Here is a 143,800-nt window from a genome sequence, read left to right as displayed (position 1 = left end):
TTCTATAAAGGTACAGGAACATGCTTTATATTGTTAGAAGCACTGAGCTATGCACCTATAGTTCTTAACTCATTTAATCCTCGTGGGAACCCTACATGATAGGTACCATTGAAATTAGAAATTGGGGACCTGAAAGGGTATGCCCAGGCCAGGATTTCAGTACCAGTTTTTGAATCCAGAAAGTCCATATCCAGACTCTGCTACAGTACCTCTCAAAGGAGGTATTCAACTGAGAATTCAAATTAACTTAGTAATAAACTTAATTCATGAGTGTAGTTCAAGTCAGTGCAATCGAAAAAGACAGACTCATACTCTCTGGCCTATTTAACTTCTTCCTGGGATCTGAATTGGCCATTACAGACACACAACTGTAGAGAACTAGTGGAAAGGGCAGGCGTCAATGCAATGCATAGTTGAAACATGTTCCTAAATCAAAACCCGAATACTTGCTGGCCTAAGAAGACAATATGAGGAAGCCTTTGTGGACATAACATTCACCAGTTAAGGGGTCCTTGGATGCTCATTGACAGTTGAAAATTCACTTGCGTGCAGTGTCGGACACAACACTTTCCCGAAGTAACTCAAATAACAACACCTGTGTATCCTTACCTTTCCTGTGAGAGAGATTCTTGAGCAAGGCTGGGAAAGTTGTGTTTTCATTGAGTTTGGCCTCTGGAATGCGTAGGAGATGAGCAAAGGTGCGAAGTGGAGGAAGAGAGCCCCACCAGTAGGCAACACCAGTGGTCCAGGGACAACTTGGCAGAAAGACTCGGGGTAAAGCTATTGCCACAGAAGATTCATTGGCAGCCCAGGACTGAGCAAATGTAGGTTGAGAGCTCATAGGAGTATCTGTGAGAGAGCTGAGTGGGAACGGGGCTGGGGTGGTGTACTCCGATGCTAGACACTGACCCTTTCTCAGCAAATGCTGAATCATTTCAGTTTTGGTAAATAAGAATCACTTTAAAATAATTTTTTTAAAAAATTTGAGAGACAGAGATGGAGAGAGAGAGAGAGTACCCATCCACTATTTCACTCTCCAAATGCGCACAATGGCCAGACCTGGGCTAGGCTGAAGCTGGGGGGGTTCGGGGGGGGTGGGAATGCAATCCAGGTCTACGGCAGGAACCCGACTACTTAAGCCATCACGGATGCCTCCCTTGGTCTGCAGGAACCTGGAATCAGGAGTTGAGAATAAGTAGTGAGCCAAAGCACTTCCAGAAGGGCTGCAGGGGTCTAAGCCATCAGCCAAATGCCTGCCTTAGGAATCACTTTCAGGGGAAGGAGCTCTACCCAGCCTTGCGGAATGGCCTTGAAGCAAGGAACCTTGTCTACTAGTTTTCAAAGGCTGCCAACACAAGGTACCACAGCCTGGGAGGTTTAAGCGACAGAAATGTATTTTCTCACCTCCACTGTGCCAAGTTGAGGCTCAAGACTCAGACGTTACCACGGCTGATTTCTTCTGCAGCCTTTACCTTGATTTACATCTTACCGCTGCCCTGTTTGCCTTCGTAAATTCTTCCATGTATCATAATCTCTTCTTTCTACAAGGACCCCCACCTGTAACTTCACTTCATCTTAGTGATCAGTTTCAAGGCCTCATCTGCAAACACAGTCGGGACGCTGATGCTCCGGGCTTTGGAACTCCAGCACGTGAATTGGAAGGAGACACAACTCAACTGGCAAACAGGTGCTTATCTAAATGCATACCTGTGAGTGACTGGAAATGTTAGATCATAGCGTGGAGAAGGGGACTAAGCTGAGGGCTGGAAGGATTTAGCGTGGATGATGAAGTAATGAAGTCTACAGTATCTTGCCTAACAACTTGCTGCAAAGATTTTTTTTTTTTTTGACAGGCAGAGTGGACAGTGAGAGAGAGAGACAGAGAGAAAGGTCTTCCTTTGCCGTTGGTTCACCCTCCAATGGCCGCCGCGGCCGGCGCGCTGCGGCCAGCGCACCGCGCTGATCCGATGGCAGGAGCCAGGAGCCAGGTGCTTTTCCTGGTCTCCCATGGGGTGCAGGGTCCAAGCACCTGGGCCATCCTCCACTGCACTCCCTGGCCACAGCAGAGGGCTGGCCTGGAAGAGGGGCAACTGGGACAGAATCCAGCGCCCCGACCGGGACTAGAACCCGGTGTGCCGGCGCCGCTAGGCGGAGGATTAGCCTAGTGAGCAGCGGCGCCGGCCGGTGCAAAGATTTTTAAAAAAGAACAAACATGGGAGTTTCTCAGATAGGATTTTGAGAGTGACTGATTCCGGCTGGGGCCAGGGCTGGATCACTGCTGGAGTCACAATTCCAGCAGTGTCTGCGGGATGCGCTCCCTGCCCCCTCCAGGTGGAGGTTAGAACAATTACTCGACTGAGTCATACTGATTGGAATTCCGGCAGACGCATGTGGAGAACCGGATTCTCTGGCTACAAGGGAGACTGTAGATCAGTGGTTGGCACCCTAACTCCTGCTTGGCACCAATCTTCAAAAGAAAATGTCTGCACACAGCTGGGCTTACTGTGTTTTAAAGACAGACGAAGCTCGTTGTTCACCTCTCACTTCCTGGGCTTTCCTCTCCATCTAATCTACACTGCATTGGGGAAGTGGGGTCCACCAAGCAGAACTGCACTAGCAGTGTCACCAGCCCAACCACCAGTAGGAATTCTGCCAAAATGAAGGCTATTGTGATGCTGCTGTTTGCCAAGACAAATCCAGTAGTGCCACGTTGGCTTAGTGAAAAGGAAGAAGTCACCTATTTTCCATTTTTTTAAGCCAAAATGTCGTAAGGATTGCTTTTTGAAGCAGTGCTATTCCCTGGTTAGAGCCTCAGAAAGATGTCAGTCAGAAACACACGTGGGAGCTACATATAACACTGATACTCTGTAAAGACTTCTCTTGTTACTTAAAGCATGAATTCAGCAGGCTTTGCAGGATCTGCCCCCTGCTGAGCGCTCAGGCTGGCTTCTGAGCACTTTACAGCCTTTATCTTGTCACCCCAGCCCTGCCCAGCTCAGCTCACCACCCTGACTCCTGCAGTTCCCAAGGATTCTCCTGCTACTGTTTACTGTAATCCTCCATGCCGTTTTTCTGCCCTAACACTTATTGATTATCCGTGAGTATCTGATGGACACCTTCAGAAGACAAGGACTGCTCTGAAGGGAGCAGACATCTGATACTCTGATACTCACATCCCCTTCCTTTTGCCACTGTCTGTGTTGCCCAGATCAGCGCTGGCCAAGGCAGTCATGGAACTGGGGTATTTCAATGCAGGGGTTTGAGTTGTCTCTTGTGTTAATGGCCGGTAGTACAGAATGGCCTGGAGGAAAGATGACAGGTTCGGGAATTAGACACACCCGAGTATGAACTGAGTTGTCACATTTTGTTTGTGTAGAGTTAGATGGAAGGGCTACCAGATAGCAGCGTGTAGCTATTTCACACGCATGTTTACTTCAGCGTGCTCCCCTTGCTTAGTGGGTCCACGTTCTTAGGCTTCTCTTTTTCTACATCTCTGGCTGTTACGGGTGAAAGGGCGGTAAAGAGAAAGGCCTCAGTGCTTTGTCTCGCGTGAAAGGAGAATTTTCAAGAGGACAAGGCAGAGACACGTTGGAGACCTCCTGCCGCAGTGACCTGGGGGTGGCTCCAAGACACCCAGACCTGGAGGCTGCTGGAAGTGGGGTTTTTAAGCACAACTTGGGGGAGCAAAACCCATCAAGAGGCTAGATTTGTAATCTTATTCACCCTGTCTAGCTTGCTCAGGATGAAACAAAACAGCCATGGGAAGGGGGCGGGGGGAGAGGCAACTGCTTTCTATTCTCATGAGAAAACTAGAGACCAAGAAGGGTGGGAGGGGCACTTTTGTCTTATAAAGGCAGCCTTTGGGGAGACACAAGTGGGGTTTGGCTCCTTGGTCTTGCTAAAGGTAACTTCTGGGGAGAAACAAGGCTCAAGGAGGTTTCCCTTGCCCGTTTTCACCTGGACCAGCCTACCTGCCTGGCAGCCAGGTGACTCCTCACGTCTCCAGTTTCCCTTGTCTCCCTTCCCCATCACGGACTCACTCTCTCATGGTGCAACAGCCCACACCTGATCTCTTCAGCGGCCTCCTGACTGTTTCCAGGTGAGCAGAATGAGGAAGCACCAGCATCAAGCTCTGTCCGTTGTTGACACTCTTACGTATCTGGGGGCTGAAGGTAGTTGTTCAGTGAATCATTTAGTTCATTACTAATCCCTGTGGGAAAGGTGTTTGTCACATTTCCAGTTTGGACAGGCTTATCTTTTTAGGACATTTTCTGTGAGTGTGCAATCCACATATGCAGGTGCTGATACAACCTCTGGCAAGGACGTCTCATGTTTCACTGAAGGATCTCCCAGATCAGAGATCTCTTTTTGAGGTTGTCACTGATAGGAGACTAGAGCTGGAGGCCACACCCCCTCGGCCCTACGTCATCTCACCTGTATCCAGCCGCCTGACAATCAGGCTATGTAACCACTCCCCTTCTGGAAGTGAACAAGAGGCTGGAGAGTACTGAGCCAACCCCCACCGCTGTGCTGCCGGTTTGCCACTGCTCCCCACTCTCCCGCCACACACCCTCTCTTGCAGTCTCTGGCCTGCTCCCTGGAAAAGGCTGGCATGGCGCTCCCCACTTACTCTTTCTAACCCACTCTCCCTTAATGAAGCCCTCGTGTTCCTGTGTTTTTCTCTCACTCTCTAAATAAATCTTAAACCTTACCACGTTGCAGGTCCTGTTTGAGCCGGTATAAATGTTATTAAATCACAGTATTTCATTTTGTCAAGATTTTGTATTTTTTTTTTGAGAAGCAAAGGAAAAACAGAGAGGAGAAAGCTATCACCCATGGGCTCATGCCCCCCGACACCTGCAGGCAGAATCCAGGGCCTAGGAACTCCATCCAGTTCTCCCACATGGGTGGCAGGAACCCAAGTGCCAGCTGCAGCCGAGGGTCTGCGTTAGCAGGAAGCTGGAGCCAGGACCGGAGCCCAAGGAACTCCAGGGCCAGATACCCATACCCAAGAAACATGTTTTCTTTCTTTTTTAATATTGATTTATTTGAATGGGAGTGAGAGAGAGAGAGAGAGAGAGAGATCTCGCATCCACTGGTTCACTCCCCAGATGGCCACGATGGCCTGGTGCTGGAGGAGAGGTAGGGACTTTCATAGAAGACAGCAAGGCCTGAGGGACTAATGCATTGTAAACAGCCACATACACAAAACACAAACATCCCCCCAAAACTCTGCCGACCATTTTCATGACACCAATACAAAGTGAATCCCTGAGGAGCACTGCTCATCATTTTCTGGCTCTCTTGTCTCCTTGTCGGCTGGAGACTCCTCTGTCCTAGGCGCTCTGGATCAGAAGTGAAGCAGCCAGGACTGGGACCGGTGCCTCTATGGAATGCTTGCATTGCAGGTGGCGGCTTTACCTGCTACACCACAATGCCAGCCCTACCCACGGCTTTCTTGTCTTGTCCTCATAGGAGGTGCTCAAATACTTTTGCTGAGTGAAACAATAATTTCAGGGAAATGAAATGGAAACTGTGGTGGTGGCAGTATCCCAAAGTGTCGCTCCCCCTCTTCATGGAGGAACGACACAGGACCCTGCGTTGTTCTTTCGTCTGCTCGGCCCTCCCCGGGTTTTCTGCTGGTTCTTCCCGGGTTGGCTACCGTCCCTTCCACCTCCGTGGAAGGGCGGTTCCCCCTGCCACATTCCCCACTTCCGCAGGGGAGCGGCACACCACCGGCCGGCTCTCTCGGGGGCTGCACAGGTGTTCCCTCAGATGTTCCCATTAGATGTTCCTGGTGCATGCCGTCTCTCTCCTCTTTTATAGTCCTCCTCCACCAATCCCAACCCGGCTGCCCACATGCCAAGCGCGCCGCTCTCCTCCAATTAGGAGCAGGATCAGCTCCTGGAGGTCATCACTCAAGTTGGCAAGAGGCAGCTGCGTAGAAGCTGTTTTCTCCTCTCCCAGCGCCATATTGTGGGAGAGCAGATGCATAGAATAAGTCTTAATTCCAGTAACTTAGTCTAGTCCGAGTTGCTCCCCACACCAAAGGCCTAAAGGCACTTCAAAATGTTCATGGAAAAAAAATGGAATTAAAAGATAGCCTTTGGGTTATGTGTTTGGTGCAATATTTGAGATGTTGCTTTGGTCACCTACATTCTGTATCAGAGTGCCTGGTTTCCAGTCCCTGCTCCACTTCCAATTTTAGCTTCCTGCTAATTTGCACCCTAGGAAGCAGCAGGTGACAGCTCACGTATTTGAGTCCCTGCCACTCATGGGGGAGACCCTGATTCTAGCTTTTGGCTAGAATTCTAGTTTTTAGCTTTTGGCTTTGGCCTGGCCCATCCCCAGCTACTATAGACATTTTGGAAAGATGGAAATTTTCTTGTCTCTCTCTCTCCATCTTTCAAATAAGCAAATTAAATATATACTTTAAAAATATGTTTACTTAGGAGCAAAAGATTTTTGAAACCCCTGCATAGATTTCTCTGTTACTATGTATATACATGCATGTGTGAAGACTACTAACACAAATGGATTTGAATCATAAATTTGAATCAAATTAGTCCTAAGGAAGAAACATTCTGGAAACAGTAATACAAGAAAGCTTCACCGTGCAAAATTGTTTTATTTCCCTCTGTGTTTTACAAAGAGGATGGTATTTTTTTTTTTACTTCGTGATTGTGTAAGCCTACTTGACAAATATTACACAAGAGTGGTTTACACATTTCCCACACTACCACCCCCAATTCCCTTTTATTCTCATCCACTTCTGGAGAACAGATAGATTCTCCTGATGCTAATTCAAGAATTCTGGGATTTGCAGTCAATGAAGTTCTCATGAAGTCTCACAATCCCAGAACTGTTAGGATCCTGGAGAGTGACTCCCTAACAAGTTTGCACTCCTAAAATATTAGCATAGAAGTTTCAGATGAAACTTAGATGTTTAAATGTTTATACGAATACTGAGGCAGCCAGGGGCACACCTACCACTTAGGTCTTGGTTCCCGACTCCTCAGTACAAGGGACCAGGGCTTCCTGGAGCAATGGCAGGTTCTTGGATCAGGGCAAGAATTTCACAAGATGAGTTCTGGTCATCTTGTTGTACCAGAAAGTAAGGAAGTTTTCAAGTCATAAAAAGCCCACATAGATGGGGCACGGCAAAAGAGCACAGGAACCAAAACAAAGAGCTCCCAGTGGCCAAGTCTAGAACAATCCGAGCAAAAAAAAAAAAAAAACCCCACATAAATAAAGTAGTACTGGATTTAGCCTAAAATGTGAAGTAAATACCCAAGAATCCACATGTATATAAATACATGGTTGAATAAACAAATAAAAGAGAGGAGCTAGATCTCTCATGCAGGAGAACTGCAGATGCTTTCCGCGGCTGCTCCACTGTGGAGGAGGCGTACCACAGCCCTCGCACTTTCCGTGTGAGCCGCACACCGTGAGTCCTCCCAGCGAGGACAGACCAGCAGGAGAGGGGACTGGGAGGGAGAGAGGCACGGGCCACCCAGGTCAACAGCAGCTGGGAGCCACGCGATGGTTTGTACCATTGTTGTGAGACAGGGAGTGCTACGGTCTTTCTTCCCAAAACACAGTACCCAGAGTGATCATGAGGATAACACCAGGAAAATTCCAGGGGACAACTCCTCAAAGCCGTGACAAGGACCCAAAATGTGGAAGGTCCTGGGACTCATGGCAACCTGAAGGAGCCGACGGGATGTGACTGCCACGCACGACGTAGTAACTGGGCTGGGAACCTGGAACATTGACAAGACATTAAGGGGAAACTGAGGAAATCGGAATTAAGTAGTGACTTTAATTAATAAAAATCTTTCACTATTGTTTCATCGATTGTGACAAACAGTGCACCAATGTAAGATTAACAAGAGTGTATGGGATTCTCTATACCACCTTTATGATCATTCTGTAAATCTGGTTAAAAAGTTTGCTTTAAAAAGTGTTCACGTCAGAGCTGGCACTGTGGCACAGTAGGTTAAGTCGCTACCTATGCTACCTGCATCTCGTATCTGAGCTCTGGTTCAAGTCCCAGCCGCTCTGCTTCTGATTCGGCTCCCTGCTAATGCTCCTGGGAAAGAAGCAGAAGGCATTCCAAGTCCTTGAACCTCAGCAGGGGAGTTTCCCCACGTGCACAGGTGCCTGCTGACTCTCCATGGCTGGCTCTCCACCTGCCGGTGAAGCCTGTGTGTGTGGCTACTTACCCTGCCAAGTTTTGTGAATAGGTCTCAGGAGGCCTCCACCATAACGCTGTTCCAGGAATTCAGGGTAAAGCTTTAAAACATCTTCCAACTGCCTCCGTTAAATTCCAGGCATGGACAGGGACTTCAGTGCCGTGAAATCCTGAAAACAAGAGCGAGTTGTGCAGAAATGGAATGTGATAAGGACAGAGACCCAGATGCTCAGAGCCGGAGGGGAGACCCAGCCACTGAAGGGCAGCCTTGGGGTCACGTGGTGAGCATGGTCCCCAAGATTACAGGCTTGGGGCACTTTTTTTTTTTTTTTTTTTTTTTTTAGCAAGGGTCATTTGAATATTGATGACAGCATTCCTGGGCCATCCAGAATTATCAACTTAAAAATTAACCTGCGACAGATTTACCGAATTTTGAGTCCCACTGATACTTGCCTTGGCCAGGCCAGAGCAGATGGTTTGGAGTCTTACGTGGCCTGCAGGCTGGACAGTCCCCACACCTGCCCTCAAACAAAATAACTGCCCTGGACCCTGTTCCCATGCCTTTCCACTCAGCCCACCCCAAAGAGGATTCACCCTAAGTTGTCTATAGATAATAGATTTTAATGCTGTTTTTTAAAAGATTTATTTATTTATTTGAAAGTCAGAGTTATACAGAGACAGAGGGGATGCAGAAAAAGAGAGAGAGAGAGAGAGAAAGAGAGAGAGAGAGAGAGAGAGGTCTTCCATCCACTACTTCACTCCCCAACTCGCCGCAACAGCCGGAGCTGCGCCGTCCCAAAGCCAGGAGCCAGGAGCTTCTTCCGGGTCTCCCACGCAGGTACAGGGGTCCAAGGACCTGGGCCATCTTCCACTGCTTTCCCAGGCCATAGCAGAGAGCTGGATCGGAAGAGGAGCAGCCGGGACTCGAACCAGTGCCCATATGGGAAGCTGGCTCTGCAGGCGGTAGCTTTACCCACTACGCCACAGAGCCGGCCCCAATGCTGTTTTCAACTTACAGAAAGAAAAACATAATCTGCAAGGAGCACAAATTAATGGAGAAATGCATCCCAATCTTATTCATGTATTTCCAAAAATTTACTTTTCTCACATCACTGAAAATGAACTCCAAAATCATGCGGTTCTCTTGGAGAAAAGTCTGCAAGCCTTGCAGCTGCCCTGGGTGTCACTGGGTGACAGTTCTATCTCTGAGGACAGAAAAGGTAAATCAAGGCCTAAGAGCTTGTTGGACACTGAGGCCAACACCCCAGACAAACCTGATACTTGAGCCATGGAGAATTCCAATTTATCTTGGCTCCTGGTGGACGAGCTATAAAACCAACATCCTGAGCAGGGGCCCAGCTGATGACCAAGCTGCTGAGGTTAATGAATTTTATAAAGTATTGAACTGTTGAAGTGTTTTTCAATTTTTTAAAAGATTTCTTTATTTATTTGAAAGAGTTACAGAGAGAGAGAGAGAGAGAGGAGAGGTCTTTCGTCCATTGGTTCACTCCCAAATTGGCTGCAATGGCCGGAGCTGTGCTGAACCAAAGCCAGGAGCCAGGAGCTTCTTCCGGGTCTCCCACGCAGGTGCAGGGGCCCAAGGACTTGGCCATCTTTTACTGCTTTCCCAGGCCATAGCAGAGAGCTGGATCGGAAGAGGAGCAGCTGGGACTAGAACCAGTGCCCATATGGGATGCCCGCGCTTCAGGCCAGGGTGTTAACCTGCTGTGCCACAGCGCCAGCCCCTCAACGTTTTCCTTCACGTAGAGCTCTTATCCCTACCTCCTCCCACCCCTTAGCAGTGTTCCAGCCCACATTTGCTCTATATCCTCCTGTTTATTATTATTTTTAAAAATGGAAAGTAGTTGGACTTAAGTGCTAGCACAGAACAGTGTGGCAAATGGAGTTAGACTCTTTGTAGCTGTAAAATCTCTGATGACCGCCAAGTTGATGTAGGCCCAGAGTCCAGGGCTGTGGCAGGACTCAAATTCATACAAGGAGAGACTAAAAAGCAAGGAAAGGGGCAGTGCTGTGGTGCAGTGGGTTAAAGCCCAGGCCTGCCACACCGGCATCCCATATGGGCGCCGCTTCCAGGCCCAGCTGCTCCACTTCCCATCCAGCTCCCTGCTAATGCACCTGGGAAATCAGTAGAGGATGGCCCAAGTGCTTGAGCCCCTGCACCTGTGTGGGAGACCTGGAAGAAGTTCCTGGTTCCTGGCTTGGATTGCCTCAGCTCTGGCCATTGCAGCCATTTGGGGAGTGAATCAGAGGATGGAAGATCTCTCTCTTTCTCTGTCTGTCTCTACCTCTCTCTGTAACTCTTTCAAATAAATAAAATAAATTAAAAAAAAAATGAAAGGAAACACTCTCCATTCCACATGAAACACAAGGACAGGACTGCAAGAGGACAGAAATGCAGGTGACAGATAGGGGCAGACATAAACATTGCAACTTAGAAAATGCCAACAGGAAGCTTTTCAATATTGATTTATTGATAAAATGACTTTAGGCAAACTGACCTGGCTGTCTTTTGACATTATTGTACTCCTTTATCTTAAAAGCAAGTCAGATTGCCCTGGGTTTTACCAAGAATGTGTAAGAAATTAATTGGAAAACAGATTTTAAATAGCTATGCACATCATCCCATTTCCAACTCTCCCTGTGCTAGCTTAGTATGCGCCTTGTGTAGGAGCCCACTGTCTGAATTTCAACATTTCTAGCAGTTTAAAGGAAGGGAGATAAGGAAGGCCTGAGAGAAGAATTTGCATTTGCTACCTTATTAATCTCATCAAATTTCCTATAACCAGAGTCTATTATCTTTCCGAAAATGGACCCACTCTAATCCTAGAACTTCTTCATTAACAATTTATATTTAAAATATTTACATATTTATCTGAAAGGCAGAGAGAGAGAGAGAGAGAGAGAGAGAGCGCTTCCATCTGCTGGTTCACTCCCTAGTGCCAGGCCCCAGCCACATGCCAGGAGCTTCACCAGGGTCTCCCACGTGAGTGGCAGGAATCCAGGTGCTTGCGCAATCACTGGCTGCCCACAAGTGTCTTTAAGAGAGTGTGTAGTGGATGTTTGCTTACCGGTTAGCCACTAGTCAGAGTACTTGAGTTTGGGTTTGACTTCATGCTGTTCTGATTCCAGCTTTCAGCTAATGCAGACTCTGGGAGGTAACAGTTACAGCTTCACTCATCCGTATGGAAGCCTGGGTTGCATTCCCAGCTCCCAGCTTTGACTGATCCATTGTGGTCCTTCAGAGATTGAGCCAATGGACAGGAGTTCCCTCTCCCCTCTGTTTGCACCTCTCGTTCTCTCAGCCTTTCCAGTAAATTTGAAACTAAATTAAGCACGTTATGATCCTTCGGCTGTGAAACCATAGGGGAACTGCAAACAGTATGGACGGTATTCTAGTGATGGGGGCAGGATCTCCCTTACTTCAGTAAACTACGCTCTCCCATTCTCAGAGTCCTAATATAAAGTTCCGGACTCCACCCCTGTGCTAAACCCAGCAGTCTATTTGTAGGCAGAAGGAAGCGGGGAAAGGGAAGGAAAACAGAGAAGACAGGGGAGGGCATTGTGATAAGTCCTTTGGTTATGGCCAGCATGGACCCAGGGTGGAGGGAATGCAGTCTGCCCATTTTGTTCACACTGGTCTCTCCTGGAAGCAGCCTCCAGCATCCTAGGGGTCTCACTGTTGGCTGCACCTGCTGCACCTAACTTGACCTCTTCATCAGAATTACCTCTCCTCCTGTCTGAGTCTTCAAGTCCCACCACTGATCAGCAGCCCGTGGAACACCTCCTTCTCCCCAAACTCCCTGCTCATCTCGCCCTTCTACCAACTTACAGTTGCTTTAGGAAAGAAAGGCACTTGAATTTTGACTCGCTATAGCTTGCATAACTCAGGAATCAGCAAATAACCAAAGAACAGGACGTTAGTATTGCTTGTGCGTGTTGTAGAATGAGACTCTGAGTCAAACCCGCAATGCCTTGCAGATTATTTCTCCTTTCAATGTTTCCAGCAGGAACGAACCTCCCACAGGTGCTCCTGCAAATGCCTGCCTGGTGAACACGTGGATCAGTGAGTAAATGCATGGAAGAACCATTGCAGACAGAAATGGAAGAAACGTAAGCCAAGAGTCCAGCAGTGACCATGCAGTCAGCACCCTTTCCCTGCCCACGAAGCCCTTGGCTTTCTTTGTTGACAGAGGCTCAGTCGTTTTCAGGTAATTGAGGCAAAGTCCCTGAAACGGAACCTAAGAAAAAGCACCCTTTCATACACGTGGGTCTCTGCATTAATGAGCCTTTATGGGTGTTGAAGACCGTAGGAGGCAAACCTAAAATAAGTGTCCTTTCCAGGAATCCCAGGGAAAAATAATCAGTGGACATCTTTCTTCAATCAAGTCTGCATTTCCAGTAATGGGGAAGCTCAGACAACTCCATTGCCTGTTTATGTAAAACATTTTGCCACTGGATGCAAGGGAAAAAATACCCATTAGGTTGGCCTTCCCATAAAACTCTCCCTCACTCACCCATGCCCTGTTATTTGAAGTAAGATTCATTAATGCGATGACAAGCTACCGGAAAACGGCACTGGAGCAAGTCCTGTGTTTTCTTGGTGACTTGCAGTTCCAGGGAAGAAACTGCACTTGACTAACTTGGAAAATATGCTTTAAATCTGACATGGAATCCAAAGGAGCGATTCCTGGATTTGGGTTGGTTCAGCTTCCTGGAGCAGGCCTGCCTGGGTTGCTACCTTTCAGAGATGTCTTGTTATACACTGAGCCAGGACCAACAGCCCTGTCTGTCACCAGCTGGCAAATGCCAAGACTGCTCATTTGTTCCAACATGACCTTGCTTGGCCAGCACACTGCAGAGAGAAAACCACACAGCCTGGCCGTGGGTGCTACAGACTCCACACTGGGTGGAAGGGGCCAGGGTGTCACTCTGCATCCAGGCACCCACTTGTTATAGGACTTGTGCAGTGGGCACCCATTTGTTCCTGTGCCCACATGCGGGGTGGCGCTTGGCCAAGAACTCATATTTTAGGGAATCCATCTTAACTATTTTGAAATCATGTTATGCTTACAGCCTGTTTGTTTCTTCATGTCCTCACTCTGCATGTATAAAACTTTTTTTGGAAATTACCTTACCATAAACTGTCATGATAAGGCCCCATTACCTTAGGGTGCATTTCTTAAAAAAAACAAGGGTATTTTCTTATAAAATCAGTGTACAGCTTTCAAAGTCAAGACGTGTTCAGGCTCAGTTCTGGTACTGAATCTTCAGGACTTAGTAGAGTTTAGACATTTTCATTCGGCCCAGGATCCACCCCAGGCTTCATGTTGCATTGATCCTTATTTTGTACTCATTAAAAATAATTCTTTGGGGCCAGCGCTGTGGCATAGTGGGTAAAGCCACCACCGCCTGCAGTGTGGGCATCCCATATTGGTGCCGGTTCGAGTTCTGGCTGCTCCACTTCCAATCCAGCTCTAAGCTATGGCCTAAGAAAGCAGTAGAAGATGGCCCAAGTTGTTGGGCCACTGCACCCACGTGGGAGACCTGGCAGAAGCTCCTGGCTCCTGGCTTCGGATTGGTGCAGCTCTGGCTGTGTGGCCAATTGGGGAGTGAGCCATCAGATGGAAGACCTCTCTCTTTCTCTCTCTCTCTCTCTCTCTCTGCCTCGCCTCTCTCTGTATAACTCTGACTTTCAAATAAATAAATAAATCTTTAAAAAATCATCTTTTTATAAAAACGATGTCCTTGTTTATTTGAAAAGCAGAGTTACAGAGTGAGGAAGAGTTAGAGAGAGAAAGAGATATATCTTCCATCTTCTATTTCACTCTCCAAATGGTTGCATAAGCTGAGAATGGGCCAGGCTGAAGTCAGGAGCCAGGAATTCCTTGTGGGCCTCTTGTGTGTGTGGCAGAGGCCCAAGCACTTGGGCCATCTTTGGTTGCCTGCCCAAGCACATAAGCAGGGAGCTGGAATGGAAGTGGAGCAGCCAAGACTTGAAATGCTGCACATATTGGATGCTGGTTTAACCTGCTGGGCCACAGCGCCAGCCTCCTCATTTATTTTGATGCCTACATTACTTTACAACTGGCTGCAGGATACCTGTTCAAGTTGGTTACTGTTTCATTTTGAAATATCTCATACTTCTTGGACTAGCTGCTTATTTTTTGTCTTAAAGATACATTCTAGGATTATGTTGTACATATTCAGCCCCAGCTTTGAGATTTTTGATTTTTACAAAGATTTCTAATTCATTTTATAGGAAAATAGTATTTCAAATTCAGTATCTGAGACAAGGAGTGTTAGAGTGTTACAGTTTTAAGAAACTCTCCATGGATACAGCTAAGAAATATATGCATGTATGGCCATGTATATGTATGTGCACACAAATATATGCATACATAAACATATTTATTTGAAAGGCCTTCCACGACTTAAGTTCTTAAAATGAAAACCTACAGAATTGCAAGCAGGGACAGGTGCTGTGGCATAGCGGGTAAAGCCACCGCTTGTGATGTCAGCATCCCATATGGGCGCTGTCTCGAGTCCCAGTTGCTCCACTTCTGATCCAGAACTCTGCTAATGTACCTGGGAAGGCGGTGGAAGATGGCCCAAGTGCTTAGGGCCCCTGCACCCACATGAGAGGCCCAGAAGAAGCTCCTGGCTTCAGCCTGGCACAGCCCTGGCCATTGCGACCCTTTAGGGAGTGAACCAGTGGATAGAATACATCTCTGTGTATGTTTCTCTCTCTCTCTCTCTCTCTCTCTCTCTCTCTTTCTTTCTCTCTCTCTCTCTTTCTCTCTAACTATGACTTTCAAATAAATAAAATAAATTTTTTAAAAAATAATTGAAAGTGAAATTAATATAAAACATTGTTATTTAGTTTTAATTATTTCTTGATTTTAGAAGCAGAGAGACAAAGAGAGGGAAAGGGAGAGAGGGAAGAAGGGAGAAAGGGAGAGAAAGAGACATACAGAGAGAGAGAGAGACAGAGAGAGAGAGAATGAGCTCAGGTCTACTGCCTACAATGGCTGGGGCTAGGCTAGGCCAAAGCCAGGAGCCAGAAACTTAATTCAGATCTCACACCTGAGTGGTAGGGCCCAATTACTTGAGCCATCATCAGTGTTCCCCAAAGTCTTTATCAGTGAAAAGTTGGAGTCGGGAGCCGCACTCAGGAATGAAACTCATGTATTGTAATAGGGAACGTGAGCATTAAACAGCTAGGTTAAACACCTGTTCTTTCAAAACAATTTTGTAAAAATTTTATTCTATCCACATTTGAGCATAAAAATAAAATCCAGAATGTAAAATTTGAAAAAAGGGAAAATTAAACTGGACTCAAGAAAAAAACATAATAAAAAAAACCACCACTATGTATGTAATTCTATACCCAGACAACCTATGTATTTTACAGCAACTGTTATGAATACATCCATGGCACCCATGATCAAGAGAAAGAGGCATTTGTCGTGAATAAAGGGGACATTTTCCAGGGAACTTGATAAACTGTCTCCAAAATTAAAGTGGAAGAGAAATGTGCAAGAATAACCAAGACAACCTTGAAAATGAAAACATTTAAGAGGCTGGCGCTGTGGTGTAGCAGGTAAAGCTGCCACCTACAATGCTGACATCATATATGGGCACTGGTTTGGGTCCTGGCTGCTCCGCTTCTGATCCAGCTCTCTGTTGTGGCCTGGGGAAGCAGTAGAAGATGGCCCAAGTCCTTGGGCCCCTGCACCCACATGGGAGACCTGGAGGAAGTCCTGGCTCCTGGCTTCAGATCCACCCAGCTCTGGCCATTGGGGTCATTTGGGGAGTGAATCAGTGGGTGGAAGTCCTCTCTCTCTCTCTCTCTCTCTCTCTCTCTCTCTTCTTCTGCTTCTCTGTAGTTCTGCCTTTCAAATAAATAAATAAATCTTAAAAAAAGGACAAAACATTTAAAAAGAGGGAATTTTTGCCTTCCCTAATATTAAGGTATACTATAAACTTTTAAACATCAAAGGATGGAACTAGAACAAACAAACACAAATGTTCAACAGTCTCATTCACATATAAGGGAATCTCTTCCATGCTAACAGTGGCCTTGCTAAGAAGAGAAACCTTAGCACATTAAAAAGGTTTTGGAACAACTGGATACAGCTCTGGTAAAGTTTTTAATTAATCCATTGTTTTCAATCTTCAAGGAAACACGTTTTGTGTGTATTATAGCCCTATGTGTGGAAAACTATGCCAACAAGAGAAGTCTGCATGACAGATTCAGCAACAGAGTGTGCAGTTGCAACCTTAAATTGGACGCGTAAAATAGTGGGCATAATGGAAAAGCTGAAAATATTAAGGTCCGTAAACTCCTAAGCCGTGGAAGGTGAAATACAAGAAAAAAATTAAACTGTCAGTTAGACAATGTAGGAAATCCTGGTTGTAATAGCTATAACAAAAATTATTTTTTACAAATCATTACAAAACAGAGAACAATGCTCAAACAATCTGTAGAAAAACTGGCCATGAATACAATACAGCAGCTGAAGGGGAAAAAATAAATGTCTATTAAACATTTAAAAATAGCAATGTGTAGTCTCTTTGCTGCTCAGAAAAAATGTGACTGAAGATACAAATGAATGCTGGCAACAAGTTAGAGGTCTGACAATACAGAGTTTGTCAAACATGTGGAAAATGGTTGTCCTACGTGGGTATGTGAATTGCATGTGGCCATTTTTGCTTTAAACTTAACAGTACATGTTTTAAAAAACTGTAACCCTATGTCTGAGCCATTGTGCCCACAACATCTCTGGTAGGGACCACTATCACTTGTAGTGTTCGAAAGAACATATGCAATGCTACCAATTACCAATTTATTTGTTATTCAGAAATTGGAAAATCCTAAGTACTGTTATTATGGGGATTGCCATCAAATCCTATGAAATGGTTATCCTACGTGTATCTCTAAGGCATGCTTTTAGGTAGGAAAAATCAAATTTCATAGTAAAATAAGTAATATTCTTTTGTCAAAAGAAGATCCCCAGCAAATGCAAACGTCATGATATGGAAGTGGAGCAGCTGGGACGTGAATGATGAGCCAGTGTCCATATGGGATTCCAGCATCACAGGCGGTGGCTTACCCGCTATACCACAATGCTGGCCCCAGATGATCTGACTTTCAAGATCACATGGGAGCCCCGTGTTGGGGCACAGTGAGCTAAGCACCCACCTGTGAGGCTACCATCCCATGTGAGTGCCAGATGAATCACAGCGGTTCTGCTTCTGATCCAGCTCCTTCCTAACACACCCAAGAAAGCTGTAGAATTTAGCCCAAGTACTTGGGCCCCTGCCACCCACTGGAAGAGCAGCATGAAGTTCCTGGTTCTTGGCTTTGACCTGGCCCAGCTCCAGCCACTGCAACCATTTGGGCAGTGAACCAGCAGAAAGAAGATCTCTCTCCCTCTCTCTCTCAGACTTTCAAATAAGTAATTAGTAATAATAACAAAATATCAATTGTATGTACTGATTCTCTCCATAGATCAGTGGTAAATTATGTCACGGAAAAGAAGTTCCCCTTATTTTAGCAACTGTCTTGGTCCTTTGGGAATAGTGGATGACATGGGATCCAGTGGGTTATCAGTGGAGCAACCAGGATAGATAAAGTGATTTGAAACACAGTCCAATTGTATACACTAAGAAGGGAGAGTAGGCGGCACCTGGCTCATTAGGCTAATCCTCCACCTGTAGCGCTGGCTCCCTGGGTTCTAGTCCCGGTTGGGGCACCCGATTCTGTCCCAGTTGCTCCTCTTCCAGTCCAGCTCTCTGCGGTGGCCCGGGGGGGCAGTGGAGGATGGCCCAAGTGCTTGGGCCCTGCACCTGCATGGGAGACGAGGAGGAAGCACCTGGCTCCTGGCTTCAGATTGGCACGGTGTGCCAGCTGCAGCACACCAATCGTAGCGGCCATTTAGGGGATAAACCAATGGAATTAGAAACCAAGAAGAATCATAGTAAATAAAAGTAAAATAAACACACAAGGGGAGATTTAGATAAATGAAAGTGAAGATAGTTCCAATATAATATTCATTCAATTGGACATAGTGTGTGTCATGAATGCTATTCAATGACTAAAATGTTGCATGTCTAGAAAGTCATTTATTGACTTCAGTCATTTCCACATGCGGTATTCACACAGATGACATTCCTGGCTAACAGAGCTTTGCATCAAATAGTCTACAAGTTAAGTGCTCAATGAAAAAGACACTTACTAAATTAACCCATGTAGGGGCCAGCATTGTGGCTCAACAGGTTAAGTCACTGCCTGAAACCTCAGCGACCCATATGAGCACTGGTTTGAGTCCTGGCTTTGTTCCACTTCTGATCTAGCTCTCTGGTACTGCACCCAGGGAAAGCAGCAGAGGTGGCCCAAGTCCTCGGGCTCCTGCACCCGTATGGGAGTCCTAGCTATTGCAGTCATTTGGGAAATGAACCAGCAGATGAAAGGAATCGGTCTTTCTCTCTCTGTCTCTGTTTCTCTCTAACTCTGCCTCTCTCTAACTCTCTCTCTAACTCTGCCTTTCACATGGATAAATAAATCTTTTTTTCAGAAGATTAACCCTTTTACTCCCCATTGTTCCTGATCAAGAAGTGCAATTTGTTGCCCCAACGCTCTTCTCTGGTGTAATCAAAGAGAATAATGACAAAAACCAAACTTCCTGGGGTCATAGAATGCAGAGGACCAAGAAGCACAGACAACTCTGCCAGAGTAGAACAAGGGCCTGGCCAGGGCACATCCTGCTCTCCCAATGAGGGGGCCTTCTGAGTACCTGTCAGTGGAATTGGGAACTGCTGCACACCTCTGCTGAGTGTGTCTTCTGCTCATAAGAAATGCTCATGGGATTTCCTGTCCCTAAGAAATGCTCACGGGGACTTCCTGTTCCTCTCCTTGAGCTGCCGTGGGTGTTGGCAGGGGTTCATTGAGGTTGCTCCCTGGTCATCTCTCTGTGTCCTGCACCTGTCCCCTAGGGATGAGATGACAGTCATTGCCCAGGCAGGCTGGACTTTGAGCTTGATGCCATGGCTGCACATCTGGCTGGAGTCCTGGCGGAATGCAAGGTGTGTGGCACCTGCCCTTGGAAATGAGGTGAAGAGGAAACTGTGATTGGCCATTGTCACTGCTCGTAAATATTCGATTTCTCTTCCAGGCCTGCAGTAGGAGTGAATTCTCCACATATATCGGTTCAGTGGTCTGTGGCCCTGTATTGCTCAAACAAGATCAAGCCAAAGGCGTCTGTGTCCCTCCACATGCTGGTTCTAAGGGGCTGATGCCCTGTTAACTGTACTCTTTTCTGTGCTGAGATTCTGTGTGTGCTCCCACATCCTGCAGTGGGGGCCTGGGCCAAACACAAGCCACGGTGGCTGCAGTGGGCCCAGCACTTTAGGAAGGAGAAATGGTTGTGTACAACCACTGGGGGGATTGTTTGTTAAAACAGCACAGCCTCACCTACGCAGACAAGTTCAGTGATAGTGGTATTTTTAAATTAAAAAAAAAATTGCCATGGAAGATTACCTAGCTTTTAAAAGTAAGGGAAGATCAGGGAGATGTCTGGGTATGAACTGGAAGAAAATGCGAATGATTTCCCTTTGGGAGATGCCTGTGTGGGGAAGCCACAGGGGAAATGGGACTTAGCCCAAGCTGCTTTGTGAAAGTTCACAGTCATCCAAAAATAACTAGTACAGCCCTCAGCACAGCAGGTCATGAAAAGGAAGACTTCCTATCACTCCCTGAGCTGGGAAGAAGAGAAAGCCAAACACCAATCAACTCTCACAGTACCGAGGATTAGCTCCTTATTTTATTTACTTATTTATTTTTAACTTTTTTCTTTTTAAAGGCAGAGTTACAGAGAGAGAGAGGGAGAAGCAAAGAGAGATCTTCTATCCACTGATTCATTTCCCTGAGAACTGCAACAGCCTGGGCTGGACCAGACCAAACCAGGAGCCAGGAGCATCTTCCGGGTCTCCCACATAGGTACAGGGGCCCAAGCACTTGGACCATCCTTGGTTGCTATCCCAGGTGCATTAGCAGGGGGCTGGATGGCAAATGCAGCAACTGGGAGTTGAGCAGGCTCCCATATGGGATGCCGGCGCCAAGGGCAGTGGCTTAACCACTGTGCCACAACTCTCGTCTAAAGATTAGCTTCTTGGACTTTTCTTACTTTAAAACTCTTTGTGGTTGAAAGCTGCACCAAAGAAAAAAAGAGTATTACTTCTTTCCTCACTACCAGGCAGCCAAAACTGCTGTGTGATAGGACACTTAGGGTATAAATAAATGTGTTTATTAGTTTCATTTCCTTGAAAAGCAGAGAAGCAGAGGTGGTGGGAAAGAGAGAGAAGGAGAGAAAGAAAGAGAGATCTTTTCATTGATCAGTTCATTCCCCAAACACCCTCAACAATCAAGGCCAGGCTGGAGCCAGGAGCTAGGAACTCCATCTGTGTCTTCCACATGGATGGCAGGGGCCCAAGTACTTGAGGTTCCTGTCTTGGTGCAGGAGAGAATTCAGACGTGAGACAAGAGAGTCGTGGTAAGTGAGGTAGCAAAGTTTAAAGAAGAGAAATGCACCTGCTATGCCAGGTAGGCATGTAGGGAAAGTAGTGAGTGCCCGCACCAGCCTGCATTGAGACTGAGGATTTTATGGACATTGTTTTGGGTCCCCCCATTTCTTCTCCCTTTCTCCCTCTTGTGGGAAATTTCTGGGTGGGGGGTTTTCTGGATGTGGAGTTTCTAAAAATCCTCCCAGGTCCTTTATCTGCCCAATGTTATGGCCCTCTTGGAGAGTCCTCTAAGCCTCCCCAGTGGGAGGACTGAAACCCCTCTAACAGAGCAGTGACTTCAGATACAATTGTGGCTCCGGGGGCCGGGTGGGGAGGTGTTTGGGTTAAGCCGTTGCCTGCAGTACAGGCATATGGACACCGGTTTGAGTCCTGGCTGTTTCATTTCCATTCCAGCTCTCTGCTAACGGCCTGGGAAAAGCAGCAGACGCTGGTACAAGTGTTTGTGTCCCTGCCACCCAAGTGGAAGACCCAGAAGAAGCTCCTGGCTTCGGCCTGGCCTTTGTGGCCATTTAGGGAGTGAACCAGCAGATGAAAGATCTCTCCTGTATCTCCTTCTCTCTCTCTGTAACTCTGCCTTTCAAATAAATAAAGAAATCTTTAAAAAAAAATCACTGGTCTGCTTTCAGGGCTTGGTTCCTCTTCCATTGCATATAAATTCATTTTCTTTAAAACTTCCCATTGCCTTCGGCCCTTCTTACAGACATAGGCTAATGTCTACCAAGCTGCCTTAACAGAACCATCACCTGCTGCCTCTCAGGATGCGAGAGCAGGAGGCTGGATTGGAAACGGAGTACCCAGGACTCAAACTAGCACTTCTATCTGCAACGTGGGTGTCTCGGATGGCAACTTGACCCCCTGTGTTATAACGCCTGCCCTAATTGTGTGTCCCTTTATGTTCCTCTGAAATAAGTATCAAAATGAAATTGTTAAGTGGACCAAAAATAAAGGGGGGGGATTTAATGGACAACCAAATGAAATCTTTATCAATGGTTGAGCTGGAAACACCATTTTTGGTAGCCAGCTACAGGGGGTCCGTGATCAAATGCCTCCTTTTACTCACATACATTGAACTCTTTCTGTGGGGAGCAACCCGGACTAGACTAAGTTACTGGAATTAAGACTTATTCTATGCATCTGCTCTCCCACAATATGGCGCTGGGAGAGGAGGAAACAGCTTCTACACAGCTGCCTCTCGCCAATTTGATTGAGCTGCAGGAGCTGATCTTGCTCCTGATTGGAGGAGAGCAGCGTACTCGGCGTGTGGGCAGCAGAGTTGGGATTGGTGGAAGAGGACTATAAAGGAGGAGAGAGACAACATGCACCAGGAACATCTATCTGAAGGAACACCTGTGCAGCCCCTGAGAGAGCCGGCCGGCGGTGTGCTGCTCCCCCACGGAAGTGGGGAAAGTGGCAGGGGGCCCGCCCCTCCACGGAGGTGGAAGGGACGGTAGCCAACCCGGGAAGAACCAGCAGCAAACCTGGGGAGGGCCGAGCAGACAAAAGAACAGCGCAGGATCCTGTGTCGTTCCTCCGCGAAGAGGGGGAGCGACATAATGGTGCCGTGACTCGGATAGGAAACCTAGGCAGGGTTTAGTGTCGTTCCTCCACGAAGAAGGGGAGTGACATCTTTCCAATGTCTGTTGACTCTATGATTTAAATATTCCATTTCTTCTCTCTTCTCCAACTCTAGTGGCTTAATTTGACACCTTGTTATCTCTTGCTTAGACCATCACCCCGGGCTCCTCCTAACTGTAGATCTACATCTTCCCCTGCAGTCCCTCTGAAGCTAACGCAGATTCTGCACTTCCCTGGTAAAGCTGGGCTTCAGTTTCAACAGAATCAAACCCAACCCCTTAGCAAGCGAAGGGACTCTCACCTGGGTGTCTGTAATGACCCCAAACTGTCCTTTTCTTTTCTCCTTCAGCATCCTAACCTTGGGCCTGGCCACACATCTGCAATTGTAAAACAAAAACAACAACAAACAAACAAAAAACTCCCTTCTAATGCAGAAAAGCTACAGCCAACAACATCCAGATAAGAGGGGAGCTTATGAGCCCTGACCACTTGCCTCCTCCAAATTTCCTATCAAATAAGTCTCCTTTAAATTCCAGAAACCTGTCTGACCACTTTCCCCAACTCCCATTTTCTGCTTTAAAAAGGTCTCTTGCAGACTTGCAAGTTGGGAAAGGCATATTGGGGATCACAGAGAGTCTGGCGTCCCCGCCCTGGGGTGGCCTCTCTGTCTTGTGTGAACCGTCCTCTCTGGTGTATTGATGGACCAGTGGAGAGCAGCCAGGACCTGATTTTGTTCTGATAACTATGCTGCTTATATTTTCCAGTGAAATGTTATAATGTGTTCCTTACCAAACACCGTTTCCTGCATCACTTAGCTTTGAGAACAATCCCCCGAAACTAGTGGGAGGTGTTGCTGTAGAACCCCCAAATGTGGTTCTCCTTGCCTGATAAGCAGCAAGCCACTCACTGAACTCGGGGTTGTGGAGAGAAGTAGATACTTATTTACAAAGTGTAGAGCAAGGAGCAAGGTAGCTGGTGCTAATTCCCAGACTCCCCAAGGAATCAGACACTCAGGTTTTTATAGATTGAAATTGGGACTGACAGGTGCGTGTTCAGGTCCTGTCCAAGTTCCTGGTTGGTCAGTGGTGCTTGTGACCTCCCTCTGATTGGTCAGTGATGCCAGGCTCTTTAGGAGATTATGAAGGCCAAGTGGACTTCTGTTGGACTGGGAGAGAGGAGGAATAAAGCTAAGTGGTAGTTACCGTCTGCCCCAGACCTGGAATTCCAATGATTTATTTGTTTGAAAGGCAGATTTACAGAGACCTGGAATTCCCTTGAGCAAACCTCTCTGGACAACATAGGCCAAATGGGTCTTATCTATGGGAAAAGCAAATGACTCCTTGAGTCTGGTGAGCAGAACCTAGTTGGGCCAGCTTGATGAAGGACAGCCAAGGACACCGTGGGCTAAGGGAGAGCAAGAGACTGTGTCCTGCCTTTACATTCTAGGGGTTTGGTGCCACTCTGGATGTCATAGACACACATGAACTGTTTCACAGGACCCACTATGGCTATCATTGGCCTGAAGACCTTCCACACATAATAAACTTGATGCCCCTTTACTACTCTCCATTAAGCATCTACCAGGTACCAGGCCCTGTGCTAGACACTGCATGTATTCTTTTATTTAATTCACACAACCTTCTGAGACAGTGTCTTCGGGGTAGTGGACAGTGGGGACATCAAAGTGTAGATAAAAATAAACTCACCTTTGCACAGACTATAGATTTGAGAGCTTCAGTGGAAGCTGAATCTTGGTCTGGGAGGGGGGAGGAATAAAGCTAAGTGGTAGTTACCATCTGCCCCAGACCCGGAATTCCAATGATTTATTTGTTTGAAAGGCAGAGTTACAGAGGAGAAGGAGAGACAGAGAGAGAGAGAGAGATCTTCTATCTGCTGGTTTACTCCCCAGATGACCACAATAGCCAGGGCTGGGCCAGGCTGAAGCCAGGAGCCAGGAACTTCCTCCAGGTCTCCCACATGGGTAGCAGGGGCCCAAGCACTTGGGCCATCCTCCACTGCTTTCCCAGGCCATTAACAAGGAGCTGGATCAGAAGTGGAGCAGTTGAGACTAGAACTGGTGCCCATGTGAGATGCCAGGGTAGCAGGTGGTGATTTTACCCACTGTGCCACAAATGCTGGCCCTTCCAAAGTCCTTTAACTTGAATTCTGCATTAAACCAAACTCAACTCAAGTGCCTATTTTTCTGGTGTTGTTCAGGGAGAATTACTACCCAACTGTCACCTGTGGTGGCTGGCTTTTCTCAATTCCTTTTTGCCAACAGAGTAATGAGTTATAGTTCAGAGAGATGAAAGTAGGGATGGTAAAGCAAATGTTTTATTAAGGTACATTGCAAGGGAAGAATAGGCCAGTAGAGAGAGCACATGGCATGCTTTTACCCTGGCTTGAGGCTTTATCCCTAAATTAAGAGGGATGTTTACAGGTGACATGGCCATGATGTTCACGACTGGCATTTTTGATTGACATCCGAGAATTGCATACCTTGAGTTCTCTGTGCATGTGGCTTCTTAGCTTGCATTGGGAGTGCCCAGGGTAGGGATGGAGAGAGTACAAGATTAATGTTATTATAATGATTGTGTAATGAAACAAGGCCGCTCTAGTGTCAAATGGTGTCTCCCTGTGCATGTGTCATAAAGTAGACTTTTCTGGTTTGGCTGAGTTCCCATGTTTTATCAGAACATTTTAACCATAAGTTAAGCTGCAAAGTGGGCAGTCCTTGATGGATCCCAGAGAACAGCAGGTTCTCTGGCCCCTTCCAGTCACTTGTGTCCAATATTTACCTGACACAAGTTCCCCCAAGATTGTCTCACAAAACTTAACACCTTGCAGTCATTTGTTACTTGCTTCTCTCTAAATAGACCACGAGTTCCTGGAAGTTAGGCAGTGTATCTGATTCAACTTGGAATTTTCCCATTGGCCACCATTGTTGAGCATATTGATGAAGCCAGAGAATGTAAATGCCGATGGAACAACAGACAGGGACAGTGTGAGAGTGTGAAAGAGTAGACAAAGGAGAAGCAATGCAGGTAATCTCAGACAGGCAAACACCGCACCACCCTGTGAATGTGGAGGTACTGTTTCACTGGGACAATCTTTATATTCCCACAGAATGGAAGACGGCCTGGGAAATATTAGCAATGACAGCAAGGCAGGACACTGAAGAGCTGAGAGCAGACACAGCTGAGGCTGCTTGGATCTGATTTGTTCCTGTAAATACATATTTGCAAACATCACAGGCTTTGTGGCCACCCCGGGTGAAGGCACAGTGACACATTAGCTGGTAAGAAGACTCAAAGTAGAGTTATTTAATTAGTTCATTTATTTATCTTTAACTTTATTTATTTGAAAGGAAGAGTGACCCAGAAAAAGGGAGAGATACAGGCAGAGAGAAAGTGGCTATCACTCCCCAAATACTTACAACTAGCTGGGCCTGGCCCAGGCAAAAGCCAGGAGCCAAGAACTCCATCCGGGAGCAATTGCTTGAGCCATTGCCTGCTGCCACAAGTTTACTCACCAGCAAGAAGCTGGATCAGAGGTGGAGGTGGGACTGGATCCCTGGCATTCGGCTACTGGATGCAGGCCTCTTAAGTGACAGCTTAGCCAGCAGCACCCCAGTGCTTGCCCCTAAAGGGAGATAGCATATTGACTTTGAGCAAAGATTATTTGAATAAAAACATTAATCAAGACAGCAGCATTAGAGAATCTCAGACCCTTTAAGGGCCTTGACCAAATAATACTTTCAACACCAGAAAAGACCTTTTTTTTTTTTTTTAACAGGCAGAGTGGATAGTGAGAGAGAGAGACAGAGAGAAAGGTCTTCCTTTTTGCCGTTGGTTCACCCTCCAATGGCCGCCGCGGCCGGCTGGCCAGCACATCGCGCTGATCTGAAGCCAGGAGCCAGGTACTTATCCTGGTCTCCCATGGGGTGCAGGGCCCAAGCACTTGGGCCATCCTCCACTGCCTTCCCTGGCCACAGCAGAGAGCTGGCCTGGAAGAGGGGCAACTGGGACATAATCCGGCGCCCCGACCGGGACTAGAACCTGGTGTGCCAGCACCACAAGGTGGAGGATTAGCCTAGTGAGCCTCGGCGCCGGCCTGGAAAAGACATTTGAGCACAGATAAGATGTAGGTCGAATGGGACACTTTTATTGAAGAGCACCATAGAGAGAGAGAGAAAAAAAGTACCAAAGTAATCTAATTCTGGAAGCCAGGGCCAGAGTGTTCTCTAGTGCAGGGGGCTCCAATCGAAAAGGAAACAAAGTTGCTAAGCTAACAAGGCCGCTGGGCCGGCGCCGCAGCTCACTAGGCTAATCCTAAAAAAACAAGGCCGCTAAGCCTTTGCTTAGCACTTCCGCATCCCAGTGACTCAGCATTTCCAACAATCCAAGATGGCCCCCGGGGGAGGTACCTAGCCTGACAGGAGACTTCCGTATTCGTGAACAGTATGTGTCCTCGGCTGTGATAGGCCCTTGAGGGTGTGCCCAGCTCGTGTCCTGCCTTACCTTACAGCTGATTGGCTCGGTTCCCCTGTGTCCTGGACAGCTCCCTTTCTGTGTCTATAAAAGCTCTTCCCCTCCCAATAAAGTCGAGAACCCGGCTGCGCCCTGGGCGTTGACTGATCTCTCTGCTCTGGTTCCTTTGCCGCCACCGACACTCATCATCCCGCTCGGCCCCCGAGCTCCCCAGGCTGGCCCTGAGGAGCTCCATTTGATGAGCAGGACTCTAGGTATGGTCCCAGGTGCACGTCCGCATCAAGAGAAGGAATTCAACGCTGAGACTTTCATAAAGCTGACTACAAGGCAAGACTGATTTACTCCCGAAGCGAAAGCAGACACACAGGAAGTTGTGCAGGCAAACTCGGGGGAGAGAGTTGCAATCAACAAGTTTTTGGGGGGCTCCCTTATGGCATAGGGGTGGTGCCTGGAAGTGGGGCTTAACTGAATATTCTAAGAGTAGAGTTGTGGGCAGGGCTGCCCACTTTCATGCCCATTTTGGGAAATGCTGGAGGTGTTGTGGCATCAGTTGTATGCTGGGAGTGGAAGTGTTGACCACAGTGATTTTATTAGAATCACCTTATAATAATCTTGAAGTCATCAACATCATCTGCAGCCATGTTGACTGTTTCTAGCTGACGCTGGTTTTAAGTTGCAAAATGCGAGAACCTGTGGTTTTCTGCTACATGGAAGGGGTACGTTGGTGGTTGTCAGAAGAGGAATTTGATCAGTGCAGGGATGTAGTAGGTCGGGCGGTACACAGAAGTGGGAGATTTGGGGCTGTACACAGATGGCACAGTTTGAGCAACACAAGGACAGGGCTGTTGCATGAGGGTGGGCAGGCAGGGCTGCAGCGGGCAGCGCAGTGTTCCCCGCCTCTTACAAGGACCACCTCCCTGCCAGCATCAAATATACCTGTTAGACAATGCACTGCAAAACAACTGCACATCCCCAACCAAGCCTGAATCGACAGGAGCACCCACTGCATCCACCTCGAGGCAGTTAACCAACTGTGGTAGAAATGGAAGCCAGCGCCATTTCAAATGATTGTAAATGTAAACAGAGGGATAGCAGCAGGAAGAACGCCTGTGTTCTGAGCGGCTTCAGGAATGGGGAATGCCCTAGGGAGGAAGCAAATGAAAGAGCCCCAGGATGGGAACCGCTGTAGGGAATGGGAGCAGCCTCCACAGCCCGGGCTGCCTGGAAATGGAGATTGATCTTTGTGGAATTCTAAACAGGGAGGGAGGGCATCCAAGGTGACCCGAAGCTAGCTGGGGAGAGTTATCAGCTTAGTGTGTTAGTAGGGAGAAAATGCTTGCAGAGTCAACAAATGCCCCAGACTTTGCAAGGAAGCCCTTTTAAAAGCACATTTGTGTACACTTCCTAATCAGTTTTGCTACTGAAGGGAGTGGAAGCGAGGCCACCAAGCATTCTTTTCCTAATGTTCCACCCAGAAAATCAATTTCGTACCAGAGAAACACCTGCTAGGCATTTTCTGAATTAATAAGGTTTAATTTGGTTTATCAGGGTTTAATACCAGATTGCAAATGGCTCAATCAACAACTTTTTACCAAGGACCTCGGATGCAGAGAGCAATAGGTGCCCTAGATGTCTGAGAATGCGATGTTGGAGGTCATTTTATCACATTTGGAAGAACATTGACAAAGGAAAGGTTGTGCCTTTAGTTCTTAAGCTCCGGCCGGCGCCACGGCTCAGTAGGCTAATCCTCTGCCTTGTGGCGCCGGCACACCGGGTTCTAGTCCCGGTCGGGGCGCCGGATTCTGTCCCGGTTGCCCCTCTTCCAGGCCAGCTCTCTGCTGTGGCCCGGGAGTGCAGTGGAGGATGGCCCAGGTGCTTGGGCCCTGCACCCCATGGGAGACCAGGAGAAGTACCTGGCTCCTGCCATCGGATCAGCGCGGTGCGCCGGCCGCGGCGGCCATTGGAGGGTGAACCAACAGCAAAGGAAGCCCTTTCTCTCTGTCTGTCTCTCTCACTGTCCACTCTGCCTGTCAGAAAAAAAGAAAGAAAAAAAAAAGTTTTTCAGCTCCTGGAGCATCACCAACACACACAGGAACTTCGTGTCTTCAGGCCATGTTACCATGTTACACTCATTGACCTGGCTTCCTCATCTCCAGTTTATAATTTGAAGATACATATTTTGTGTCTATTTTTAAATATAAATATCGGGCTGGCTTGGGTAAAGCTGCTGCCTGCGGTGCCAGCATCCCATAGGGGCACCAGTTCAAATCCTGGCTACTCTACTTCTGATGCAGCTCCCGGCTAATGTGCCTAGGAAAGCAGCAGAAAATGGCCCAAGTGCTTGGGCTCCTGCACCCACGTTGGAAATCTAGGTGAAGCTCCAGGCTCCCAGCTTCAGCCTGGCCTAGTTCTGGCCATTACAGTCATTTGGGGAGTGAACCAGAGGATGGAAGATCTCTCTCTCTCTCTCTCTCTCTCTCTCTCTATCTCTATCTCTATCTCTCTATCTGTGTCTCTCCCTCTCTCTGTAACTGCCCTTCAAATAAAATGAAATGCAAATATTTAATAACCATTATTTTCAGGTTGCTACATGACATTTGACATTTGTGTCTACTGAATTCTCATATTTGTAGGATTTTTTCTAATCTAGAACCGCATGTCCTGAAATTACTCCTTGAGGCTTTTACGAACATTATGTATTTATTTATTTATTGGAGAGGCAGAGACAGAGTTCTGATTTGCTGGTTCACTTTCCAAATAGCTGCAAAGACTGGGGCTGGACCAGGCTGAAGCCAGCAGCTGGGAATCCAATTCAGGGTAGCCACAAACCCAGTTCTTTCTATATCACTGCCTCCCACTGAATACAATAGCAGGAAGCTGAAGTCAGAAGCCGGATCCAGGAACTGAACCCAGATACTCCATGTGGTACACATGTTTCATGGCTGGTAGGCTAAATACCTGTACTCTGGATTTTTCAGGTTTGTTTTTCACTTTGAGGGCCTTGGGTTCTGGTTTCATTGGGAAGCAGTAGAAAGACCAGGGCTATGGACAAGGCAGCCATACTGGCAGTGTCTGTGAAAAGCATGCTTTTACTGCTCACTGTGTGACTGTGAGCGAGTTCTGTTTCTTTCCGAGACTTGGTTCACTCATCAGAGTACCTCATGGACATGTAGAGACATGTAGAGAGGGTTAAATGAGTTAACACTTATAAAGCATTTATTCGAACGGTCCCTGACGTATGATGAACACTCAATAGATGTCAGTTATTGTTGTGACAGGGGATTTCAGTTCATTTGCTATGAAAGGATGATTGCTCCAACAATATTTATGATACGCTCATTTCTTTCTGACTTGAGGTTTATAAAGCCACCCGTATAACAAGCTTCTGTGTTTATGTGCTTCTGCTCTGGTCTCCCGCTGCACAATTTTTCTTACAGCCCCCGAGGCTCGCGCACCATGCTGTCTTAATTAGTAGCCCTCTAATAAATCTTGTATCTGGAATGCCAAGTCTATACTTCTGTTTTCCTTCTTTATGGTAATCTTGGCAATTCTTGGTCCTCTATTTTTTCATATTTATTTTAGTGTCCATTAGTCAAAATCCTTTTAGAAAAACAAACAATCCATTGTAGGGGAGTAGCTGGTGTTGCACTGAAGATGTTCAGTTCTCTCACGCACAAAGAGGGTTTCTATCACAAGCTATTTTGGCCTTTCTAGAATATTCTTCACTGAAGTTTTATATTTTTCCATGGAATTATTCTCTATATTTTTTTAAAAAATATATTCCTGTGTACTCTTGTTGTTTCCATGGGCAACATTTGCTCCATCAGATTTTTAAATATTTTGTGGTCATCATTGTTATGTGTGATAATGTTGGTGTACTTCCATTACTTGTAATGGTTTGTGCGTTGCCTTCTTTTCTAAGGGAGATAACTGTGCCACCTTTGAGTAATGCTGATGTTGTTCCCAAAGTGCGTATCTTCCACATTGTCCTGCCCCCGGGGGCTGGCTCGGATGGAGGTTCAGGTCTGAAGGAAAGTAGCAGCACCCTTTCTTTCTCTCTACTGCAGAGGGAAGCGTTAGTGTTTGAACATTAATGACAGCATTCAGTCTGAGATTTTTAGTGACACGTGTTAGACATAATCATAGGTTTTGTGCTTGCTTTGTTTAGGACTTCAAAAAATTGTGAACATTCAATTTTAATAAGTATTTCAAAATAGTCACAGTTTATCCTTTTAATCATTAAATTTTAAGTGGTGAACTATAAATTGAAAATTTTATTTTTTTTTATAATTTATTTGAAAGGCATAGTGACACAGAGAGAGACAGAAAGGTGTCATCTCTCTGCTGGTTCACTCCTCAAATGCATTAAGCAGCCAAGGCTGGGCCAGGAAGAAGCCAGGAGTCCAAAATTCTATTGCCTGTCTCATGTGGGTGGCAGGGACCCAAGTATTTGAACCATCATCTGCTGCTTCCCAGGATTCCCATAATCAAGAGGCTGGATCATAAGCAGGGTCAGAACTTGAACTTTGACACTTGGGTATGGGATCCACCACACGCACATAAACCCCAGCCTAGGGGGCTGGTGCTGTGGTGCAGCAGGTAAAGCTGCCGCCTGTAGTGCCGGCATCCCATATGGGCGCTGGTTCAAGTCCTGGCTGTTTCACTTCCAATCCAGCTCTCTGGCTATGGCCTGGGAAAGCAGTAAGAAGATCGCTCAAGTACTTGGGCCCCTGCATCCACGTGGGAGACCTGGAGGAGGCTCCTGGCTCCTGGCTTCGGATTGGCGCAGCTCCAGAAGTTGAGAGGCCAACTGGGGGTGAACCAGCAGATGGAAGACCTCTCTCTCTCTCTCTCTCTCTGCCTTTCCTTTTCTCTGTGTGTAACTCTGCCTTTCAAGCAAATACATAAATCTTAAAAAAAAAAAAAAAACAAAACCTACACACAGACCCTAAGTGCTATGCTGGTGCCCACCTGGGCTATCGGGGTGCTGCTTCATTTAACTTTGCCAGCTTGCTTACTGCTGGAACCTGCTGGGCCACTGAGGCCTGATCCCCCAGACCCTGTGGAGCTGGGCACAGATGGATCACCTACAGGCTAGTGGAAATGTCGATTGCTCCGGAAAGCCCTGCGCCTGCTGAGACAATGCTCTGTCAGCTTCTCCAAGGAGCCTTTCCGCTCATCCGGCACCCACCTTACCAGGGTCCACGTGGTGCTCTGCACCACCCCAGCTCTGCACCTTAAAGGGACTCTGCCTGCTTCCACCCCCAGCCCTCGATCCAGGCAGGTTCAGTCCCCGCTCTCCTTACCCCTCCCTTGTCTGTCTCCCCCTAAACTAAAGTCTTTTCTACTTTAACTGCCTACACCTTTGCCTTCTTGGGACCCTAAAATTCTAAAATCTAGTACCTTAGCATCGGTCTCTGTCTCACATCTGAAATTCCTGTCGCGGGCATCTCTGAAACACAGCCTGTTGTTTTCCTTGCTGCTTCTACTCTTTGTTGCCTGCGTGTTCTTCCTTTCCCTAGATTTAAACTATTCATCTCTTCATACTCTGTAGGCTGAACACGTGGCTCACTCGTTGGTTAAGTCTCCGCTCACGCTGCCTTTGTGCTGGACTCCTCTGTAAACATTATTGCAATGGCATCTCCTGAGCTTTGAAATGTAGTTTTCTGTCCTCTATATATCCTAATACCCATTCTCAATTCTTCTTGACTTACAAAATGCTGAAATATTAAAATTTTAAAGCTTCCATGCAAGTTGTTTGGGTGCTTTTTGGCTATTTTTGTAATTTGTTTTTATTTATAAGTTTAAAATCTGTTGTACCACATTAGCTTCTGGTACATTGTTAGGTGCTAGGCACATTATTTTATGCAAAGATTGGAGCAAAGTTCATTGTGAAATTTGATGTTTTTTACTTCTTTCCATTTTTCCTTATCTGTTTTTGACACAGGAGGTAAAATATCCCGCGATGATTTTATTAGGCCAATTTATCTTACATTTTGTCTTTCCTTTTGTGTGTGTGCTTGTTTTTGCTTTATACATCTGAGGTCACACTGTCCAGGAAAGGCGGCTTTCGTATGACCTCCTGGGAATTTTCTTTTCTCTCTTATTTTTCTGTGAATAGTCATACTTTTATTTTGCAGAAGTGAAAATGGGAAGAGGCAATTTGTCTTTGTAAAAGACATTAAAGAACATCAAATTCATAAGCTATCTATCTCATGAAAGTGGCCTCAGAAAGACATTATACAACTTTCAAAGTCCTAGTATATAAATCTCCGAATATTTACTTCTGACTAAATCAACAAAACAAAAGTAATTCACACAACAACAAAATATACGGCGTCCATGCAGTGGGTATCTGAAGAGGGAAAAAAGAAAAATCTGGAAAATATAACTACTTCCATCTGAAGGTCTAACAATCTGCACTGAGATAAGAATGAAATCAGTTAGGCTCCCAGGTCCACAAACCCTATGGTGCAAAACCGTAACAAACGCAAGGCAGGGTATCCAAGGTGAAACCGTTCTGCTTCCAACCATCCAAGAGGGGGAGACAAGGCAACTGCCACTTTGGACATTTCGGCAAGATATGGGTTTGACAAAGCCAACTTCATTCATTTCCTGTAAAATGTGCTTCATTGCCACTGAAATCCTTACAAGTTTTGTTGGGTCCTGGAAAATAGGACTTGCCTCCAGGGCAGGGAGCCCCCCACAGAGGATGTTGTCCCACTTTGAGGTCCTTACACTTAAACATCTCCTTGTGCACCCCCCACTGTGGCCTGTGTTGACTGTAACAAGTCACAGGACACCCTTTTTAAGATATTTTTACTTGAAAGGCAGGTAGAGAGGGATACACACACACATACGTGGAGGGAGAGAGCAAGAGAATTTTCTGTTCACTGATTCACTCCCCAAATGGCTGAACTCCATTCCGATCTCTACAGAGGTGGTAGGGGCCCAGGTACTTGCACCACCTTCTGCTGCCTAAGATACATTAGCAGGGAGCTGGACGGGAAGTGGAGCAGCTGGGACCTAAACCGATGCTCTGATATGGGATGCCAGTGTCACAGTGGTGGCTTAGCCTGCTATGCCATAACTCTGGCCCCAGAATCTGCTTTCTAGAATCTTGAGACCAAATCCCTATACAGTGCCTTGGATGCAGGTGTTAGACAGCACTAGCCCTCGTCTCCCGCAGCCTCTCCAGCCTCTCTCCCTTGGCCTCAAGTTTCCTAGCCCTGCTTTGATGATTGCCAACGAATCTCATTAAAATTGGCGCTCTGGCCAGCGCCGTGGCTCACTAGGCTAATCCTCTGCCTTGCGGCGCCGGCACACCGGGTTCTAGTCCCGGTCGGGGCGCCGGATTCTGTCCCGGTTGCCCCTCTCCCAGGCCAGCTCTCTGCTGTGGCCAGGGAGTGCAGTGGAGGATGGCCCAAGTGCTTGGGCCCTGCACCCCATGGGAGACCAGGAGAAGTACCTGGCTCCTGGCTTCAGATACGTGCGGTGCACCGGCCACAGCGCGCCAGCCGCGATGGCCATTGGAGGGTGAACCAACAGCAAAGGAAGACCTTTCTCTCTGTCTCTCTCTCACTGTCCACTCTGCCTGTCAAAAAAAAAAAAAAAAAATTAGCGCTCTACATGGAGGGAGTGATTAGCCAGCCCTACGGGGTCCCTGATCATGGACTCATGAAGTCATTTATCTCCCCTAGGATGACATCCTGATGGTCGGTCTTGATTTGAGGGATTTCTTTACCGGAAACTCCAGACCCCGAGTCAAAAGTAGCTATCACCTGCACATAGCCCGGCACCGACTGAAGCTACTTCGTATCACCATCTCCCTAAAGAACACCATGTCAGTGATCAGCGGAAGGAGAGCTGCAAGCACTGCGGCCGACCCAGGAACCTGGACACAAGGTGAACACGCACCTGCAGCCCCAACTCCAGTTAGTAAGAACGTTCACCTCTAACCCCTGGGGATCCAGGGAATTAAGTGGCCGGTGCCCGGCTCCTTGTTCTGCCTTCTCTCTTCCACCATCCTGTGTCAGTGATCGTCTTTCTGTGCATCGGGCAAGTGGACCTGGTTTCAGGGTTTCCATAGCAACTTCTCCAACCAATTTTGGGGACGGTTATGCCAGTCTCTATAATATCTTTGCCATTAATATTCCTTCATGCCTTTAAATCTGGTTGGCTGACATTAGTATTTTTATAATTTCCAGGTTCACTAGGATTAGCATTTGCTTATTTTGTCTTTTCTCATTTTCTGTGTTTTCCTTCTAAAATGCCCATAAATTGTATAAAATTTAATCTTATTTATCTGATTAGAGGATCTGCATCTTGTAACTAATGAATTTACACTCCACATTTATGGAAATTATACATATGTTTGGAATTACATGTGTAACTATTTTTTTGTGTATCCATGATACTTTAAGATATACATACGGGAGCTGGCGCTCTGGTGTAGTAGGTTAAACCCCCGATCTGCAGGGCCAGCATCCCATATGGGAGCTGGTTCAAGTCCCAGCTGTTCCACTTCCAATCCAGCTCCCTGCTAATGAGCCTGGGAAAGCAGTTGAAGATGGGCCAAGTCCTTGGGCCCCTGCACCCGTGTGGGAGACCCAGAAGAAGCTCCTGGCTCCTGGGTTTGGATCAGCTCAGCTCTGGCCATTGTGGTCATTTGGGGAGTGAACCAGCGGATGGAAGGCGCTCTCAGTCTCCACCTCTGGGAGAAGTGAGGAGCTAGGAACTTTATCCACGTCTCCCACATGGGCGGGAGGCACTTAACTACCTGAGCTATTGTGGCTGCCCATGGAGGTCTGTACTAGCGAGGGAGCTGAAGCCGGGAGCCAGGACAAGGGATCACTGTGGGACATGGAAGCGGGAGTGGGTCACTGTTCCTGGACAGGAGGATTTGTTGTCTAGTGACAATGAAGTATGAAGGCACGGACATAGAAGGGTGATTGAATAGAGGCTAAATTTAATGAAGAAAAGTATACCTGATAGATCAGACAGGTGTCTCAGAAGAAAACCCAGAGCCCAGTCTGTATGCAGACTGGAGTTTTTATGGACATTGGGATGGGCCCTCCACTCGCCCCCACCGCCTTGCCCCGCCTCTGGGATTTGACTGGATGGAGGGCTTCCTGGGATGGAATTTCTGAAATTCCTCCCCAAATTTCAAAACAGTCATTTTTTTTTTAAATTTTTTTTTTTTTTTTGACAGGCAGAGTGGACAGTGAGAGACAGACAGAGAGAAAGGTCTTCCTTTGCTGTTGGTTCACCCTCCAATGGCCGCCGCAGCCGGCGCGCTGCAGCCGGCGCACCGCGCTAATCCGATGGCAGGAGCCAGGTACCAAAACAGTCCTTATTAATAGTCCTCTTGGAGTCTGGTTGGGGAAGGTTCCCCTAAGCTTTCCCTTGCCAAAGGGTTGGGACACGCCTTCCGTGGCTATCGATCAAAAGCCACATTTCAGATATGTATTTGCTGATCTGGTTTCCTTCTACATGTCTTCCCTCATTCAACCACACAAAAAATGTCCATTTTCTTCAGCCCCTCCTACACACATAGACTGATATCTAACCTTAACAACTAGCTACCTTAGCAATGTGACTGTCCTAATCTATGTCTTCACCCTTTTTTTTTTTTTTTTTAAGATTTCTTTTATTTATTTGAAAGAGAGTTACAGAAAGATAGAGACAGAGAGAGAGGTCTTCCACCTGCTGGTTCACTCCCCAGATGGCCGCCAACAGCCGGAGCTATACCCGAAACCAGGAGCCAGGAGCTTCTTCTAGGTCTCCCACGCGGGTGCAGGGACCCAAGGACTTGGGCCATCCTCCACTGCTTTCCCAGGCCATAGCAGAGAGCTGGATCGGAAGTGGAGCAGCCAGGTCTCAAACTTGTGCCCATATGGGAAGCCAGCACTGCAGGCGGCAGCTTTATCCACTACACCTCAGCGCTGACCCCTGGTGATTTTTAAAAAGATTTATTTGTTTGAAAGGTAAAGCAGTAGAAGGAGGAGGAGACAGAAATAAAGATATTCTCATTCACTGGTTCATACTCTGAAAGGCACAGTGGCTACGGCTGGGCCAGGTCTAAGCCAGGAAGCCAGGAACTCACCCTGATCTCTGACAGGGGTGCAGGGCCCAGGTAATCGGCCCGTCTTTGGCTACCTTCCACGATGGATGAACAGGGAGTTGGATCAGAAGTCCGGCAGTGGGGACTAGAACCGGCGCTCTGTTGTGGGGTGCCACTGTCACAGGTGTGCTTTAACTCCCCGTGCCACAGCAGGAGCCCGGGGTTCTGGACTGAAGATTCACCTTTGTTCATCAGCCCAGAAAAGCCTTAGTCCTGTATCATTTTGTTTATTTTCACCTGGCTCTTCCCTCGTCTCTTATGGAGCTCCTATGAGACGCTTGTTTATCATCTGTATTCCATTCACTGTGATACTTAATCTTTCTCTTACATTTTCCATCCATTTATCTGACTGTGTTGTTATTTTCTGTAGTATTTTCCAGACTAATTTTTCAGTTCACTAATTATTCATTTGTATTCAAAGAGCTCTATTCATTTGTATGCAACATATTTTAAACCTTTGAATATTTAATTTTAATGACTATATGTTCATTTTAAAGCTTTTTGCTTTTCTTTCAAAATGTTATTTCTAAAAGAAAGGTTGCCTTTCATTGTAATTCTGTCACATGCTTTTATTCTTCCACTATTTTAATTCCATTTTATGATTTTTCTATAACTTCTAGTTCCTTTGGCCTACTCCTAGTGTTTATTGTTAACTGGACTTTCCCTCATGATCGATTATTTTTTTGTGTGGACTTAATTTTCCCTGGGCCTTTTTGCTCAGCAGGGATATGTACATGTGTGTGCATGTGTGTTGGGTGCACTTTTTTCTGCTTATTTAGTACGTGAGGAGACAAGACTGTCTTCATTCGGGGATAAAAGTTCACGCTCTGCCAGCTGTTCTCCCATTCAGCTATAGCATTGTTTGGGGTTTTCATTTCTCAGTGAATTTATTTTTCTGCTTTTACTTCCAGAAAGAAACCAGGGTCTTTGTCTCTGCCTTGAGTTATTAGGTGGGTATAAGAAACCAGGGTCTTTGTCTCTGCCTTGAGTTATTAGGTGGGTATGTGTTAGGCTTGCTGTCCCATTCTGGACTCTGCACAGGCATCTGGATTACTGACTGCATTTCCAGATGCATCTCCAGTCAGGATCCCTGCAGCAACTTGGGAGTCTTGGCCTGTAGGCCTGGTGGTTAAGACTCGCAGGGTTCATACCTGGGCCACCAGGGCACTCTCCTAAGCATTCCCCTGTGCCTTTACAATCTCCTGCTGTGTCTGGCATCCAGGGATTTTCATTTCCTTCCTTTTAGTGCAAGTATATACTAATAGGGCATTTGGCCTGGCCCTTTACTCGCCCTTTAAAACACCCTCATTCCTGCTCGGAAAGCCTGGGCTTGATTTAAGGCTGTACCTCCTAACTCTGGCTTCTCTTCTCGCCGGTTCGGATCCTGGGAGGCAGCAGGCGATGGCTCAGGTAGACAGGAGACCTGGATTGCATCTCCGGGTCTGATTCAGATTCTGTTTGGTCCTGGCAGTTGTGAGTATTTGGAGAGTGAACCAGAGGACTGAGGCTCTATCTGTCCCTCTAATAAATTAATACATTGATAAGTCATACATTTATTCATACCTGAAAAATTTGTTAATAATCACTAATATTAATGAAGGGATGTATTTTTGATTATGTGTTGCCAAACACTCCTACGTATTTGTAGCAGAAGGGTACCCACGTACCTCAGCATACCTTGTTATTAGAGCTACAGGTTTGATTTATTCTAAAAAGAGCTGGCACGAAATAAATGTGTAAAGAATAATGCTGTGTGTGCGTCATGGGAATGGCTGCAGATCAAGAAATGAACAGTAGCACAAATGCCCCTGGAGTGCTCTCCCTCTCCCTGGATGGCAGTCCTCTTCCACAGCAGGAGCTGAATCAGCAACCACTTTGTGATAGGGATTTCCCTGCTTTTTGGTGCTGGTTTTGCCACTTACCTAGATTATGAATCAAGCGTCGATGTTCCTTGATTTCATATTTTATATGACTGGAGCAATTCTGTGTTCTTCCCTGGGCCTTACTTCTTTGAGTCAAGAATCAGTTTTCCATACTCGCCTGTGACACAGGTTGAGAGACATGCTCTGTAAGGGACCGGATAGGAAAGAGTTCAGTCTTTGCAGGCTTTCTCTATTCTCTGACACATAGCCCTCCTGTTTGTTTGTTTTACAAGCCATATACACATAAAAAATTCATAGGTTGCAGGTTGGGCAAAAATCTATCAGAGTGGATTTATATGGATCAAGGGCCCTGGCTTGCTGACGTTTGATCCAATGTCACTGCAGGGTGCTTCTGTTATTCATGTCTACACTTATTCACCCAGTGTTGGTGTGCACTGACTGTCTTCAAGTACACTGCTGGTATTATTCTGCTGGGAACAGACTACATTTATCTTGGCATGCATTTATGCTGAGGGTGTAATTGCTTACTATGCATACCTCGGACTTAGGAAAACACTGTTAGTTCCCAAAGTGCTTGTACCAACTCATACCCCCACCAAATACCGTAACAATTCCTCTTGCTAAGTATCCTTGCCAACATCAGTAGTAAGGGTGTTAGGTTTAACCAGTCTTGCTGACACATGGTAGTGTTTTATTGTATTTTTAATCATCATTTCTTGATTATTATTGAGGTTCAACACACTTTGAAGTGTTTATTAATCTGGTTTTTTTTGAAGAGATGTATTTATTGATTTATTTGAAAGGCAGAGTTACAGAGAGAGAAAAAGATTTTCCATCCACTGGTTCACTCCTCAAATGGCCACAATAGCTGGGGCTGGGGCTGGGCCAGGCTGAAGACAGAAGCCTTGTCTTCTTCGTGGGTGCAGGGGCCTGAGCATCTGGGCCATCCGCTGGGGCTTCCCCAGCCACAGTAACAGGGAGTTGTTTCAGAAGTGGAGCAGCTGGGACTCGGACCGGCGCTAGGTGGGATGCTGGCACTGCTGGTGTTGGCTAAACTGCTGCACCACAAAGCCGGTACCACCATATTGATTTTTAATTTTTTTTGTGAAGCATATACAGTTTTAGCCATTTGAAAATGTAGGTATCTGTATTTTTCTTGTAGTTTTTTGTAGAAGTTCTTCATGTACTTTGGATAGTAATTCTTGACCAATTAGCTATGTGTTAGAAATATTTTCTCACGCTCTGTGGTTTGTTTTTCTTTCTATAAATGCTGTCTTCTGGCTAATGGAACTGCTCCATTTACAAAGTAGCTCACTCTGTCCATCCGTTTTTCTTGGATTCTTATTTAATAAACTCTCCTCTATTGTCACATCCAAAATACATTCTTCTATACCCATAAGCTGTTTGTATTCAGGTTTTTGACCTTGCCAGAGCTGATGTTTTGTGTACAGTAAATAACAGTCAGAAGTCTGGAAGTTCAAGGGTCCTAAAACCAAGGGCGTGAGAGAGAGTTCTCATCTGCTGGTGCACTCTCCAGGAGCCTGCAGGAGGCGCAGCTGGGCCGTGCTGGAACTGGGAAACGGGAGTTCAGTGTGGATCTGGGTGGGGGTGGCAGGAACCTAACTACTCGAGCCATCACGGGCTGCCTCCCAGCTGTGTATTAGCGGAAAGCTGGAACCAGGTGACACTCTAACCCAGGCACTCTATACGGGATGCTGGTGTCCCGACTAGGTTCTCAACAGCTATGCCAAACGCGTGGCCCTGTTGGGTCTTCCCAGATACTCATAGCAAATATTCCTTCCTCCATTGAAATTTTCTTCTTTAAGGAGGTACCTTTCTCTGAAGGGAGGAGAGAACTTCCACTTTGACTATGACCTTGTCTAAATAAGATCAGAGTCGGAGAACTCAAAAGGCTTCCATAGCCTTGGCAGCTCATGACAAGAGCCTAGGGTGATTACTGACGCCATAAACAAGAGTGTCAAATTGTTAAGTCAACAACAGGAATCACTGTGCACCTACTCCTCATGTAGGATCTCTGTCCTTAATGTGCTGTACATTGTGATTTAATGCTATAACTAGTACTGACAGTATTTTTCACTTTATGTTTCTGTGTGGGTGCAAACTGTTGAAAGCTTTGCTTAATATATTCTAAATTGATCTTTTGAATATAAAGATAATTGAAAATGAATCTTGATGTGAATGGAATGGGAGAGGGAGCGGGAGAGGGGAGGGTTTTCGGGTGGGAGGGAAGTTATGGTGGGGGGGAAAGCCATTGTCATCCATAAGCTGTTCTTTGGAAATTTATATTCATTAAATAAAATTTAATTTCTCTTTTTTTGTCTTTTTTTTTCCTTCTTTAACGTCTCTCAAATACACTCAATGTCTCAAATTTTCTTCGGAAATCTTGAACACATTGTTAATTTTGTTTTGTTTTGTTTTGTTTTTATTTGAAAGGCAGAGAAGAGGGGTGGGGAGAAAAAAAAAAGAGAGCGAGAGCGAGCTTCCATCTACTGGTTCACTTCCTCAGATGTTTGCATCAGCCCAGGCGTGGCCAGGCTGAAGCCAGGAGACCAGAGTTCCATTTGGGGCTCCCATGAGGGTGACAGGGATCCAAGCTTCTGCCCAGGGTGTGCATTAGCAGGAACCTGGATCAGAAGCCGAAAAGCCAGGACTCACACCAGGCACTCTGATGTGGGATTTGGGCACCTCATCGTGCCATAAGCCCACCCCTTGTACACATCTTTTTGGGTTTTCCTTAAGTATTTCACATTTTTTTTTCATATTACATAAATAGTACTTTTAAAAATTATTTTCTAAATTTTAGAACTAATTCTAATTTGTTTCTACAGTAAATGGAATGTTTTTTATTACTTCAGTATTCAGTTACTTGTTAAAAACCTCTTATTAATTCTAATGATTTACATATATTTTTAAAGATTTTTTCACCTGGAATTGTATTATCAATATGTAACTGCCTTTGCTTTATTTTGCTGCAACCTTTATAACGGCTTAATGTTTAAAATTATTTGTGTATTTGAGAGGCAGAGAGGGAGAAGAAGACAGCTCCCATTTGCTGGTTCACCTCTCAAATGTCTACAAGGCCCTTGGACTAGTCAGGCACTGAAGCTTAGAGCTGGGAACTCCATCCAGGTATCCCACGAGGGCGGCAGGTACCCATCCATCTACACAAGCCATCACCTGCTGCTTCCTAGGTGTGTGTTAGCAGGAAGCTGGAATGAAGAGCTAAATACTGAACTCAGGTAGTGTGATGTAAGATGCTGGCACCTCAACCACTAACCCTAACACCACTCCTGTATTTGGTGCTTTCCCTTGCCTCCTCCCGACATAACACTGCCTAGGAGTAGCAACAGCGCACAAACTTTTCCTGTGCAAACCTTTTTTTTTTTTTTTTTATTTGTTTTACTTGAAAGTCAGAGTTACACAGAGAGAGGAGAGGCAGAGCGAGAGCGAGAGAGAGAGAGAGAGAGAGGTCTTCCATCCAGTGGTTCACTCGCCAATTGGCCACAACGGCTGGAGCTGTGCCAATCCGAAGCCAGGAGCCAAGAGCTTCTTCCAAGTCTCTCGTGTGGGTGCAGGGGCCCAAGGACTTGGGCTATCTTCTACTGCTTTTCCAGGCCATGGCAGAGAGTGGGATTGGAAGTGGAACAGCCGGGTCTTGAACCGGTGCATATATGGGATGCTGGCACTTCAGGCCAGGGCATTAACCCGCTGCACCACAGTGCAGGCCCCCTTGTACCAGCTTTTAGGGGAAGCTTCTTTTCATCTCACCACTATATATGATATCAGTATTGGTTTTATGTGGATTTCTCTGAGACGAAGGATTTTTCCTTCTCTTATTTTGCGAGTCCTATCATGAAGGAAGTTTGGATTTTATCTTTTTTTTCCTAAATGTCTTGAGAAGATCATATGGTAGTCTCTTTCAACCTGTTTATATTATGAATGAGGTTAAATTTGTAACTAAGAACTTAGTGATCGTGAGCACATAAATTATTCTTAAAGCTGAAGGAACTCATCAGCTCATCTAGGAAACACTGCAGAGGCTGAGAATAAAAGTCAAGAGCTAAGCCCAGAGGAAACCCCGGGAGCCTGTAAAGTAGCAGGAGCTGCAAAGTTCTATGTGGAAGGAATATTTGGTGAACTGGAAGCAATAACAGATTTGAGCAGTCTACTGAAATATCTATTGGTTGGCAACATGAGGGTCGTTAGCAATGTTTGCCATCAACATCTTCAGGAGTTGATGAAAAGGCTGGAGAGTGAGGGTAGGGAAGCCAGATCGGAAAGAATTCAAATTGAATCCTGAAAACAGGGTCCTGAGGTTAGCACTCCCAATGGAAGAAGCTACGCAACTAGGATAAAATAACTGCAAACTCTCTTTTTAAAAGCTCAAAGAACATGCATACTTCATGGACAAGCCCCGGAGGGAAGCTGGGATTCGTTATTGAAGCAGAATTTGAGGGTAGCCACGCTGGTTTCTCTGAGAGCACACTAAGTGAAGTGATGAAGGGCAAAAGATGCCCTCTGAGGATTACCCCTGGTGCCAGCACTGCCTCGGATCTGGGAAAGAAAGATCCCTGCCTCACGCCTTCTGCTTCAGGCTGCCCCACCCACTGCCAGTCCAGCCTCAGCAGTAACAAAGGTGCTACATTTGTTAAAACTTCCCTGGGCACCTCTGTCACCTGGGATCCCACACCCGGTGCTGGCACAACACCAGCCTCAACTACTGACATCAGTACCAATGCAGCCCCAGGAAACACGTCCACATCTCCTGCCTCACCTACTTGGAAAAAAAGACAGTTCCAGGGACCAACGCTGTGGGGTAGCGGGTAAAGCTGCCGCTTGCAGTGCCAGCATCCTGTACGGGCGCTGGTTCGAGACCTGGCTGTTCTACTTCTGACCCAGCTCCCTGCTATGGCCTGGGAAAGCAGTAGAGATGGGCCAAGTCCTTGGGACCCTACACCCGTGTGGGAGACCTGGAAGAAGCTCCTGGCTCCTGGCTTCAGATCGGCACAGCTCCAGCAATTGTGGCCAATTGGGGAGAGAACCATTGGATGGAAGACCTCTCTCTCTCTCTCTCTCTCTCTCTCTGCCTCTCTCTGCCTCTCTTTCTCTCTGTGTGTAACTCTGACTTTCAAATAAATAAATAAATCTTAAAAGAAAAGGCAGTTCTGTGCAAGTTCCGAGACGATCTGAGACTTGGACCACTTCTGACAACAATGAGGGATGCTGCTCTGAATTGCAGGGTAGGTTTGAATAGGAAAAGTGTGCAGATGAGAGAAATGATACCATAACAGCCTACCACATCTCCCCTGTTAGCATGAGTGCACTAGAATTTCAGGTTTCCCAGAAATGTCTAGGATCTACTTCTGTGTTTCTCTTGGGTTCCAATTGTGATTCTGGAGATGTGTACAAATGTACAAGAGATGTGGCCCAAATAAGAATTGCAAATAGTGTCTGAGGGACATTTTGAGTATTAAATAGTGTGGATGGCTCTTGAATTTAAACATCTGTTGAACAGAAAGTGCAAAGAGGTGGGCATTTGGCATAGCAGCTAAGATGCCGCTTGGAATGCCTGCATTTCGTATTCGAGTACCCGAGTTCGAGACCTGGCTCAGCCTCCTTCTATTGCTGGATAATGTGCACCTGCGGAGAACTTGCTTGCTGACCCTGGCCTGAATGGTTCCCTAAGGGAAGAAATGAAAGAGAAATATAGACAAGTGAGAGGGATGGCTATGAACAAAAGAAAAGGAATTAAAGAGAAAGGAAGGAACAGGAAAGAGGGAGGAAAGGGGAAAGACCTAAGGAGATGTGGAGGGAAGAGAAAGAAGAGGGATAGGAAGAGGAGAAAAGGGAACAGGGCAAGTCACCCTTGACGTATTCTTTCCATGCCCTCTGTCCCCTTTCCACCCACCGTCCACACAGCAGCTGCAGGGGTGTTATTGAAACCCGAATCAAATCGTGTCCGTGTCTGTGTTTAGCTTGCTCATGCGTCTCCACCTGCCTCCGGCGCTGCTCCGCTCACGTCATTCTGCCTCTCCCTCAGCTTCTCACGCTGTCGAGCTCTGTCCTTGCCCCAGGTCCTCAGCGTGTGACTCCCTGTGTGTGGAGCCCTCTTGTCACTTTCCTTGGTCTGGATAGCGCCCACTTCCTGCGCTGATCTCAGCTCCCAGAGAACCTCTTCAGAGACGCTGTCGCTGATCCCCTAAAAACACAGCATCCCCCCTTATTTTCTCTCATCACACTCTGTATCCCAGCTCACTACACTTAAGCCAGCAGATACATAGAGACGTATTTTTTTAAGATTTATTTATTTATTTGAAAAGCAGAGTTACACACAGAAAGAAGGAGACTCAGAGAGAGAAAGAGGTCTTCCATCTGCTGGTTCACTCCCAAATTGGTCACAATGGCCAGAGCTGCACCAATCCGAAGCCAGGAGCCAGGAGCTTCCTCTGGGTCTCCCACAAGGGTGCAGGGGCCCAAGGACTTGGGCCATCTTCTAATGCTTTCCCAGGCTGTAGCAGAGAGCTGAATCAGAAGTGGAGCAGCTGGGACTTGAACCAGTGCCCATATGGGATGCCAGCACTGCAGAAGGCGGCTTTACTGGGATGTATTTATTTGGAAATTACAGTTTTGTTCATTATGGTTAACTTTTTGGGGCACTACATAGGTGAAACTTAACTAGGTACTTGGTGGATACTTGTGGTCAAATGAATGCCAGGGTAAGTTAACAGAGCTGGCTGACGCCCCAGCCAGGCTGAGTCCTTACCCTGCTGGTCGTCTGCTCTTCCTTCCCTAGGAAGCATGCTCTCTCCTGTTGCCATGGTTACTTTTGACCCTGCCAACTTGGTCCTCGATAGTGGTCTGGGGCGTGGCGATGACAATTCTCATCCTGATCTCCTGTCACACTGTGTCCCAGACAGAGCCCACGGAGGAGGCTGCTAGACCATCTCCTGACTCAGAGACCCCACAGCTGCTAGGGTGGGAGTCGCGTCACAGCACGGCATTCGTTTATTTCTAATGGCTAAGAGAAAAGCAGAGCGTATCCACCTCCAGTTGGGAGACCTGAGCACTGGGGCAGTGGATTTTCCCTGGTGGGCTTCGAGCCCTGAAGAATCAGACTCAGGAAGTCACAGCCCCTCACTATAGGGCATTCTCCTCCCTGGTTCTGATCCAGCTCCCCGCTAACGTGCCTGGGAAAGCAGTGAAAGTGACCTGACGACCTGTGTCCCTGCTATCTTCTCGGGAGACCCAGATGGGGCTTGGTGCTCCTGGCTTTGGCCTGGACCAGCCCTTATCAGGGAGGTCTTGTGGAGAGTGAACCAGCAGATGGAAGACCTCCCTCACTGTCTCTACCTCTCTCTGTAACTCTATCTTTCAAATAAATAAAATGAATATTTATAAAAAACAATTTAAAAAAAGAAAAATTTACTTTGGTCCCCAAAACATTTGAAATCCATGCATACTTTTTTTTTTTTTTTTGACAGGCAGAGTGGACAGTAAGAGAGAGAGACAGAGGGAAAGGTCTTCCTTTGCCGTTGGTTCACCCTCCAATGGCCGCCGCTGGCGCGCTGCGTTCAGCGCACCGCGCAGATCCAATGGCAGGAGCCAGGTGCTTATCCTGGTATACTTTTTGAAGACCCTTACTACGACCTCGTCTCCGCTAAGCCTCTCAAAGCAGCAGCATGTGTTCTTTGCTCAACACAGTCTCCATCCAATGGTCAATCGGCTGTGTAATGCTGCTGACAAAGGAGAGGGAGGGATCTAGATTTTTAGAAAGGAAATACACCTGACTTTGCTTGTCTCTTTCCCAGTGTGAGTCCCATCGTCTGGGAAGAAAACCCTCAAGGCTGCTGCCAACTAACGTCACAGAACTGCTCCTTGTGAAGCAAAAGGTGTTTTCGGGTGAGAGTCACCAGGCTGAGGCAGTGCTGAGCACTTTTCTAAGAGGACGTGGTTGGTGGACAAGTGCCTTTATTTGCAGAATCTGTTGATGTTTGCTTTGGAGACCTTGCTCCAGAAACTTTGTAGAAGCCGTGTGTGGAACTCGGCTCCCTGTAATGATCTGTTCCAGGTCCAGATCAACTCACTTGACTTGGGTTTGTGACTTTGATTTTTTTTTCTTTCTTTTGAAATCTGAGCAATGAAATGCCCAAGTGTTTCTGTCTTGCACTCGTTTCTTGTAAACAGTGCAATGCACCCCTCCACTTGATCTTTGCCTTAGAGATGGAGGCTGGTAACCTTCTAAGATGTTGCGCCATCCATAAGTTCCTAATAGCATCTGCTTGTAAAACGCCCATCTCCAGTTGATGACTGTGTTTCGTGCCTTCTCCTCCAAGTAGAGTGGGAAGCACCAGAGTTTGTCTTGTGACTCAATCCACAAAAGACTAGGCATCTTGCTTTTGATACAGTAAGGAGGGAGATTGATTGGAATTGAGGGAAGAATTAGAAAACAGATTTGTGGGCTCTGGGGCTCAGGATTGTATCTTGGCTAAGAAAATCCAGAACAGAGCAGCAACAAGGTAGCACAAGGCAGAAGGAAAATCCATTCCCAGCCTCTGCCGATTGGGGTGGGATGATGGGGAGGGTTCCTTCTTTATAGTCACTCTTCATCTCTGCTCTGGGTCTGTGGCCAAAACTGATGAGGGGCTTTGGTAGCCCGTGTAGAAGAGCACCACAAAACCCCAAGAACCCTGGTACTGTACAGTAGGGGTGGGACTCATGTCTGCCGGTGCTTTCTCCACCTCAGGTCAGGTGAGCACCTGAGTCAGGATGCCCTCAGTGCCACTCATGGGCCATGCAGCCACAGTGCTGCCTTCCTTGCTGAGTCACAGACTTGTAAATGAGCACAACTTGGCAATGAACCCTGTCTTCAGAATTAACAATGACCGCTTTTTAAAATAATTTTCATTCATTATTTCATTTTATTTTCATTCATTATTCATATTATTTTCATGAATTATTTATTCATTATTTCATTCATTTATTTTTTTGAGCTACAGAGAGACAGACAGAGCTGACTCAGTCCCCAAATGACCACAATGCCTGGAGCTGCACTGATCCAAAGCCAGGAGCCAGGAGCCAGGAGCTTCTTTTGGGTCTCCCATGTGAGTACATTTAAGGTAAAAAAAATGACATTCACTCCTCTACCTTAAATGCTGGGGCTGGCATTGCCTTCAGTGACCACTTTGCCAAACTCATTTCCTGGTATGACAATGAATTTGGCTACAGCAACAAGGTGATAGACCTCACGTACTGTCCTCTCTTTAATGCTTAGTGCAGTGATGGGCACATATGAGAATACTTCAGAAAGATCATGGAAAATAGAGTTGAAAGGAACATTTATTTTCCTGTCAAAAAATTTGAAATGCTTGCCTAGTTTTTTCCTGAACTTTTGCAGATCCCTTGTAGTAGGCAAGCATCCAGTAATTTGGTTAACCAAATAAACTGGTATATAATAATTTTTAGTTTATTCAAGTACACAGCATTTACTTATTTGTCATTTTAAAAGTTTTATGGGAGACACTGTGTAGACTTTAAGACTTTCATTTCACAGATGTGGAGGTCTCAAAAAATTAAGGCAACAATATAGGGCCAAAATGATAGAAGGTGGTGGAGTCACCTCTTACCTGTGTTTATGTCACAGTATCTCATATCTTGGCTTCCATTTTATGCGAGGGAGACCCTTCCTGCACATGTGTCTTCTTGCTTGTTTCTTTCCAAATGAAAATTGTGTGTGTGTGTGTGCACTGCAATCTCCTTTTTCTGACTGCAGCAGATGTTACTGATGCCCACCTCCACTCCACCTTTCAGTTCACGTTGGCAGACATCTCCCAGAATGTTGAGCACTTTCTACCTCATGCACCTACATTTCTTCTCCATTCTGCTTGAGGTTTTCTTCAGTATCATGGAAGCTGGCTCTTGGCATACTGGTACAACCCAGAATATGTGCAGGGAGGGACTTGATGTCCTTGGGGGTAGCGGTCAACGAGTGGGATGGGAGTCAATGAGTAAATAATGAAGGTAAAGTGCCTAGTGTGGGACCCCTCACGGCCTCTAGGAGCCTCCACTGGGATTGAACCCCAGTTGCTTCAACACATCTTTTCAGGGCTTTTTCTACTCCCTGACTCACTGTCACCACTCCTGCTTGTCCTTCCAGGGATTAATTCTCAAAGTAATTACCCACACCCAGGTCTTACATCAAAGTCTTCAGGAGAGTTTAAGAGACTAGAAAGTCTCTAACAAAGAGAAGCAAAGAAACAGTGCTTTCTCCCCATTGCTAAGCGTCCTCAGGGAACTCTGACAGCCCTGTGGCTCATCTGCCTCCTGCCAGGTGATGTCTCGAGGTCCTTTTTGCCTCTGAGAAATCACCCATCTTGCTCTAGAGTACACCTGTTTATGCCAAGCTTGGACATCATTGTTCTTCTCAACGTGGTCTTCCCATGGCTGCTCTGGCACCCACAGAGCACTGGCCTGCGGCAGTCTGGCAGCTGGTTTCGGAGTAAGCATTTTCCAACCATTGTGCCAGCTCTCTCTGCCCTTTGTTTTTCAGAACTGGCTGGAATTACTGACTAGAATCCCTAAGGGAGGACAGAAGTTGCAAATAACCATGGTTGTCCACACTCCATTAGCTGCCGCAGACAAGGGCCAGCAGCACAAAAGAGCATTAACTTCCAGACATCAGAAGTTTAGTTTTAGACAGTTGACAACCAGAGGTGGGGGGCAGCAAGGAAGAAAACACACCCAGGTGGCAAAAATGCAAATGAGCAGTGCACCCAGTGCCCTTCGTTTAGGATTGCACAAGATGTTTCTGGAACCAGTTTTCCCAGATTTGTTGAAATGTTTGTTCAAGGAGCACTTCCCTAAAACCCAAAGGTCAATGTCGTTCATTTGTGTCAGTGCCACTTCTACCACAAAAGGCGCACTTCTGACCTGCGTCCTTCTTTCACCTCTTCCTGGGCGTAAGGATGGGTGCCTTATTACATCATCTGGGCACCAACTTACTGTTTCCTTCACCATCAGCTACTTCAACCTGGAGATTTCCTCCCACACCGTCCACCCTGCAGGAAGAAATCACAGGTGCAGAGAGCAAGTGAACTTTATTGGCAGTAGATTACACTTTATCCAACTTTGGGTACTTCTGTGACTTTTGTATTATTTGTTTTGACATCCCATTCCTGAGTAGAGTGTCTGGTACTTAGCAGTTGTTCGTTAGTACTTGTTAAATCCTTGTTTGCATGCATGAGTGAATTAACAAATGTATGCACTTCCAGCTTGAAGTGTTGAAGCTTCTGCTATGAAAATATTTCCTGAATAATTGACTCTGTACATACTGAGTGTTCAATAAGTGTGAATTAATGGGTCAATAACACGTCTGAAAGGAGTTTTCTGAGTATAGATCATGATGAGTGTGGATTGTAACCCTACCAGCTGAAAAACTTTGCATCATACCCATTAGGAGATTATAGCCTCATGCATGTGATTCTTGCAAGAGTTAGCACCGTTGAGTTGATAAGGCATTGGTTTAGATGGACTTTCTATTTCAGCCTATGATGTTTTCTGCCCACTGCTAGTATTAGTTGTTTCAAGGCCTCAGTAGGACAGGATGGAGGAGAAGGACAAATAACTGGATTCCAGATATACCCCTTGTTTGAGTAAGAGTCCACCCATGGTCTTCAGCATAGGCAATGACTCCCTTGATGGAGAGAGAAGCACTAGCTCTGTTTTCCATGGTCCCTTGTGAGCACACAGCACATTGCATAAAGCCATAGTAGAGTGATAGGTGGTCAATCACTCCTTGTATGTTTAAATGATATCTTACAATTGAGACATTTTGATTTGCTACTTTCATGTAGCATTGAATAATTCTAGAATGTTGTATAAAGAGCATCCTTTGAGTTAATATTTCTTATATTTGGTAATCATAACAGTGATAGAAGTGACCCTTTTTGAGTATTTGCTAGATCTACTAAATAATAGGCATAGTCTTACTTATTGCTTACATTAAATTTTTGAAGGATTCATTGTATTTTCAGTTTACATAAGAGGTAAGTAATTTGATCAATATCATATAGCTGATAAACAGGACAGAGTTTTACACTTGAGTTCGATTAAAAATCGTTTGCTCTTTTACTAGCAGTAAACAATTTGCAGAATGTGAATTAGGCCATCATTTAAAAGTGAGACTGGAATAACAGTTATCATCAGATACTGCGTTATGCTATACAGAGTATCTCACTATTTAGACTGTGTACTTTATAACTTATAGACTATTTCCTATGCATACAAATGAGGAACATTCATTTCCTAATGGTGATGTGACTTTCCATATATGACCAGCAACAAAGGTCCTAGAGTTGGGACTAGAACCAGCTGTCTGACCCTGGGTCTTTTTCATTCCCACCCCACCCCCATCACTTCCATGCATCTAATAAGACAGACTTTGCCACAGTTCTAGCGTAGACAGCCATAATGTTCCTCTGGGTAGCGTCCATTCCTCTTCTTATCTTTTTTTTTTTTTTTTTTTTTTTTTTTGCCAGGCAGAGTTAGACAGTGAGAGAGAGACAGACAGAGAGAGACTTATAGACTGTGTGAGAGAGAGAGAGACAGAGAGAAAGGTCTTCCTTCTGTTGGTTCACCCCCAAAATGGTCACAACAGCCGGCACGCTGTGCCGATCCAAAGCTAGGAGCCAGGTGCTTCCTACTGGTCTCCCTTGCAGGTGCAGGGCCCAAGCACCTGGGCCATCCTTGACTGCCTTCCCGGGCCACAGCAGAGAGCTGGACTGGAAGAGGAGCAGCTGGGACAGAACTGGTGCCCCAACTGGGATTATAAACTGGGGTACCAGTGCCACAGGCGGAGGATTAGCCTAGTGAGCCGTGGCACTGGCCATACTCCTCTTCTTATCAACACCTCAATTTTCCAGCTTATTACTTTCTGGGGGAAGGAGGAAGTCACCTCTCTACATTGTTGGTAGATTTGTTGGAGTAGTAAACTATGTTTCTCCCTTTTACAAAAGAGATCCAAGGGACCAGATTTTACTTCCTATAAACTCCTGTGGATAAGATGTGGGCACATGACCTCAATTTCACAACTGAGATACTCCTTTTCAGAAACTTGACTCCTGATGGACTGACACAAATAGTGCAAATATGACTGGAATGCACCAATCTCGCTTCTTTTCCACAAGTTTTCCTGCTATGAGTTCATTCTATTGATTCCCACAGGGCTATTGTTTCACTAAGGCATGTGGCTGAAGCACAGTGGGTAAAGTAAAACCTTCCAAGGACCAAATTCCAAAGACCCTATCTCATCAGCTTCGCTTAGGAGAAATGGTCTGCGATAAGAGTCTCCCTGAATTACCATCCCTGGTTCACAGTCCGGTCAGATGACAAGAAACTTGAAAGAAGCATGACCAAGGAGCTGGTGAGAGGAAGATAAGGAGAGTGTATGTGGCTGGGCTTGAAGAATGAATCTTATTTCACTTAGGAAAAGTTTCAGAGAGCCCTGCCCTACAAAATGACTTCCATTTTGGAAACTCCTTTTTGTTTTCTATTTTCACATAGAAGTGAGCACCTAGGACTGATGTAATTGTCCCACCATTGTCATGGTTACTTCATGGTCCAACGTGTCTGGTGGAACCCCAGATAGTCGCGGTCTAAGGTAATAAAGAGAAGGAAGAGGAGAAGAGAAAAACAAACAAACAAAGCACAAGAGCACACTCCAGTGGAGCCTGCTTCTTCCAGGCAGTCTTCCTGGAAACTCTATACTGCACTTCCACCTATAACTCATTTAGTTCCATGGTGACACTTAGATGTTATGCTGGCTGAGAAGTGTCAGTTTTTAGCTGAGTGGCTTGATATCTTAAATAAAATCCATGTTCTCTTCCAGATAAATTGTCCCCAAAACTTTGTTCCAGCAAAGGGGGATTTTTCAAAATCAGGTGGGCAGGCTTCCTTTTGGACATTAGTAAGTTCTTCTACTGGTGCCCTAGGGTCTGCTCAGTGAACGAAGTAGCTGTGGTGGCAGGGAGGGAAGCTATGCGTTGGCTCAGCCACAAGGACATCTGCTGCCCAAAGTTGATATGTAACTGATCATGGCTGCACGTCCGGGGGCCATCATGGCTGAGCACACAGAGTAGAGTAAGCTTTCCCATCACCACTTGTTGATGAGGGAATCCAGCCGTAAGTCACTCAACTGAGGCACCTGTTGTTAGGAAGGGGGCAGAAAATTGATCTGACTGACACAGGCAATTCTTCTAGATTTTCCTGATCTTTCATGCCTTTGTCAGACCTACAATACATAGCTTGGATTTCATGACCTTGTACCCCATCATGAGATCTCTGAGTTTTGTGATATCAAAGACCTCGCCTCACTGTCAAAATAGTAAGATGACAAAGCATCTCATCTGTAGTCCCCTCGCTCTGAGAAAACTTTTGTGTCACAGCTGGGGTCAGTGCTGAATTTTGTCTGCAACCATAAAGAATATGCTCAGTTCTTTTTTTTTTTTTTTAAGATTTATTTATTTGAAAGGCAGAGTTACACAGAGAGAGAAGGAGAGGCAGAGAGAGAGAGAGGTCCTCCATCTGCTGGTTCACTCCCCAATTGGCCGCCTATGGCTGGAGCTGGGCCGATCTGAGGCCAGGAGCCAGGAGCTTCTTCCAGGTCTCCCATGTGGGTGCAGGGGCCCAAGCACTTGGGCCATCTTCCACTGCTTTCCCAGGCCACAGCAGAGAGCTGGATAGGAAGAGGAGTAGCTGGGACTCAAACCGGTGTCCATATGTGATGCCAGCACTGCAGGCGGCGGCTTTAGCAGCTACGTCATAGCGCTGACCCCAGTAAGTGATTTTAGCAAGTTTGGAATACAAGATCAACAGTACAAATATCAATTTGATTTGACTATAGTAGCAATGAACCCAGAAAGTTAAAATGAAAAACATTATCACTCAAAGTGGTCCATAATATGAATTACTACATATAACAGTAAAAACTACAAGATATTGATGAAAGAAATTTGGGGAGAGAACCAGTGAATAAGAGTTCTCTTTCTCTCTGCCTCTCTCTCCATCTCTGTCTCTCTGTCTGAATATCTGTGTCTCTTTCTAAGTCACCATTAATAAGTAGATGGATAATTAATTAACTTAAAAGTTAATTAAAAAGGAATTCAATCCAAAACCAGGAAAACATATGAAAAAAAAAAATCTCACCCGAGAGGATTTATGGATGACAAGTAAGCACTAGGGACATTATGCTACAATTAGATGTCACTGTACACCCATCAGAATGGATAAAATTAAAAATCTGTGCTAATTCCAAATACTGCATGGATGCAGAGAAACTTCATCTCACACACATTGCTGATGGGGATGTAAAATGAAATAGTCACTCTGGAAAACAGCCTGGCAGCTTCTTTTAAAAAATTCAACAGATCTACCTTGCCTAGCAATCACATTCCTGGGCATGTATTCTGGGGAATAAAAATTACGACTACACAAATATCTGTTCAAGAATTTTCCTTGCAGCTTTATTTGAAGTGGCCCAAAGCTGACATGTATTAACAGGTCCCACAGCAGGTAGGGGATGAAATGAACTGTGCTACATCAGTGTCATGGAATATTACTCAGCAATCAAAAGAAATGGACGGTTGACACAGCAGCGCTTGGCTGGCTCTCAAGGGCAGGATGCTGAATGAAAGCAGCCAGTCTCCAAAGGCCACACTCTGTGTGTTCCTTCTGGCTCATTGGTAGAGGCAGACAGCCTCTTAGTTTGGTCTCCATTGTGGCCATCTGGAGAGAGAGCCAGAGGATGGAAGGTCTCTATCTCTCCTCCTCTCATTCTCACTGTAATTCTGCCTTTAAAATAAACAAATAAATGAAAATATGATTTATTGGCTAAGAAAACTGGAGGCAGAGACACAGACAAAGAGGGAAAGACAGAGAGAAAGGTCTTCCATGCGCTGATTCACTCCCCAGATGGCTGCAACAGCCAGAGCTGGTCCAGTTAGAAGCCAAGGGCTTCTTCCAGGTTTCCCACATGGGAGGCAGGGGCCCAAGCACTTGGGCCATCTTCTACTGCTTTCCCAGGCCACAGCAGAGAGCTGGATTGGAAGTAGAGCAACTGGGAGTCAAAATGGCGCCTATATGGGATGCCGGTGCTGCAGGCAGAGGATTAGCCTACTGCGCCATAGCACCAGCCCCCTATTCAGATAGTTAATACTGGTGGCATGATGGAACCCAAATGGCAACGCACCATTTAATACCTAAGGCTTGTGGTGCCGGATGAGAGAACGATCAGCCACAGTGCTCAGAGAGGTGTCGCTGCTGCACCAGCCATCTAACCTTCAGGACAGCCTAACAACTCTTGGAGAAATTAACTCAAGATCGCGTGTTGCCCATGGAAAGAATTCATGTGCACACTTAGATGCACAGACACAGATCTGCACACGTGTGTGTTTGCACATGCATGTACCCATGTGTGTATGCTGCCTGGATGATCTAGAGATGAATGCTGTAAGCAGCAGGCAGTTGAAGTATGTCCTGAGTAGGGCAGCATAAAATCTAGTCTGTGTGTTCTTTTTTTTTTTTTTTAAGATTTATTCATTTATTTGAAAAGCAGAGCTTCAAAGTCAGAAAGAGGAAGGGAGAGAGATAGATCCTCCAATCTTCCATCTGTTCACTCCCCAAATGGCCACAACAGCTGGAGCTGGACTGGTCCAAATCCAGGATCCAGGAATTTCTTCTGCATGGGTGCAGGGGCCCAAGCACTTGGGCCATCTTCTGCTGCTTTCCCAGGTGCACCAGCAGGGAGCTGATTGGAAGTGGAGCAGCCAGGACTCGAACCGGCATCCATATGGGAAACCAGAACTGCAGGCGGCAGCTTTACCCTCTACGCCACAACACCGGCCCCCTCTCTGTTGATTTTATGCTTTTGTAAAACGACCAAATTATTTTCCTCTGCTCTGATCAAGATGCGTACTTCTAAAAGGCCACGGCCAGTGGACTTAAGTCATTTGTTGGGGCCGATGTTGTAGTGTAGTGGGTAAGGCCACTGCCTGTGACATTGGCATCCCATAAGGGCACCGGTGAACATCTTTGTGACAATAGGACTGCTCTGTTCCTTATCATCCTATTTGTCATGAAGACAGCCTTGTGTTCAATGTAGACAGGCAGAGTCCAGCCTAAGCGGTGGTAAAGTGACTGGGACTTAGACTAAGTATGGGCTGATATTAGCACACAGACCGAGGCCCGGTACCAGGGCAAGCGCACCTGCCACCTGCCCCATAGCAAATCTGCCGCGGAGGTCATTCATCCTGCACAGCCATTTCCCAGAAGACCACACGGGGGCCCATTGAGGGGGACGCATGGAGGGGAGGGAGACTCCATCTCAGCCCTGTGTTCTGCATTTCTTGGCAAAAGCATCCTGATTCGCGTTAAGCGTTTTCCAATCCTATGGTCAGTGACTTCGAAGGGGCCTTGTAGCCATTGATCGCAGTGTCGCTGAAAGACGGCAGACTTGTGTGCATGTTCACTCCAGGACAATCTTCCGAGACAGTCACCGCGGCTCTGCAGAGCAAACGGCCCTAGCACCCATCTCCTTCCCTCTGTCCTTTCGGCCCAAGCCATCACAGATGTTTGCTATTTCGCTTACTTCACACCAGTATTGCTTTCTCCTGAAACTGGGATTTGTTCCGTGTTTCTGAAATTTCATGGTACAACTCACAGGTGCAAGGGAGCTATCTTTTGTGCATGTTTTTGGAAAGAAATGGGCTTGGGAGTTGTCCAAGCACTATTTTCTTTACAGATTGTAAAGGGTGGAAGCTTCCCCACTTCAGCTATGTGATTTCCCCTTTGCTGAATGCGAGAGGCCTTGTGGGTAATGGCCTGTGGGAGCCTGAGACCCACTTCGGAATTCTACCCCGAGTTGCTCACTCTTCCTAGGGTAAGTGTATCAGAACTTGCTGTGACACCCCAACTTGAAAATCAGAGTTACACAGAGGGAGGAGAGGGAGGAAGAGAGAGAGAGAGAGAGAGAGAGAGAGAGAGAGGAGAGAGGAGAGAGAGAATGAGAGAGAGAGAGTGAGAGAGAATGAGAGAGAGAGAGAGAGAGAGAGAGAATGAGAGAGAGAGAGAGAGATCTTCCATCCGTTGGTTCACTCCCAAATTGGCCGAAGCTGTGCTGAACCGGAGCCAGGAGCTTCTTCCGGGTCTGCCACTGGGTGCAGGGGCCCAAGGACCTGGGACATCTTCCACTGCTTTCCCAGGCCACAGCACAGAGCTGGATGGCAAGAGGAGCAGCCAGGACTTGAACTAGCACCCATAAGGGGTGCCTGTACTGCAGGTGGTAGCTTTACCCTCTATGCCACAGCACCTGTCCCCTGTGCGTACTCTTTAATAAATGGTGCTCTTGAGGGGGTGGAAAGCACGTTTTCTCCCAACTCTGTGAGAACGGGTAGCGTTGCTTCCGGTCAGAGAGCAGCTGCCTTGGCACAGCAGGGCTCATGGCGGTGCAGAACACGTGGCTGTGCGTCCGGATTTCAGGCTTCCTTCCTATCAGACACTGCCCTCGTCTCCTTCATTCCTCCTTGAAATTTTACCAGCGAAGTGTAATAACTCTCTTACATTTTTAATCCCATTAAATGCAAATTCCTTAGGCAACGTTAATTTTTCACCCTTTATCAATCTCTGATATAATGGACTGAGTTGTAGATCCTTTTCTGAGGGAAAACATTGAGCAACAAGAAAGGTACTAGGAAATTGCTCTATTTAAGAAAAACATGGGGCTGGTGCCGAGGCTCACTAGGCTAATCCTCCTCCTGCGGCGCCGGCACCCCGGGTTCTAGTCCTGGTCAGGGCGCCGGATTCTGTCCCGGTTGCCCCTCTTCCAGGCCAGCTCTCTGCTGTGGCCAGGGAAGTGCAGTGGAGGATGGCCCAAGTGCTTGGGCTCTGTACCCCATGGGAGACCAGGATAAGTACCTGGCTCCTGGCTTCAGATTGGTGCAGTGCCAGCCATGGCGGCCACTTGGGGAGTGAACCAACGGAAGGAAGACCTTTCTCTCTGTCTCTCTCACTGTCTATAACTCTACCTGTCAAATAAATAAAAAAAAATAAAAGAAAAATGTATGTGATAGAAATTGGTTTTGTTGCCTCCTGCACCATTTGTGCCCCTCATTTTGGAACAGAACCCCATTTTTGCTGATTGCCTGGTTGTTCTATTGAAATTCTGTATTGGCCAGTCTCTCTCGTAGCCAGGACAAAGAAATTGAGATATAGACAACAGAAAGCAAAAGATACGTAGGGAACCTCTTGGTACTCTCTTCAAAACTCAGAGGGCTATCTTTGTTTCCCATCCTCCCCCTCACTTGGAATGCAGGTGCAAAGGCTGGAGCTTCAGCAGCCAGCGTAAGCTGTGAGATGAACAAATGTCCACAAACGTCAGGGCAGAGAGAAAACAACTGGAGTCACTAATAAGTAGATGGTGCCACCACTGCATTCCTGGATGTTTTGAAACAAGAGGCAGAAACCACTTTTATCCATGTTTTTAATTATTGCATGGCATGCAACATTTTTAAAAGATTTATTTATTTGTAAGTAAGAGTTATACACATACAGAGAAGAAGAGGCACAGAGAGGTCTTCCATCCACTGGTTCACTCCCCAAATGGCCGCAATGGCCAGAGCTGGATTGATCCAAAGCCAGGAGCCAGAGCCAGGAGCTTTTTCCAGGTCTCCCACGCAGGTGCAGGGGCCCAAGGACTTGAGCCATCTTCTACTGCTTTCCCAGTCATAGCAGAGAGCTGGATTGGAAGTGGCGCAGCCGGGACTCGAACCGGCGCCCACATGCGATGCTGGCACTGCAGGAGTCAGCTTTACCTGCTATGCCACAGCACTGGCCCCACAACATTGTTTTAAGTGACAGAAGAGCTGTGACCACCTGGGGCACTTGGAGCACAGAGAGAGGAGGTTGGAAGTGTGACATGAGCTCCTGTTCTTTGAAGTCCAGAGACTTAGTCCAGAGACTAGGTTACGGCATGGCGGTCTCTCACCCAGAGTCACAGCCCCTGCCAATGTCTTCCTGAGTCCTTAGCTCTTAAACCCTGCGTCTGGCTCCTTCAAATTCCACTGCGTCTCCAGTTCTCCAAAGAGTATGTGTCCTACACCACAACCGACACGACTTCGGTTGGGTCTTGAAAGTGGATATTTTATGTCATTTGGAACTTAGGAAAGCTTGGATAAATTCCACAGTGAACGTGACAGCAATCAGTGCTGAGAAACAGTTCTCTAAAAAGATGAGACTGCAAACTACTGACTTTTTTTTTTTAATTTTTCCAACCTTCCTCCGAGGTTCTTGGATCATAAAGTTCTCTTGCAGGTGCAGCCAGAGAGGAGAGAACTGAATGAGCCTCTCCAGCGACTTGATGCACTGAATTCGAGGCAGCTGGCTTTCCTTCCTTCCACACTGCTCAACCACGCTCCAGCAGAATCTGGTCGTGAACAGTGGCAGCAGCCACTTACACAGTGTTTATTCTACACAGACCAGGTCTGATTCTTTCTTTTTATCATCATAGCCTCTACTGTCGCCATTGTCACTGACCTAAAGTGGACACCCAGCGATAGGACAGGTGTGTCAAACGGAGGAACCGGCAGGAGACGAGAAGGGAAGGCTCCGAGGCTAGGGACGTCCCTGATGGCTTCATCCTCGGCGTTGCCATAGCCGACCTCCGGCTTGTTTGTGTTAGTGGCCGTGGGGGTTGAGCAGTGCAGTCATCCGGGTGGATTGTTCTCATTCGTTCTGTTTGAGAATCTTTCATCCTCTGGTTAGCATCCCTGTGAGTCACTGGGGATACATGGACGAGAGGCGATGGCGTAGGACGCGGCGAGTCGCTGGTTTTGTGATTTGAAAGAAGGTTCCATGTGGGGACGAGGAGCAGCCTGTAATTTCAGTGACCGCCACAGAGAACATTTTTACGTGGACTGCCACGGGCCAAGCGCTCCTCTGACCTCCAGGTAGGCAGCTCCTGCCCTCGACCCCGGGCTGGCGCTGGCAAGGGGGCAGAGGAGAGAGGCTTGATTTCGGGGAGGGTGTTTTGATGTTTTTCTATTCCTGCAGACAAACGCTCACTAATCTCCATCAAAGCCCAGGGCAGTGAGCGCGTTCGCTTTTCCTGCTGGGCTGTGTGGGATCTTCCCTTCCAAGGCCTCATCCTACTGCTAATCTTTCCACAAGTTGGCTCCATTTCAGCTTCTTGACGGTGACATTTCCCCACACAGCAAGGCTACCAAGGTAGGGTGAAGAAATCCCGTCCAATTAATAGAGATAGAGAAGCAGACAGACAGACAGGTAGGTACATGGTATAGGCACGTCTTCTTTTCAATAAAGGAAAATACTACAAAGCAAAATTTCATTATCTGTAGTTCTACCACCCAGAATATCCCAATTCACTTTTTTTTTTTTTTTTTTTTTTTTTTTTTTTTTTTTTTTTTTTTACAGGCAGAGTGGACACACAGAGAGAGACAGAGAGAAAGGTCTTCCTTTTGCCGTTGGTTCACCCTCCAATGGCCACCGCGGCCGGCGCACCGCGCTGATCCGAAGCCAGGAGCCAGGTACTTCTGGTCTCCCATGGGGTGCAGGGCCCAAGCACTTGGGCCATCCTCCACTGCACTCCCTGGCCACAGCAGAGAGCTGGCCTGGAAGAGGGGCAACCAGGACAGAATCCGGCGCCCCGACTGGGACTAGAACCCGGTGTGCCGGCGCCACAAGGCGGAGGATTAGCCTAGTGAGCCGCGGCACCGGCCCCAATTCACTTTTACAAAGAAAATATCATTTGCTTTAGGACCCAGTGAGATCCATCTGGCTTGTTTTAATGGGGTTCTGTCTGGGCGAAAGGCCTTGGGTCAGGTAATTTTGAAGGCCCTCCCAGCCCTGCTACTGAGAGAGAAAGAGGTATTTCCCAAATCAAGGAAACCATTTGGCCTAGGAGGTTATATGAGAGCCTATACTTTGTCAGGTGCTTGGAGCTTAGTAGTGCAGGCTGCTACTGCCCTCCTGTGGTCATGGATGAGACCTACAAACTAAGATAAAAATGCAGTAGACTGCTAGCCACTCCCTACCACCTTGCTCGCCAGGGACATTGGCCTACCGTTTCCAGAAAGCCACTCAATAAAAGAGACTCTATCATCTTACCTGCATAAGCACCCAGAGGTCGAGATTCACACGAAAATTCTGATTCCTTAGAATCCCCTGTCAAACATGGAGCCCTGGAGACAGTTGTTCTCAGATCCCGGCTCCACTTTTCCCAATCCTTCTCTGGTTCACACCCCCAGGGACTTGCTCCATCATGCGTGCAAACGCCCCAGTCCACGGGGCTAAGTTCCATCTGCACACTCCTACAGATCCCCCTCCTCCCTACACACTGGTGGAAAATAAATACCAGAAGCCCCCTCAAAAGCCAATGCAGAGAGGAGACTGTGAGGCCCCAGGAATGTCCTTGAGACTGTTTGTGCCAAGAATTCTAGGGGTGCAGGTACTCAGAGCACAGTCCAGTGGTGGCAGTGGTTTGGGACTCTTGGGAGGCAATGAGGGCCACCAGCAGGTCTTGTCCAGGTCTGTCCTCGTCTTTGCACTGGGAGTCCCACGTCCCGGACAACCCTCCATCAGGACACCGAAGCCCCCACCTTTCGTCTTCCATCAAAAGATCAAGGAAAACGTGCCGAAACTATACAGCAGGCCTCGAAAAATGGGGATTAGAATCAACATAGCATGAAATCCCAATGACATGAATCTTGCACAGTCAGCGTCGTGGCTCTTCGCCCAAAAGCTGACATCGGCAGCTCATAGCCAACTCTTATGACAAATGGAAGCATAAATGCGCATCATTGTTCTGTTATTAGCATTAGTGGTATTTCTGTAATTTTGTCTGGTATGCCATGTCCCTGGTTGGTTTTCTAAACAGTAGACACCCCCAGGGCAGACCCCTGTGGGCTGCCGGTTTCCACCACCAGTGCAGGAGAAGCCCCTGCAAGGAGACAGTTAAAAACAAGCGCGCCATGGAGCTTGGGCTGACATCAACACAGCTGCCACAGAAGCACGTGGTCTCCTAGATTTGTCAGTTTACAAAGGAAATTACTTTGAAAAAAACACTTCATTTATTTTTCGATGATGCTTACACGCAAGAACTCATCCTAAAAATATTACTGGGGAGCAGATGCTAAATGGCAAAAACGAATCGGCGAGTGGATTTCCGAAACAACGACATCCAATATCCAACTTTTTTATTAAGTTCACTGTGAAGAGAAGGGGGGAAAAAAAGAGTGTTTCTTTCATTAGCAAAGCAAATAGGACACCTGTGCCCAAGAACATGCAAGGCAAGACTTGGTAAGTGAAGTGCGCTTATGGAAGCAATGATTGGTAGACACAGAAAGTTCCTTGCTCCAGATCTTAAACCATTCAACCATGTTTTTAAAGACTTATCTATTTATTTGAAAGGCAGAGTTACAAAGAGGCAAAGTTGCAAAGAGAGAGAGAGAGAGAGAGAGGAGAGAGAGACAGAGGGATCTTCCATCTGCTGGTTCATTCCCTAAACGGCTGCAACGGCCAGAGCTGCGCTGATCCAAAGCCAGGAACCAGGAGCTTCTTCCAGGTTTCCCACGCAGGTGCAGGGGCCCAAGGACTTGGGCCATCTTCCACTGCTTTCCCAGGCCATAGCAGAGAGCTGGATCGGAAGTGGAGCAGCTGGGACTAGAACTGGCGCCCATATGGGATGCCGGCACTGCAGGCGATGGCTTTACCCACTGTGCCACCATGCTGGCCCCAAACCGTTTTTTAAGTATTCTTCCTTTTCCACCCCACTCTTCCTCTCTCCTTCCCTCATCTCCTCCTGTCACTTCTCTTTCCTCCTTTCTTCCTCCATCAGTTTAATTTCAGTTTTAGTCCTGATCCGGAGGCAACTCAAAGCAGATTTCAGACTAACAGTGAGGGAGGGGAGCGCAGTCGGTGAGCGTTCCCGTGGTGACCCCGAGTCTGTAAGTCGCGTGGTCTCTGTGTCCTGTGGGAGGGGTCCTGACCTCCCAGAGCTGGCCCAGGGGCCACAGAGTATCCAACACGTGTGAGCCACCCTAGCCAGTTGCGGTTTCTTTACTGTTTCTGTTTGCTTTGTACATCACCCTCAGTTTTCTTAAAGTCTAATTAAACTTTGCAAACCAGTCCCAGCCTCAAGGTTAAAAGGAATCGGGTGAGTGTCTGGCGGTAAAGATGCGCACGTGCCGTAGTAGAGAGCCTCGGTTAGAGTTTCGGCGCTGCTTGCCAACTCCAGCTTTTTGCCGGCATGCACTCTGGGAGGCAGCAGGTGACAGCTCCAGTAATTGGATCCCTGTTGCCTATGAAGGGGCCTGGGATTAACTCCCTGGCTTCCGGCTTTAGCTGGTCCCAGCCCCAGCCATTGCAGACATTTGGAGAGTCTGCTTCTCACGGGCAGTGGTTAGACACGTGGGCAGCCAAGGTGAAGGTGAACCTGCAGGGGTTAGAGCATCAGGAACGCAACCCCTCACCCCAGGTGAAGATGTGCCCCTCTTCCCCAGCCTCAGACGTTGAGCTTTTGTTTTCATGAAGAGACATTTCCTGCCCGGCGCCCAGCATGGAGAGCCTCTGGCTGTGAGCTAAAGCAGGTGGTCAGGGAGGTGCCCTCTCCTCTCAGAAGCTGCTGCCCCAGCCTCCAGGCATCCCTTCCCCTCACTCCTCACCGTCATAATGCAAGGAGCACCGCCTCTCTCTACTGGAGAGTACAGGGAGAGTGTGTCAGGTGCCACACCTTCCCATCATTCACGCCCCCCCCCCCCCCCCGGGAAGCTGTGGTTTCTTTTCTGTGTCAGCTCGGGCTGGGCAATGGTGCCCAGATAAAGGTGTTCAAACATTATTCTGAGCATTCCTGGGGAACAGATTTTTTTAATTTTAAATAAATTTATATAAAGGGAAGAATTTCATGTATTTTATATACACAGATGTTAAGAGCATAAGGAGTGGTCAGTGCTGTGGTGTAGCAGGTAAAGCCACCACCTGCAGTGCCGGCATCCCATATGGGCACCAGTTCAAGTCCCGGCTGCTCCACTTCTGACCCAGCTCCTCACTAATGTGCTTGGGAAAGCAGTGGAAGATGGCCCAAGTACTTGGACCCCTGCACCCACATAGGAGACCTAGAGGAAGCTCCTGACTCCTGGCTTTGGATTGGCCTAGCTCCAGATGTTGTGACCATTTGGGGAGTAAACCAACAGATGGAAGATCTCTCTATATATATATTTCTCTCTCTCTCTCTCTCTCTTTCTGTTAATTCTGCTTTTCAAATAAATAAAATTAATCTTAACACACACACACACACACACACACACCACACAAGACCAAGACAGCATGTGGAGAGAAAGGGCTTTTGAGATGGGACAACTCTCACCTAACCAATATTCAAGAAGACATTGCCAGACCTGCTTTCCCTTGGTCCATTCAGACTCTGAAAAGATTCTTCCCTTTGAATTACAGGAGGAGAAGTAGAGGCACGTGCAGGGAAGAACATGGGTGAATGCCTCAGAGAAGCTCCTTAGCCCTGGTGTGTCCTGTGCCTCAACTTTGTCCAGCCAAACCCTGGGGATATGAGACAATAAAATTCCATCAGTACCCTGGTGGAGGACACCGGCTTATGTCTTCTTACCAAAGGGCCCTGAGAGGTGACAGCAGTCAGAATTCTCCTCCCACCCACTGGCACTGCAGGATGGAGATGGTTGTGATGGGGGCTGGGCAGATGCTGGGAGCCAGCCTTGTATACAGTACCCACATCCTCCTAGGAAATAAAGGAAGAGATAAATGTTTTTCAAGTGTCATGATGCGACCTTGCTAGCACCATGTATACTTGAGAGAATCAGAGAGACAGCTCTACCATCTGTCGGTTCACTCTCCAAAGGCCCACAGTGGGTGGGCTGGGTTACGGTCAAAACCAGATCAATGCAGATCTCCCATAGTTGGCCGGAGCCCCATTACTGGAGCCATCACTACTGTCTCCCAGGGTCTGTATTTGCATGGAGTTGGAATCAGGAGTCAGACTCGGGAATCGAACCCTGGCACTCCAGTGGGGCATGTGGGCAGCCTGATCCATGTCTTAACTGATAGGCCAAATGCCTGCCCCGGAAGACATTTTAGACAGGATGGGGCATGCCGGATATCTAACACGACCAGTGTTCGTGGGGATGGGGCCTTCGTAACAGATGCTAGCTTGGAGCGAACTTTCTCAGTGGTCTGGTACTTCTCCCTGACACTCTGACACTAGCAGGACCAGTGGAATTTTGATGCCGTCTCAGTACATTTCTGGGTGCCTGGTGGAGGGCGACCCTACCTTAACAGAATTTACTCTAAATTGATGTGACTCGAGATTTCTGGTTTTCTACTGTCAGGCTGAATGAGATCTTGATGTAGAAACAAGGTCAATAAAAATAGTGGCATTTCTCTACGTAACTAAACATGGCGATTTAGCATTTGCTTCCAAAGGGTCAGTTCACTCATTTTGCAAACACAGAGTTTTCAGTGTAAGGAGAAAGACTAATTCTTCTGAAAATAAAGGAATTAAAATAGACCTTGCAAGTCTATCCACCATGAGGAAAATTCTCTTCTATGTCATGAACCACTTCTTCTTTGCTGGTGACTTCCAAATCTTTACTGTGCACATTCTCTTCCCTCCGCACCTCCAACCTCCTGCCACAAAATAGCATGTTCAGGAGGAAGAGAGCTTCACCAAGCTCTGAGTCAATGCTTAGTAGGAACTCAATAGATCATTAAGGGAATTTGTTTTGTTAAAGAAATCAAGAAGGTGATCTGTTTATTGGCAAATGTATTTGTTGAAATTTAGGTGTTGGAAGAGAATGGGGCATCCCCATCCAGTGAAACTCTGAGATGACAGCTGAGACAGGCACGGGGCTGAGGTCCCTTTTGCACCCGTGTTCTCTTGCCCTCCGCAAGAGCTGTGCACGGCAGGGGAGCAGGCAAGACGCTCAGCCACTCGGCTGGAGGATCATCTCCAAGGTCCTGTTCCTGACACTCTTCAGGAAGCTCAGAACTTGAGTTCCGCCCGTGCCCCTGTCTTCCAAAGCCCGTGGTGGCCCGGGGAGGGGGCTCAACCCCCTGCTCTTTGCTCTCACTGCTGCTGTGACAAGGTATTTGGTTACTATGGTGATGTGATAGCTACGCAGCTCTGCCAGGGTCTCCAGACACTGGTTATAGGCTGTCCGAAGGGGGCCATGGCCGGAGGACAGGACGTGGTCCCTCAGGGAAGGAGCCGAGTGGATGTCTTCTAGGAAGGCTTTATGAGAAGGCGGCATGTAGTCTCTCATCCTGCACAGGAAATCAGCTGAAAGAAAAAGCCCAGGGCAACATCAGAGCTGCACTAGGAAATCCAGGGCCGCCTGCCCTGCTCTCCTAGAGGTGGAGCACCAGTCACTGTTGCTGGTGGCCTTCCCCATATGCTAGCTGCTGGGGCTCTTACCCAGTATACTTGCCCGCACCAGGCTCACCCACATAGCCTCCCAAACTTCACCACTCACATGCGTGTTTTGGACTGTTGACAGTCAAAGCAGCAAAGACATTCCAATCACTGAATTGGAATCAGACCTGTCAGCTAGCCTGCAGATATTTATCATCGGCCAAAGGAGGGCCAAATGACCAGTTGCTGGCCACTGTGAGGGGTGTCCCCCGACGTAAAAACCTGCCTCTAACTGATCAGCTAAATATTCCAGAGGATTTTGTTTCCTGAGCACGTTGTTTTGAAAGTCGTGCTCAGGAGGAGAGAATTTATAGGGCGTAGAAGGGCCGAGAGACAAAGGATGAACAACTGTTTCAGTAACAGGCTCTGGAAGCGAAGTTGTTTAAAAATAATAGCTGTTTGCAGACAGTTCATTGCATGCTTAGTGCTAAGCATGGTCAATCAACTATGAACCTCACCAAATACACAAATCCATGAAAAATTATCCCAGTTCTAGAGAATGGACATTCGGGGGTGACATGGGACTCCCTCACCCAAAGTTCCAGTGATTTCTCCCCCAATCCAGCTGGAAAACTTTGCAAGAAGAGGTCCCATTTTTGCATCTGGCAAGCCCTTCGTTTGAGGCAGGCAAATCTCCAGCCTCTGAAGCACCAAATTCATCATCTGGTCTAAGCGGGTTTCTCCAAATGTTCTACCGTTGAGGGTGGGTTTCAGTGGAGGAGGCAAGGTCCAAGGTGGCCGGCTCCAGGCTCACCCACATGGCCTCCCAGGCTTTAAACTCCAGATCTCACCTCCATGTCAGAAGACAGAGCTACTGCCCAGGAACCCAACCCCAAGTCAGCGAACAGCTGGGAATTCGGAAACGTTTTCAGATTTGGAAATGAAAGCAGGTACTACCTGGAGATCAGCTCTCGATGGACTTGACACAGTAACGAAAGGAAAACACACCACTTCCTGTTTGACGGGAAGTATGGACCTTATGGCATTTTCCTCTACACTGGTTTTACTGCCTGCTTAAAAACACCTCTTTGTTTATCCTTCCTTTACTCTTTATGAAAATTTAAAAAAAAAGCAAATTTTTAAAAAGTGACTCACCGCTTTCCTGGCTGTGGCGAATGCCTAAGAACTCGTCCACGGCGTGGAGCACGGTGCTCTGAGCTGCACTCCCCCCAGAGTACTGCAGGGGTTCTTCCGAGACGCCTTCGTAGATCAGCCCCATGGGCATTGCCGGGTTATCCTTCCATCTGCACGAGAGGAGACGTGAGAGGGCAAAAGGGGTGCCGGGGCTGGCGGTGGACACAGAGCACGCGGAAAGCGGGCGTGACTTCAGCGGCGGTCGTCCAGCGAGGGACGGATGCTGGACACGTGCTCCAGCACTGCCTGACTCAGCCCGTGACAGCCCTAAGTCACAGCCCTTCCACTCTGCACCGAGAGGATTCTTTAGAGCAGTGTAGCATCGTGGCCACTGGCCCCGTGCTGTCCTCCCTGAGAGGTTAGTGCAAAGATGCTGTTGCAGTGGGCGACCAGGAACGACTCAGGGGCGCTAGCAAACCTTCTTCACTTCTTCTGCCACTCTCCAGCCTGACAACCTGGCAGCTGCAGCTCCAGCAGCACAGCTTCACACACACACACACACACACACACACACACACACAGAGGTACACACATGTGTGTGCACATGTATGAACACACATCTGCGCACACACAGCACGTCCACATTCACGCACATTTGCATGTGTGCACATATATGGGCACACACGATGTGCATGCATGCACGCATACACACATGCACACACACAGGTGTACATACATGCACACACACACACACCCCTTTGCCCTTCCCTGAAACAATCACAGTGCTAAACTGTCACAACTGTCACATTACATTGTCAGTCACAGGTGGTGCCTTACTTTGGGAGAACGCCTTTGTCAAAGGCCACAGGTGTTGAGATTAAGGTGAATGATACGGGTGCCCCAAAGAGAGAACCCAACAGAGGCCACAGTCAGGGAGACGCAGAAGGGCTGGAACTCCGGGGCTCTCAGGCATGCCCAGATGAAGTGGGCTTTCACCCCCTCACCTCCTTCCCCTTCCCTTCTCTTCCTCTTCTGTTTCCTTGACGACCTTCTTTCACTATTTTCTGAGTCACCCCTCCGCGCTTTCTCTCCCCATCTGATTCCCTCACTCCCTTGAGTGTGACTTTGCTCAGCAGTCACAGTGTGTGTGGGTGACTCCACAACAGCACAGAAACAGTCACAAGAGCACGATCCATTCGCATCTACAACTCGACGGTTTACAGAGCACATCCCGGGGCGTTTCTCTCACTTGGCCTTGTGTGAGTATATAAGGGCACCTCAAAGATTTCATGGAAAATGTAGGTAAAAGATAAGTTTATTATGGTGCAGAAAAATCTTTGACATTCATGCATAGCCTTTGTTCTGGTAATACTCATTTTCATGAACTTTTAAAAAGATGTCTTGTGTGCATGAATTTCAGAAAAATATTTTTGCGCCAAAGTTTTCAAGAAAGACCAATAAGAAAGTTCAGTGGTCACATCTGGAGTGAGCACCTGAACGGAGTAAGGGAACAGTTGAGGCACAGTAGGTCTCAGAGACCAGGCAAGGCAGCACAGAAAGGCACAAGGCCACCTGGGAACTGAATACCTGGCCCCCTAGCTGGGGGGACTGCCTGAGGCAGGAGGAGGCGTGAGCAGGGGAGCCCCAGTCCCCTGTAGAGAGAAATCCGTCCCCCCAGACCAGGAGAGCTCCCTGGAAAACTCCCAGATGCTTCAGAGAGCAACCCACACTTTCCGCTCCCTCTCCATCCTCAGAGCACAGGGAGCCACAGTGGCTTCCAGCTGGACAAAGGAGTCACTGCAGGAATCCGAACTGGGCTAGGAGACAGAGGTCTCTGCAGGTCTCCTTCCCAGGGACCCTGCCCACATCTCTGGCCCCTGGCAGGAAGACTGAGCCTCACAGCCACAGCTGGACCTGGTAGCACCTGCATGAGCCCAGCACCCTAGCCCATGCGGCATTCTGCACCTCAGGGGACAGCAGCAGCAGGACAACTAGGATACCCAGCCCTCAGGACCCTGGAGAGAAGGAGATGGCCCTCTTCCCCGCTGCCTCCCCTGCCACCTTTCCTCACAACATTGCTTGCAGCCACTTGATCTGTGTGATCCAGTCAGGGTTCCCACGGTTCTGCCCCATCCGCCCACAGAGGCTCCGAGCTGCCTGTGCACTGGGGACAGTTCTTGCAGCAGGGTCTGAGTGTGCAGCAGGGAGTGTCCCCACACCCTGTACAGTGTTCTGGGGCGGGGGGTCAACAGACTCAGAGCAGTGAGCTTGGAATGGGTAGTGCACCCTCCCCATTCCCAACAGCAGCAGAGCTAAGAGGCTGCAGGTTGAGGTCTATGCTGCGTGGCTCTCTCCCACTGACAGCAGCCAGATCTCTGCACCTTCCGATCCTGGGCATCACTCTAGGCTCTTCCCCTCCCACATGCAGCAGCCTGGGTTTCCAGTCTTTGCTCAGTCCAGGTCTCAGCACTCTCCCTTGCATCCAGCACGGGCTTTCTCTGTCCCTCCCAGCACAACACGTTGCATGCTCACTTGCGACTCTGGTTTAGGTTTTTTGGGCCACACCTAGCCCAGCATACAGCTCCGTTACTGGGAGTTCTGGGTATGGATTTCTGTATCCTGCCTGCCCAGGTCCATCACAGATCTCAGGGCTCCAGTCCCTTCTTCAGAAGCTGCCCGGTTTCTTTACCTCTAAAAGGCTAGTGTGCTGCTGTTTGCTCAGGGCTATGGCCTGGCATTCCTGTACCTCTCCTAGCTTAGCATGTAGCCCACAGAGAGGGGTCTGGGGATGCTTTCTCTGCTGTCTCAGGGCCTATGTCACTCTTTTTTTTTTTTTTTTTTTTGGACAGGCAGAGTGGACAGTGAGAGAGAGAGACAGAGAGAAAGGTCTTCCTTTGCCGTTGGTTCACCCTCCAATGGCCGCCACGGCCGGTGTGCTGCGGCCGGCGCACTGCGCTGATCCGATGGCAGGAGCCAGGTACTTATCCTGGTCTCCCATGGGGTGCAGGGCCCAAGCACCTGGGCCATCCTCCACTGCACTCCCAGGCCACAGCAGAGAGCTGGCCTGGAAGAGGGGCAACCGGGACAGAATCCGGCGCCCCAACCGGGACTAGAACCCGGTGTGCCGGCGCCGCAAGGCGGAGGATTAGCCTAGTGAGCCGCGGCGCTGACCAATGTCACTCTTGAGAATCCAGCCACTCACTCAGACAGTGTCTTGGAAACTTGCCTACCCTGCTCAGCATTAGAACTACTCTTGGGGCCCTGGAGTCCAGCAGTGGTTGGGAGTCTTGAGCCCAGCCAGCTCCCAGAGTGGGTACTGATCTCCAGCTCCAGCTCTGCCTGGGAGCCTGTGTGTCAGGCTCATCTGTGGCATCAGCAAGGACCTGCTCCCAACACCCAGGATCATGATTCCAGTACCCCTTGGAAAGACAGTTGGGGACCTGTGCAATGGTGATCTGAGCAACTGCCCTGGGACCCTGGGACCTAGGAACATTCCAAATCCCTACAACTGCTGCGAATGAGTATGGCAAAAACAGGTGCAGGGAGATTGTACTGTGGAGACCAACTAGAACGAAAGCTGAAATAGGCTACCAAATCCACACCTAAAGGCACATCTTCAGAAAACTGCTCAGTCCGTGAAAGTCATCCTTCACAAGGAAGAGAAATAACTGAACCCCAGATCCTCCCCCAAAGTCAACACAGGAACACAAGAAACATGAAAAATCAAGGCAGCGTTATTCCTTAAACAAACACAACAACACTTTAGTACCAGACCATGAAACAAGGGAGACCGATGAAATCCCTGACAAAGAATTCAAAAGAATGAGTATAATAAGGGTACTCAGAGATTAAAAAGACTACTGATAAACAGTTAAATGAAATTAGGAAATCAATGCATGATATGAAAGAGAACTTCAGCAAAGAGAAATAAGTCTTGAGACTCAAACACAAATAGTAGAAATGAGTCAAATACAAGAAGCAGTTGAAAACTTCAACAACTGACTAGATCCAGCAGAGGACAAATATCTTATCCTGAAGACAGGCCTTTGAAATATCTCAGACGGACCAGAAAAAAAAAAGAATTGAGAAGAACGTAAACAATGTTCAGGGTCTCTGGGATACCATCAAACAAACCAACATTTGAGTTTTGGGAGTCTCCAAAGGAACGGGGAAAAAAAAGAATGGCTTAGAAAGTTTGTTCAGTGAAAAATAGCAGAAAAATTCCCAAATTTGGAGAAAGATATGAACATCCAAACGTAAGACACTCAGAGGAACTCAGTTAGACGTGGTCAGAAGAGAACCTCACCACAATACACTGCAGTCAAGCTTTCAAGTGTACAACACACAGGGAGAATTCTGATTTTAGAAATGTCAGGTCACATTGAAAGGATTTCTAATCAGATTAACTAGAGAGATTTTGTCCAAGTCCTGAATATAAAATTGTCCGACCAAGAATGCTTTACCTAGTGAAGTTCTGTTTCATAATTGAAGGAGAAAGAAAGACTCCAAGACAAGCAAAAACTGAAGAAATTCACTACCACATGACCAGCCTTACAAATGATACTTATGGACGTACTCCATACAGAAACTAGGAAACGTAATCCTCATTAGGAAAGAAGTATGAAAACTACTAGAAAAAGAACAAAAGATATTCAAAATAAACAAAATGAATTTAAAGGAAATATGGCAGAACCACATCATTACTTATCATTATAAACCTTGAATGTAAATGGACAATTCCCCAGTTAAAATATGCAGATTGGTTGAATGGATTTTTTAAAAAAATATGCTGGGGCTGGCACTGTGGCATAGTGGGTAAAGCCACCTGGGTAAAGCCACCTGGGTAAAGTGGGTAAAGTGCCTGCATCCCATATGGGCAGCTGTTCGAGTCCTGGACGCTCCACTTCTGATCCAGCTCTCTGCTGTGGCCTGGGACAGCAGTAGAAGATGGCTCAAGTCCTTGGGCCCCTGCACTCATGCGGGAGATCTGGAAGAAGCTCCTGGCTCCTGGCTTCAGATCAGCAAAGCTCCGGCCGTTGTGGCCAATTGGGGAGTGAACCAGTGGATGGAAGACTCTCTCTCTCTCTCTCTCTCTCCTCTGTATAACTCTTTCAAGTAAATAAATAAATCTTTAAAAAAATATGCTGCCTACAAGAAACTCATTTCACCAGTAGAACACACACAGATTGAAAGGGGAAAGATGGAACAAAACATTCCATGCAGGTGGAAATCAAAAGTGAACAAAAGTAGCTATACTTAGATAAAATAGACCTTAAGACAAAAACGGTTGAAAGAGACAAGATCACTATCTAATGGCCTAGTGATCAGTTCAACAAAGAGATATGATCACTATAAATGTGCAGGCACCTAATGCGGACATACCCAGGTTGACAGAACCTGGGTATGTTTATAGATCTAAAAGGAAAGTGTAAATTTTAACACAATACTATTGGGGGACTTCAACATCCCAGATTCATTAAATGAGCAGAGCAACCAGACAAAACAACAACAATAAATAGTTAATCTACACTATAGATGGAATGGATCTAACAGAGTTACAGAACATTCACCCTTCAGCTATAGAATATATATTCTTTTCATCAGCACGTAGAACATTCTATAGATTGAATACTGGGCTACAAAACAAGTCTCAACAAATTTCTTTTTTTTTTAAGATTTATTTATTTGAAAGACAGAGTTACAGAAAGAGGTAGAGAGAGGTAGAGAGAGAGAGAGAGAGAGAGAGAGAGTCTTCCATCCTCTGGGTCATTCCTCAAATGGCTGAAGTGGCTGAGCTGAGCTGATCTGAAGCCAGGAGCCAGGAGCTTCTTTTGGGTCTCCCACATGAATACAGGGGCCCAAGGACTTGGGCCATCTTCAGTTGCTATCCCAGGTGCATTAGCAGAGAACTGAATAGGAAGTGGAGCAGCCAGGACTTGAACTGGTACCCATATAGGATGCCTGAGCTGCAGGCTAGGGCTTTAACCTGTTGCAACACAGCCCGGGGCCTCAACAAATTTTTTAGGAAATTGAAATCAGATAATGTATCTTTTTCTAACTATGGTGTAGTAAAGCTGGAAATTAACAAGAAAAGAAATTCTTGAAATTATACAATATACGGAGACAGAACAACATGTTCCCAAAAGAGCAATAGGTCATTGAAGAAATGAAAGGGGAGCCGGCGCCGCGGCTCACTAGGCTAATCCTCCACCTAGCGGCACCGGCACACCAGGTTCTAGTCCCGGTTGGGGCGCCGGATTCTGTCCTGGTTGCCCCTCTTCCAGGCCAGCCCTCTGCTGTGGCCAGGGAGTGCAGTGGAGGATGGCCCAGGTGCTTGGGCCCTGCACCCCATGGGAGACCAGGAAAAGCACCTGGCTCCTGGCTCCTGCCATCGGATCAGCGTGGTGCGCCAGCCGCAGCGCGCCGGCCGCGGCGGCCATTGGAGGGTGAACCAACGGCAAAAGGAAGACCTTTCTCTCTGTCTCTCTCTCTCACTGTCCACTCTGCCTGTCAAAAATAAAAAAAAATAAAAAAAAAAAAGAAATGAAAGGGGAAATTTAAAAAGTCCCTGAAACTAATGAAAATGTAAACACCATGAATGAAACTTATGTGATACAGCAAAAGCAGTACTAAAAGGAAAGTTTATAAGAACCTACATCAAAAAATGGAAGAGCATCACATAAATAACCTACTGATGCATTTAAACGATTCAGAAAATCAAGAACAGACCAAATGCAAATTTAGTAGAAGAAAAAGAATAATAAAAATTAGAGAAAAAATAAAGTAGAAATTTAAAAACCCACAAAAGATTAATGGAATGAAGAGTTGGTTTTCTGAAAAGATAAACAAGATTGATCAATTGCTAGACAAACTAAACAAAACAAAATAGAGAAGACTCAAATCAGTACAATCAGAGATGAAAGGAGATACTATAACCAATACTTCAGAAACACAAAAAGTCCAGTAGGAACTGTTAAGAACAACTATATGCCAAGAAATTGGAACATGTGCAAGAAATGGACAAATTTCTGAAAACATATAACTAACTAAAGTTGGATCATGAAAGCACAGAAAACCAGATCAAATAATCAATGATGAAACTGAATCAGTAGTAGTCTCCAAACAATGCAAAACCTAGGACCAGATGGCGTCACTGCTGAATTCTACAAAACTTTGAAAGAAACACTAGCACGAATTCTTCTCAAACTGTTCTGAATGTTTGAAAGGGAGGAAATCCTTCCAAACTCATGCTATGAGGCCAATGTTACCTTAATTTCAAAACCAGACAAGGATACCACAACAAAAAAAGAAAACTATGGCTCAATGAATGTTGATGCAAAAGTGCCCAACAAAATCTAGCAAAGCAAACCCTATAGCACATCTGAAAGCTCTTTCACCCTGACCAAGTGCAATTTACCCCAGGAATGTAAGGATGGTTCAACATACATAAATCAACAAGTGTGGTACATCACAACAGAATGTGAGATAAAAGTCATATGATTATCTCAATAGATTGAGAGAAAGCATTAATAAAATATCACATCTACTCACGGTTAAAAACCTTAAACAAAGTAGGCAGAGAAGCAACATATCTCTGTACAACTGAGGTTATATATGGCAAGCTCATAGCTAACGTCATATTGAATGGAGAAAAGCTGGAAATATTTTCACTAAAATCTGGAACTAGACAGGATGCCGCTCTTCTTAAATATAGTTCTGGAAGTTTGATCTGGAGCCATTAGATCAGAGAAAGCATTAAAAGCATACAAAGAGGGAAGGAGGAAGTCCGATTATCCCCGTTTGCAAATGACATTAATTCTATATACAGGAAAAACCTGAAGACCCTACCATGAGACCATCAGAACTGGTAAGACAACAAATCACCACACAAAAATCAGTAGCATTTTTATGCACCAACAATTATCTTGCTAAAAAAGATCTTGTGAGAGAAATCTCATTCACAATAGCTGTAAAAAGAAAATAAATGCCTTGGTATAAATTTAACCAAGGCTGTGAAAGAACTCTACCATGAAAATTATGAAACACATGGAAGCAATTGAAGAAGACACACAAAAAATGGAAAGGCCTCTCATGCTCATGGATTGAAAGAACTGGTATGATTAAAATGCCCATACTACCTAAAGAGATCTAAAGATTCTATACAACTCCCATCAAAATCTCAATAACGTTCTTCACAGACTTAGAAAAAACAATACTAAAATTCATATGGAAACACAAAAGACCTAGAATAGCCAAAGCAATCTTGACTAAAAACAAAGCCAGAGACATCACAATACCAGATTTCAAGATCTACTACAGGGCTATTGGATGCCACACAGCATGATACTGGCATAAAAGTAGACACATAGGCTGACAGAACAGGACAGAAACCCCGGGAAAGAATGCATGAATTTCCGATCAACCCACCTTTGAAAAGATGCTGAAAACACATTCTGAGAAAGGACAGTATCTTCAATAAATGGTATTGGGAAAACTGGATTTCCTCAAGAACCCTACCTTACTAAGCAAAAACCAATCCAAAACAGATCAAAGATCTAAAGGGAAGGCCTGAAACCATGAAACTACTAAAGGAAAATACTCCAAGACATCAGTATAGGCAACGGTTTTCTTTACTAAGACACCACAAGCACAGGCAACAAAACTAAAAATAAACTAACGAGGTTATATCAAACTAAGAAGCTCTGCACAGCAAAGGAAATAATTATAGTGTGAAGAGACAACCTAAAGAATGAGAGAAGAGAATGTATTTGCAAACTATGCATCTGATAAAGGATTAATATCCAAAATGTATAAGCAGTTCAAAAAATTCATAAACAACCTAACAAGCAATCTGGTTAAGAAATGGGCAAAGGAACTGAACAGACATTTTTCAAAAGAAGAAATACAGTCAACAAACACATGAAAAAATGCTCAGGATCACTAGCCATCAGGGAAATGCAAATAAAAACCATGATGTGGTATCATCTCACTCCAGTTAGAATGGCTACTCCTGAGAAGTCAGATAATAACAAGTGTTGGTAAGGGTGTGTAGAAAAGGAAACCCTAATATGCTGCTGGTGTGAATGCAAATTAGTACAGCCGTTATGGAAAGCCGCATGGAGATTCTTCAGAAGCAAACCTGAAGACAAAGCTACCATTTGAGCCAGCTATCCTGCTTCTGGGAATATAGTCAAAGGAAACGAAGTTAACACATGAAAGATACAACTTCATCCTCACGTTTATTGCAGTCCAATTCACAAGAGCAAAGACATGCAATCAACCTAAATGTCCATCAATGGACGAAGGAGTGAAGAAAATGTAGACAATATACATGATGGAATAGTACCTATCCATCAAAAAGAAGCCTGCCATTTGCAGCAAAATGGATGGAACTGATCATAATGTCAAGCGAATTAACTCGGAAAACAAACAGCACATTTGTCCCATGTGTGGAAATTTATACGTGTGTGTGTGTGCCATATTTAGATATTTGCAATTTGCAAGTGTGTCTTCACCCTTTAATTAACATATGTAATATATGTGTTTATATATGTATATATGTAAATATAAATACACACATACTATTTACAAATGGAAAAACATGGCAAAATACTTTTGCACAAAAATAAAGTTACCTTTTATTCATTTTCCACAGACTTTTGGAAGTGCTTTCATAGATGTGGGGAGGTATCTATCGTCTTATTTCATAAATAAACAAAACCTCAAATCAGCTGAGTTTCAGGGATCACATAAAGACTGGTGAAACCAGAACTTGAACCCCGAACTTATAATTCTGTATTTTCATTTTCCCAAGACACCATATGTGGATTTCTATTTTTACTAAGAAAAAACTATCTTTTCTTCTTATGGCCTGGAGCAAGTTTCCTTTGCCACTACCACAGTTTAAATAGCAGATCTCCACTGATGTTTCACCTTCCGTCTGTGATTCTGCAAGTTGTTTGGCTCAAGGGAAGGGACCCACACACATCACAGGCACACATGACAGCACAGATGGCGGCTCTGCTTGCTGCACATGACCCTTCTCAAATCACGCCCTGCGGCTGCAGATGCTGTAAGCAGCGGTTAGTTACTTTCGGGGATGTTTGGAGTTTTCTCTGGATGAGCAGCAGAGTAGCCTTTGCAGTTGGCGTGATGTCCCTTTGGAAAGAGACAGGGTGTGGGAGAGCAGGGCAGGGCACAGGTGGCAGGAGCCAGGAGGAGATCCGACGTGTGGAGTACTTGTAGATGACACCAGGCTGCGGCTGTTAGAAGGAAGGGCTCGACTCAGGGCAGACGGAGAATTTAACCTCAGCTTTGCTTTGTATTGAGTCTTGACTTACTAACCTCCATGCACCTGAGTGTCCTCATTGGAGTGATGTTAGTATCTTCCTCCCTTTCTGGCTTCCTTACTGATTAGAATACTGCCTGTCCAGTGCTCTAACATATTGATAATGCATTCAGTGTACTTGGCCATTTTCACACCATCAATCAGAGCAAGTTGGAATCCCTGCTCCTCCTCTGACTGCTTTCTGGCTTTAAATCTTTCTGGGCCTCAGTCTCCCCAATTTATCCCTGTCTCCTACAGCTGTCAGAGGAATGCAATGGACTCCAGGGCGGTTCTGTGATTTGTCAAATGTGGGGACCCGGGTCTAAGAACATTTCTGAACACTTTATGGGGAAGAAATATGAGAGACACGACTGCTGTCGGGTGAGAGATGGCCCAGTCACACGGGGACACTTGCTCAGTACCCCTGTTTTCTCTGTACCCGTGTTAGGTCTCGCACGGTGGCCTCAATCTCTTTCCTGCTCCTTCCCATCTTGAATACTTCTAAAGGTTGGACTGTCACGAGAGTCAATCCCTAGACTTCTCACTACTTGCATTTCCCAAGTGACCTGATGTAGTCTCAGGGACTTAAAAATTCAGACTGTATGAGGCCGGCGCCAGGGCTCGCTAGGCTAATCCTCCGCCTGTGGTGCTGGCACACTGGGTTCTAGTCCCGGTCGGGGCGCCGGATTCTGTCCCGGTTGCCCCTCTTCCAGGCCAGCTCTCTGCTGTGGCCTGGGAGTGCAGTGGAGGATAGCCCAAGTGCTTGGGCCCTGCACCCCATGGGAGACCAGGAGAAGCACCTGGCTCCTGCCATCGGATCAGCACGGTGTGTCGGCCGCAGCGGCCATTGGAGGGTGAACCAATGGAAAAAGGAAGACCTTTCTCTCTGTCCCTCTCTCTTACTGTCCACTCTGCCTGTCAAAAAATAAATAAATAAATAAATAAATAAATAATTCAGACTGTATGAATGAACACCCTTAGCCGGACCACTGCCTACTCGACACCTCCGCAGGAGTGAACACACCTCCAAGTTGATCTTCTGATTTTTCCCTCCCCTTCACCAAACCCCTTCCACCTATTTTCTTCCCCAGCTGAGTAAAGACAATTCCTCTCTACCAATGGTTCTGGCCAAGGGACCTTAGGATCATCTTCAACTGACCCTTTCGCTTTGATTGCGTGTTTAATCCACCAGCTAATTCTGTCATCTGTAACTCCAATCTGCATCTGACCATTTCTCAACCCCTTTCCCACAACCACCCTGGTCCAAACCACCACCCTGGGCTGCTTCAGAAATACTTCCCCTCTGTCCATCCGGGTTGTCGAGTTTCTGCTCAGTGGTATGTTTTCCCCTCTCAGCAGCTACAGTGGTGACTTCATACTTAAGACAAATCACGTCATTATTTTTCTCAGAGCTTGCCAACACTGCCTACCATACTCAGGAAGGAAGCCGACATCCTCTGCCTACGGGGACATTTCAGACAGAGATGCTGCCAGCACAGGGTCTTCTGCACCGCTGTTCTGTTGGCTTGGGACCAGAATCTGGGTGGCTCACGCCCTCACTCCCTGCAGTGAGGACAGTGTGTGGCAGTTACGCGGCTGTCCCAGCTGCTGCACTCCTCTCCCTTCTAAGGCACCTGTGAGAACAGCTCAGGTGCTTGGGCCCCTGCCACCCCCTTGGAAGGCCTGGATGGAGTTCCAGGTTGCTGGCTGGCCCTGGCCGTTGCAGTCATTTGGACTATCTATGTCTGACTCTTCCTCTCTCTCTGTAGCTCTGGTTTCGAATAAATAGAATACATCTGCTTTTAAAACATGGGACTTAGCTGTGTGGCATTCTTGGATCATAACAAATAAGTGAGAACTCTGGTCACCACACCTAATGCTCTCAAATCCCTGTATCCAACTTTACATTTTTCTATATGGCTTATGTAACATATGTTGTATAATGCTTGCCTTTAATGTGTTTATTCACTGTCTCTCCTCCATTGTTAGCATGTAAACCCACTGGGATGAAGTCGCCAATTTGTTTTAAAGCTCTATTCTCAGTACCCACCATGGTGCCTGGCCTGTGGTGAATCCCACTATGTATTTCATGAATGAATAAATGAAAAAAAAAAAACACCATTCTGTGAATCAGAACTACATACTCAGAATATGCAGCTCTGTCTCCTGGAGCCATAAGCTACCTCAAGTGGCCAAAACACATTAATCAGTCTCTTTTTCAATGGCCCACCCTAGAGAGAGTATGTCAAAGTCATGTTGGAGGTGACAGAGAAATCACCAGCATGAACTCCTCCCCTGAAAAAAAAAAAAAAGCATTGCTCCCAGCCCCTCAGTCCCAGGCTGCAGTGTGTGAAGGAAAGGAACCATTTTCTCTTTAAATCTCGGCAAAGTCAAGGTTATTTTTAGATTTTGTTGCCGGGCATTTCTAGCAACCCCAAGAAAAGGGAAGTGGAAACAGAAAACATCAGTGAGATGGCATTCCTTTCTGCAGGGCTGAGACGCTCCCACAAAATGTTCTGTGAGTGGCGCTTCTCATCATGGGCAGCACCTCTCAACCTTCTCACCTATGGGCGGCACCTCTCGACTGTCCTAAGTAAACATACTTTTAAACAAGTAAACAGGGCCGGCGCCATGGCTCTCTAGGCTAATCCTCCGCCTAGCGGTGCTGGCACACCGGGTTCTAGTCCCGGTCGGGGCGCCGGATTCTGTCCCGGTTGTCCCTCTTCCAGGCCAGCTCTCTGCTGTGGCCTGGGAAGGCAGTGGAGGATGGCCCAAGTGCTTGGGCCCTGCACCCCATGGGAGACCAGGAGAAGCACCTGGCTCCTGCCTTCGGATCAGCACGGTGCGCCGGCCGCGGCAGCCATTGGAGGGTGAACCAATGGCAAAAGGAAGACCTTCTCTCTGTCTCTCTCTCTCTCACTATTCACTCTGCCTGTCAAACAAACAAACAAACAAAAAAACCAAGTAGACAGAAGATAGAACAAACATAGAACAAATCGCACTCCTGAGAATTTTTAAAAACCCAGATGTCTTGGGTCATCTATGCTTATCAGTGTACCAGGGATTTGCTACCGGCCACTTGGCTACATGGGATATATTTTTTCTTTTATTTTTAATATTTTTATTTATTTATTTGAAAGGCAGAATTATGGGGTGGGGTGGGGTGGAGATCTTCCATGCACTGGTTCACTCCCCAGATGGCCACAACAGCTGGGACTGGGACAGGATGAAGCCAGGAGCCAGGAGCTTCTTCTGGGTCTCCAACATGGGTGCAGGGGCCCAAGCACTTGGAGCATCTTCCACTGTTTTCACATGGGGCATATTTTGAAGATCAGAGGGAAGGCATTTATGTGGATCACAGATAAAACATGTCTCTGACACAGAATTTCTTTCTTTTTTAAAGATTTATTTACTTACTTGAAAGTCAGAGTTACACAGAGAAGGAGCGGCAGAGAGGGAGAGAGAGAGAGAGAGGTCTTCCATTTGCTGGTTTGCTCTCCAATTAGCCGCAACAGAGCTGCGCTGATCCAAAGCCAGGGGCCAGGGGCCAGGGGCCTCCTAAGGGTCTCCCACATGAGTACAGGGGCCCAAGGACTTGGGCCATCTTCTCCTGCTTTCCCATGCCATAGCAGAGAGCAGGATCGGAAATGGAGCTGCTGGGACTCAAACCAGTGCCTATATGGGATACCAGCAATGCAGGTGGCGGCTTTACCTGCTATATACCACAGTGCAGGCCCCCAGAATTTAATTCGAATAGTCAACTCTGATATCCATGCAAACATGAAGATCTTAGAATGTACATTTTGCCCTAATCAGATACTTCTGATATTAGGCGTAATCAGTTAGTTTATTCCCTTGAATGATTTCCCAAGATTCAAGTGCTAATTCCAGACTGTTATTATTATGAGATATTGTGTCTATCAAAATGCTATATTATACAGCCTGGCAAAAGCAACTAGGCAATCATAATCAAGGTTACTCTTGCATTGACTTTCATATAGGAAGTCATGGGAGATTATCTTAGGAGAGCTGAATCTAATCACGTAAGATTCTTAAAAGGAGTCAGAGGCCAATGTCGTGGTGTAGCAGGTTAAGTTGCCACTTGAGACACTGGCATCCCATGTCAGACTGCTAGTTCAAGTCCCAGCTGCTCTGCTTCCAATCCAGCTTCCTGTTACTGTGCCTGGGAAAGCAGCAAATGATGGAATGATGGCGCAAGAGCCCGGGCCCCTGCACTTCCTGGCTCCCGGCTTTGGCCCAGATCTGGCTATTGCAAGCATTTGAAAGATGTATTCCCCACTCCTCTCTCTCTCTTTCTCTCGCCTTTCCTCTCTCTCTTTCTCTCTGTCACTTTGCCTTTCAGGGAAATAAATGATTTTTTTTAAAGAAGAAGTCAGAAGTCCTAGCAGGAGTAGGGGTGTCACTGCTGAGATGGAGAGCACATGGAATGTGAGGCCCCTAGATCTGGCAGCCAGCGAGGAAACCGGATCGCAGCTCCAGAGCCACGTGTAAACTGGGCAGCCAGTGCTTCCCCAGGTGCTCAGTTCCGAGCTGAGCTTAGCAGACACCTTACTCCAGCTTTGGGAGCAGAGAGCCCAGTTGAGCTTTCCTGGTCTTCTGCAGAACTGTGAGAGGAATGCTGTTAAATTTGTGGTTAACTTGTTATACCACAATGCAAAACTAATATACACTCAGAGAGCACAGGGAAACACAAAGAGATTTTCCAGGCATGGGTGGGCTTGAAATCCCAGTCTATTTCTGAATCTAGTGCAGGAATTACAACATGATGGCTAAAAGTGGCCCTTATTTTCCTTGTCTAATTCTATAAAAGGTAGAAAAGAAAAAGCTAAATTCTGATGCAATACCACCTTGACAGTAGGGACTCCATTTTGGAGAACCTGAGACTCCATTCTGGGAAGGTGCCCGCCCCCCACACTGTGAGACTCTGGTCTGAAACTGTGATCTAAAACAGTTGGACAATAGCAGTCCACTACATCACACTTGGCAGAGCACAGAAACCCCCTAGCATGATTGCTCAAGCTTGGAAGTGGATAGGCTGCACCTGGGTTAATGATAAAAATGTAAGTTGTCTATATTGTACATAGGATTTAAGCCAATACCTGCATTAATGTCAAGATTATAATTGGAATTGTTAAGACTGTAACTGGTATTGTCAAGATTATAATTGATAGCAGTTTCGCATAGGTTTTAGGTCAGCTTGACCCCAGTAACCATGTATTTCCCCCGATCCTAGAAACCATGTATTCCCCTCCCGATTTTGCAGATTTTGCCTTTATAAACCCTGTTGCTTTGGGCTTCAGGGTCAAGAGTTCTTTAGGGCATGAGCCCACTCTCCACCGCCGGCAATAAAGGACCATCAAAGTTTATCAGTGTGTGGTGCTCCTTTGTTTACACTCGCTCAGGTACAACATTGAAACCCATTCCTCATTTTAATTTGTTTATTTGAGAGGCAATAAGGCACAGAGACAGAAAGAGAGAGTTTTCCCATCTGCTGTCACTCCCCAAAACCCACAAAAGCTAGGGTTGGACTGAGGCCAAGGCTGGGAACTCAATCCAGGTCTCCTATGTGGGTGGGAGGAGCCCAACTGCATTGGCTGGAAGCTGGAATCAAGAGCTAGAGGAAGGTATCGAACCCAGGCACTCTGACATGTCATCTGAGTTTCTAAACCCTTAAGCCAAATGCTTACACACTCCCTCTCCTTTTTTCCCCTCTTTTTCTCCCAGAAGCTACATACCATCACTCTCAAGTTACTCGATGGAAGCCTTGTTCCAAACTACTCCATACGCTGGTCTTTTTCTATTTGTGGTTCTTCCCTTTTCCGTACTGAGCAACAATGACAACAACAAAACTTCCCTCCCACCAGCCTGGACTCCTCATCAACTGCCTCACACTCCAGGCCTACCCAATCTGGAGAAAATACTTAGCACACGCCTTTCCTCCTTTCGTGCGTCAGTGGACCATGTCCATGATCAACTTGGCAAGTAGGCACAGCCTGGCGTTCTGTTGACAGCACTTCCGGCATCTCCAGGTTAGCCAGGTGGCACAGTAGACAACACCTCACCCATCCACTGACTCTACCTTCTGTGCCTCGCCATTGAAAAGAAGCAAGCTGAACATCCCCCAGCTGATGTTACTAGGAAGCCAATCTGGCTCAGACTTGTCGAGTTAGCAATGAGTAATGTGTTTAGAAGCCATGCCTGGAGAAATGTGGGCTAAGCCTCCACCTGTGGCACCGGCATCCCATACAGGTGACGGTTCTAGTCCTGGCTGATACACTTCTGATCCAGCTCTCTCCTATGGTCTGGGGAAGCAGTAGAAGATGGCCCAACTCCTTGGGCTCCTGTGTGGGAGACCGGGAAGAAGCTCCTGGCTCCTGGCTTCAGATCTGCCCAGCTCTGGCTGTTGCAGCCATTTGAAGAGTGAACCAGCCACTGGAAGACCTTTCTCTCTCTCTCTCTCTCTCTCTCTCTCTCTCTCTCTGTAACTCTTCCTCTCAAATAAATAAATAAATACAATATTTTTTTAAAAATCTGAAACTGGGAGTAATGTATAAGTACTGGAAATGTATTTCTCACAGTTTTGGAAGTTGGAAAGTCCAAGATTCAAGGCATTGGCAAGTTCTGTGGCTGCTGCGGGCCCAATTTTTGTCTCCAAGAGGGCACCTTGAACGCTGAGTTCTAATGCGATGTAAGGACAGACAGACAAAAGGGGAACGAAGGCCTGCCTTGTCGCCTCCAGCCCTTCTGTATGGTAGAAACCCCATCCACAGAGCGCAGGTCCCACTTTCTGATATCCTCCCCTGGTGACTAGGTTTCAACACAGAAATTGTGGAGGGACCCATGCATTCCAACCACAGCAGGGGGCTCTCCCAGGAACTGAGGGGAGAGCTCTGAGCCACCATCTCCCCTTCTACCTGCCAGGGTAACTGGCGGGGGGCACAGAGAATGGACTTGCGGGACAGAGTTCTATGGGTGGCACATGAGGCTTTTTACTTCCTGTCCAAGGGCAGGATTCCAAGAAAAGCGAATGCAAATGGGCCTCCTGTGGTGGCGTAATGAGGCTCTCTCTCTCAACTTCAGTTCTCGGCCCTCAGTGGCACTGGTCACACAGGTGGTCCCCCACTCATTTTCTTGGAGAAGGTGTCCAAGCAATTACTTTGCCTCTTATTCTAGGAAGTTTCTGCTATCTCCCATCTTCCATTAGGAAAATGCTACAGAGGCTTCACCTGGGAAAATGATTGAACTATACTCACCCAGAGAGAAAGATCCGGATGACTGCATAAAATATGTCTGGATCTACATAATCTGGAAAAGCAATCAAAATGTGAACTTTACTACAGGCAAAAAAGGCAATTGGTTCCATGTGCACTGGCCCTGCAGCTCTCCTGGGGCTGCCGCCTCTATCTGATGTGCACACAGAACTGGAAAGAAAGGGCGCAAAAGGAGAAGGAATGTTCCTTTTTGAGGTCCCTTGCACTACCGTGTCCAGCACTTTTAAACTATTCCATGTGCTGGTCTTTTCTATTTCTGGTTCTTCCCTTTTCTGTACTAAGCAATGACAACAACAACGAAAAAAGAGATCAAGGTCATCTCTAAAAATGCAATGTTTTTACCAGACACGATACTGGAGGGACTGTGGGAAGTGTAGAGAATTGAAGCAGAGAGAATTACCTGCCCCGGGGCTTTCACAATGGTGAAATGAAATTCATCCACGCCTTAGTGAAGTCTGCCTGGTGAGCAGGGGATAGAGGGTGCAGTGTCCCTCGCCCAGGCCTGCCATTCCAGACAAGACCCAGGTCCCTTTAACTGCATGGCTACCTGAGGTCAGTATTACGTGAAGCTACTTTTGAATCTATGCCAGCGCTTGGGGATAACTGTGTCTACTAATTTATTAGCTTTTATGTAAGGAAGCATGTCCTCATACTTGTACTATTTTTTTCTTAAAATTTTACTTAAGGAATACAAACTCCATGCATTTAATATATACCATGGAGAGTCCTCCCCTGTCTACCTCCCTCCCACCCATCTTCCTCCTCCCTCTCCCTTTCCTATTCTTATTTTTCACAAAGGTCAGTTTTCAGTTAATTTTATACCCATAAGATTAACCCTACACTAAGTAGAGAGTTCACCAAATAGCATGAAGAAAAAAGAACAAAACCAAACAAACAAGAAAAAAAATATTGTTCTTGACAGTCAAGAGCAGGGCTGTTCTAATTTTTTTTTTTTTAATCAACGCTTGAAGGTTGTTTTCCCTTCTGAATTCTGTGACTTGTCCTGTGTAGATCTTACCCAGCTTTTCGGCTCTGTCTCTTTGTGTCTGAGAATAAGACACAGCTTTGAATGAGGTCTACATGACAACAGCTCCACCTCACCAATTCCCCTTTCCTGCCTAGTCCCGGATCCTCCTCCTCCTCCTCCTGCTCCGTGTTCCCTGAAGTCCCTCGGGGACTTCCTTCAGCCCCTGAGACTTCACATGCCCCCAGCTGTCCCGCTGTTCCCACTCAGCCATGACAACGCCCACGGAATGGACTTTTCTGAGGCTGGACAACACCATGGGCTGCTTCTGAGGCTCTCCCATTGGTGCTGTGTCCCCACCAAAACTGCTGAGTATCACCCACAACCTTCTGCTGAAGCCATACGACTGGCAACATCTTCCAATCCTACCCAATTTGCCTTATTAAATGAGGAGGAGTCAAATGATCATTTCAATACATGAACAATATTTCTTCACATAAAATAGCATCAACAAATGTAAAAAAAAACTATTGATGAAAAAATCCCATTTGTTTACTAAGAATAGAAGGAAACGTCTTTAAATGGATGGCAGGAATCCATGGAAAGCTCTAAGTAGGTCTTTTCTTTAGTATAAGATGTTAAAAACAATTCTTTTGGGCTGGTGCTGTGGTGCAGTGGGTTAACGCCCTGGCCCGAAGCGCCGGCATCCCATATGGGCGCCATTCGAGACCCGGCTGCTCCTCTTCCAATCCAGCTCTCTGCTATGGCCTGGGAAAGCAGTAGAAGATGGCCCAAGTCCTTGGGCCCCTGCACTAACATGGGAGACCCGGAAGAAGCTCCTGGCTCCTGGCTCCTGGCTCCTGGCTTCGGATCGGTGCAGCTCTGGCCATTGCGGCCAATTGGGGAATGAACCTCTCTCTCTCTCTCTCTCTCTCTCTCTCTCTCTCTCTCTGCCTCTCCTTCTCTCTCTGTGTAACCCTGACTTTCAAATAAATACATAAATCTTTAAAAAATTATTTTAAAGTGTGAAACCAAATAAGGATCAGCATTTCCACTCAATATTCACATTCAGAAGAACAAAAAATAATAAAAATAGACAAAAATTTTCAGTATTATAAATAAGCAAACACAATGTCTATAAATACAATATCTACACAGAAAACTTAGAGCATCAACACATAATTACTTTAGAATGAATTACAGAGTTTACCGAGGGGGTGTATTCAAGGTTAACATCCAAACACCAATTTCATTCTACAAACCAGAAATAAATAGCAAGGGGGCAGTTAAGGGGGGAAAAGCTGCATTCATTAGAAACGGAAGTGACTGGTAACTATGAGTAAAACAGAAGAATAGAAATGACCCAAACCTTGACAGAAATTAAGGAATAAAATGAATAAACGAAAAGGTGCACCTTTACACAATTTGCATGAACAAGAAAACACAGGACCGATCTCTAAGACGATAAATGTGTTGAAGGAGAGTGCTCTCTCTGGTTGGGTGGACCTCAGACCACGCAGCCAATGAGAATAGGCAGCAATGGGAAGAAATGATTTGGGGTGGTTCCCTCAGGAGTCTTAGTTAATAGCTGATGATGTTCCTTGTCTCGTCACCGTCCCTGGTCCTAAGACAGGAAGACTAGATACAATACCAAACTCCTGCGATTCCTCCGTATTAGTCACACACTCAGTGCAGTCTGCACTTCCCTCTTATGTATGTGCATTAATCTGCAATACTGGCACAACCTTTTTAAAGATTTATTTATTTGCTTGAAAGGTAAAAATACATAGAATCAAAGGGAAAGAGAGAGAAATCTTCCACCTGCTGGTTCATTCCCCAAATGGCAGCAAAGGCCGGGGCTGGGCCAGGCCAGAGTCAGGAGCCAGGAGCCTTCTCCAGGCCTCCCACATGGGTGCAAGGGCCCAAGCACTTGGGTCATCCTCTGCTGCTTTCCCAGGTGCATTGGCAGGGAGCTGGATTGGAAGCGGAGCAGCTGGGATTAAGGTCAGTGCCCATATGGGATGTCAGCGCTGCAGAGAGCAGGCTGACCTGCTGCGCCACAGCACCGGCCCCAGTACTGGCACAATCTTACAGCAGGTTTTCTGAAATGACAGGTCTGTCTCTATGTTCCCTATTCTGTTTCATGGTTTCTCTTTCCCTACACCAACCCCATCTGCCTTTAAAAAAAAATAGCTTCATCATATTCTTCATTTTCAAGCAGAAAAATCCCACCCTTGCCTTGTTTCCCTTCTCCCAGGAGCATCTGTGCTATTTTTGACCTTTTGTCCTTCATCTAGACTGTTAGAATCTGCTTGTCAAATTCCATTCTAAGATAATCATTGTTGGGAATTTTACTCAGACTGCACTGAGTGTGTGACTAATACGGAGGAATCGCAGGAGTTTGGTATTGTATCTAGTCTTCCTGTCTTAGGACCAGGGACGGTGACGAGACAAGGAACATCATCAGCTATTAACTAAGACTCCTGAGGGAACCGCTCAGCCCAGCAGAATTTGACGCTGCATACGAAACGGCGCATCTTTGTTGATGCAATGAGGTGGTCCTTCAACTTGCTATGAGATCAGGCATAAACTCTGGACATCTCCCTCGGCCTCTTGAGCCTCATGACCCCTGGCCAATCCGGTCTTCCTTCTCGATGTCCCTTGCTCTTCTCGTCTGTGCCTAGCACTGCCCAGGGTTGGCAGCACAGCGTAAGTCCCCGGATGAGATCACAGCTCCGCCTAAGGAAGTCACGTGTGGAATGAGATCTGAAGTCTAAATAGGAGTTAACTAGGCAAAAGCTGAGTAGGGCAGAATGTTTGAAACAGAAGGAAAAGCAGATACATGAACGTTGGAATGGAAGAAAAAAGGTCCTGAGGTTTGTGGTAGAGCAGGTTAAGCCAGGACCTGCGATCCTGGCATCCCATGTGGGCGCTGGTTCAAGTCCCAGCTACTCCACTTCTGGTCCAGCTCCCTGCTAATGTGCCTGGGAAGGAAGTGGAGGATGGCCCAAGTGCTTGTACCCCTGCACCCACATGGGAGACCACAGGAAGCTCCGGGCTCCTGGCTTTGATCTGGCCCAGCCCTGGCTGTTGCAGACATTTAGGGAGTGGACCAGTGGATGGAAGATCTCTCTCTGTCTCTCCCTCTCCCTCTCTCTCTGTAACTCTGCCTTTCAAATACATAAAAGGAAATCATTAAAAACAAACAGGAAATAAGTTCCTTTTCAGGAAGAAAGAGTCCAGGCAAACACATGATGTCAAATAAAACAAAATCCAAATTCAAACTACAGGATGACATCATTCTGGGTCTTGCAGAACAGGCTACAAATTTTGACCTTGTGCTTACAGTAGTGGAGACTCCAGCGTTTTTCCATAGAGCCACAATGTAACTCACAAATGTAGCCTTCCATTTTCCAGTAGTAATATGCAAAAAGGGAAAAAAACTAAAAATTGGCAAAATTAAAATTAGTACTATGCTTTATGTAGCTCTAAGTATCTAAAGTATTATCATTTTACTAATCAATAAATATAAAATTTATTCATGATTTTTTTGGTAATAAGTCCTTGAAATCCAGTGTATATATTTGCATCTTTTTATTTTACACCTATGGTACATTTAATTTGGATGGCAAACTTTCAACAATTAAGTGAAATATAGTCTTTTTTAAAAATATTTTTATTTTACTTATTTGAAATTCAGAATTACAGAGACAGAAATTACAGAGAGAGATCTTCCACAACTGGGCCAGGTTGAAACCAGGAGCCAAGTGCTTCTTCCAGGTCTTTCACGTGGGTGCAGGGGTCCAAGGACTTGGGCCATCCTTCACTGTTCTCCCTGGCACATTAGTAGGGAGCTGGATCAGAAGTGGAGCAGCTGGAAAGTGAACCAGCACCCATATGGAATGCTGGCACTGTAGGTGGTATCAACCTCCTATGCCACAATGTCAGCTTCAAAATATAGTCTTTCTAATAATAAAAATGGGTCTAGGCCGGTGCCGCGGCTCACTAGGCTAATCCTCCACCTAGCGGCGCCAGCACACCGGGTTCTAGTCCCGGTCGGGGCGCCGGATTCTGTCCCGGTTGCCCCTCTTCCAGGCCAGCTCTCTGCTGTGGCCCGGGAGTGCAGTGGAGGATGGCCCAAGTGCTTGGGCCCTGCACCCCATGGGGGACCAGGAGAAGCACCTGGCTCCTGCCTTCAGATTAGCGCCGTGCGCCAGTTGCAGCGCACCGGCCGCAGTGGCCATTGGAGGGTGAACCAACGGCAAAGGAAGACCTTTCTCTCTGTCTCTCTCTCTCTCACTGTCCACTCTGCCTGTCAAAAAAAAAAAGGGGGGGGGTCTAAAAGAAACCTTTGTTACACTGATTCAGGCTTTGAATTTCAATGAATTGAAATTTAATCCAATTAAAAAATTACTATCCCAGCTACCCTGTCCACAGGCCACAATTTGAATATTTGATAGCCTTATATGGTCTGTAGTAGACTAGACATTGAAGCTTTTTTCATTTTGTTTGTTTGTTTGTTTGTTTTTTGACAGGCAGAGTGGATAGTGAGAGAGAGAGACAGAGAGAAAGGTCTTCCTTTTTGCCGTTGGTTCACCTTCCAATGGCCGCCGCGGCTGGTGCACTGCGGCCAGTGCACAGCGCTAATCCGAAGGCAGGAGCCAGGTGCTTCTCCTGGTCTCCCATGGGGTGCAGGGCCCAAGCACTTGGGCCATCCTCCACTGCCTTCCTGGGCCACAGCAGAGAGCTGGCCTGGAAGGGGGGCAACCGGGACAGAATCTGGCGCCCCGACCGGGACTAGAACCCGGTGTGCCAGCGCTGCTAGGTGGAGGATTAGCCTAGTGAGCCACGGCGCTGGCTGACATTGAAGTTTTAAAAGTATTAGCAGGCATGGGAGTTGAGGAGGCACATATCTCATATCAGAGTGCTTGTGTTTTTGTCCTGGCTCTGTTCTACAATTTATCTTCCTGCTAACGCGCACACTAGGTGGCAGAAAATGGTGTCTCAAATGATCAGGTCATCCATATTGGAAAGCCTGATTGAATTCCTGGTTCCTGGCTTTGGTCTGGGCCAGACCTGGTTGTTGCAGGTATTTGAGGAGTAAACCAGCAGATGGGAGATCTCTCCCTTTCAAAGTTAAAAACAAAATATTAATGATGCCGCCCAATTTGCACTTTAAAAAGTACTTTCAGTGGCTGGCATTGTGACTCAGTGGGTAAAGCTGCCACCTGCAACATCAGCATCCCAGATGAGCACTGGTTCAAGTCCCGGCTCGTTGCTAATGCAGTGGAAGATGGCTGAAATTCTTGGGCCCCTTCCACCCACATAGGAGACCCAGAGAGAATTCCAGTCCTGGCCACTGTGGTCCTTTGGGGGAGTGAACCAGAAGATGGAAAACCTCTCTCACTCTCCCTCCATCTCTGTAACTCTGCCTTTCCAATAAATATATAAACCATTTTTTAAAAAGTTCCTTTAGGCTGTCACATGCACAATGAAATAGACTGGGTAAGAAGCAGGTGGACGATTTGGAAAGCTACTGCGGAAGTCCAGGCAACAGGTGGCAGTAGCTATACCTAGGATACATGACAGTAGAAATGAAAATAGGAAAAGAGGCACACGTTAAAGCAAGACCCTGCAGGCTGTAGTGATGGAATGCCACAGAAGTTAGATCTGGCACCCACCAGAAACAAGCCAAACGCTGGACACAATATGAAAACATTATAGGTATTGAAGAAGGTCAAGAATATCAAGGCGGCAAAAATCTCAATGGAAGCAGGAATCCAGAGCCGGAGGCAGACGTCTGGAGTGGCAGAGCCAGCTCGCGCCGGGAGAGGTCTTTCACTCCTAGCGCCCACAGGCTGCTGCTTCAGTGGCCTCTCTGCATGGCGGAGCCGGAATAAGGATCTGGGTCCGGCCATGGTATTTACACACGCCCTCTCCACACTAAGCTGGGAATCCCAAATGCCTCGTCCTCAGCTTCAGCGTGAGCCAGGACCTCCCACTGCACCCCTTCCTGCCTCGCGAGGCAAAAGGGAGGTTACATTAGATTAAAAGACAAAGATGTGCCTTTGTGAAGCTGTGACCATTTTTTTTTTGGCACATTTTTAGCCCGAATTCCATTGCCTGCTTAGTATCTGGCCCTTCACTTTTCAAATTTTACTCTATGTATCCCCAAATTTTAGTGTCCCCATGAAGCAGGAAGAACTAAAAGGCAGTATTTCTTTAATCCTAGTCCCTAGGACTACTTACAAATTATGTTTCACCAGCAGTCACTGTGCACTTACTCCCATATAGGACCTCCATCCCTAATGAGTTGTACAATGAGAATCAACTGCACATTTTGTTCCCAAACTGCACTCTATATGTTGTGTGTGTGCATGGTTGCAAATTGTTGAAGTCTATGCTTAGCATGGAGTTGGTCCTCTGTATATAAAGTCATACTAAAAATGAACCTTAATGAAGAAGGAGATGGGAGAGGGAGAGGGAGGTGGGTTGGGAGTTGGGGGGGGAAGGTGTGTATGGGGGAAAGAACTACTATATTCCTAAAGCTGTATCTATGACAAAACGCATTCATTAAATAAAAACTTAAAAAAACAAATTATGTTTTTATAAATAAACAGCACCTGACTCCAGTTTCCTGTGATTGGTAGATGCTGGGAGCCGTGATGACTCGAGTAATTGGGACTTCGACACTCACGTGGGAGGCTGGCTTGAGTTCCTGGCTGCTGGCTTTAGCCCGGCCCAGTACCAGCTGCTGTGGCTACTTGGGGAGCAAACCAGTGGATGGGGCTCTTTTTGTCTCATTTTGTTTCTCAAAAATTTTTTCTAAAAACAATGTTAAAAAAAGCATTTTTTTTTCAGATGGAAGAGTTTACTGCCAGCAGGCACTGCTTATAAAAATCACTTTTTTATACTTTTTAAATATTTTTTATACTTTTTATACTTCAGGAAAAAGCAAGTTGCCTAAAAAGGGTGGAGCCCCAAGAAGATTGTAAACAGGCAAACTAGCAAACCTTGACCATATTCAAACAAAGTAGACACTGTAGATTTCAAGGTAATGTTCCAATATGATACACAATTTAAATTCTTCCCCATATCACTAAGAACTCTTCTATAAAGACATAAAATTCTTTCGTGTTTTAAAGTTGATGCTCTCACTCTATAGATAGATAGATAGATAGATAGATAGATAGATAATGTTTCAAGATTCAATGCATAGACACAATAAAATTGGATGTATGGTAATATGATGAAGAGTCTACTGGCTTAGGCATTAAGTATTTGGACCAGTGAGTGTAGTTAGTCCATGGGCAAACACAAACATTAGAAATGAAAATATGATTTTATTCCCATACGGAATTTCATAGAGAAGAATTCCAGTGTCAACTCTTTTCCAGTAGGGTTCAGACAAAATGAGAAATTCCTCCAACACAACTAATGAAGCAATCAGAAGAGAATGGTAGCAGAAGTTCATGCTACAGTGTAGCCCCAACTAGCTCTTTAGAAAACCTGAGTGAAACACATACCCTGACTTGTGAGAACAAGATGGTTTGACTCCTCTTTATTACGAAAAGAAAATTTCATGGAGTTGTCCATGGCTCACGCAGAAGCTGGTACTTCTGTTGATTCAGAAGGAAATAAAGACAAAACGTTCCAAGGTGCTCTGGGAAGTAAGATATGTGTGTGCTTTTCTGAAGACAGGAGTTAAAATAAACATACCCAAACAAGTCTGCGGCTAACCCAAATGCTTGCAAATCTGACAACAGGTTTCTGACAGTCGCAAAGCTCCAGCCCAGTCCGGCGCTGTGTGAACCAGTAAGTCAGAAGCGCTCTGGATGTAGGGCTCGCAGACACGCAGTGCAGACACGCAGTGCAGACACGCAGTGTAGACACGCAGCGAGAGGCAGCGTGTGGAGACGGATTTGGCTGATATTTTCAGTGCTGTTAAGGCTTCTGCTACAGGAGGAGTCAGCTTACGAGAACAGAAGGCTCTGGATTTGTTTACAGTCACTGGTGACTAATGTGCAGTGCCCTGAAAAGCTCGACACAGGCCTAGGGGCTTAGATCTCAGTACGGGGGTCCAACACGCCAGGCGTGGCTCACCAACGGGGTGTGTTCTCCTCTCCCATGTGCCTGGTGAGGGGACATTTATAAACAAAGAGGGCACAGATATGGTGAAACTGTGCTCTGAAAGGAACAGATCGACCCAGTGGTTGGGGCTGAGCCAAGCCAAAGCCAGGAGCTTCACCCAGGTCTCCCACATGAGTGCAGGGGCCCAAGTGTTTGGGTCATCCCCTGTTGTCCTCCCAGGCCATAGCAGAGAGCTGGATAGGAAGTGGCGCAGCCAGGACTTGAACTGGTACCCACATGGGATGCAGGCATTGCAGACAGTGGCCTAACTTCCTCCCCTCAAACACTGGGCCCACAATCTTCTCTTGCAAGAATGACTTTCCTTAGGGCTCCATTGTGGTATAGCAGGTAAGGCGACCACCTGCCAATGCAGGCATTCCATGTGGGCACTGGTTCATGCCCTGACTGCTCCACTTCTGATCCAGCTCCCTGCTGACAGCCTTGGAAAGCAGTGGGGGATGGCCCAAGTACCTGGGCCCCTCTACCCACATGGGAGACCTGGAAGAGGCTCCCAGCTCCTGGCTTCAGCCTGGCCCCATACTGGCTGTTATGGCCATCTAGGGAGTGAACCAGCAGATGGAAGACCGCTCTGTTTCACCCTCCAACTGTCGGGGAACGGGACAGCCTGGCCAGCTGTGCCGCTCCCGACAAGAAGTTTAGTGCTGGGCTTTTTCCACCCTGCCCGTTGCTAATTGCAAGATCCTGTTTTGACTTTAAGCATCCTGTTATTGCATGTTTCCCACACTTAGTTGGTAACATGTTTTCCGTGAATGATATATATATAAATAGGTGGACGGTGGGCGGGAGTGGATGAATGAACGCTGGTAAAAGACAGAGGATGAATGAACGCTGGTAAAAGACGGAGAGTGAATGAACGCTGGTAAAAGACGGGTGAGTGAATGAATGCTGGTAAAAGACGGAGGAGTGAATGAATGCTGGTAAAAGACGGAGGAATGAATGAACGCCGGTAACAGGCGGAGTTGTGAATGAACGCCGGAAACAGGCGGGAGTTATGAATGAACGCCGGTAACAGGCGGGAGCTATGAATGAATGCGAGTAGTAAAGCAGGAGTGGTGAATGAAGGAGTTGTGAATGAATGAGTTGTGAATGAATGCCGGTAACAGGGCGGGCGTTCGCGACATGTAACGCGAGTCTGCTGAAAAATAAAGTGAAAGCTGAAAAGCCGATAAACGCGTCTGGTGTCTCCGAGGTCTCGCCGGCGTTAACCTATCCGGAAGGTGTACGCCTGCAACTGGTGCCGTGACTCGGATCACTGCGACGCGGAAAGAAGGTAAGAAAAAAAAAGAAAAATAAAACGTCTATAGACGGGAGTCTAGGGGAAAAAGCCTAGGAATACCGCGGTACAATGGGGAACACAGAGTCCACCACGAAAATGCACTTATTGATTAGCCGCCTTTTAAAGGCAACGGGGACGCCCGTAAAGAGTGTAGCTGTGTGCAATTTTACGAGGATACTATATAAAACTTGTCCTTGGTTTGTTGAAGAAGGAGATTTATCACAGGTTCGGTGGAGACGGGTGGGACGTGAATTGAGAAACGCTGGAGTCGAGGAGGGAGTGATCCGCTTGTGGTATCTGATAGATACTGCTTTACGGTCAGAGGATGACCAGATCGGGGAACTCTTAGATGAAGGCTCCGAACTACTGGAGGAGCTCAGCGAAGACTCCCATGATAGTAGCGAAAAAGGAGATAGTATAGAGGAACAAAGGATGGAAGCAAGCGGGGGAGCCCGACCAAAAGCAAAACATCCGCAGACGCTGGGATCGCTTCCACTATACTCGGAGTTGCCCTTAATGCCCTCTGCTCCTCCTTACGAACCACCCCGTCATCCTATGCGCTGTTGCTGTTTTGCCGTCAATGCTTCCAGTGAGATGAGGCCCATAGTTTTAGAATCTGGGCCGGAGAAACAGACTAGAAGGCAAATGCTTGAAAACGAAAGTGCTCGTAATGACGATGAAGCCGCTTTTTTTATAAATACTGGGGATTCAACTCCCCACCCACCGCGGCGCCTGAAACCAAATTGGGCAGAGTTCTTTAACCCCCATCATCTCCACTCATCATGTTAAAACCTTAAATGACTTACAAAAATTGTGTGGAAATTTAAACTGGATTCGGCCTTATTGTAAAATGACTACTGAAGAAATGCACCCTTTGTTCCGACTTCTGGAAGGCGATGCATGCCTAAATTCACCCAGACAACTTACAAAGGAGGCAAAAGCAGTATTAAAAAATTTTGAACAGCGCCTTAAGAGCACCGCTATGCAGCGGTGTGACCCCACTATGCCCTTAAGTATTTTGGTGTTCATACAAAGTCATTATCCCTATGCTTTACTCTGGCAAGAAGGACCATTGTTGTTTATATACCCACATAACCATATGCCCAGATCTATTACCTCCTATGCGGAGGCTATGGGAAATTTAGTTTTACAAGCCATCCACCGAGTCGTAGAAATTGCAGGGAGAAGACCACAGTCCTGCATTCTTCCGTTAGAGTCTGTAGTCATTCAGGAGTGGGCTAAGGAAACTTGGCAATGGTCCCACATCACCATCACCCTTGACATAAATGTAGATAACCATTATCCCAATCATCCCTTTATTAGATTTTGCGACATGGTACCCTTACACTATTTTAAAAGAGTTTATTCTAATCCCATTCCCAAAGCACCCATAGCTTTTACTGATGGAGCAAAAGGAGGTACCGGGGTGGCTATTTTACAAGGTCAGGTGCATCATGCAGTTACTGCCTCTCCCTCACCTCAACATGCAGAGCTAGCTGTAGTGGCTAAGTTATTAAATATGGTTGAGGGTCCTCTTAATATCGTTTCTGATAGCTTATATGTTGTTAATGCTGTTAAGAGGCTAGGCTCCCCTTCGTTAATATCCAAAAGTTCTACAGTGTTTCCTTATTTTGAGCTTGTTCAGCATGCTTTATTTAGGAGATCAGATCCCATTTTTATCACCCATATTAGAGCACATACCTCCCTGCCAGGTCCTCTCACCGCGGGAAATGCCCTTGCCGATCAACATTCCCGCTTCCTTTTAGCTTGCACTGCCATGGAACAGGCAACAGAATATCACAAACTTTGGCATGTTAATAGTAAGACCTTAAGTATGAGGTTTAATATCCCTATTCGTAAAGCTAAATCTATTGTCCAAAATTGTGAAAAATGTGTTATTCATCAGCCTGTTACTATGCCCACTGGAGCTAATCCCCGGGGCCTTTATCCATGTCACATTTGGCAAATGGATGTAACGCATATCCCTGCCTTTGGAAAGCTATCCTGTGTCCATGTTACGGTGGATACTTACTCAGGAGTAGTTATGGCTACCGCCGCTGCCAAAGAGTCCACCTCCCATGTAATGCAACATATGTTACAATGTTTTGCTTCTTGGGGAATTCCTAATATAATAAAAACTGATAATGGACCTGCTTATACTTCTAAGGCTTTTGCTGAGTTTTTAGCAACTTTTCATATCTCATTTAACCGGCATCCCATATAACCCTACTGGACAAGCCGTTGTGGAACGCACTAATCTGTATCTGAAAAACTTTGTATTAAAACAAAAAGGGGGAATAGGGGCACTATCCCGTTCCCCTAAAGACATTCTCAACCTTGCCTTACTTACTATAAATTTTTTAAATAAAAAAGCTGATGGTCTTACCCCGGCAGAACGTCATGTAATCTTGGAACAGACCCCCAATAGTAATAAACCCCATGAACCGACAGAAGCTCAGCCACACGTTAGAAAAATGATTATGTGGAAAGACCCACAAGATAACAAATGGAAAGGCCCATACCCTTTAATAAGAAGGGTACGAGGCGCTGTTTGTTTTCTCCCACAGGAAGAAAAAAATCCAATCTGGACTCCAGAAAGACGGACAAGAACAATAGAGTGGCAAGATGATCGTGATCCTACTCCTACTAATAATGACGCCACTGTCACCGACGATGGCCAAGCTGGATGAGTATTGGGGTCTCTTGAGAGCCCTACCTCTCCCTCTCCAGTTGTGTATTTGCCTGAGAAGGACTTCTCTATGGCTGTTCAACACAGGAGAGACTTTGGAGTCACCGTGGTCGTCGTTGCAGTAATTGCGGCGTTATCAGCTTGTTAGGCCGCTATTGGCATGGCCATGAGCCAAACCTCCACACTGTCCACACTTGATAGCATCATAAGATCTACCGCACAGGCACTTGATGATATACTGCTATTCAGCTGTTAATGAACGGATTTATTGCAAGATTAGGCCTGGTTGGCATACCCTGTGTTACTGGATCTACTGCAGTTTGTGTTACAACCACTTTTCATTTGCCGCTAATCAGTCCCGTCTTTTGGGTAGCATGCTAATAACAGGATCAATTATTGTTCGGATCTTGCAAGGGCTGTTAATACGCAAATGGTGGTTAAACAAGCCAGCTAATATTCAATAACCAGTACCCCATGCAAAATGGACAGATTCAGGTGTGGCTGAATCTGCTGGAATGGTAGTCAAAGACGGGTAAGTTCTGAGAGGTCTTCAAGGCAACCTAAGACAGGGCATGAACGCTCCCTCCACACCTCATGTTCATGTGCCAATGACGGGTAAGCCTGATAGATGCTCTTGGTCACCTAAGACAGGCACAGTACCACTCCATTTTGCAAAGAAATAAGGGGGAGATGTCGGGGAACGGGACAGCCTGGCCAGCTGTGCCGCTCCCGACAAGAAGTTTAGTGCTGGGCTTTTTCCACCCTGCCCGTTGCTAATTGCAAGATCCTGTTTTGACTTTAAGCATCCTGTTATTGCATGTTTCCCACACTTAGTTGGTAACATGTTTTCCGTGAATGATATATATATAAATAGGTGGACGGTGGGCGGGAGTGGATGAATGAACGCTGGTAAAAGACAGAGGATGAATGAACGCTGGTAAAAGACGGAGAGTGAATGAACGCTGGTAAAAGACGGGTGAGTGAATGAATGCTGGTAAAAGACGGAGGAGTGAATGAATGCTGGTAAAAGACGGAGGAATGAATGAACGCCGGTAACAGGCGGAGTTGTGAATGAACGCCGGAAACAGGCGGGAGTTATGAATGAACGCCGGTAACAGGCGGGAGCTATGAATGAATGCGAGTAGTAAAGCAGGAGTGGTGAATGAAGGAGTTGTGAATGAATGAGTTGTGAATGAATGCCGGTAACAGGGCGGGCGTTCGCGACATGTAACGCGAGTCTGCTGAAAAATAAAGTGAAAGCTGAAAAGCCGATAAACGCGTCTGGTGTCTCCGAGGTCTCGCCGGCGTTAACCTATCCGGAAGGTGTACGCCTGCATCCAACCTCTGCAACTCTGACTTTCTAAGTAAATTAATGAATATTTTTTTAAAAAATTATAATTTGAAAGTCATAGTTACACACACACACACACACACACAGAGAGAGATAGAGAGAGAGAGGTCTCCATCCACTGGTTCACTCCCCCAAATGGCTGCAATGTCTGGAGCTGTGCCAATCCAAAGCCAGGAGCCAGGAGCTTCCTCCGGGTCTCCCACATGGGTGCAGGGGCCCAAGCACTTGGGCCATCTTCTGCTGTTTACCTAGGCAATAGCAGAGAGCTGGATCAGAAGTGGAGTAGCCGGTACTCGAACCTGCGCCCATATGAAATGCCGGCACTGCAGGCGGCGGCTTTACCCCAGCGCTGGCTCCGAATCTCTCCCAGTTTTTTTTTAAAGGACTACCTTCCTCTACGACATAAAGCCGCCTCAGTAGGACCCACTCCCTCAAAGCACGACTGCCTCAGCACCGTGCTGAGGACTGCATCTTTAACCCAGGCCTGGAGGGATTCAGCAGCCGGACTGACGTGCAGCCCGCTGCGCCCGAGAAGGCTCCAAGACTGGGGATGGGGCTGGAGCCTGGATCGTACGACCCACGCAAGGTGTGGGCAGCTGTGCCCGCCCGCGTGCTTTGCCTCTTCACCCACAGCACGGGGCCTTAGAGACCTGGAGTTTTTTAATGTGGCGGAAGTTGCACCACCCTGGCCAGCTCCACCTCAGAAGTCACCTGCCGTCCCCTCTGCTAGTCTACTGGTTATGAGCACACCACAAGCAAGCTGGGGCACAGGCTCCACCCCCGGTGAGAAGAGTGGCAAGGCCATATTGTGGAGGGGCACGGGGGCGTGGGGTTGTGGCTGTCTTTGGGAAGGGCACTCGGCCACACTGGCTACTTTGCCACATGGTTGAACGTGACAGTAAAATTTTGAGAGCAAATGGCATCTGTGTGCAAAATGGGGGAGGTAGACATGGCACTGTCTCGGACAGTCAGACTTTGTGCACAAGGTGCTGAGAACAGCGCTGGCGGCTGGCCTGGGGTTACCAAGAGACTGAGAGTCAGCTCTGGGCCTCAGTCTGGGAGGCAGTGTGAGGCGGGGAGTCTCTTCCAACCGGGCACACCCCTCTCTTGTGCTCCTGCCTTGTGTGATCTGCAGACCTCTGCGCTAGGAGTCTGGCAATCCTGAATGTGTCTCACTAGGCCGAAGCCAGGAGCCAGGAGCTTCATCTGAGTGGGTGCGGGGGCCCAAGCTCTTTTTCCAGGCCATTAACGGGGAGCAGACAAAACACTCCTCTGGCAGAGAAAGTTGACGTAGGAGATGAATGCTGTAGCCACAAAGAGCTGCAACCAATCCCCAAAGTGTGGGCCACCTTCCTGGCCCCATCTCTCAGACTATGTGTCAGGGAAGGTCCAAAGTCAAGGTCGGCTACTGCAGGTTCCAACCCAGAGAAAAGAATTAAAAGGTGTATTTGAGAGTTTAAAGACATTTCAGCCCTGCACAGGCTAGCTCTGTGGACCCCTGCCCTCACCCCAAGCTCGAGGCGAGCCCTCAACATGACAAAAAAAATGTGTGGCCATCAAAGAGAAGAAACTATGCTAACCACAGGAGATTACAAAGAGCAAAAAAACCCACAAAATGTCTTACTGACCACTTGCTGATGAGTAAAACACAGGCGATGCACCAGCGCCATCTGGTGGACGAACATTGCATCGCTCACTTGGGCTGTGCCCAGCGGGCAGAACCCGTGGCTCCAAGCAGGGCGCCCAACCTCTGGGGCTCCCGTCCCAGCGCTGAGGGCATCATACCGTGCATTTGTCCCAAGGTGCTGGTCATGTCCTGAATGGAGAGCTTCAGTCGCTGCAGGGCTTGAAGCAGGGTGTCCTGGTCAGGCGGTGAGATGGCATTCACTGCCTGAACGAGTGCCTGGGGATGAGAGAGCCTGCTCAAGTCACCAGCCTCCCTGAAGTCCACAGTGGGGGGAGAGAGCGTCGGCCTCACAGTGGCAGGAGCCAGGTGAGGGCTCTCGTCCCACGGGGACAGGCGATCAGAGCTCGCTGGGAGCAGCCCTGACCCAGGGCTAAGGACAGCCAGATGCTCACTGGCGCCTCCCACGCAGACTCCTGGGTAAGTGGCCATTTCTGTACTTGTCCAGGGCCTGCTGCCTGTTGGATTCCTCTCCTTCCTTCTCCTGGGTGCTGTCACGTTGCGATCCTTTCTACTCGGGCATCTCAAACTTGGTCAGCCTTACTCTGCAGCCCTGACAGTTTGGACAGGGCCCCCAGGGCTGCAGCCCCCTCTGCCTTCCCCTTCCACAAAGCCAAGACGGCCTTCCTCCTCTCAGAGCCTTCTTCTTCTTGTCTGAACATCTGGAAGGCCAGCACTTGATTATCAGCCTCCTCCAGTGGGCACTCGGCATGTGCTTGCCAGGGAAACGGGTTGAGGAAAGGCACAAACCCAACCCCAGCATCTTCAGGCCAGGCAGGAACACCCATCCACATAGGTGACTCGGGTGAACTGTCATCGCCCCGGAGAAAGCCATAGTGAACCTGAACCCTTCAGGTCTGCAGCAGGTGCCAGCTGCCTTCTCATGAAAACACTGCATCTGTTCCCTCTTTGTCTCACATGAACCCATCTCCTCCACTGGATCATGACCTCTGCTGGGGCCAGGACAACGTTTGGTTGGTTTGCCTCGATTCCCCACTGACTGCATCCGTGCCTGTTTGTTGAATGGACACATGGTGAATTCTGAGTTTTATAGGGGTTGAGAAAGAGGAGCTACACTGTGGGCTAGGAAATGGGTCTCTTCTGTTAGTCCCTAAGGAGGGCCATTTCCATCAGGAAATCTACTGTAGGGAAAGGAGTGGGTCTGTGTGTGGGAGGGAGGGGGGGAATCAAAGCTCAGAGGAATTTATCATTTGCAAGGGAAAAAAAGTGCTGTGAAGTAAAGATACCATAATCCCAGGTACAGCTGCCTTTTCCACCAAAACCGTCACCAGTACAAAACCGCGCAGGCTCTCTCCCCCGGGAAACGAGACGATGGTGTCCAAGTTCCTTAGGGAGGAGACGGACACGAGGTTAGAAGTCTGGAGACTGTACCGTGTCACTGAGCTACGCCAACTGCAAGAAGGAATCAGGCAACAATTGTCTGCTGGCACTAAGACAGCTCTGAAGACCGGCCTACACCTTCAGCAGTGTTCACAGAGCAAGGAGCAGATCAGCTCCAGCCCAGGTCCGCTGACTGGAGCCCTCTGAGAGCCCAGCAGGGCCCTGAGGGTCGTCTCCACCATGTCCCCAGTTGGGCAGTGCACAGCAGGAGCTGTGGCCGATTCTTCAAAGGACCAATTCTACGGTCCAGCCCATCACTCTTGTCAAAAGCTAGAGTCCTTGAGTTAGAGTGACAGACAGCAGTGGGTTTCACATTCCCTCTTTACAGGTGTGAAATGGGGGCCCAGAGCTAGCCCAAGGTCATGGTGCCAGTGGGTCTCAGGTCCAGAGGCAAACGCTGCTCCTTCTGCTTGGTGAGATAGACGTGGAGACTGTTGAAAAACAGATCATTTTGAAATGCCCTGCTCTCATACAAATGGATTCAAAGATTCCAGACGGGAATCTACAAACTCTACAAACTCTAACTCCAAGAGTTGGGAAGTGATGGTTTCACCTTCTTCTTTTAAAGATTTATTTATTTACTTGAAAGGCAGAATGACAGAAGGTGGGGGGAGATATGGAGAGAGAAATCTCCCACTTGCTGGTTTACTCCCCAGATTTCTGCAATAGACAGGCTGGGTCAGGCTGAAGCCAGGAGCCAGGAACTCTATCTGGGTCTCCCATATAGAAGGGAAGGGGCTTAAGCACTTCCATTGTCTTTGCCCATTGTCTTTCCAGGGGCATTAGCAGGCAGCTGGATCTGAAGTGGAGTCACTCAGGTATGGGGTGCTGATGTTGCAAGCGAGGGTTTCACTCACGGCACCGCCACACCAGCCTCATGTCTTCACTTTCTGTCTGTCTCCCCGTTTCGTAGGTTATAGCTTATTAAGCTGAGATTTGGTGCTGAGAGAGCTGATATGAACTTTGAGCCTCGCTTTGCTCTCCTTGGAAAGTGAAGTCCTGGGGAGGTGTAGAGTGGGGCTGCCCCGCAAGCTCCAGGCCACACATTCATGTTACAGGAGTTGGGATTGGGATTGGGATTATGATGCGGAGGGATGATAAAGCAGGGTGAGCAGAGCAGGTGAAAGTAGACTTTACTGAGAAGCAGAGACTCCTGCTAGCCAAGAGGGGTCCCCAAGGGAGAGGTCCCTCCAGGTCTGGGTACTGAGAGCTTATAGAGGGAGTGCATATCAATTGATCAATCCTTCTACATAGTTTTCATACCAAAAAGGGTCCCTCCTTTTTATCCTATGTCTCTTGTGTGGAGATCATGGCTTCTGACCAGTTAGCAAACGTTACCATGCCAGCCACCTGAGAGATGTGACAGTCGAGAAATATTGTTGACCTGACCAATTAAGGCAGGCTATGCCCACGTGATCCATGGCTAAGCACTCGAGACACGCTGCTTTGTGGGGTGCTCTGGTGTGGTGCCACAGCCCAGTTTCTCATAGGGTTACCCATGGGTGTGGGACCCACAGAGTTCCCAGCTATCAATCTGTTCATTTTCTTGGGGGAAATGTCTTTTGTCTCATCAGCGGATGGCAGGTTTCACACAAACATTGGTTCCTTATTGCCACAGGGGCATTTTCTAGCTACCAAAGCTCCTCACAATAACTAAGTGTTCAAAGGGATTCTGCTGTAGCTGTAGCCACTGCTTGCAGTGTGGCCACTCACAGCCGTGGTGATGAGATGAGGAATCTCTTCCAGACCAACAGACGTCAAAGAGCCTTAGACATTTGGTGAGGTTTCCTGTTTCTCCCATACTGCACTTTACCTGTCATGACAGACGGATGGGAAAACACAATAAAGAAAAGCAACCCCCTCCTTTCTACAAGGCAGAAGCAACCACGGGTAAATTTTTGACACGTTCCCTTCCAGTCTTTTTCACATGTACTTTCCTATAGCTGACATTATAGTACACACGTACAAGGCTGCCTCCAAACATGCATGGAAAATGGAATTAAAATAAATATCTAGGTGCCTAGTGGTTAAGGGACATACCATATGTGGTGTGTGGTATGCGGTTCTGCCCATAGCAGAACACCAGTGCTGGTGCTGTGAGCATTCGGGGAGTGAACTAGAATATCGAAGATCTCTCTCTCTCTCTCTCTCTCTCTCTCGGCTGTGTGTGTGTGTGTGTGTCACTCTGCCTTTCAAATAAATTAACCCATTTAAAAAAGAAAAAACTTGCTGCTGACTGAATTATCGAGTTATAGCTTAAATTTCCAGTGAATTCTATCATTTGCAATACAATGACAATTGAAAACCAATCAAGTTACCAAGGGTTTCTGAGCACTTACCTGATTTCCAGGGGTCTAGTCAAATTTCAGTTATTGACAACCATAAAGAGAAAAAGAAAATAAGAGACCAATTTAGTTTGTGAACCAGGTATACTTTCTAGGGCCAACATGTGCAGGGACACACGCGTTCGCATGCGAACACGTACAGCAGTCATAGCCACACACATCTGGATCATGGCCTGCCATATGACTCAGAGTGAGCCGTATCTGGATTAATTATTGCATTGCCCCTAAATGGTGGATATTACCACAAACTCATCTGTTTTGACTCGACTTTGGGCAGATTCTGCCCTCTAGCAACATTTTTCCCCCTGGTTTTCAAAGCTCGTGTTTCATGTCATTTCTCGGAAATTCGAAAGGACCCGTTGTTCAGGTCATTCTTCGACCTTTGCAGTGGGCTTCTGCGTCTTGTCATTTCACTCCATGCAGGATGCTTTGCTTCTATTTCCTGCCAGTCCTTATCCTCACACCAGGCCTATTTAGAAGACTCCAAAGCCCAATTACCCAGAAAGAAGCCCTGGGGAGAGCTAGGATTGTGTCTGCATCTCTGGGATTAAACTAGCCCTGCACTCTCACTAAGAAACTCAACTTTTTTTTTTTCCTGAATTTTCTACATTGCCAGTTTAGAGCAGCTGTTTCCCCCTCCACTTCCCTCTCTCCTCCTTTTCTCTTTGAATCATAAATCCAATGTATTCAAAGACTTGACTAGATTCATTTATTTATTTTGACAGGCAGAGTGGACAGTGAGAGAGAGAGACAGAAAGAAAGGTCTTCCTTTTCCGTTGGTTCACCCCACAATGGCCACTGTGGCCGACGCACCGTGTATATCCGAAGCCAGGAGCCAGGAGCTTCTCCTGGTCTCCCATGGGGTGCAGGGCCCAAGCACCTGGGCCATCCTCCACTGCACTCCCGGGCCACAGCAGAGAGCTGGCCTGGAAGAGGGGCAACCGGGACAGAATCCGGCGCCCCAACCAGGACTAGAATCCGGGGTGCCAGCGCTGCAGGCGGAGGATTAGCCTAGTGAGCCATGGTGCCGGCCGACTAGATTCATTTATGCACATGCATTTATAACTTCTTTCCACCCAAATCCAAGCCAGAGTCAGTAAGTAGCCTCCAACTTTGTTATCCATGCAGAATTGGCCAAAGATCACAATGAATAGTTGTAGAAAACACAAAATTCAGGACTCAGAGGAATCAGAAACATGAACTGACCCCATCTTGCTTCTTCCCAGGCACACACACATAGTCCTGAAAGCTAAGGTGTCTAACAGGTGTTTGAGCCCTCAGAGCTGGCTCCCACCACGTCGTCTTGCAAGCCTGCGATCATTATGCTGATGGAGTTCTCCCTCACCTGCAACCTCATGGTCCCTTCAGCTGCTTAATCAGCTGTAGAACCAACTACGTCTTGCATTTGTAGCCTCAATTTAATTTGGCTTTGAGAATGCACTTCAAAGGGAAATTCAACAGCTTACCTTTTCTACCACATTCTAGCTATTCCATTTCATGTCTGTCCAGTACTCACACTATTTCTTCTGTAGACAAATGCCCTATTCCCAACCCAACTGTCAAAACGAAAGGCAGTGTAAACTAAGTGGAATAGATGGCGTTATTAACCAAATTCACGACTCAAACATATCTGGAGCACCCAGTCTTCATCCTACCACAATCATTCATTTTGGCCACAATATTGATGACTGCTGAAGGATGTCCCTGGCCCTGAGATGGTTTGCATGGAGGGCTTGATAGGAAAAAAGACAAGCTGGTGATAAACTATGAGTGGAGTCTGATTATGCAGGAGCTTGAGGGTCAGGCTGAGGTCCTCAGATGTGATTGAAGTACAAACAAGAGAAACTTGCCTGGGCCAGTTGTGGATTCATAATGGACACTTCCAGGGCCTGTGGTTTTTGAACCTGTATTCGAGTTCACCTCTTGTCTGGAACCATAAATGGGCAATAAACATGAATGTCCCCTAATCATAAAATAGCTAAAGCACTCCAGGTTCTTCCTGCAGGGAGAGCTAAGAGTCCCAAGGCTGACCTTTGCTGAGTTTCAGTCCCTGGACACTCACGGCTTTCCCGCCCTTCCTTACCCTTCTGGGTTTTTCTTCGTCCAGTTTGTCAGCACCAAGTCTGAGTGGACCAGGATGGGAGGCAGCCCCAAGATGCTGGAGACCTCAACAAAGGGAAGGGCAAGATTTCTGGGCAGCACCTTTCAGAAAGAAATCCAGACAGTTAGCGTATCCTGAGAAGGCAGCAGAGGAAATGGCCATGGGTGTCTTATCTCATTAATACCACGACGAAGAAATGACCTGGGGACTTTGATCACCAGACTGGTCCCACGGTCACACACCTCATGCATGTCTTTCTGTGGACAACTCGGCAGAATAATGGCTCATGAGTAGCCACCGCAGTACGGATGAGAATGACAAAGCTAGAAAAACCACACACATGAAGTATAAAATAAACCTAAAATAAACCCTGAAGATTGACCATGCAAAGAAAGGCATTACCGAAATGTTTAAACATAAACTGTAGACTGAGGAGACTGAAGAAAAAAAAATCTGTCCACCACCACCTCTCTCTCTATCCACACACACATCCCAGGGTGCTCCCAAAATACCTGAAGAATGGAATGAAGAGTGAAGTTTATTTTGGTGGGAAAAAAAAATCTTGAAACCCATGCATAGTTCTGTGCTGCTAACAGCTCAAGGAAAATGAAATTCAAAGATATATTTTGGTGCAGAAAGTTTGAAATCTGTGAGTAACCCCCAACCCCCATGAAAGATGTTCTCAATGGCCAGGAGTGGGTCAGGACCAAGGCTGGGAGCTAGGAACTCAGTTTGGGTTTTTTTTTTATGACAGACAGGGACTCAGCTACTTGAGTTAGCACCTGCTGCCTCCCAGGGTGTGTATTAGTGTGGAGGTGTAATCAAAGGAGAGCCAGGACTGGCCCTCAGGTACTGTGATGGGGGTCAAGGATGTCCTAGTGGGTGTCGTAAATGCTGGGTCCTATGTCTACCCTGATAGATATAGAAATATTGAGAGCTGTGTGTGTGTGTGTACCTGTCAGAGAGGCCAGAGAAAAGAGGGAGACAGCCTTACCTGCCACAGCTCCAGAAAAGCCACTTGGAGCTGTGCGATCCCTACCCAGGGTCAAAACTACACTGGCGCAGATGCAAAACCAACCAACCAACCATCCTCAGACTCCCCATCATCCAAGTCCATTTTCATGTCCCCTGGAGAGAGAAACACCTACGCAGGACTCCCTGTGTCTGTCTTTGCTTTCCCTTAGACTTTTAGTTGAAAAAACAAGAGCTTTAAAGAGGTTTCAAGTTTGAACGTGAGACAAACTCTCCTGCAAAGGCAGGCACGGGGGTGGGAGGGAGAAAACGTGACAGACAGTCTAAATCTGGAGATGGGGGAAGGGGGCAGGGTCCACAGGTGAGGAGCCCCCCTGGGCAGTCTAGAACTGCACGGACACAGCTAGAAGGAAGCTGGACACTTCCTCCCCTTTGCTCTAGATCATGGTTTGGAGAGCCGATGGCACACGGGCGCCCCCTGGGATGTTCTGTCCTGTAGCCAGACCTCAACTTCCTAACACCTGACGCACAGCTTGCAAGAAACAGGTGGCAGGAACGACACACGAAACATCCAAGCCAGTGCTGTACTTTCCTTTTCCTACAATCCCACACGTTGGCCAGAAGGACACAAGGGAACACTGATGCTGGAAACACGCCCTGTGCTCTCCAACCGGTCACACCCCGGTTTACGGGAAAGGGACACCTAGGAAAAGTACACGGCGTCGGAGGTAGAAGTCTGCTGGACCCAAGGCGCAGATCAAAACTGTTAAAAACGTTATGCAGAGATAAGAAGAGATCTCAACGACCTGCCAAGCTGGTGTTATACATGAAAAGCAGTGTGTATATATATATATATTTTAATATACAATATATTATATATTATATATAATATATATTTAATGCATGTTGTAAACGCCAGTGTGTGCTTCTGAGCAGAGAAAGCTCCGTTAATAGGGCGAGAAGGGCTGGATTCTAGATCTTGGCTTTTCCATTCATTTGCCTTAACATGCCAAGGCATTAAGTTCTGCCATCCGCAGAGCGGCCAAATGCAGTCCTATCGGCTTTACGATAAGCGACCCGAACAAGTGACACGCACGGAGTCCAAAAGTACTGTAATTTTTTTTTTTCACCGCAGCATCTATCTTTCCAGGCAGCTCTTCAGACATGCTAGGAAGAGAATGACAGCGAGAATACAGATCCAACCCTGACCAAAGGGAGGGATGATTGGCAGCTGACAACATTGGCTTCCTAGTGGGAACGAGGAACCCCTCAGGGCAAGGGGCCCTCTGCCTTCGCCCAAGCACACCCAACACGAAGCACGCAGGGCAGCGCCTTCTCGTGGGCCTGGGGGCCCACCCACGTCAGCCCTTACCTTCTGGGGGTGCGCGTCGCCTTCCTGCCACACGTACCCCATGCTCAGGAAACCCAGGACCAGGTGCGCCAGGCGCTGCTCCCGGTACGTCCTCAGGAGCGCGCAGCTCAGCAGGGGCATCTGTTGGGAGAGGGGGTCCCCAGGGTCCTTAGAGGGGGTGGGCTCCCCGGTGCGAGGAAGTCAGGGACCTCCCCCTCCCGCGGCGCCCAGGGGACGGTTGCGGGTGGCTGCCCCGCCAAAGCTGCCCTGTCCGGGCCGCAGGTGTGCTCGGCCACCTCCGCGCTCTCCAAGGGCCGCCGTCGCGCGCGAGCGCTTCCCCTGCCTGCCGCCAGGGGGCGCCGCCGCGGTTCGCGGGACTGGGAGCGGGCACGTGTTTTGTTATCTAGTCTTTTCCACTTTATAATGCATTCCCTTCTCTCTTCTGTTCCATTCCCTATTGTGTTCTATTCCGTAGTCTCTAATATAGTCTATTCTGTTCTCTGTTCTATTCTTTATTTTATTCTATAATATCTTCCATTCTATTCTATATTTTATTCATTCTATAATATATTCCATTATGTTATTCTATAATATATTCCATTCTGTTCTATTCTGTATTCTATAATCTAGTCTATCCTATTTTATAATCTGTTCTAGGATATGTTCTATTGTATTCTAGAATTTATTCTGTTCCATTCTATTCTGTTATTATTCCATTCTATTCTTTACTCCATTTTATTCTATAATATATTCTATTCTGTATTCCATTCTATTCTATTCTCTGTTCTATTCTACATTATATTCTATAATCTATCCTATTCTATAATATATTCCATTCTAGTCTATTCTAGTCCCCTATTCTATTTTGTAGTCTATTCTATAATATTTTCTATTAAATTCTATATTCTACTCTGTTCTACAATATATAGAACTGTAATATATTCTGTAATATATTCTATTCTAGTCTGTTGTCTGTTCTAGTCTATAATATATTCTATTCTCTATTCCATTACATTCTATTCTATTTAATCCTGTATTCTGTTCTAGCCTAAACGTTTTTCCATTATATCCTATCCTATCTATTCTGTCATTCTATCTATTCCATTCTATATTCTATTCTACTCTTTTCTATTCTGTTCCATTCCATATATTCTATTCTAGTTTCTATTCTAGTCTATATTCTATTCCATTGTATTCTATTCTGTACTATTCTACTCTGTTCTGTTCTCTATTCTAGTCTATACTATTTTATCCTATTTTCTATTCTGTTCTGTTCTATTCTATTCTCTCCATTTCATTCCATTCAATTCTCTCTTGTATTCTGTTCTCCACTGTATTCTATTCTATATTCTATTGTATTCTATTCGACTGTTCTATTCTATTCCATTTTCTATTCTATTCCATTCTATGCCATAGAAGTAGATGCAATAGTTTTATTTCATGTTTTCTGACAGCTACAAATTTCAAAAAGTGGAAAACATGTAGAATTAGTTTTAAAAACAACACACTCATATTTTATCATAATCAATATATCAAAAATATTCTCAACACTAAGTCAATAGAAAATCATTAAGGTGTTTCGTAGTCACTTTTGCAAAATGTCCACAATCTGATCAGTGCCTGGCTTGCCCCAGGCCCATTTTAAGGGCTACCCACAGTGCAGCCTGCAAGTAGAGAATGAAGTCCAAGTTGAGAATGTTTCTTGTGATTACAGAGACATGTTTTTTTTTCTGGAAACTTCTGGCTCATTCTAGAGTCTCTCCCTGCTACACAAAATTTAAAAAAAAAAAAAAATAAAACCTAAAAGGATCAAAAAATGGAGAAAAACACGTGTAGTGGAACTTTGTTTTTCCCTGCGCAAAGGAGAAAGAGGGAGAGAGTTGTGGTCCTGCTGTTGCCCTCAGCTAAGGTAACTGACTAGATATCATATCGCTTCATCATCAGATAGAAAGTACAGACTTCACAGAAACAGGTTTGCTTAGTTTCATCTAGCCATAAAGCACTTTGTGCATTGCACAGCAGTCAACAGGCACGTTATTTCACGGTGCGGGTTATGGCATTTGCAAGGCCTGCCAGTCACCTGCTTTTATTGGCCAGATTGACCCTCCAGAGAAGTACAATGCCTCCTAGAGTGCTTTCGTTCTTAAGTTATTAAGGTAATAGGTCTCGGGGCTGGCGCCGCGGCTTACTTGGTTAATCCTCCGCCCTCAGCGCCGGCATCCCGTATGGGCACCGGGTTCTAGTCCCAGTTGCCCCTCTTCCAAGCCAGCTCTCTGCTGTGGCCCGGGAAGGCAGTGGAGGATGGCCCAAGTGCTTGGGCTCCTGCACCCACATGGGAGACCAGGAGAAGCACCTGGCTCCTGGCTTCAGATCGGTGTAGTCAGATAGGTGTAGCTCCAGCCTTAGCGGCGATTTGGGGAGTGAACTAAGGAAGGAAGACCTTTCTCTCTCTCTCTCTCTCTCTCTCTCACTGTTTAACTCTATCTGTCAAAAATAATAATAGGTCTCTGTAAAAGTATCAAATACAGATATGTATCTGTCCATCTAACACTTTGTAAGTACAAAGTGGCTTCTCTAAGACCAGACACCCCCTTTCCATGTAATCATCATTAGAAGTTGAGTGTCTACAGTTATCTATCTACAAAAATACTCACAAATTTTAAATAATTGTCCAATCATCAAACACATTGAATATATAGCATTATAATAAACATTCATAAAGTGTGTACATCATGTGTATTTCATATTGTTACTGTTTTCAGTAAACTGGATGGAAATGCTAGATAAAGAAACAGACACACACATTGTCAATAGACGGATCGTTTTCGTTTGTTTAGCAGGTCTAATTATTAACTGAAATTTAGGGGATTTTTAGAGCTTTCTTTCCTGTTTATTTTGCTACACCAATTACTGCAATAAACAGCCTGGCTTCCTCATCTTTGCCCTTCTGAGCAGGCGAATCCGCACGGTAAATTAAGAAAACTGGAATAGCTGGATCAGGGCATGTGAATCTTTAGTTGTAGTGGACGTTGTAACACTTGCACGGCAGAGAGGTTCTGCTGCTTTGTTTTCTGCCTTCAACTCACGCTGTCCACGTCTGCATCCTCATTAATGCAACCCTGATGCTCACTTTTCACTCCTTGCCAACTGATAGCCAAATTTAAATTTCACCCTTTACATCTGTATTTGTGGTGTGTTGCTAAGATCGAGTGTTTTTGTATGTTTATCACCAATTTAAATATCTCTTTTTGTAACTTAACTATCTCTATCCTTTGCCCTTCTTTTCCTGTTTGATCATACTATTGATTTGGTGGAACACGTTTTGTGTTAATGAATCTTAATCTTTGATATAAAGGCCATAAATTTTACTGTCGCTTATTTGTCTTTGGAAAAAAGGTTTATTTATTTATTTGAAAATTAATGGGCCGGCGGGTTAACACCCTGGCCTGAAGTGCCGGCATCCCATATGAGCACTGGTTCCAGTCCCAGCTGCTCCTCTTCCCATCCAGCTCTCTGCTGTGGCCTGGGAAAGCAGTACAAGATGGCCCAAGTCCTTGGGTCCCTGCACCCACGTGGGAGACCCGGAAGAAGCTCCTGGCTCCTGGCTTAGGGTCAGTGCAGCTCGGGCCGTTGCAGCCATCTGGGGAGTGAACCAGCGGATGGAAGACCTACCTCTCTCTCTGTCTCTACCTCTCTCTGTAACTCTGTCTTTCAAATAAATAAAATAAATCTAAAAGTTAAAATTAAAGTTACAGAGAGAGATCTTCTATCTGCTGGTTCATTCTCCAGCTGGCTACAAAGGTTGGTGTTCAGTCAGGCCTAATCCAGGAGTCAGGAGATTCTCCGGGTCTCCCACATGGATGCAGGGGCCCAGGCACTTGAGCCATCTTCTGCTTCTTTCCCGGGCCATCAGCAGGGAGCTGGATCAGAAGAGGAGCAGCCATGACTCGAGCCGGCGCCCATATAGGAAGCCGGCACCACAGGTGGTGGCTTTACCCGCTGTGCCGCAGTGCCAGCCCAATCGTTTGCTTCCTAATAATTTATTTTGAGCATCCTCTGAGCATTAGTTGGATTAGTCATACACATTATCACAGAGTTGTTATTCATACTTTGTTTTAAAGTCCGTGAGCACAAAATCGATCACGTTTGATTCCCGAGCCAGCTGGTAACTGTGGGGCTGCTGAAAAAAGCAGACCACTATTCTTCCCTTAAGACGGGGTGTTAAGAATCTTTTTTTTTTTTTTTTTTTTTTTTTTGTAAATGAGATGGGACTAAAAACGAAAGACATGAATGTGTGAGTCTCCATCCTATTGCGACAGCACCAGCTCAAGGCTTATGTTCCTCAGTGATTCTTGGCAGATTCTGGTCTCAGGATGAGAGAGGTGCCGTGGTTTTGAGGAAGCTGTTGAGCCATGTGGGGATTCAGTTATTACGGCAATCACTGGCTGGCCTAGAAATCCAACAGACCTATAGCAGGCTAAGTGTTAAGCTGATAATTTTGTGCAACCAAACATCCAAATGGCTCTTTCTTAGAAAAAGGTTCCCAGGGCTGGCATTGTGGTGTAGTGGGTAAAACTGCCACCTTCGACACTGGCATCCCTTATGGGCACCAGTTCAAATCCCAGCTGCTCCTCTTCTGATCCTCTCTGCTTATGGCCTGGGAAAAGCAACAGATGACCCAAGTGCTTGGGCCCCTGCACCCACGTGGGAGACCCAGCCATCTGGGGAGTGAATCAGCAGATGGAAGATCTCTCTTTCTGTCTCTGTCTCTGTCTCTGTCTCTCTGTAACTCTGCCTTTCAAATAAATAAATCTTTTTTTTTTTTTTTAAACTTAAAAAAATTCTTGGCAGACACCGTGGCTCACTAGGCTAATCCTCCACCTGAGGCACCGGTATCCCAGGTTCTAGTGCCAGCTGGGGCGCCGGATTCTGTCCCGGTTGCTCCTCTTCCAGCCCAGATCTCTGCTGTGGCCCAGGAGGGCAGCAGAGGATGGCCCAGGTCCTTGGGCCCTGCACCTGCATGGGAGACCAGTAGGAAGCACCTGGCTCCTGGCTTCGGATCAGCGCAGCGCGTCAGCCGCAGCGCACCAGCCATGGCGGCCATTTGGTGGGGTGAACCAACAGAAGGAAGACCTTTCTCTCTGTCTCTCTCTCTCTCTGTCTAACTCTGCCTGTCAAAAAAAAATCCTCCTATTTAAAGAAAAAATGCCAATGCTCACTTAACTTGTGAAAGCAATTGATTTATTTATTTGAAAGGCAGAGTTATGGGTGTCGGGGAATACAGAGAAAGAGAGGGGGTAAGGGAGAGAGAGTGAGAGAGGTTTTTCATTTTATGGTCACTCTCCAAAAGGCCAGGATGGCAGGGGCTGGGCAAGGCCGAAGCCAGGAGCCTGGACCTCCACCCATACATTGCAGGGGCCCAAGCATCTTCTGCCGCTTTTCCAGGCACATTAGCAGGGAGCGGGGTAGGAAGTACAGCAGCAGGGACTCCCCCCACCCTCAGCCCCCAGCACTCATGTGGAGCAACCTGGACTTAACCCACACTTTTATGGATGCCAGAGTCACAGGCAGTGGCTTAACTCCCTGTGTCACAATGCTAGCCCCTTGTTTGATGTTTAGAAGTAGGGAGAGAGGGCAAGCGTGTTGTATTAATTTCCTAGACGGCCTTAACAAATAAACCAAATGGCTTAAAACAGCAGAAGTTCACTCTCACAGTGATGGAAGATGAAGGCCAAAGTCAAGCAATCAGGAAGGCTTATTTCTTCTAGAGGCTCAATCTTGGGGACAGTCTGTCCCACATCTCTCCCAGGGTCTGGTGTCCAGCAGTCCCTGGTGTACCTTAGCCTGCAGATGCTGCACTCCAACCTCTGCTTTGGCCTCCACATGCCAAAGTGTGTATGTCCAAGTCTCCCTCTGTATCAGCACACAGTCAAACTGGACTTCAGGTTGTGCTGAAATTCACTATGACCTCAGCTTGTCCACTGCAAACACCTCCTCTCCAGAGAAAATCACCCTCACGAGTTCTACGTGGACGTGAACGGCGGGGAGACTCTGCTGACCCCACTGCAACTGTCCAGGGTTGAGTTCCGTGCCGTGCTGCGAGAAGCTCCGATTTAACAAGCCCTTCCTTTCCCCTATGGCAGCTTAACCAGCTGAAGCCCAGGCAGAGCAGGCACAGGGCCACCAGGCTCACATGCTGAATTCTGGCAGGCCCTCCTGCCAACTGCCCCGGCAATCCCAGCTTCCCGTCTCTGCTGGGCTGATGTGGGGAGGAGGGGTTACGGGGAAGGTGTCTTTTTCCTTTGGTTGAATGGCTGGAATAGACATATTTGTGGGTACTCACTTTGTTTTACTAACGTTTTTATTCCATTGCCAGCACTTTCCTTAGTTTTCCTAAACTTATCCATAGGTTCTATTTCTTCTGCTTCTTTTTGCATTTCTTTGATTAGGTCTTGCAACAATGCCTAGGTTTCATTTGTCATCTTCGTAGACATCTTCATAGATCGTCTCCCACTCTTCTTTGACAGGGTTTTAATCGTGTGCTCTGCACAGAGCAAATGTTCAGGGAGCATATTTTTTTTAAAGATTTATTTATTTATTTGAAAGTCAGATTTAAACAGAGAGACAGGAAGAGAGAGAGAGAGAGGTCTTCCATCCACTGGTTCACTTCCTAGTGGCCGGAGCTGCGCCGATCCGAAGCCAGGAGCCAGGAGCTTCTTCTGGGTCTCCCACGTGGGTACAGGGGCCCAAGGACTTGGGCCACTTTCTACTGCTTTCCTAGGCCACAGCAGACAGCTGGATCGGAAGTGGAGCATTCGGGACTTGAACCGGCACCCATATGAGATGCCGGCATTGCAGAGGCAGCGTTTACCCACTGTGCCACAGCGCCAGCCCCCAGGGAGCATTTTTCAAGAGAACTTGTAATTACAGACATGGGAGATGAGTCTGTCCTCAAAGGTGGGAAACTTCGCTTGTATCCCTAAAATCATGTGGCACCACAAACTAATACGATTAAGATGGTCAGAGAAGAGAATGGAGAGGAGCAGTCAACATCTGTTGAATATTATTCTGCGGCAAGAGATAGGAAAGGGCCATCTCAAGAGTCATTTTACTTCCACGTGGCTCCCAGACTGACTGAAGCCCACTGTGCCGTCATCAAAATTCCCTACAGAACACAGTATATTGCTGACCAGTCTAAGCCAAGAGCCCCACCAGGTAGCAGGGACGTGGGCATGTACTGAGCGTGCACCTGCCAAGCACCAGTGATCGCTGCCCAGCTCCTTGCTCTGCACCTTGCAGGTGGGCGGACTCCGTTTAGGGAGTTCTACAGCAACTCCTCTAACCAGTCTCGGCGTTGTTCTATATCAGTGCTCATAATAGGACCAGGAGTTTTTCTCATTTTGTAAATAAGGAAGTGGGATTACAGAACAAAGGAACTCTTCCAACATAGCAACAAGATACACACCAGGGCTTCATGAATCAAAATTTACATTCTGGGCCTTCCACTCTCTTATATCTTGTGAGATAATGGCAGTTTTGGGAGGCCAGGAACTATCATTGTTCCTATATACTATAGGGAAAAATTGCTCATCTTATATGTTGTTCGTATACATAAATATATATGAAAACTTAAGTGGCATCAAAAACTATCAATTTTTATCCCTTCTCAGCCTTTTGTTTAAGATCAAGTGTAAAAACTCTCAATTGTTTCTACAGAGTCCGCAGCCAGCCCTGTCTTTGTCACCTGGAAGTTCTCTCAATTCACCCCTACTATCACACCCAGGATAGAACCCACTAAGGCGCAGAGCACAGACAGAGTGACATGGAATGAGGACCCTGAGAACTTGTGTGCTGGGCCTTCCCAAGCCACGCCTTCGCCAGGAGCTTGAATAAACTGTCCAGCCAGATTCTTGTTCCAACAATCATTGGCCGAGTGCTTAATATGTTCCAGGTATTGTTTGTGCGTCCTCTGGGAACTCTTGGAAAACTCGTGGTCAGGAAGAAGTCATGTTGCTCTCCAGGAAGAAATGAGCTAGCTTTGTTGACAAGCTCCATGACAATGACAGATTCCTGGGTTGACTGACCTGGCTGCACCAAGGCTACGAAAGAAAATAGTGCGACTGTGGCATAGCGGGTTAAGCCGCCGCCTGCAGTGCCTCCATCCCATATGGGCACTGGTTCGAGACCCAGCTGCTCCACTTCCGACCCAGCTCTCTGCTATGGCCTGGGAAAGCAGTAGAAGATGGCCCAGGTCCTTGGGCCCCTGCACCCGTGTGGGAGACGCGGAAGAAGCTCCTGGCTCCTGGCTTCAGATCAGCACAGTTCCAACCGTTGTGGCCAATTGAGGAGTGAGCCATCAGTTGGAAAACCTCTCTCTCTCTCTCTCTCTCTCTCTTTCTCTCTCTGCCCCTCCTCTCTCTATGTGTGACTCTGTCTTGCAAATAAATAAATAAATCTTAAAAAAAGGAAAAGTAGCATTAGGCATGATAATAAGATGGTGAGACTGGGGTAAAGACAAGGGTAAAACATGCTTACCTTGTTCACGTGAGCTCGAAGCTGGTGACTCTCAATTAAGTGTGCAAGCTTGTTGGCGATTTCCATCCACGGCCTATAAAGATCTGGAAGTTCTTTCTGCACACAAAATAGAAATGTGTCCATGTGTTAAAACTGAAGAAAAGCTGCTTTCAGATTTCAGTCTTTTTTTGTTTTTAGATTTATTTATTTATTTATTTATTTGAAAAGTCAGAGTTACAGAGGTGGGAGGAGAGAGAGAGAGAGAGAGGGAGAAGAGAGGTGCTTCCATCCACTGGTTCACTCCCCAAACAGCTCAGTGGCTGGGGCTAGGCCAAGCTGAAGCCAGGAGCCAGGAGCTTCATGTGGGCCTGCCATGTGGGTGCAGGGGCCCAAGGACTTAGACCTTCTGCCATTGCTTTCCCAAGTACATTAGCAGAGAGCTGGGTCAGTTAGTGAAGCAGCCAGGACTCCAACCAGCGCCCATATAGGATTATGGTAGGTGGCAGCTTAGCCTGTTACGCCACAACACTGGTCCCCTAGTTTTAGTCTTAAGGAGAATTCAAGTCAGTTCAGTTCAGTTCAGTTCAAGAAACATTGCCTGCACCTGGACCAGACGCCGCAGGTACACAAATGACAGATACGCACTTCTTTTCTTTCTTTTCTAACTTTTCTTTTCTTTCTTTCTTTCTTTCTTTCTTTCTTTCTTTCTTTCTTTCTTTCTTTCTTTCTTTCTTTCTCTCTCTCTCTCTCTCTCTCTTCCTTCCTTCCTTCCTTCCTTCCTTCCTTCCTTCCTTCCTTCCTTCCTTCCTTCCTTCCTTCCTTCTTTCCGATCCTGATGAAGCTCCTGGATCCTGGCCCTCGCCGGGCCCAGTGCTGGCTGTTGCAGGCATCTGGGGAGTGCACCAGCAAATGCAAGGCCTCCCCCTCCATCTCCCTCTCTCTCTCTATAACTCTTGACTTTGAAGTACATAGATAAATGTTTAAAAAAAAAAAAACCTTTACTTTTTAAAAGATTTAGTTATTTATTTGAAATGCAGAGTGACAGATAGGAAGAGAAAGAGCGTTATCTTTCATCTATTCATTGATTAACTCTGCACATGGTTATAGCAGCCAGGCTGGGGCCAGGCAGAAGCCAGAAGCTTGGAACTCCATCTGGGTATCTTGGGCCATCGTCTCCTGCTTTCCCAGGAAATTAACAGGGAGCTGGATCAGAAGCAGAGCAGCTGGGACTCCAACCAGCATTCGGTATGGGATGTGGCTGTTACAAACGGCAGCTTAACCCGCTGTGCCACAACACTGGTCTCTCTCAGGCTTATTAATGTGGATTCGTTTTACTGGAATTCTGCCTACACACTCCTTGTCTTTAAGAAGCAAATGGTGTGTGTAGTAAGGAAGAAGTGAACGCAATCAGAGGTATCCTGGTAGGGCCTCATATGTTTGACTGCTGCAATCTTAGTGTGTGCAATCTCAAGAACTTGTCAGGAAAGAGGAAGTGCCTTGGTGATTTTGTCAGCTGTGTGGGGAACGACTTACAGAACTATGACATCGAAACCAAACTTGGTGTGTGGAGATGACGAGTTCAGATGGAAACTGGAAAAGGTTAGAGAGGAATGGCGGAGAGGACAGCAGTGTGTGTCTCTCCAGACTGAATGACTCATTGTTGCTAAAGCCCAAATCTCCAGAGAAGGGATAGTGCAAGATAAATCTAGAACGTTCTGCAGAGTGCTTTCTGTAGAAGACATGAGGGTTTTCCTTTCACAAAACTTGGTGACATGGTTTGTTGAGGATTTTAGAAAGAGAAGCTTGTAGGGATTTAGGATAGAAAGAGAAAAGGGGAAAGAAGCCTTTGAAATGCTGTTGAAGGAATAAACAAAGATAATGGCTGTGAATGTGGAAAGGAGAAAGCATGTTATCAAGATACGTTTGGAAAATAAAATGGAACTGGTAATGTTGATGGAACTTAGAGACAGGGCCTAGAGAAAGATTTCCAGGCCAAACAGCATCACATTTTTTTAAGATTTTTTTTTTATTTATTTGAAAGACAGAGTTACACAGAGAGGTAGAGACAGACAGAGAGAGAAAGAGATCTTCCATCCCCTGGTTCACTCCCCAGATGACCACAACAGCTGGAGCTATACCAATCTGAAGCCAGGAGCCAGGAGCTTCTTCCAGGTCTCGCACAAGGGCAGTACCACTTTTGTGCCCACCTTGGGCCCATGGTTTAGCCAATTAGAACTTAACCTGGATTTCGGTGACCCTAACTCTAACCTGGGAGGTAGCACGCTCCGTCTGTTTGAGCGAATATGTTTTGTTTGCTTGTTTGTTTTTGTTTTCTTCTGGGTCTCAGTCACTCTCATTTATTTCCATATTGCCTGTGGCGGCTTTTCCATGGCAGCAGTAGATTGGGAAGACGCACGAGAACCTGAATGAAAGGCAAACCTTCACAACCTTACTATTCAGCCCATCAGAAAGCACTTGCCAATCCCTGTCTGTTGTCTTTTCTCAGTGTACAACCTGTGTGACTGATTGTCATGTCTTTGAGTTAATAATCACAGGTGAAATGCTTTCTATGTTCATGAATTAGGTGATTCAATGAGTGGGTGGGAACCCAGATTAAAACAGAAATTCAGGTGCAGGTCGAGAGTGGACTTTAGAAAAATAGTGAATTTATTTAAAAATATATTGGGCTTAAAATGTCTGTGAAACTAAATCTATCCACTGAGCATTTGAACGTGCAGTTTGAAATTCAGGAGAAAAGTCCCATTAGAAATACACAATTGGGATCAGTGTATGCTGAAGTCATCACTTGTGACACTTTGATCTCATATCCAAGTAGCGATTTGAATTCCGGGTTGCTCTTCTTCCGATCCAGATCCTTGCTAATGCGCCTGGGAAAACAGCAGAAGACGATGCAAATGTTTGGTCCATTGCACCTGCATGGGAGACCTGGATGGACTTCAGAGTTCCTGGCTTTGGCCTGGCCCAGCCCCTGCTAAAGTGGCCTTTTGGGGAGTAAAACAGCTGATGGAAAATCTCTTTCTTTCTCTGTCTTTCATTCTTTGTCACTCTGCCTTTCAACCAGCAAAAAAAAAAAAAAAAAAAAAAAATACACAACGGGGAAGTGGAACTTAAGTAAAAACCCCGCATTGTGGTCAAAATCAGAGTGTATATGCCATCATTCAGAAGAATGTGCAAAATGAAATGGGAAGAAAGCTTAGATTAACACACAGAGGGATGTTCACTAGGCATGTAGGGGAACTGAATCCACTGATGCAGGAAAAATGATGGTTATAAAAGTTGCTTGAGCTGTACTAGAATGATTCTGTGGAAGTCATGAGAGGGCTCCACGGAAGCTGAGAGTTGTCAGAGGTCAGTTGCATCACTGGAAAGCGTAAATAAGATTGCATTAGAAGACCAAAGAGACAGAAATTAGGAAGTTGCCAATATGTGTTCATTTCTTTGCACTCATGACCTAGGAATGAAGCAGGATTCAAATTTGACTGAGAAAGTAAGAAAATAGAGATTACATTTTTAGGAGTGACACTAACAAAGAGGACAGGAGGGAGTTGTGTTTGAGGGTGACCTCCTTTTAAGAGTGTGAACCCTGGGGGCAGTTTACAACCTGATAGGGCAAGAGGGAGAGACTGAGCACACAGCAGAGGGTGCGTGGTCAGAGGCAGAGGTCATGGAAGAGGAAGGGAGGAGAGGAAGAGCCCGCAATGGTAGAAGGAGAAGATCTGCAGTGATGCGTAACTGACATATAATTCCTGCAGGTGACACTGAATTGCTGCAGGGCCTCTCAATCTCACAATCTCAAAGAAACTTGGACTCAGGCTCTTCACGGGTCCACTGCAGGGCTGCATCCAATCCTAGCTGCACCCGCTGAAAAGCAGGGGTTTCATTTACTCTCCCCCTTTCTGTCTTTGACCCTCCATCAGTTCAGGTCCAACAGGGCACCTGTCACTTTCAAATCACACAGAATATGATGTCTTTATTTTCATGACAGATGTGAGTGTTCATTGGAAAGAAATGTCGTCACGGTGTCCCCGTGTGTGCATCATGCAGCCCCTCAGCTTCTGGGGGGGGGTTGGGGATGCAGGGAGAAACAAGTGTAGCAACACGATGGTGTCATTTTCTCCCATGAATTTCACCTGTAGATGCAGAACAGAAAGAAGCGAGGACTAAAGTGATACCAGTGTGGGAAGTTATGGAATGGAAACAGAGAGAGAATGCCCCAAGAGGGTACCGGAGAGATTTATGGCACGCTGACCACGAACTGGCAGCTTGCTTCTGCTCTGTGTGGTGCTTTTCTGTGCGATGAGCAGAAATTGAAGGCAGTTGCAGAAATGATGGAATAGAATACTTAAAATTAATTCTGCAAGAAAACCAAGGATGCAGGCTCACGGTGTCCAGAAGGGCCCTTTAAAGTGGGCTTCAAGCAAAGAAGCTTGGCTGAAATGACCAGCCCCATACTTTCATGCTGGACAGGGAATCACCTTCTGAAAGTCCATGGAAACCCCCAGGGGTTCTGCCTCCTGCCTAGCAGGGAAATTCTGAAATATTCCACCGTGCCTCCATTTAGGCTTCACTCTGTTATTTAATATCCACCTTTTCTATTCCGTTAGATCTTCAGAGGAAAGTTTCTCTTTTTTCATTTAAAAAAAAGTTATTTGAAAGGCAGAGTGGCATGGAGAGATCTTCCATCTGCTGCACTCTCCAAATGGCTGCAGTGGCCGGGGGCTGCGCCAGGCTGAGGAGAGGGTGTCCCACATGGGTGGCAGGGGCCCTAGCACTCTGTGCATCTTCTGATGCTTTCCCTTAACAGGGAGCTGGGTCAGATGTGGATCAGCCAGGCTCCCAGAGGCACTCACTCACAGGATGTGGGTGTCACGGGCAGTGGCTCAGCTCCTGCCCCACAACGCCAGCCTCTCTTCCTCCTTAATTCCAGCCCCTTCTTTTTATTTCCTTCCTTCTTTTTTTTTTTTTAAAGATTTATTAATTTGAAAGTCAGAGCTAGAAGAAGGAGGGGCAGGGGCAAGGACAGAGGCAGAGAGAGAGACCTATTCCATCTGCTGGTTCACTCCCCAAATGGCCACAATGGTCAGGACTGAGCCAGGCTGAAGCCAGGAGCCAGGAGCTTCCTCCAGGTCTCCCATGTACACACAGGGGCCCAAGGACTTGGGCCATCATCTGCTGCTTTCCCAGATCATTAGCAGGAAGTTGCATTGGAAGTGGAGCAGTGGGGACTTGAACCTGTGCCCATATGGAGTGCTGGTGTGGCAGGCAGTGGCTTTATCCACTACACCACAGCGCCAACCCCCATACCCTTCCTTTTCAAAGATGTGCTAGTGTTGGAACTTCATCACCCAGAGCAAGACAATCATGCGTGTTGAGTCCCTCTGGGCTCCTAAAGTGGGGGGCCCAGTCAGCAGCAGCAGCCTCTCTTGAAAACTTGTTAGAAATGCGCACTCTTGGGCCACACCTCAGATCTACTGCACCCAAAACTCCAAGGTGGAGTCCAGCAGTCTGTATTTTCTCAGGCCTCCCACTGGGTTCTTTCACACCCAAAAGGTGAACACCAGTGATGTGGAGACAAACCTTGCAAGACATCAAGCAGGGGAGAAAGAATTGTAAAGATTGCTCAAGATGTGTGTAAGATGCATGCTGCCCTTGTCCTTCCTCCTGGGACTGAGGGAAATACTGAATGGTGTAAATTACTGTTTGCTGCCAGATTGTTTAAGATCTTTAAGTTGCAGTGTAGGAGACAGGATCAAGTGATGAGTTTTTCACTGCACAACATTCCTTTGGGTATTTTTCACCCAGCTATCACATCTGTTGTAAAACCTGCATGGTAGGGGCTGGCGCTGTAGTGTAGTCGGTAAAGCCACTGCCTGCAGTGCCAGCATCTTAAATGGGTGCCAGTTCAAGTCCCGGCTGCTCCACTTCTGATCCAGTTCTCTGCTATGGCCTGGGACAGCAGTAGAAGATGGCCCGAGTGCTTGGGCCCCTGCACCCACATGGGAGACCCGGAAAAAGCTCCTGGCTCCTGGCTTCAGATCAGCGCAGCTCGGACTGTTGTGGCCAACTGGGGAGTGAGCCATCGGATGGAAGACCTCTCTCTCTCTGCCTCTCCTCTCTCTGTGTAACTCTGACTTTCAAATAAATAAACCTTTAAAAAAAAAACCTGCCCAGTATTTCAGTTGTGCCTATTAGTAATTGCTTATCTTTTTCACTGTTATCAAACCTGAAACAGTCATTCTTATACAACTATTTGAGCTATTTTCTGATAATTTCCTTAACACAAACTTCTGAAGGTGATTCCTGGGTTACAGATTTCAAAAGTTGGAAGCCACTTCTGAGTCCCTTACAGAAACACTGCATCAATTTCTAACCACATTGGTAGCCTGACACACAATTGGAGTGGCAGTTCATCCGTTCTTCCGACAGCATCTTTTTTTTTTTTTCTTTTTTTGACAGGCAGAGTTAGACAGTGAGAGAGAGAGACAGAGAAAGGTCTTCCTTCCCTTGGTTCACCCCCCAAATAGCCACTATGGCTGGTGCGCTGCGCCGATCCGAAGGCAGGAGCCAGGTGCTTCTCCTGGTCTCCCATGCGGGTGCAGGGCCCAAGCACTTGGGCCATCCTCCACTGCACTCCTGGGCCACAGCAGAGAGCTGGCCTGGAAGAGGGGCAACCGGGACAGAATCCAGCGCCCCAACCAGGACTAGAACCGGTGTGCCGGCACCGCAAGGCGGAGGATTAGCCTAGTGAGCCGCGGCGCCGGCCACGACAGCATCTTTTTTGATTTGTGATGTTGTCAAGATATGATGTGCATTTCATTCTTTGCAGGAAAATTCAGTTATTTTACTCATTTGTCATTCTAATATTTAGTGAACATTTTGCAGTTATCCTCCCAGAAATACACTTTCTCAGAAACGATGATTTAAAAAAATGCAGTCAATGTCTGTGCCAGGACATGCTAAAAACAGGGAGTTTATCAAGTAGAAAATAAGAGTTCAAGTTCTTACTCCCATCTTGTAGTGCGAAGCCTTGAGGGTTGCTATGTGGTCTTAGAGACATTTAGTTCCCACTGTGCTGTTATTTCATTCTTCACATCTATAGCTCTCTGTTACTGAGCTTCAGAATCTTGTCCTATGCTTTGGCCATTGTGTGTGTGTGTGTGTATGTGTGTGTGTGTAATAGTCATTCATAACAGAGTAGTAAAATGAATCTGTCTTTCATGCATGCTCTTGAATTTTAAGTCCCACTCAGAAAGTTTTTCCCTTCTCAACTGTCGCTCCCCCATTCGCGGAGGAACGACACCAAACCCTGTGCTGTTCTTTTGTCTGCTCGGCTCTTCCCGGGTTAGCTGCCGGTCCCTCACTCGTGGAGGAACCACGCCGTCCCAGGTTAGCTGCCGACCCCTCCACCTCCGTGGAAGGGTGGCACCCCCCGCCGCTATCCCCGCTTCCGCGGGGGAGCAGCACACCGCCGGCCGGCTCTCTCGGGGGCTGCACAGGTGTTCCTTCAGATAGATGTTCCTGGTGCATGTTGTCTCTCTCCTCCTTTATAGTCCTCTTCCACCAATCCCAACTCTGCTACCCACATGCCGAATACGCTGCTCTCCTCCAATCAGGAGCAGGATCAGCTCCTGCCACTCGTCAGCCAAATTGGCGAGGCAGCTGCGTAGAAGTTTACTCTTCCCCAGCGCCATATTGTGGGAGAGCAGATGCATAGAATAAGTCTTAATTCCAGTAACAGTCTAGTCTCAGTTGCTCCCCACACCCAACCTCACTTTCTGTTTTACTTTTGCTGCTTACATCTTGAATCCATGTTCCTTTGCTGTGTGTATGAGTTAGGACACAGGAGAGTACTTTAAAAATTTCATGGCCATGGAAGTAAAAGAAGTTTATTTTGCTGCAAAAAAAAAAAAAATGGAAATTCATGCATATCAATGTTCTTCAAAAAGTTCATGGAAAACGTGCACTATGAAAAATTGTTCATGGATTTCAAATATGTTTTGCAGCCAAATTAGCTTATCTTTTAATTGCCTTGTTTTTCTGTAACATTGTAAAACTGTCTTCCTATTATCTCATGATTTCCATGTTGAAATAGAGGGAGTGAGAGCTCAGCAAGGTGGAGTTATTTTCTCAGATTACATGGTCTGGTTAGTGGCCAGGCCTGACCTCCTCTGCCTCAAAGTTCAGGGTAGATTCCAACTCCTGCTCAGAGTAAACACGAGAGAATGCCAGGACAGGGAGGGTGTCTGTTGCAAGAGTCAGGAATTTTCAAGAGCTTTAGTGTTCACTTTATTAAAAAAAAAAAGTCAGAACCCACAGAGGAGATTGGACAGAAATAATAATAAAATCTTCCGGGTTCCTCTCTTTCTGAAAACAAGTGCCCCGTTTTGTTTTCTCCTAAGGCATCCATAACAAAGTACATTTTCATACAAGTAGATCATTAGTGTTGAAATTCGCAGGAGGTAGTTACTCTCAAGAGCATTTGAAAAACAACCTGCACAGAGGTTTGCGAAAGAATGTTGAAACGCAACAACTAAGTTAAAAACAGAACCAGTTAGTATCCTTTAGGTCAGGAAGATGGTTAAGTACTGGAGTTATATTTCCCTACTCGACAGAAATTGTTTGCAGCTCTTCTGTACAAAAATCAACACATTCACTTGTAACTTTACATCTTTGGCCTGAATCATGGTAAGCAGTACAGGAAGCAGATGGGCAGCTCTCGATGATTAGATCATCCTACAGTGAGATTTTTCAGAGTGAAAGGGTGTGCAGCTCTCCTTTTGCCCGATTTTGGAAAAATCTTCATAGCACACAATTTAAAGGAGAAAAGATATTTTAAACTGTATCTTTGAGAAACAGTAAACTCTCAGATTAGCCCTTGGTTAGGTTAAATAAAACTTCTGGTTACAAAAATAGTGAAGGAAGGGTGATCTTCTAAGGCTTTACAGAGCCTTGGGGGATCCCCTGAAACTAATTTTCTGTGTCTGGGATGCCCTGGAGTTTTTGCAAGAGGCGGTGACATGTGAGAGGAACTATTTCTTAGTGTTGACGCTGTCCCCTCTCTTTAGTACTTGCTTCTTACTGGCACTGAATGGTCACAGGAACCAAAACGGGTGAACGTTTTATTTCTAACTTTCCCAGCAAAGTCTTCTTGCCCAATGTTTACTTGGTGCCCTTTAACCAGCTGAGACAAGAAAAAAGAAATAAACTTCCTCAAACTGCTGGTCACTTCTCTATTATAGACCGTGTGGTGCACTGAGCTGTTGACCTGTGCTGCACTAGGGATACTGAGATGCTTGGAAGGTGTGTTGGATACCTTCCAGCTTCCTTTGTTTCTGGATTGAATTTTCTTTACTTGATGAGGTTTAGACTTGGGAAGGAACCGCATGTGAGAGGGACACTAGCCTGGAAAGGAGACGTCTTGTACGTAATCAGAAGCAGGAGCAGAAGGACTTGTGCATTTTGCTTTTCTTGCTGTCGGTGGCCGGTTTCGTTTCTCAGAAGGAAATCTGACCCACCTGTCCTGTTGGCTCCTAAGGGCTCTATGAGCGGCTCACTGAGGGTTGAACTTCATGGAGGCTTCTTGGGAATGTGGAAAAGGAAGACACCACAGCACTCACATTCAGTCTTGGGAAGAGCTGGATGATTCTGCACAAGCAAAAGGGACCTGGAATTTATGTATAGACACACCTCTACCAATCCATCCTCAGCTAACCGAACGCTGTGTGACAGCCCTTCTCCAACACAGGGCTGGAATGGTCCGGTTTCACCACAGATTTTCTGCTCATTTCATTTTTGGAATCAACTTATAGATTCCACATCCTTTTTTTGTATATTACCTCTTTCTTTTTTTAAAAGCAAAATTTGTGTCATATTTAAAGCCCTTGTGTTAGTCACTGATTTGTGTTTCGCGTTATTTAATTATTTGCCATTACAGGAAGACTCATATGTGTTTTAACTAAAACTGGTGTAGAAAAGTAAAAATAAATAAATAAAAGCTTGAGGCAAGGTAAACAGGTTTGGACCCATTCATTATCAAATGAATGGTTTGTGGGGCTGGCACTGTGGTGCAACAGGTTAATGCCCTGGCCTGAAGCACCAGCATCCCATATGGGCACCAGTTCGAGACCCAGCTGCTCCACTTCTGATCCAGCTCTCTGCTATGGCCGTGGGAAATCAGTAGAAGATGGTCCAAGTCTTTGGGCCCCTGTACCTGCATGGGAAGACTTGGGAGAAGCGCCTGGCTCCTGGCTTCAGATCGGCACAGCTATGGTGGTTGCAGCCAACTGGGGAGTGAACCAGCAGATGGAAGATCTCTCCATCTCTCCCTCTCTGTTACTCTGCCTTTCAAATAAATAAATAAACACATTTTTAAAAAAATACCTCTAGTGCATATGATGAGTTTCTTACCTGGTCTATAATCTGTCCCAGAGCACAGAAGATGATGGAAGGCATCTAATTCATTTTATGCAGAAACATAACCGCAAGAATAATCCTTGAAATAATAGCACTAACCAAGGCAATTGTGCAACTGTCTCTGTGTATAGTTTTCCTGACCATTTTGTATTTTACATTCTCACTTTCCATTGTCTTTTTACGTCTCATGCCTGTGAGGTCAGGCTGGGAAATGTCATGGCAAGACAACACTTTAGCTATAGTTGCTGAGGTCCCTCCATCCCTCTGACTCTCTCTTTTCTGCACACTGCCTGTAATGGATTGATTGACGCTCCCTCCATCCTTGTTCCTCCACCACCACCAACAAAAAAAAAGACATGTCAACTTGGAAACTGAATGTGACCTCATTTGGAAAAAGAGTTTTGCTGACAAAACATCGTGGGTCTAAAATCCAGCGACAGGTATCCTTATAAAAGAGGACACAGACAGAGGGAGGAGAGACATAGCCACAGACAAGGCCATGTGAAGATGCAGGCAGACAGTGGAGTGATGCTGCCAGTGCCCGCAAACTCCTGGATCCCCCAGAAGATGGAAGGAGCATGGGGCTGGTATGGTGGCTCAGCAGGTTAAGCCCTCGTTTGCAATTAGGGCATCCTATAGCAGAGCGCTGGTTGGAGCCCCTGACACTCTACTGTCCATCAGCTTCCTGCTGATGCACTTGAGAAGGCAGCAGATAGATGATGGCCCAGGTGTCTGAGCCTCCGCCACCCACGTGGGAGACCTGAATGGAGACCCTGGCTCCTGGCTTCAGCCTGGCCCAGACCTGGCTGTGGGCAGACATCTGGGGCGTGAACCTGCAGATGGACCATCTCTCTGTCACTCCCTTTCTCTCTGTCATTCTGCCTTTTAAGTAACCAACCAAATAAACAAATCTTAAAAAAGAAAAGAGATGGAAGAGGTAGGGAAAGATTCTCCCCTATAACCTTTGGGAGCAGTGCAGACCTTTGAAAACACTGATTTCAGACTTTTGATCTCCAGAGCACTAAGAGAATTAATTCGTGTTCTTTTAGCTCATTGAACTTATGGTAATTTATTATGGCTTCTCAGGGGGATTAGCACCACAATACTTCAAACAGTTTGTGGGGAAAAATTAAAAGTTAAGTTGACTTTGATACAAAAGAAAATTGAAATCCATGCATGGTTTTTCATAATATGCATTCTCATGAGTTTTTGACATCCTTTTGTATGCATGGATTTTTTTTTTTTTTTGCATAGAGTTAATTCCATTTTTGGCAAACTTTTTGAAGTACCCTCACAGACTCGTCTGAGTCTCGGGTTCACTGACAGTATCTGTGAGATATTTTCCTGTGCCTGGTGTTTTCACCCCATGGTAGCTCGCCTCTTCCCCGCCTCTCTTAAGTGTCTTTACAGTTCAGATGGTCTACTTGAGACAACTTTTAGTTTGCTCCATTGTTCAAAATGCCAGCTTCCTTATCCCTGTCTGTCCATTTCCTCTTTGCCCGCCTTTCTTGGTTTTTCCTTAATACTGGCAACAAAGTCTGTTTTTCATGCCCTACATTCTCCACTTCTAAGCACAAATTGAACGACCTGGACCTCTTACAAATTCTGGCATCTTTTTCTCTATTCCGGTCCTAGTCTCACAGAGGCCAGGGAAGTGACTGAACTCTTCCCACCATCCCTGAGGTCTGGAAGCCATCACCTGCCACAACAATGGATTTTTTATTTTTCTTTCTTACCAGCTGGAGCCCTCCACTTCCATCTAATGCTTTGTCTAGGTCTGGAGGAGTACACCCAAAGAAGTGTTTTTCCTGAGTGGTTGTTGGATTGCAGAAAGAATACAGTTCCCAACATCCCTATGACCATTTTATCTCAACCTGCTCTTTCCTTGGCCCTGATGGTACGTAAAAAATGTGTTTTCCTTTACATCTGCATTTAAAGTCCTTCCAATCCCTGCTCAGGGCACCTCTATTTGCACAGCTGGACTCCAGAGTGTAGCCACTCGTGGCTCACCTGTGCCTTGTTGCTAGCCCCTGCCCTGCTCTGCAGTAGCGATGCGAGTTAGGCTAGAACTTCTGAGTTACCTGCGTGGGCTCCGGCATCAGCTTTCTCAGAAGTCCCTACTATGCTCCAAATCACCCTGTGAGGAAACCATTTAAATGCCAGTTGCATTACTTCATTTACCAAATGTGTCAGATTCAATTTCCAGAGCCTGGCATGGAGATCTCCTGTTCTAATCTAACTTGCTTGCTCCTTTCTTGCCAAAATAATTTCCTTGTGTTCTTTATGTCTAAAGAGACAGTATGTCCCTTCACACACACACACACACACGCACGCACACACACACACACACGCACAGGATGCGTGATCCAGCAAAGGATTCTTGTGATACATTTGTACGTATGGGAATCTGAGGCAAGCATTTTGCACACTGAAACATTGAAATGTGGAAATGATTCATCTGAAATCCATTCAGTCTCCTACCCCAAAGCCAGCACGTTTTCTTCTTCATTAGCTTGAAGGAGCAGCCCTCCCAGCACTTGTCCCTGGAAATAAAGCCAAGCCAAACCTGGCTGAGCCCTGGAGCCGCCTCCGGCTCTTTCCCTAGTTTGCTTGATGGGTGGCTGTGCTGACATCTGCTGATGTAGTAACTAAGTCTTTCCTGAGTGTGGTGCATACTAGTGACAGCATACTTCCCCTGTGGCTTCCCAGAAAAGAGAGGTTTAAAATCTTCACTCCACAGAGGAAAAAAAAAAAAAAAACACCAAAACAGAAAATGACATTTGGAGACGTCTCACATTATGACTATGAAAGAACAAGACCAGTTTGCCTGGGAAGTTTGTTTTTTGTTTTTTGTTTGTTTGTTTTTTGTTTTGTTTTGTTTTGTTTTCCATAAGCTCAGGAATGAAAATGTCTTCTAAGGGGTCTCTACCAGCCAAACCACAGCACAGATTTCTGGCCCCGAAGGTCACAAAATCCTATAAGGGAGGCAGGTTGCCTTTCTCTTTGGGCTTCCCATAATGATGCAAGAGAACAACAAAGAAGGGAACTCTGCCGCTGTGGTACCACCCAAGGTTAACCTGCTTTGCAACGCTGCTTCTCCTGAGCTCAGCCCGCGTATCTCAGAGCAGCAAGAACATGCTGACCAATAGGCCCTTTCTTTCTTGGGCAGTAGGGAGGATAGGAATTCTCCCGAGACACAGAAGGGAGACTTTAATAAGGGCTGGGCTGAGGGACAGGAGCACAAGCTCCTACTTCTGTTGGCTTTTTCAAAGTGCTTTCGCATTCAAGTTCCATAGCAATCTCATGGGACTGGCACCAAATCTCCGTCCAACAAATGCAAAAGCTAAGGACCTGGCAATGCTTGGAACTTACTCAAGGTCACAGGAGCTAGAAAGTGCAAATTAGGCATGGGCTCATCCTGATGTGCCCAAGACTTTCCTAGTTTAGCACAACACATGCTGCATCTCAGAGAACATGGCTCATTGTCTGGACTACAGCCCGTTTCTGAACAACACCCAGTGGCCACTACTTCTAATGCTCAAGTTACTTGCTGAGCTGTGACTTGGTCTCAGCACTAATAGCTCTCTAGGAGAAATATTTGAGAGCAGTGAGTAGTTCTTATCTTCATTTATATTCCTCCTGGTACCCTCTGAAGTAAGCAACCATCAGAACAGATATTCAATGAAAGCTTATTGATTTCCAGGTCATTCTTTAGTCATAGGTAAGTGGGCAAGGAAGCTAGAGGTTCTAAGAAGTCACTACAAATACAGCAACTTCAGATCCCTGATTTTTTCACACTGAGTGATCTTGGTCCTCATTTACGATGTAATACAAAAAAGATGCTCAGGGCTCTCACTCTTAGTTCTGCTTTTGTCACTGTTATGTCTTGGAGCTAGTCACTTCCTCTGGACTTCAGCCAGCCCAGATGTAAAAAAAAGTAACATCGTGAAGAACTAGATGCCTTGTATTGTCTCTAATAATGTCAGTGTTGGAGGCCTGAGACTACATGTAGTGAGAAAAAGTGTTGCTAAGGACTAGCTGAGAACTGCATTACAGACTGAGCCCAAGTAGATTTAAAAATAGGTATTGTTGGTTCTCAAAGTCTCCAACCTCTTTTCAGAAACTGCTGAGACAGTCTAATCTCCATGACTAGCCTTAAAACACGCAATATTCCTTCATAGTCTCTTTTTCTTTTCCTAGCAGCAGGTCAAAACGTTAGGAGTGCTGACCTCGACTGATGGAGGAGTAAGCTCCCTAGAGGGATTTATATTACAAACATGTGCCCATTGCAAGGATCGACAATGTCATGTAGAAACTCCACCTTCCACATAGAATATCCTTTGAAGGAACCATGCTACTTTTGCTGAGGCTCTGTTTGTTTTTTCATCTCTATCAAAGTTCAGAATCTTTTTCTTTATCACTGCAGGTTTTCTTATAATCTTCCAGGTCTGGCTGACAATATGTCAAAGAAATTTGATCAAAACATTCCCTTTGAATGCTCCTCTGCTATAGCTGTTGCTTCTCATTTGTTGACTGCCAACACTGTATGTTACTTCTAACATCTTTCTGGGGTTAATGACTTGGTATTTGTATCACATCTCTGTAAATAACATAGAATTGAAACCAAACAACAAACCAAATGGCATCTCAAGAAGCCAACCATGACCTGGCCCCCAGCCTCTCTCCTTACCAGAGGGTTTGGAAGAAGAAAGCCACAGTCTTCAGAAATGTGGTACCTTCCTAAGGACAATGGCAGTGTTGTCTTCACCCTCTGTCTTTGGGGCTCCATGGTTTCCTCGCAGGATCAGCACTAAAGCTGTCGCTAAAGAAGCGACTTCTCCAAATGGATCGGGGCCCAGGCTCAGGGAGCCTCAAAACCACATGCTTTGGTTGCAGCTGTTTGTGTGGTGTCTCAACAGGGGGTGAACCTTGCCCTGAGGTTGAATTCCAGCTCGCATGGACTTTCTCTGAGACAAGGCTGAGTAAACAATGAAAAATCTGCGATGAAAACTAACAGGCAAACAAACCGACTAAAAAAAATTCTTCTTTCCTTTTTACAAGTGAAATATGAGAAGATTAGTTTGAAACCAGAGACACGATTGATCCACTTTGGAAAAGGGGAGATGAGCCAATCCTTTGCCATTGGTGACTGCATCTGAACCCTCATAGGACACTGACCTGGGATGTGTTTTAAACATAAGATCAAATCAAGCAAGGAGGTACCCTTCTCAGAAGGGAGGAGAGAACTTCCACTTTGACTATGGCCTTGTCTAAATAATGTCAGAGTTTGTGAACTCAGGAGGCTTCCATAGCCTTGGCAGCTCATGACAAGAGCCTCGGGTGATCACTGTTGTCATAAATAATGGTGTCAATTGTTAAATCAACAACGGGAGTCATTGTAGACTTGTTCCCCATGTAGGACCTCTGTCCTTAATGTGTTGTACTATGCTAATTAATGGTAAAACTACTACTCAAACAATACTCCATCTGTGTGGGTGCAAACTGTTGAAATCTTTACTTAGTATATACTAAGTTGATCTTCTGTACATAAAGATAATTGAAAATGAATCTTGATGAAGAATGAGATGGGAGAGGGAGTGGGAGATGGGATGGTTGCAGGTGGGAGGGAGGTTTTTTGGGGAAGTTGTACTTTTGAAATTTATATTTATTAAATAAAAGTTAAAAAACATAAGGCCAAGGTGCTGCAAAAGGAGGGATTTGCATTCAGACAGTTATTTCGTGATTGATGGAGAGCAAGGAGGGAATGAGTATGTGAAGGCATGCCAGACCACAGATGGGGTTGTGGATAGCTTGAACAATATAGTTTAAGGTTGTTATTATTCTTGTGTGTTTTAAGAAATAACGTTTACTGATTTTTTGAAATAGTTGATCATTTAAAAGAGGATGTGTGTTTTTAAGTCCAGCAACTGAGATTGTGGATGCCGATGAATGTGAAAATAGCCCAAAGGGAACTCTTAAGCTTCTCTACTTTTATCAAACAATTTTGAGAAGCTACCATGAAGGTGTGTGATGTTCTATAGGAAGCAGATGACTACCAGCCTCACTTTAGCAATCAGGAAACTCAGGCATACATCCGTGAGAAACCCCATGCAGAACCACTCCACCAGTTACTTGTAGACTGAGGACTGGAGCTAAGGCATTTTTATGTCCAAGTCCTAGCTCTGTTCACTCTGCCAGGCTGGATGTCCAAGGTGCCAGACAGCACAATTTGAACTCACTTGAATAATGATCACCAGGTCTAAGAGCCACACTGTGGAAATTCTGCCCAGTGGACCTTGAACTTAGGTCATCTGATTGTAAACACATTTATCTAGAGAATGACTTATCTGTACACATCTCTTCTTCCTTCTTTTGTCTACCATAATGCAACAGCTAACACAGGAAGTGCCGCAATGTAGCAGTTACCAGGGAGGTTTCAGTTTCGAGGATTGTGTGCCAAAAGCACCTCACCTGCTTTATGCTTCATAGGGAGACCCCAGGAGCCCTTCTCAGTCGTGCACTGTCCAGTCCAATACCCAACCATTGCAACGGTCGGGTTCTCACACATTCCAAACGCGACTTCTCAGAGTTTGTCTTTTAAAGCACCCTCTTGTTCCTCTGTTCTGTCCCACATAAAAATATGACTCAGTTATATTTTTATGCCAGTCATGGTTTTCATATATTCCTTCTGTGCTCTCTCAAGAACTTACAGTCTATTAGCAAACCACTAGAGCATAAAATATTAGAAACGAAAGGGCCATTATAGATACAGTCCAACACACTCATTAAAACATCGGAGCAGCCCAAGATTTATGGAGCGGAAAGACATTCCAAATGCTATCCTCCTGTGTGCTGACATCCTTACAGTCCAGATCTCCCCACTGTTGCCTTAGGACTGCTTGGTGTGAATCTTTGTCTAGATCTATTAGCTCTGTGGCCTGTCAACAAGCAGCTTAAAATTCAGAATCTCGGGGCTGGTGCTGTGACATAGAGGGTTGGGTGTCTGCCTATAGTGCTGGCATCCCACATGGGTGCCAGTTTGAGTCCTTCCTGCTCCACTTCCAATCCAGCTCCCAGCTAATGTGCCTGGGAGAGCAACAGGGGATGGCCCAAGTGCTCAGACCCCTGCACCTACGTGAGAAGCTCCTGTATCCTGATTTCTGCCTGACCCAGCCCTGGCCATTGAGGCCATTTAGGGAGTGAACTAGTAGATGGTAGATCTCTCTCTCTCTCTCCTCTCTCTCTCTCTCTCTCCCCTTCTCTGTTTATTTCTGCCTTTCAAATAAATAAAATAAATCTTGAAAAAAAATTCAGAGTCGCTGTTTCTAAATCTTTAGGAAACAGTAAAATTTATTCCAGAGAAGTGATAGAGTGAATGAATGAGAAACTTGAAGTGAAACACCCAACTATAACATTAAATATTATTTTTTCTTTTTTTTTTTTTAGAAATCCTTTCTTAATGTCACCAATGTCTGATTTTCTTTCCTTTTGTTCTGACTATATTTTTTCTGTTTCAATTACTGATTCCATTTTCTATTTCAGCCCTGCTCATGCAGATGTATGTTGTGTTATTATAACCATTTCTCTACCCTACTAATGTCATGTGTTTCCTTGTTCTCAAAAAGATTTAATTAATTATTTGAAAGGGAAAGAGAGAGAGAGAGAGAGAGAGGAGAGAGGAGAGAGAGGCTTTCCACCTGTTTGTGCAATGGCTGGGGTTGGTCCAGGCCAAAGCCAGGAGCCTGGAACTCCATCCTGGTCTCCTACATGAATGGCAGATGCACAAGAACTTGAACCACCTTCCGCTGCTTTACCAGGTGCATTAGCAGGGAGCCAGATGCAAAGCAGAGCAGCCAGGCCTCACACTGGCACAATCACAGGGGCATTGGCATCAGAGGCAGCAGCTTAGCTCACTGCATCACAATGCCAGCCCCATTTGTGGATTTTAATCTGTGCTTCACCTTCATCAACATCACCAGATTCCTGAGTCTGCATATTCCTCACTCCCAAGATGCAAATCCTAGCTATTTATTGGTCTGTGAATATTGGTCTGTGAAAGCTTTCAGAAACTCCTTACTGCCAGAGAGACAAAGTTCAAATTTTCCAGCTAGACCTTGCACATGCCTCGAAGTTTACTTGCTGATTGTGAAAAAAGCATGTTTAACTTTGTCTCGACACACAATTCCTCTTCTTTCCAAAATCAGTTCCTGACTTCCTGTCTGCACTGCACCTTTCAAGGCACATCCCACACGCTGATGCTTCTATGAACTCTTGTTCAGAATTGTCCTGTCTTGCTGCGAAATTCTACAACCAGCTTGTACCTCTTTTCCTTCTCACCACTTGAAAAATTCTACCTGGTGTAACTGTTACTCAGGTACCCACATGGCTTTCCCCAACAGGACATGTGCTCCTTGAAGACAGAACTCATAACCAACTTTCAGTTTCCTTTGGCCGCACCCAGTGTCTTGTGGAATGAATGCTCCCTCACTGTCCCACTGGGGACCCCGTAGGTTTAGAATTGGGGTCTTGATGTCAAGTGTAACTTTGTACTAGTCTCTGTTGTCCCCTTAATGTGGGTCACAGAAACTTCTCCTGCAGTAAGGAACACAGGGCCATACCCTGTGTGAAGCTGTGCCCGGCGTGTTTGTTGTTTACTAAGAGGAAGCTGGTTAGATATTGTCAAGCCCAAGATTTCCTCTCTTAACAGAGGGTCTGGGCGTTTCAGAGTCCTGGGTTCCATAACCAGCTTTTCCATAAATCACAGTACTATCAGCACAAACCAGGGCTACAGAAAGAAACCAAGGAATAGATGGGAAGGAAGAAAACACGTTCACCATTGTTTTCTGCTAGGGAATAGTTTAGGCGTTTCACGATAGTGAGACCAGATATACTGAGTTTCAGTTTTCAAATTAACGAAGTCCTAAAACACAATTATCAGAAGCAGCACTTCCTAACAGCACTGGTATATTGAGAACACTCTTGTTCAGCTTCTGAATGAATTCTTTGTTCCTAAGTTCAATGGAGACTTTCTAGCCCTTTCCTTGATTAGCCCTTCCAGTACCTGGCATGGCAGACTACATTTTTAAATGTTTTTTTTTCCCTTTGTGATCTTTTCTGTATCTATTTCTCCTTGATGGATTGCACTTGAAATAAGGCTAATATTAAATAAATAATATCTGAGAACCACTGACTTCTCTCCTGTGTCAAGTCCTGTGGTGAATATCTTCCACAGACCTTTTTATTTAACTCTCACCACAGCCTTGTAAGTCTGGTACTATTATTATTCCCATAATTCAGTTAAGCATGCTGTAGCTCTAAAAACCTAAGCTAAAGCATGGGGTGTCACTTTTTGTAAATGGTAAGGACCGGAACTCAGTCTCACTTTAAATCCATTGCTACACCCTGAGAGCACAGTAGGCAATGGCTCAAGTGGTTAGAATTCCTGGTCCTGGCTTTAGTATGGTTATCCATGACTCTTGTGGGCATTTGGGAATACAACAGTGAATTGGGAGCGCTCTCTCTGTCTCTTTCTGTCTCTCTGTCTCTCTCTGTCTCTCTGCCTCTCTGTCTCTCTCTCTCTTTCTCTTTTTTTGTGCCTCTAAAATAAAGAAGTTTTTTAAATACATCCTTGCTTCTAACCAACAATAAGAGGAATGACTCCCTTCTTTTGATGATTCTCTCTATTTTTCTGGCTATAGTTGATTATTCAGGCATATGATTATATTTAGTACTATGGTTACGGTTATATTTATTATTCATGGGTCAGCCCTTGACTTCTGTCTTTCTTCACTTTGTTCCCTCTCTCTCCATGACCTCGTCCATTTAAGGACACCAGTCATCTTCTCTAGGCTGATGAGCTGGTCATTTCCCAACCCCCAGGACAATATATCCTCCCATCTGTTAGCTTTGACTGCTTTACAGAGGCTTTCCATGAGCTATCCTAGCTTATCAAACGTTCCTACGTGTCTTTCATCAAGACAAGAGCAAAGACATTCAGTTCTCAGCACTATCTGAAGACCTTCAGCCGAAAGCCCACTGCCTGGTGCCACCTCTGAGATTAACCTATCAGTCATTCTCTGGAAACAGGAACAGAGTTCACTCTCCTCTTATCACCCCATCTTGGTAAGATATATCTCAGAATCAGCACTGTGATTTGAGGAACTCAGCATGAGTAAAATCGTAATTCCTCTGATCAAAAATTACTAAGAACTTTAAGATGCTGACAGTAGAATGTGAAGTAACATATGGCCCTTCTTTGTGCATGACCCTGGATGACTTCCTATGGTGGGACCCCTGTTACCATAGCTGATGAGTTGGAGACTTCGTAGTCATTTCTCCATCAGAGCCACATCCAATCTTGCAAGTCTTATTGGCTTAATATCACTCTTTTTTTTTTTTTTTAAAGATTTATTTGAAAGACAGAGTTACACAAAGAGAGGAAGCAGCAGAGAGAGAGGTCTTCCATCTGTTGGCCCACTCCACAACTAGCCACAATAGCCAAAGCTATGCCAATCTGAAGACAGGAGCCCACATGAGTGCAGGGGCCCAAGGACTTGGGCCATCCTCCACTGCTTTCCCAGGCCACAGCAGAGAGCTGGATGGGAAGTGGAGCAGCAGGAACCTGAAACGGTGCCCATATGGGATGCTGGCACCACAGGCAGCGGCTTTGCCCACTAGGCCACAGTGCCAGCCCCCTAATATCACTCTTGTTTCTCTTTGTTTCAAACCCACTGCCATTATTTTAAGCCTTTCTGCATTTGCTGTTGGATTTTATGTACTAGTGAGCCTGTAACCTACCTCTCCTATTCAAATGTAATCTTTAGTGTTTTCCCTACATTTCACACTTGGATTATTGCATAGCCCCTTGCCTCATCGTACTGTTTAGTCACTACTCTCCACATTAGCTGTCCCCTGCCGTTTTTCTCTCCAGCTGCTCCCAAGTTATTTATTTATTTATTTATTTATTTGACAGGCAGAGTGGACAGTGTGAGAGACAGAGAGAAAGGTCTTCCTTTGTTGTTGGTTCACCCTCCAGTGGCCGCCACGGCCGGCACGATGCGGCTGGCACACCGCGCTGATCCGATGGCAGGAGCCAGGTACTTATCCTGGTCTCCCATGGGGTGCAGGGCCCAAGTATTTGGGTCATCCTCTACTGCCCTCCCTGGCCACAGCAGAGAGCTGGCCTGGAAGAGGGGCAACCGGGACCGAATCCGGTGCCCCGACTGGGACTAGAACCTGGTGTGCTGGTGCCGCAAGGTGGAGGATTAGCCTAGTGAGCCGAGGCACCGGCCGCTCCCAAGTTATTTAAATATTTATTATTTAAATATCACTCATGCATTTAAAATTCACAGCTATTCATTTGAATAATATTCAAATATGATAGTCATTTTCTGCTTAAAATATTTCCCTTTGTTTGCAAGATAAATCAAAACTCTCTCACTGCAAGGCCCTGCAGCTCATCATGGTCTAGCTTCACCGACATATCCAGTCTTATTTATAACCACCTCAATCACCCTATTTGTTCTTTAATGCTTCAGGCATATTAAACATTATTGACTATCCAATGACAAATTAACAGGGCCAATCACACACACACAGGGAGCTTCCATCCCTATGTGAGGCAAAAGTGATGTGTGATGAATTTTAAAAATCTATGAAAACAAAATGAAGAGGGAATTCTTTAAAATTTAATTATTCAGTTGGGCTGGGTAAAGACCTAAAACAGTGCTTTTCAAGTAAAAATGGATGGGCAAGATCTGGTTCCATCAGCTTGATCAAGTCCAAGGGCCTGCAGTGCTCTGGAAAATCCTCATAAAATTAAAGACAATGTGATATACATTCTTCAAAGGGTACTTTCCTCAAACACTTTGTAAATTTTTAAAATATATAAACATAGAAAAATAGTTATTACATCAAAATCATTGTCCTTATGAATCGAAAGGAATCTAAGTATCATTCTACTTTTGAAAGTGGTTGACTTTTAGTTGTTTAAAATTTTCACTATGATTAACTTTGCCTATCAATTTCCGATAAGATATGTGATTGCATTATGAATCAAAACATCTTATTAATGATCTGCTTCTCTCTGGTGATTTCATACATGCCAAACAGGCTAGAGAGGTTAAGTGGATTATCTAAGGTCATAAAACAATTATCTTTCTAATAGATTAGTTTCATTTAGAGCAGTCTCGGGGACATAACAAAAGCGAGCAGAAAGCATAGAGAGCATAGAGAATTTCATGTACCCCTTGGATGCACATATGCACAGTCTCTTGCAACATCAACAACCCCCACCAGAATGGTTCCCTTGCTATGATCAATGAAGTCTACTTTTACACATCATTATCACCTGAAGTCCATAGTTTATATGAGGGATCACTCTTGGTATAGGCTTTGATGACATGCATCTCCCTCTGTAGTGTCATGCTAGCTAGTTTCACTGCCTTAGAAACTCTCTGTGTTCTGCCTGTTCAGGCCTTTCTCCTCCCTAACTTCTGACAACTACTGATCTTTTCACTCTCTCTATAATGTTGCCTGTCCCAGAAAGTTCTATAGTGGGAATCACCCAATGTGTGCCTTTTACAGACCAGCTTCTTCCACTCAATAACATGCCTTTTAAAGTTCCTCCATGTGTTTCTTGGCTTGGTAGCACTGTAGTAACATTCCATTGTTAAATGTACTGCAGGTTCTGTGTCCAGTCACCTACTGAGCAACATCTTGGTTGCTTACAAGTAATGACAATTATGCATAAAGTTGCTATAAGCATTCAAATGCAGGTTTTATATGGATGTAAGTTTTTGATAAGTATACAAGACAGTGGTTATTTGATGAAAGTACATTTTATAGAAAGCTGCCATACTGGCTTCTTTTTTTTAAGATTTATTTATTTTATTTGAAAGGCAGAATTACAGAGAGGCAGAGAGAGAGAGAAAGTGAGAGAGAGAGAGAGAGAAAGGTCTTCCATCCACTGATTCACTCCCCAGATGGTCCCAACGGTCAGAGCTGTGTCACTTCAAAGCCAGGAGCCAGGAGCTTCTTCCAGGTCTCCCATGTGGGTGCAGGGGCCCAAGGATTTGAGCCATCCTCCACTACTTTCCCAGGCCATAGCAGAGAGCTGGATGGAAAGTGGAACAGCCAGGACTAGGGATGCCATATGGGATGCCAGCACTGTAGGTGGAGGATTAATCTACTGTGTCAGAGCATCATAATCTTTATCCGGTCATCAGTTTATGGACATTTGGGTTGATTCCATATCTTAAATATTGTGGATTGAGATGCAATGAACATGGAGATAAAAATAACTCTTTCATATGCTGATTTCATTTGTTTGAGTAAATTCTTAGGAGTGAAATTGCTGGGTCATATGGTGTGTCTATATTCTATTCAGATTTCTGAGGAATCTTCATGAACAGTGGATTAGTGTGCTTTTTTCCCCATATCCTTGCCAGCATTTATTATTTATTGATTTCTATATGAGAGCCATTCTAACTAGGGTGAGGTGAAACCTCATTGTGGTTTTGATTTGCATTTCCCTGATGTCTAGTGACCTGAGCATTTTTTCATGTGTCTGTTGGCCTTTTTGATTTCTTCTTTTGAAAAATACCTGTTAAAGTCTTTTGCCCATTTCTGGATTTTTTTGATTTGTAGTTGTTGAGTTTCTTGAGCTCTTCATAGATTGTGGATATCAATCCTTTCTCAATTTCATAGTTTGCAAATATTTTCTCCCATTCTGTTGGTTGCCTCTTCACTTTGCTGAGTGCTTCTTTCGCAGTGTGGAAGCTTCTCAATTTGACGTAATCCCAGTTGTCAAATTTGGCTTTGATTGCCTGTGCATCTGGGCTCTTTTCCAAGAAGTTTTTGACAATGCCAATGTCTTGCAGAGTTTCCCAATGTTCTCTAGTAATTTGATGGTATCAGGTCATAGATTTAAGTCCTTGATCTATTTTGAGAGGATTTTTGTGTAAGGTGTAAGGTGGGGGTCTTGTTTCACACTTCTGCCTGTGGAAATCCAGTTTCCCCAGCACCATTTGTTGAGGAGGCTGTCCTTGCTCCAGGGATTGATTTTAGCTCCTTTGTCAAAGATAGTTGGTTGTAGATGCATGGATTGATTTCTGGAATTTTTATTCTGTTCTATTAGTCTACATGTCTATTTTTTTTTTTTTGCGTGTACCAGGCTGGTTTGATTATAACTTCCCTGTGGTATATCTTGAAATCTGGTATTGTGATGTCTCCAGCTTTGCTTTTGTATACCACATTTGTTTTAATCCTTTCATCTGATGATGGAAACCTTGGTTGATTCTGTATCTTGGCTGTTGTGAACAGTGCTGTGCAGAAATCTCTTTGATATAATTATTTCCTATCTTTTTGATATATATATATTCATATCTTTCTGATATATATAATACCACCATGTATATATATATAATACCACTATGTATATATATAATACCACTATATATATATCAAAAAGATATGTATATATATATATAAAAGATAAGAAATAATTATATCAAAGATATATATATATATACACACACACATTTACCTCCTAGTGGTATTGATGGGTCATATGGTTGCTCTAGTTTTTTAAAAAATCTCCATACTGTTTTCTACAGTGTCTGCACTTATTTACATTCCTGCCAACAATGTGTATGAGTTCCCTTCTCCACATCTTTGCCACTCTTTGTTACTTTCTGATTTTTTTTTCATTGTGGTTTTGATTTGAATTTCCCTGATGGCCAGTGACACTGAATTTTTTTTGGGTATTTGTTGGCCATTTGTATTTCTTCTTTTGAGAACTGTCTACTCTGGTCCTTTGCCCATTTCTTACTGGATTGGTTGTTTTGTTGTTGAGTTTTTTAGCTTGCTGACACATTCTAGGTAGTAATGCTTTGTCAAATAATTAGCTTGCAAATATTTTCTCCTATTTTGTCAGGTATCTCTTCAGTCTATTGTTTGTTTCCTTTGCTGAGCAGAAGCATCTAAGTTTAATATAATCCCATTTGTCTAGTTTCACTTTTGATGCTTGTTCTTTTGGGGTCCTTCATAAGAAATCATTGTCTACACCCATGTCTTGGGTAAGGGTTTCCTTTGTTTTCTTCTAACAATCTTATAAATTCTGGTCTTACATTTAGGTATTTGACTCATCTTGTGTTACTATTTGTATATGCTGAAGGGTAGGGATTTAGTTTCATTCTTCCACATACATGTGTCTACTTTGGACAGCACCATCTGTGGAAAAGATTATCATTTCCCAATGTATATTCTTGACACTTTTGTCAAAAAATAAGTTGGATGTATATATATATATATGTGTGTGTGTGTGTGTGTGTATAAATTTCTGGGCTCTCTGTTATGTTCCACTTACCTATGTATCAGTTTTTATGCCAGTACCATACTGTTTTGCTTATTTACTTAACATTTTTTTTGAAAGGTAGAGTGGGAGAAGGATGTATATCTTCCATCCATTAGTTCACTCCCCAAATG

At 46.2% G+C, this 143,800-nt stretch overlaps 1 protein-coding gene and 2 long non-coding RNA genes across 12 annotated transcripts; 1 reads left to right on the top strand and 2 right to left on the bottom strand.

The window, feature by feature from the left end:
- Positions 1-22,670: 22,670 nt before the first annotated feature.
- LOC149127905 (uncharacterized) lies at positions 22,671-26,849 on the bottom strand. Of its 2 annotated transcripts, none has more exons than XR_016230086.1 (3): positions 26,576-26,849; positions 25,905-26,014; positions 22,671-22,749 (listed from the first exon to the last, which is right to left on the bottom strand). It is a non-coding gene; the product is annotated as an uncharacterized LOC149127905 (long non-coding RNA). The 2 variants fall into 2 exon arrangements; XR_016230085.1 differs by lacking the exon at positions 22,671-22,749 and adding an exon at positions 23,359-23,537.
- A 99-nt stretch (positions 26,850-26,948) lies between these two features.
- LOC149127904 (uncharacterized) lies at positions 26,949-52,757 on the top strand. Of its 2 annotated transcripts, XR_016230083.1 has the most exons (5): positions 26,949-27,189; positions 34,563-34,767; positions 46,698-46,788; positions 47,886-47,990; positions 52,108-52,757. It is a non-coding gene; the product is annotated as an uncharacterized LOC149127904 (long non-coding RNA). The 2 variants fall into 2 exon arrangements; XR_016230084.1 differs by lacking the exon at positions 46,698-46,788 and having other exon boundaries at positions 26,953-27,189.
- A 12,936-nt stretch (positions 52,758-65,693) lies between these two features.
- Positions 65,694-133,235, bottom strand: IDO2 (indoleamine 2,3-dioxygenase 2). 8 transcript variants are annotated; one of them, XM_051832295.3, is made up of 12 exons: positions 133,005-133,142; positions 128,112-128,242; positions 127,417-127,565; positions 117,902-117,997; positions 109,388-109,507; positions 107,026-107,144; positions 104,937-104,951; positions 102,444-102,543; positions 101,298-101,415; positions 85,064-85,115; positions 67,484-67,632; positions 65,694-66,256 (listed from the first exon to the last, which is right to left on the bottom strand). In XM_051832295.3, the coding sequence occupies exons 4-12, from the start codon at positions 117,965-117,967 to the stop codon at positions 65,901-65,903; spliced, it is 1,095 nt and encodes a 364-aa protein (XP_051688255.3). In that variant the 5' UTR covers positions 117,968-117,997; positions 127,417-127,565; positions 128,112-128,242; positions 133,005-133,142; the 3' UTR covers positions 65,694-65,900. The 8 variants fall into 8 exon arrangements, 7 of the variants coding, with proteins under 7 accessions (XP_051688255.3, XP_008272153.3, XP_051688254.3 ...); XM_008273931.5 differs by having other exon boundaries at positions 127,417-127,546; XM_051832294.3 differs by lacking the exon at positions 127,417-127,565 and having other exon boundaries at positions 133,005-133,175.
- Between the last annotated feature and the right edge of the window lie 10,565 nt (positions 133,236-143,800).

The sequence above is a fragment of the Oryctolagus cuniculus genome, chromosome 2 (assembly GCF_051225735.1).
Source record: "Oryctolagus cuniculus isolate XC-2025 breed Fujian yellow rabbit chromosome 2, ASM5122573v1, whole genome shotgun sequence".
NCBI classification, from domain to species: domain Eukaryota; kingdom Metazoa; phylum Chordata; class Mammalia; order Lagomorpha; family Leporidae; genus Oryctolagus; species Oryctolagus cuniculus.
Note: the sequence above shows the minus strand (reverse complement) of the source record. Positions and strands in the feature narration are given on the sequence as shown.

Bases quoted from the DNA above. Each gene is read 5' to 3' on its own strand.
- IDO2 (XM_002720799.6), bottom strand. From the start codon at position 133,103: ATGGAGCCCCAAAGACAGAGGGTGAAGACAACACTGCCATTGTCCTTA. The intron at 85,116-101,297 runs GTATGATGCCCT...TTGCTTTTCCAG, and splicing joins CACCTTGGGACAAATGCACG to ATTATGTAGATCCAGACATA. The intron at 66,257-67,483 runs GTGAGTCACTTT...TTTTTCTTTCAG, and splicing joins TCGCCACAGCCAGGAAAGCG to CTGATTTCCTGTGCAGGATG.